This window comes from Mus caroli, unplaced genomic scaffold (assembly GCF_978045245.1).
Source record: "Mus caroli unplaced genomic scaffold, Mus_caroli_1 scaffold_4, whole genome shotgun sequence".
Lineage (NCBI taxonomy): Eukaryota > Metazoa > Chordata > Mammalia > Rodentia > Muridae > Mus > Mus caroli.
In genome coordinates, this window is record NW_028227259.1 from 13,213,472 (window position 1) to 13,357,650 (window position 144,179).

Sequence of the window (144,179 nt, forward strand, 5' to 3'; positions counted from 1 at the left end):
CTGGTGTAAGCTGTCTATTGGTGGCTCAGTGTCTGAGAGATCTCAGGGGCCAGGTCATTTGAGTCTGTTGATCTTCCCATGGGGCTTCCTCCTCATTTTCCTCTAGCTTTTCCCTAATTCAACCACAGAGGTCTCTGGCTTCTGTCCATTGGTTGTGTGCTAGTGTCTGCATCTGACTCTTTTGGCTGCTTGTTGGGCCTATTGGAGGGCAGCTGTGCTAGGTTCCTGTCTGCAAGCACACCACAGCATCAGTGTACAATGTCATGGCCCCGGGCCTCCCCTTCAGCTGGATCCCAATTTGGGCCTGTCACTGGACTTCCTTTCTCTCAGGCTCTTCTCCATTTTTGTCCCTGTATTTCCCTCAGACAGGAACAATTCTGGGTCAAAGCTTTTGACTGTGGGATGGCAATGCCATCCCTTCACTTGATGTCTTGACCCTCCACCGGAGGTGGACTCTACAAGTTCCTCTTCTCCACTGTAGATCAATTTATCCAAGGCACTGTCACCTGAGCTTTTGACTCCCTTTGAGTCCTGAGAGTCTCTTACCTCCCAGGTATCTGGTACATTCTGGAAGGTCTCCCACCTCCTACCTCCTGAGGTTACCTGTTTCCATTCTTTCTGATGGTCCTCGGGGCTTCACTCTTGTTTTCCCCAATACGTCATCATTTTCACCCCTTCCTCTCCCTGTCCCCTCTCTCAGCTAGATTCCCTCCCTCTCTCTGCCCCCTGGGATTGCCTTCTTCTTTTTCCCAAGTAGGATTGAGGCATCCTCACCTGGGCCCTTCTCACAATTTGTATGTAGAAAAATGAAAATAGATACATATTTGTCACCTTGTACAAAGTTCAAATCCAAGTGGAACGAGGACCTCAAAATAAAACCAGATACACTGAATCTAGTAGAAGAGAGAGTGGGAAAGAGCCTTAAATTAATTGGCCCAGGTTGGGGGCAGGGTGGTGGGGGGTAGAAGCATTTCCTAAACAGAACTCCAATGGCTCATGTTCTATGATCAAGAATTGATAAATGGAACTTCATGAAACTGGAAAGCTTCTGTAAGTCAAAGGACATAGTTGATAGGACAAATCAGCAACCTACAGATTGGAAAAAAAATATTCACTAACCCACATCCAATAGATGGCTAATATCCAAAATATATAAAGGACACAAGAAGCTACCCATCAAAAAAGCAAACAACCCAATTTAAAAAATGGGGTATAGAACTAAACAGAGAATTTACAACAGAAATGCTCAAATGGCTGAGAAGAACTTAAAGAAATGTTTAAAGTCCTTAGTGATTAGGGAAATGCAAATCAAAAAGACCCTGAGATTCCACTTTACACCAATCAGAATGGCTAAGATTAAAAACTCAGGTGACAGCACATGTTGGAGAGGATGTGGAGAAAGAGGAACACTCCTCCATTGCTGGGGGGATTGCAAACTGGTACAACCACTCTGTAAATCAATCTGGAGGTTCCTCAGAAAATTGGAAATAGATTTACCTGAAGACCCAGAAATACCACTCTTGGGAATATACCCAAAAGATGCCTCACCGGCCACAGAGGCATGTGTTCCACTATGTTCAGGGCAGCCTTATTTGTGATAGAAACGACCCAGATGTCCCACAACAGAAGAATAGATTCAGAAAATGTGGTTCATTTACACAGGAGAATACTACTCAGCTATTAAGAATGAGGACATCATGAGTTTTGCAGGCAAATGGATGGAGTTAGAAAATATCATCCTAAAAGTGGCATAACTCATACCCAAAATGACATGCATGGTATATACTCACTAGTATGTGGATATTAGCCAAAAAAGTACAAAATACCCAGGATATATTCCACAGAACTCAAGAAAGTTATCAAACCCTATTTTTAATGATGCTTCTTAAACACTTTAACCTCCCTTATAGCCTTTCACCCACCAGAGGTAGTGGAAAAAAGGGATTCAGGGGAAGTGGACCTGTTTAGAACTTGTTCTTTGGAGCAAATCCTATATACCTTGTCAGGAAAACAACCGTTCAGTTCAGTTCAGTTCACAGGAAAGCAGAGGCAGCTCAAATCCACTCTCAAACACTTCATGGGTATACCAGTAGTCAGGTTCAGTAGTTTCAGGAGGAACATCCAGGCCTCAGCCTAATCAGCTTGAGTGAGCATGAGGGATTCTGGCTAGCAGGGACAAGAAGTCAGGAGAAGCTCTCTGCTGTGCCTCTCTCAACAAAGGGAAGATCAGCAAATAGGGACATCCAAGAAGCATTGCAGAGCTACCTCTTCCACCAAGTTCTGCCAAACCCCTCTCATAGTCTGTTGAGTCCTATTTACACTCCTTCCAAACATTAAGTGTCCTCCACAGATCTTGTCTTACCATGTGTCTTGCCTCGGCATGAATCTGTCTCAGCTGACCTCACTCTGCCAATTGTCCCAAGTCCAAAGAAGCTGTATTGTCAATCAACAGCCTGCTTCCCTACCTGCCTATTCCTGAGGGTGAGATCTGTTCCTCTTTACATGGTCTTGAGACTCCCTTCTTCCAGCTACTAGGACCAGGGGCTTAAAAGTTTCAAATGTACACCTAAGAAAAAATTTTCTCCTAAACTTCTTAACTTTATTTTCTGACATATATAAAAAATTATATGTGTGTGTGTGTGTGTGTGTGTGTGTGTGTGTGTATTTCCACAATGTTGTCCCTCTTGCTCCAGAATGGCGGCTGCCTTCTAATGCTATTTCTGTGGTCATGCTGTCTTGATTTAGCCTGTAAACCCATACTTCTCTACTAAATAGTTTTTATTAAAAGTGATCAGTGCAGTTTTTCTTTTGCTAGTTAGGCCATGAAAACAGTCCTGCTAAATGTAGGGTTATATGCATGTAAAACACCTGAATTCCTTTTGCAAGGAGTCCAGATAAATGAGAAGTTGGGAGAAGAAGGAAAAAAGAGAGAAATTAAGAAAAATCATACAAGGTATTAAAAGAATGTAAGTATGCTAAGATTGTAAAGGTCATATGTACATAACTAAGGTTTTATAGCCTTCATAATTGCATATCTTAGACCCTTTGAGCTTTATTCACATTTAAAATTCATTTTGCTTTTTATCATACTCCTTATCAGGCAATTGTGGAGAAATGTTATAGAATTAAGTTTACAGGTAGATGGAATGGGTGGTTTTCTGCTTGGGCATAGCCACCATCTTTTAATACTTTTCTTATCTGAGTTTATTTCAAGACATTATTTGGTTGCTACTGAAAATAGCATGTCTCTCTTTCTCTTAACACTTTGAGTTAATTTAGAAATTATGTGCCAACACTGACTTTTTCCAAAGAAAACCACTTGATTTCTTCTTTTTAATATTATTAATATTAATCACTACTAGAAGACCTGATGTTAACATGTGGGGAGTGCTCTGGAGATATTGTAAATCTGTTTAACCTCATGTACAAGCTGGCAGCTGTCTTCTCCATATGGCTTCCAGATATGCTTCCAGCGACCTTTAGTCCTTTAATGGGACATTCTTGTATTATTATGTATACATACACCGTTTTAATGTTTGTTAGGGGTTTCCCTTTTCTTGTTTTTTTTTTTTTAATTGTATTAAACATTGCTTCCTAGTGTGCCATATGTCAAGAAAAGACCTGTGATACATGGGTTGGAGCTCTTCAGTAGCAGATGTATGTTCCAGAGAGGCCTTGGGTTTCCTGTTCCTAAATATTTATGTCACATACACACCACAGAAGGAAAACAAGACAGGTTGTTTTTTTTTTTTTTTTACTCCACATGAAACTTAGCAAATCATTATTCAACAAATACATTGGAAAACCCAACTATTCTCCATTTTGCCAAATATTATAGACATAAGAAACAATTATTAAGAAGAACTGTAATTTTAAATATTTTTAAGCCAAAGACTTTCTCCCCTGTCAAAAGAAGAGAGCAAATAGCTACACTGGTAGTTATATTTACTGTTAATAATTATGTTAAATATTGTAACATTTCTTGCTTGTTTCACTAGTTCACTGTGGAGAGCTCTTGGTGCCACTTATAGAAATTTGGCAAGTACTTGTCACTGGGCTCAAGGAAGTAGGCTCAGATAAGAATATTCACATTTGGGCTACTGCAAAGCTCAAGGTAAACTCCGCCTAGGAATGTGTGACTTTCCTTTTATCTTAGTTATCCTGATAAGCCCCTAGAACCAGTGAACAGGGGGCTTTGTTTAATGTCTTGTTTGATCTCTTTGTTTATTACCTTGTTGGATTTGTTTGTCTTTGATCTTAGAACTGACCCTATTCTCTGCAAGTACCAAGAATGGTATAAAAGCTGACTGGGAAAAAGATAAACCCACTTCAGCCTCAGCACTGGCTGGAGTCACGTTATAATGTTGTCTGATTGTCTTTTTCTTTTCAATTCTCACTCCTTCCCTTGATACCCCGTTGACTGACTGAGCTGGCTTGGTCAATTCACTAACTTCTTTTATCTTAAATTGTTAAATTGTACACGGCACTGTCTTCCCACAAGGGTTTGGGTAGAGAAAAAAAAAAGCTTACAGAACATGAAGAAAATGTTATAAAATTTAGCATTAGGAGCTGCTGCAAGGGATAGGTGGTGGGTCAAATGTTTGCTGTGCATGCCTAATGGCCTGAATCCTGAACTCAGAGTTCAGAACCCACATAAAGCCAGACACATTAACACATGTCTATAAAAGCAGTATTGCTACATCAAGATGAAAGTGGAGACAGAGAAACCTGAAATTCTCCTGAGATTTACCTGGCACACACTCCAGTCAACACGAGAGATTCTGTCTCAAATGAAAAAAGAAAGAAAGCCAGAGCTAACACCTAGCTTTGTCCTCTGACTTCACATATGCTCTATGACATGCGTGTAAATTGCACACCCCCCCACACACACACCAAATATACTCACAAACACAAAATTATTTTTGAATAGAGAATATTTGCTACAAAAATGCTTTCAATTAAAGACCCGAAAGAAATTAATTACTACTAATAAGTTGAAAATATGATGATATTTTCTATAACACTTAGACCAAAAAGGCAAATAAGTATGTTATATGAAAACATAAGTACTCCAATCTAGCTGGAAAGAGACACATTTCCCAAAACTTAACATCAAATTTATTCTTTATGTCATTAAATTATAGAGCATACAATATCATTCACAAAATTACACAAACACAAGCACACATACACACATATAAAATTATTATAATTGTTCAGGTAATAGTTAATTTTAAAATTCCAAAAGATACACTGTTGTTGTTTAAATAGTTACTTATTAGAGAATAAATATATAAAGTTGACAGTCTGATGCTAAGTCAGTCACCAAGCCTGAACTCAGCCTAAGTCGATGATCAAAGCCGGGCGTGGTGGCGCACGCCTTTATCCCCAGCACTCGGGAGGCAGAGGCAGGCAGATTTCTGAATTCGAGGCCAGCCTGGTCTACAAAGTGAGTTCCAGGACAGCCAGGGCTACACAGAGAAACCCTGTCTCAAAAAACCAAAAATAAATAAATAAAATAAAATAAAATAAAATAAAAATAAAAATAAATAAAAGGAAAGAAAAAAGATAAGTCCATGATCAAATGACAGCCAGGAACAAAGGGTGATGCTCTGATCTGTAGATAATCTACAAGGACATAAACTATTAATTATGAAATAAATAGTTAGAGCAAGTAAGGGGATGGACATTTGACAGGTTGATGCTTGGCATTCTATCTTAATAGATCTGATTCAGGAATATACAGACTAAAAATTACCAACAATGTTTAAATCAATTAAAATTGCACAGGGAAAAAGCATGAAAAAATTAAAATCAATCCTTACATAAGTTATTTTCTGTTCACTGATTAGGTCAAAGAATGTCACAGTATTTTAAGAAAGCAGAGGAAAATAATTTGTGATACTTTCAGGTGCAATTTTAGTTTCATTCAGAGCTTGTACCATAACTACCAAATGTATCTTGTTCTATTCACTTCTTTAAACTGTTTGGAAGAACTATGAAAAAGCTAACGAATCAATTCAGTTGCACAAAATTGGCCTGCAATTGTTTGTTTATTTGCAATATTTTTCCTATCTCAACAGCATCATGAAGGCACTAATACACTTAATAGCTACAGAGAACATGCTAATTCATAGACTGGAAGTGGGAAATTCAGAAAAAGTGAGGCTGGCATTCCTCATAGCATTATTTAAGAGAATTCCTTAAACAGCTTCAACATGGAGATAATAAATTCCAAAGTCTCTTCTTTGAAGGATGATTCTGGCTTTCATTTTACCACATAAATTTAGTTCCCTCATAGCTATGTTTCAGTAACTTCTGCCCAGGTAGATGAATCAAGGGTATGTTACTCCTCGATCATGATCTATCACACTGAAGTGGCGCTGTGTAAAATCATAACTGGGATGTGTTTGCTGAACAAAGGAGTAATACTAATAATACTAATTTAATTAGTAATAATTAGTATTATATTGATAATACTAATTTAATTACTATAATGACTTAAATTCATCTGCTCTACGTACCTATACTATCTAAACTGAATGTACAGATAATATACAATCCTAGGCACAACACACGTCCTCAATGGTTTACATTGTGCTGAAAGAAAAAAAAATTCAAGTAGCCTTCTTTATCATAACATCCACTACGATTAACTGAGAAGGCACATTGAATTTAACCAAGAAAGTCAGTGTAAAAGTTACTTGTTTGCATGTACAGAGTGGACTTTTCACATTCTGATTGCTGAATGAAAACACATTTGATTCTAAATTAAACTTTGCTGTTAACTTGAGAATTAAATGTGTGTCTTAAGAAGCCAGAATGAAAGCGTGCAGGGAGGTAATTTTAAATCAATGCCTTCCTGTCTCTGAAAGTCCTGAGGAGAGATTCCTTCAGACTTAGAGCCACAGAAGTGTACTCCTAGTTTAAGTCTGAATTGTCTAAATTAATCTTGGCTTTTAAAACACCATTTTGTATAGATTCCAGTCCCAATGATGCATCTACAACACAACTGCACCTAGAGCTCAGAGATCCCTGTGGAAAAGGGGACTGGAAGATTATAAGAGCCAGAGGCCAGGAAGTTTACTGTGATATTCTGTCTCCTAGAACTGTCAAGGAAGATACACCAATGAAGTCTTATCAATATGCTGCCTAAACATGACCTGAACAAGGGTGGCATCAATAGACATGTTAACACAGAAGCAGTGGAGGGGATCATGATGTCTCAGCCCTAGACTAAGAACTACAGGCAACTAAGGGATGGTAGAAGAGCAGGAAAAAATCTTCCCCAGGGAAAAGCATACAAACCTGTTACCTAATACCCAATGGTCGTCCCAGAGAACATACATACAAATAGCATTATATAGCCTAAGTGGGTGGTATGTATCCTTTAAGGAACACAGGGACACAAACATATATATGACAGCACTTAATTTTAAAATAATATGAATTTAAAAGAAAGCAAGGGGCTGGGTACATGGGAGTGTTTGGAGAAAGGAAAGGAAAGGGCTAAATGATGTTATTATAATCTCAAAACATCAAGCACTCCTTTAAAGTACATATGTTTTAAATAACTTGTTTGTGAAGGAAAATAATTTCAGTTCAACTGGGAAATTGTTCTGTTGTGATAAGGAAGGAAGGAAGCAAAGAAAAAAGGGAAAGAAACAGGAACATATTCAAATTGGTATATATTTTAATATGTATCACTATAATGTTTGTGCAAATAAAAATGTTATTAGCATTCCCAAGAATAAGTTTTAAGAAAAGTACTCATTCCATTTGTATATTTTCCTACTGAATCACAACACTGGATTAAGGGAAGTAAGCAGGCTCACATTAAAAAGATGGTTTTCCAATTTAAAATAGAGACTCTACCCGCAGAGAAACATTTGTTAGCTGATCTTTTCATTCACAGTATTTATTCTTTCTCTTTATTAATGATGCATTTTTATAGGTCTCTTCAAAAAGGTAGTGGGACTCTTGAATTGCCTTTTTATATTCAGAAGCAAGAAATTATCCTGAGATTTTTCTGGAAAAAAATTCGAGTGCAAGGACATAAGTTTAAATCTTTCAAATTGACTTATTAATAGGAAAATAATAGAGATGTCGCCAAGCTAAATAACCTGAGCTACATTAGCAGCATCACCACGACCTTGTCGGTGGGATAGAAAAACGTATCTCACTCAATTGTCATGTCAGTTCTGAAACTAAAAGGGCTGGTTTGTCCTAGAACTATCTTCATCACAGATAAGTGTCCAGGAGAGTAATGTTTGCACTTGATTGAAAACTATATTGTCATCCATGAGGGAGAATTTTACTTTTAGATGTATTTTTCAGAGGAAAAAGATCAGACAGCTGCTTTTATTTTAAATAGTTTGCTGTTGTTAAAGCCATGCAGTCCAGAGACATTTCTACCAAGGTTTATCTCCACTTGTTAACGTTTAGATAAGACGCTGCCAGATATTTTGCTTCAAAAGAGATAAGAACAAATGTAACCGCAGCCTGGACTCATTCATCAGAAGCGCTGGTGGTGTTACAGAACAAAGAGAGTGCTCCGTCTCTGCCGAGGAAGAGGATACATTAGGGGACAAGAGAGGAAATACCGGATATTTAATTTCAAAGATAGCAACGAATGTTTCTAAAAGGAGTGCATAATTCACAAGTAAGTCAATATTGGCATTTGGAATTCACTTCATAAATTAGCTTTGCACTCCACAAGATTTCAGTATTTTACGGATAGGGATGAAGACTGAATAATGTAAAATGTTTATTCACCATTATTCTACCATTAATTTAGGATTGAAATAGTGATGTTTGTTTTTAAGGGAATTTTCCTGTCAAAAGGAAATGCAAGGACAGTGAGCGGAGCAGAGACTGAAGGAAAGGCCATCCAGAGACTGCCCCACCTAGGGATCCATCCCGTCTGAAAACACCAAACCCAAACATTACCACTGATGCTAAGAAGTGCTTACTGACAAGGAGTCTGGTATAGCTGTGCCCTGAGAGGCTCTGCCAGAGCCTGACCAATACAGATGTGGATGCTCACAGTCAAACATCGGACTGAGCACGGGAACCCCAAAGGAGAAATTAGAGCAAGGACTGTAGGAGCTGAAGGGGTTTGCAACTCCATAGGAAGAAGAACATCAACCAACAAGACACCCCAAAGCTCTCAGGGACTAAACCACCAACCAAAGAGTACACATGGAGGGACCCATGGCTCCAGTCATATATGTAGCAGAGGATGGCCTTATCACTGGGACGGGAGGCCCTTGGTCCTGTGGAGGCTCGATGACCCAGGGTAAGGGAATGCTCAGGCACTGAAGCAGGGTTGGGTGGGCAGGTGGGGGAGCACCTTCATAGAGGCAGGGGGAGGGGGAAAGATGATAGGGGGCTTGTGGAGGGGAAGTCGGGAAGATGGATAACATTTGAAATGTAAATAAATAGAATAACCATTAAAAATGGAAGAAGATGTGAAACTTTTTAAAAATTGTCATATAACTATGTATATTTTGGGATTGCATGACATTCAATATATAGTCACTGTGTCACATAAAAGGAATGTTACATTTACGATTTCTCTATGGTAAAATCATTCAAAATTAGTTTCTTAGCTTGAAAAGGAGACAAGAGGAGTACTGTACCAAAACTTCATAGGCATGGTGCACACTGGTGGTTAACACACTTTGAAGGACAGAAAAAGAACACATTCCAGAGGAGGCAGCTATACAACACAGGAATCTGAATGCAGCTGTGGTGGGGATCATGGGAGAGAGATGAGCACAGAATATATAAGGAAACCTGAATTTATTAAGGTATCTTACATAAGGTATCTAAAAAGAAACCAGGAACCACATTTCATTCTCTGTGGGCAGAAATGAAAATGGAAGAGGCATTATATTAATGTGTGTGATCAAGGGTACTTAATCATAAAATGACATTATAACTTGAGAGTGATATCTACTTGTTGTCATTAGTTGTTAGAAAGGTCTATGAACTAACAAGGCTGATAGAAATTAATCTGGATTAATGCAGAGAATTTGAATGAAGCTTTGGGAAAGTATTGCATAGACACATGTGCTACACACAAACAAATAGTTCATTGTGGTCAAAGTGTGTGGTTTATTTGGATAATCAAGAGAAAAGGAAAGAAATTAGAAACCTGAAAGATATACTTATGTATATGTAACATTGAGAAGAGCCCCTCCCCCCCCCGCCTCGTGTGTGTGTGTGTGTGTGTGTGTGTGTGTGTGTGTGTGTGTGTGTTACCCCTCTGTGTTTTTAACTGCAGCCCATGAGGAAACACTAAACTTTATTAGCTGACAGATGTTACAATAGACTCTGTCGTTTAGAACACCTGCAACGATCATGGCAGAGGTCTCAAGAGTTGAAGCATAGAAGGCATGGCTGTTAGTATTGTCCTCCCATCAGTTTTCTTCCACATCTAGTCGAGAAGCACATTCTTAGCTTCATTCTTAGCCACTCCCTGGTCCAAGGATATACAAACCATCACATTCCACTCCCTGGTCCCCATAGACTTGTTCAAAAACATGAGTCTATGGGGGCCATAATTAAATATAGCATAATGCAAGATATATTTAGTCCAACTTTCAAAGTCCTCATAGTCTATAGCAGTCACAACAATGTTAAAAGTCCAAAGTTCAAGGTCTCTTCTGAGATTCATCCAACTTACTTAACTATAATCCCCAAAACAAGGCAGGAAACCATCTGGGCAAACTCCAAACTCTGCATCTCCATGGCTGATGTCAAAGCAGTCTTCAGATCTCCATTCCTTTTCATATTTGTTGACTGCAGCAAACTGTTTCTCCTGGTCTAGTTCCACTCCCAGTTAGCAGCTTTCATCAGCATGTATCCCATGGCTCTGGCATTTTCAACATCTTTGAGTATACAAGGCAATTTCAATGTTACAGCTTCTTGTTTCAGTGTCTGGGATTCCACTTGATCTTTTGGACTCTTCCTAAGGGCTGGCATCACTTCTCCAACTCTGCCCTCTGTAGCACTCTAAGCTCAGGTTGATCCACTCCACTACGGCTGCTGTTCTTGGTGATCATCCCATGGTACTGACATCTCCAATACACTGGGGTGTTTCACTCCAACTAGGCTTCACCAATAGCCTCTCATAGGCTCTCTTCATGATGCCAAGCATCAAATCCTTTGCTTGACCCCTTCAGTCCTGGGCCATCAACTACAGCTGAGGCTATACCTTCTCCAATGGCCTTCCATGACCTCTCACAGTGCCAAGCCTCAGCTGTTCTTCATTACACCTTCATGCCTTCAAAACCAGTACACCTGGGTGACTCTTACATATTACCAAGTCCAGCTGCAACAAGAGGTACAACCTTGGCTATCTCTGGAACACAGCTTCTTTGTGCTTCCAGAAAACACTTCCCAGAAGATTTCACCTCAGTGATGCTGGTCTCTTCTTAATCACTGATAATTTCTTAGCTCCAACTAACCAGCATATATTGTCCCAGTAGTTCCTTCCATTCTTAACTCTAGAGCCAGAGCCATGTGGTTGAAGCTGCAAAGTTCTGCTGCTTGCACAAACTACAACATGACCCGCTTGTGCTATTACATTGTCACTGGCTTTCTGTTTTCCAAATCCTTCACTGCCTAAGCTTGGCTCTCCTGGATCTTGCTCTGTAGATTGACCTTGAATGCAGAGATTATAGTTAAGTAAGTTGGATGAATCTCAGAAGAGACCTTGAATGCAGAGATCAGCACGCATGTCTCCTGGGATTAAAGGTGTGTATCACCACCTGGATCTAAGTTTATCTGGGTAGGATCTTGCCCCAAGGTATCACTCCCTTAATCTGTTATCTCCTAGAACACAAGTATTTGCTCCATTTCACTTCCTAGTACCCCTTTAATACTCGAGCCTTATATTTTATATTTTTCTTTCTAAGCTTACTATGCTTGTTCAAACTTCTCTTCAAAAGACTTAACCAAAGAACAAAGTTTCTGCTGGGCTTTTTTGAAACTTCCTTTGTCAATGCAATTAATCTGAGCCTCTTCACCTTAGCCTCAGGCAGACATTTCGGACAAGGGCAAAAAGTAGCCATAGTCTTCACCAAAATACCACAAAAATAGTCTTTATGCCACATTCTGAAATTCTTCTCCTTTGAAATCTCTTGGGCCAGGTCAACACAGTTCAAATTACTCCCAGCAACAAAGTTTTCCATATCCCTACTAGGATGACCAATTAAGCCCCATTTAAAGCATTCCACTGCTTTCCAAATCCAAAGTCCCAAAATCCACATTCTTTCTAATAAAAGCATGGTCAAGCCTATCACAGCAATACCCCACTCCTGGTACCAACTTCTGTCTTAGTTAGGGTTTTACTGCTGTGAACAGACACCATGACCAAGGCAAGTCCTATAAAAAACAACATTTAATTGGGGCTGGCTTACAGGTTCAGAAGTTCAGTCCATTATCATCAAAGAGGGAGTGTGACAGTATCCAGGCAGGCATGGCACAGGAGGAGCTGAGAGTTCTATGTCTTCATCCAAAGGCTGCTAGTGGAAGACTGACTTCCAGGCAACTAGGGTGAGGATCTTATACCCATATCCACAGTGACACACCCATTCCAACCAGGTTACACCTATTCCAACAAGGCCACACCTCCAGATGGTGCCACTCCCTGGTCCAAGGATATACAAACCATCACACCATTCTTGAAGCAAGGACATCACACATTAGCTGGCTTCTTGCTGTTGTTCTAATGTAACTTGTCTTCTCTAAACCTCATGTTACAAGTGGTTGCTAAGTATCATTATTAGAAGGTGGTACATTTGAGTGAGATTAGTTTACTCTTTGGGCTCTTTGGGAAACTGGCTAAGAACTCATAGGAATGGATGTGGTCTTCTAAGAGTGGTTATTAATTGCTTTTTACTACCTTGTCTCCTCCTCTCATATATGCTCCCTTACTTCTCTGTGCTTCTGTTGTGTATGATGTCAACGCATGAAGCCACTTGATCACAGTCCTTTAGCCTCCAGAACCAGTTACTAAATAAACCTTCACTCTTTATAAATTATCCAGCCTTCGGTATTCTGTTATAGGAATACAAAATGAATAAGACAGTGGTCTATTAAATTATGGTCAATCAATATTGATATAATAAACCAATCCCTGATAACATTGAAATGACAAGATACACACATACACACACACACACATATATATGCATATATATATATATATATATATATATATATATATGCCTAGAAGAGAAAAAATAAGGTTTTTCTTACTTTAAAGGTATCACTGCTAAGTAAGAACTTAATCTTATGGAAACTTCAGTATCACTTACAACATTCACATCAGTCTGGTGGAATAGCTGATTCCAAATGTAGAGATTATAATTAAAGAAAAAAGAGAAACTGAAATGTATATGTTCATATTAAGTGTTCTAGATCCAGTTTCTATATTTAGATTTTGTGATTATAATAATTTGAGTGTGAAAATAACTCCAATTCCTGGTCTGATATTGCCTATGAGATTTGAACACTTCCTTTCAAGAGGTGGCGTCATCCTCATCTCTTGGATCTAGGATGGCATTGTGACATGTTTTATTCAAAAGATTGATTCATTACAGAGTGTCATTATTGTAAAGAATTGCTTGATGGCAGGAGCCTGATATAGCTGTCTCCTGAGAGGCTCTTCCAGAGCCTAGCAAATACAAAGGCAGATGCTTACAGCCAACCGTTGCACTGAGCACAGGGTCCCCAATGGAGGAGTTAGAGAAAGAACTGAAGGAGCTGAAGGGGTTTGCAACCCATAGGAAGAACAGCAGAAGAGCCAAGCAGATCCCCCCAGAGCTCCCAGGGACTAAACCACCAACCAAAGAGTACAAGAGATCCATGGTTCCAGCAGCATGTGTAGCAGAGAATCGCCTTGTTGAACTTCAATGGGAGGAGAGGCCCTAGGTACTGTGAATGGCCGATGCTGCAGTGTAGGGGAATGCCAGGGTAGGGAGGCAGGAGTGGGTGGGTGGGTTGGGGAACACCCTCATAGAAGCAGGGGGAGTGGAGATGGGATATGGGATTTCTGGATGGGAAATTGGGAAAGCAGTTAACATTTAAAAGGTAAATAAATAAAATATCCAATAAAATTAAAATTAAAAAAAAGAAATAATCAACTCTAGATTTTTATAATGTTTCCTGGGAGATAACATGATTTGCATTTTCAGCATGAGCCTAAATCCTTTATTTACATAATCAAATGTGTGGCTACCCAAAAAAGAAAAAGAAATGATTTTCTGAAGTGAATGGACTAATAAGATTTTATGTCATGTGAACAATGAGATTTCAGCAGCTAGATTTCTATGAGGCAGGAAAGTATTACACTACCCATGATTTCCTGTCTCATTTCATTGTTCCAGCCTCAATAACATCAAATTTTGCAACTCACAAGGTGAGGTGTTGCATCAGTCTTGTTATATAAGACTGAGATGGGTAGAATGAAGGAAGCTTCGGCATCTTCAGGAATAAGATAACATTCATTTGGCAATCTGATTTTCACAGAGTTTGATGACATTAAGTCAAGCAAAAGAAAAGTGATCACAGCCTCTTTCAATTAACTACAGATTAAAACTAACTTCTTTTTCCAGATAGCATATGGCTTTCTAGGTGGCATCATTCTTTGCAAAACAGTAGCAAATTCAGTGTTAAAAGCTTAGTTGCCATTATAGAATCCAAAGTCATTCTGTCTAAAGTGTTTTATTAAGGCATGGACATCACCATTTGGTCTGTCTATTTTGTTCTGTGGTTTGGTAAATACACATTGAGTGTTGTCTTTGTTTCAAGTACTACCCCCTACTATCCATTCATGAAGCTTAAGTTGTAATGAGCAAAGAGATATAGTGCCAAGTAAACTGTATTTTATTGTACTAGATGGACAAAGAGGCAGGGAGAAATGAATGACACAGTCAAAAATCTATAGGAGAAAAACAGAAACTTGGAAGAATTCGTGATATTGTGGATTTTCATTGATACCTTTACATTCCAGTAATGACTCAAATTAAGTCATTTATGACATAGGTTACTGAAGCAAAAGGTTCAGTTAGACAGACATGGGAGAAATAGACTCTACTGGAGAACGTAGAAAAGGGGAGGAAGAGAGAGAGAGAGAGAGAGAGAGAGAGAGAGAGAGAGAGAGAGAGAGAGAGAAACAGAGAGAGAGGAAAGAGAGAGGAGAGAGAGAGAAACAGAGAGAGAAACAGAGAGAGAAACAGAGACAAAAGACACAAAAGAGACAAAGAGACAGAGAGCTCCAGAGACAACAGAAAGCTCTGTTAGGGTCTACAAAGAGGAAGCAGAAGACTTAGCCAAGGCAGACCTCCTTTAAATCATAGTAACTTCATTGTCTGGTTATTTTTTTGTAGTATATTTCAGCTTTTATCAGGCAGATTATAAATTAGATCAAGCTTGAAGAAAACTTAGGAATGGATTTAGCACAGTCAGGTATGAAAAGATTGAAGGAAAAAACTGATTCTGTCCAACATACAGTCTAGAATTACAGATCAGTGAATGAATGCTGGTTTTTCTGGAAACTCTAGTCCATACCAGATTATAGTCAAAGGATTACCTTTCCAAACTGGAAATGTTTATATTTGTTGTTAGCATAATGTATGCTTCCATGATGATTCATTTATTGTTGAGAGAAAGCCCACACTGTGCCTACATACAATGGTTATTTTCTATTATATTCTGGAAGAGCTGAACTTAGGAAGTTTAAATACCATATTAATCAATTAGTAATGATTTTAGAATTCTCAAACTTAAATATAATCTTATTTTTAATCAAGTATTAGGTTTCAGTTTGTAGGATTCAATGGTTCATTTGGGAGGAATTTCGTGACAGTGTAACTATGTGCGCACCAGTGGAGTTGCTTGTAAGAGGAAAGTAACTTACAAATCTAAGCTGTTTCTGAAATGGATTTCTGATTTCTCCCACTGGAAAGATTCCATTCCAAAAATCATAAAGTAAAATATTTTGAAACAAAAACTACTTAAACAGTGGAATAATCCAGTAAGAGAGACACCAGAAATTCTTCAATGTCAGATTTGACATAACTGCAGGGTTAAAGAAACAGCATACATTCATGAAGTTTTACCGAGCATTGGGCCTTTTTAAAGCCTGGGGACATTTGTCTGGCTCTGTTCGAACCCAACAAAACACCATGCTTCATTTGGAGCTAAGTTCATGGTAAACTCTGTACATACATGCTGATTTTTCTAAATTGTCCTTTAACAGAAAGAGACACTATCCCACAATACCACTTTTTCCAAAGTAATCTTATGGTTCAAAATAGCCAGTTAGTAGATAAATAGATAAGCCTTAGTAATTAGTATTATCCATAGTAGTAAAAAACTCCTTCCAAAAGATAAAGATGCATTTAGATCAAAGGCAATCACTATTCTATTTCTAGATGCAGCAATTTCTTCTTCTTCTTCTTCTTCTTCTTCTTCTTCTTCTTCTTCTTCTTCTTCTTCTTCTTCTTCTTCTTCTTCTTCCACCCCCGCCTTTTGTTTTTTTTTTTCGAGACAGGGTTTCTTTGTGTAGCCCTAGCTGTCTTCACTCTGTAGACCAGGCTGGCCTCGAACTCAGAAATCCGCCTGCCTTCCGAGTGCTGGGATTAAAGGCGTGCGCCACAAAGGTATGCGCCACCACCGCCCCGCACAGCAGTTTTTTACTCTGCTTTCTGAGTCAGAAACTGGCCTCAGGATGATTCCTCCATTGTATTAACTCGGCTCTCATATTGTAGTCACTGACTACTTGCAGAACAAACAGAATGATTGGTAAAGATAAGAAGAAGCCTAAACCAAGAATTATACTTTCCAGACTTTTGTATTCTGATGGAAACAGGTATAATTACAGCACATCCTGATTCATAAAATGTTCAATGGATATCTAAACAGCTAGCATGGATCACAGAACAAAGTGGTTATTCTCTCTGAGGAGGTCTAGAAGAGATTCCCAAAGGTGATGACAATTTAATTAGACATAACATAAGACAAGCTCATCATGTGTAAAGAAAAGCAGAGTGACATTTGAGAAAGCATATGCAGAGTTGTGAAAGTGTGTCATGTTTGAGGAATGAAAATTACTTCTGCATGATGACATTGGAGCCCAATGGGTAAGTGAATTGCAGTTTCTAAACACTGTTGGGGATATGGGATTTAACTACTTCATAGAGCTGAAAGCACTTACATCCTTGAATGTAGTAGGATTAAACTTTAGGTTCTGAAACACAAAATGTGAACCAATAAGATGCAAGTAATATTCCTAATAAACAAATTAGTGCAAAAAATAAAAGATGGATATATATATATATATATTCAAATTCTGAATGCCCTTGGAAATACATTTTCTTCTCTCTTTTGTAAATTATTCATAATATATAATCTTTCATGAACAGCTGGATGAAGTTAACACACTTGAGGTACATGATAGTAGTTCAAAAATATTTTACTATAGATGAATTATGAAGAAGAATAATTTATACTTGAAAAGTATATATCCTATATAAAATTTGGCACGCCATAAATTTGGTTAGCTTGTTTTTGATTTTTAGATGTAAATACGAGGAGTGGATATTTGCTTTTCTTTCTAAGAAAAGACCAAAAGAATACTTATTTGATAGTTCCAAAAGGAAGTCTCGGGGATTAAGTAATGATTGATTTATTTTTCCAGTGGCAGTAATAAGGTGTGCTATATCAATGTGCACAAAAATAACAGCACTGAAGTCAACGTTACCTCTCTGTATACAATGATCCTTTGCAACAATTTCAGATATAAACGATGGTATGGTCTAAAAATGTGATCATTGAATGTTGGTCTTACGGCACTGATGTGTAGGCCAATCTCATTTTAGAAAAGAAAGCATAAGTTATTACATCAATAAAACAGTATGCAAAAGCCAGACACAATACAATTAGGTTATCTCTGTGATGTTATAATTGTTTCAGTTGTGCTATGTTCTTTGCATTTTTCGTAGTCATGAGCATGTGTCACAGTTTTATTGTAAATACAAAATGCTACTACATACATGCACACCCCTTACCAGGATATACATTTATCTTACACCAGTAACATACAAAAGACAGTTCTAGAAAACAAGGCAAATTCTTATGCCCAGGATACTAGCATACAGAAATGCCAAGCATTGGTGGTGACTTTGGCTTAATGAAGACAAAGTTGCCAGTGAGAAAGTCCAAGGAGGATGATTGCAAGAGTCAGGTGGAAGTGTGCCTCTGCTCAGTTAGGATTCCTGACTGTGTCTCTTCTGCTGTCCATGAAAAACAGAGGCAATCTGTAGGGCTTAAAGCTACGTAAATGAAGATAAATGTCTCCCTTTATTCTGCTCAGAATTAGAAGCAAAGGGGTTCTGGAGCTGTGGTGATAAATGGCATTAAATTAAGCTCAGTCTATCGCATCTACAGCTCCATGGGATTTATTTGCAAGACTCAAAACTAGGAGAGAAATTTTGTGCCTTGTTTAAATGATGAATTGAATGTTCGTGATTATGAAATGGTTTAATATGGAGTCATAAAGTGTCTCAGTTCCCATGTGGGAAGAGGCATTGGCAGTATTTAGGGAGAAAAGCATTCCTCCCTTACGTGAGGACTCACATTTTCTGTTTTAAAAAGTCACGAACACTGTATTTGTCTACATTATATTTTCTGCTTAGATAATCCCACAGCTGAGAGGAAGCAAATGGAAAAATGTAAAGTCAAATTTTCTGCTAATCTAATACATCATGTTCGATTTCTATTCCCTATCAATTAAACCTTACTTTTCTGAAAGGGACCATAAAAATCCTTCCTGACAAACTGAGAGGTCCTATGTGTTTCTCTGCTAATGTGGTTGTGCCCATGTGATAAAGTGATACTTAGGCAACACACAGGAATGATTTTAAATCCCTTCTTTTCTCATCATCCTGTGGCTATATGTGCTATGTTGGTTACTTCCCACCTTGCAGTTTACTTGTTCATTTTTTTTTATGTGTATTTTTTTTCTCAATGTGTACTTAGGTCTATTACATAATTCTCATCAAACTTTTGAGTATTTATAGCAATAGTATTAAAACCAACTTAGGCATTTTCATACACTCTTTGAGAAATAGTGGCTAAGTGAAGAAAAAGCATTTTTATTATGATGCAAAGGTATTATCCCTCAAAAATTAGGATGATATGTATGACTAATGTATGCTTTTTTTAATTTTTAATATATTTTATTACATATTTTCCTCAATTACATTTCCAATGCTATCCCAAAAGTCCCCCATAGCGCCCCCCACTTCCCTACACACCCATTCCCATTCGTTTGGCCCTGGCATTCCCCTATATTGGGGCATATAAAGTTTGCAAGTACAATGGGCCTCTCTTTCCAGTGATGGCCGAATAGGCCATCTTTCGATACATATGCAGCTAGAGACAAGAGCTCCGGGGTACTGGTTAGTTCATAATGTTGTTCCAACTATAGGGTTGCAGATCCCTTTAGCTCCTTGGGTACTTTCTCTAGCTTCTCGATTGGGAGCCCTGTGATACATCCAATAGCTGACTGTGAGCATCCACTCCTGTGTTTGCTAGGCCCCTGCATAGTCTCACAAGAGACAGCTATCTTTGGGTCCTGTCAGCAAAATCTTGCTAGTGTATGCAATGGTGTCCGCGTTTAGAAGCTGATAATGGGATGGATCCCTGGATACGGCAGTCTCTAGATGGTCCATCCTTTCATCACAGCTCCAAGCTTTGTCTCTGTAACTCCTTCCATGGGTGTTTTGTTCCCAATTCTAAGAAGGGGCACAGTGTCCACATTTTGGTCTTCATTCTTCTTGAGTTTCATGTGTTTAGCAAATTGTATCTTATATCTTGGATATCCTAAGTTTTGGGCTAATATCCACTTATCAGTGAATACATATTGTGTGAGTTCCTTTGTGATTGTGTTACCTCACTCAAGATGATGCCCTCCAGGTCCATCCATTTGGCTAGGAATTTCATAAATTCATTCTTTTTAATAGCTGAGTAGTACTCCATTGTGTAAATGTACCATAATTTCTGTATCCATTCCTCTGTTGAGGGACATCTGGGTTCTTTCCAGCTTCTGGCTATTATAAATAGGGCTGCTATGAACATAGTGGAGCATGTGTCCTTCTTACCGGTTGGGACATCTTCTGGATATATGCCCAGGAGAGGTATTGCTGGATCCTCCGGTAGTACTATGTCCAATTTTCTGAGGAACCGCCAGACTGATTTACAGAGTGGTTGTACCAGCTTGCAATCCCACCAACAATGGAGGAGTGTTCCTCTTTCTCCACATCCTCGCCAGCATCTGCTGTCACCTGAATTTTTGATCTTAGCCATTCTGACTGGTGTGAGGTGGAATCTCAGGGTTGTTTTGATTTGCATTTCCCTGATGATTAAGGATGTTCAACATTTTTTCAGGTGCTTCTCTGCCATTTGGTATTCTTCAGGTGAGAATTCTTTGTTCAGTTCTGAGCCCCATTTTTTAATGGGGTTATTTGACTTTCTGGAGTCCACCTTCTTGAGTTCCTTATATATATTGGATATTAGACCCTTATCTGATTTAGGATAGGTAAAGATCCTTTCCCAATCTGTTGGTGGTTTTTTTGTCTTATTGATGGTGTCTTTTGCCTTGCAGAAGCTTTGCAGTTTCATGAGGTCCCACTTGTCAATTCTCGATCTTACAGCACAAGCCATTGCTGTTCTATTCAAGAATTTTTCCCCTGTGCCCATATCTTCAAGGCTTTTCCCCACTTTCTCCTCTATAAGTTTCAGTGTCTCTGGTTTTATGTGAAGTTCCTTGATCCACTTAGACTTGACCTTAGTACAAGGAGATAGGAATGGATCGATTCGCATTCTTCTACATGATAACAACCAGTTGTGCCAGCACCATTTGTTGAAAATGCTGTCTTTCTTCCACTGGATGGTTTTAGCTCCCTTGTCGAAGATCAAGTGACCGTAGGTGTGTGGGTTCATATCTGGGTCTTCAATTCTATTCCATTGGTCTATTTGTCTGTCACTATACCAGTACCACGCCGTTTTTATCACAATTGCTCTGTAGTAAAGCTTTAGGTCCAGCATGGTGATTCCACCAGAGGTTCTTTTATCCTTGAGAAGAGTTTTTGCTATCCTAGGTTTTTTGTTATTCCAGATGAATTTGCAGATTGCACTTTCTAATTCGTTGAAGAATTGAGTTGGAATTTTGATGGGGATTGCATTGAATCTGTAGATTGCTTTTGGCAAGATAGCCATTTTTAAAATGTTGATATTGCCAATCCATGAGCATGGGAGATCTTTCCATCTTCTGAGATCTTCTATAATTTCTTTCTTCAGAGACTTGAAGTTTTTATTATACAGATCTTTCACTTCCTTAGTTAGAGTCACGCCAAGATATTTTATATTATTTGTGACTATTGAGAAGGGTGTTGTTTCCCTAATTTCTTTCTCAGCCTGTTTATTCTTTGTGTAGAGAAAGGCCATTGATTTGTTTGAGATAATTTTATATCCAGCTACTTCACCGAACCTGTTTATCAGGTTTAGGAGTTCTCTGGTGGAATTTTTAGGGTCACTTATATATACTATCATATCATCTGCAAAAAGTGATATTTTGACTTCATCTTTTCCAATTTGTATCCCTTTGATCTCCTTTTGTTGTCGAATTGCTCTGGCTAGGACTTCAAGTACAATGTTGAATAGGTATGGAGAAAGTGGACAGCCTTGTCTAGTCCCTGATTTTAGAGGGATTGCTTCAAGCTTCTCACCATTTACTTTGATGTTGGCTACTGGTTTGCTGTAGATTGCTTTTATCATGTTTAGGTATGGGCCTTGAATTCCTGATCTTTCCAAGACTTTTATCATGAATGGGTGTTGGATCTTGTCAAATGCTTTTTCCACATCTAACGAGATGACCATGTGGTTTTTGTCTTTGAGTTTGTTTATATACTGGATTACGTTGATGGATTTCCATATATTGAACCATCCCTGCATCCCTGGGATGAAACCTACTTGGTCAGGATGGATGACTGTTTTGATATGTTCTTGGATTCGGTTAGCAAGAACTTTATTGAGTATTTTTGCATCAATATTCATAAGTGATATTGGTCTGAAGTTTTCTATCTTTGTTGGGTCTTTTTGTGGTTTAGGTATCAGAGTAATTGTGGCTTTATAGAATGAGTTGGGTAGAGTACCTTCTGTTTCTATTTTATGGAATAGTTTGTGAAGAACTGGGATTAGATATTCTTTGAAAGTCTGATAGAACTCTGCACTAAACCCATCTGGTCCTAGGCTTTTTTTGGTTGGGAGACTATTAATGACTGCTTCTATTTCTTTGGGGGATATAGGGCTGTTTAGACCATTAACCTGATCTTGGTTCAACTTTGGTACCTGGTATCTGTCTAGGAACTTCTCCATTTCATCCAGGTTCTCCAGTTTTGTTGAGTATATCCTTTGGTAGAAGGATCTGATGGTGTTTTGGATGTCTTCAGGATCTGTTGTTATGTCTCCTTTTTCATTTCTGATTTTGTTAATTAGAATGCTTTCCCTGTGCCCTCTAGTGAGTCTGGCTAAGGGTTTATCTATCTTGTTGATTTTCTCAAAGAACCAGCTCCTTGATTGGTTGATTCTTTGAATAGTTCTTCTTGTTTCCACTTGATTGATTTCGCCCCTGAGTTTGATTATTTCCTGCCGTCTACTCCTCTTGGGTGAATTTGCTTCCTTTTGTTCTAGTGCTTTTAGGTGTGTTGTCAAGCTGCTAATGTGTGCTCTTTCTAGTTTCTTTTTGGAGGCACTCAGAGCTATGAGTTTTCCTCTTAGAAATGCTTTCATTGCGTCCCATAAGTTTGGGTATGTTGTGGCTTCATTTTCATTGAACTATAAAAAGTCCTTAATTTCTTTCTTTATTCCTTCCTTGACCAAGGTATCATTGAGAAGAGTGTTGTTCAGTTTCCACATGAATGTTGGCTTTCTATTATTTATTTTGTTATTGAAGATCAGCCTTAGTCCATGGTGATCTGATAGGATGCATGGGACAAGTTCAATATTTTTGTATCTGTTGAGGCCTGTTTTGTGCCCAATTACGTGGTCAATTTTGGAGAAGGTACCATGAGGTGCTGAGAAGAAGTTATATCCTTTTGTTTTAGGGTAAAATGTTCTGTAGATATCTGCCAGATCCATTTGATCCATAACTTCTGTTAGTTTCACTGTGTCCCTGTTTAGTTTCTGTTTCCATGATCTGTCCATTGGTGAAAGTGGTATGTTGAAGTCTCCCACTATTATTGTATGAGGTGCAATGTGTGCTTTGAGATTTACTAAAGTTTCTTTAATGAATGAGGCTGCCTTTGTATTTGGAGCATAGATATTCAGGATTGATAGTTCCTCTTGGAGGATTTTACCTTTGATGAGTATGAAGTGCCCCTCCCTGTCTTTTTTGATGACTTTGGGTTGGAAGTCAATCTTATCAGATATTAGAATGGCTACTCCAGCCTGTTTCTTCATACCATTTGCTTGGAAAATTGTTTTCCAGCCTTTCAATCTGAGGTAGTGTCTATCTTTTTCTCTGAGATGAGTTTCCTGTAAGCAGCCAAATGTTGGGTCTTGTTTGTGTAGCCAGTTTGTTAGTCTATGTCTTTTTATCGGGGAGTTGAGTCCATTGATATTAAGAGTTATTAAGGAAAAGTAATTGTTGTTTCCTGTTATTTTTGTTGTTAAAGTTGGCATTCTGTTCTTGTGGCTGTCTTCTTTTAGGTTTGTTGAGGGATTACCTTCTTGTTGTTTCTAGTGCGTGGTTCCCGTCCTTGTATTGGTTTTTTCCTGTTATTATCCTTTGAAGGGCTGGCTTCGTGGAGAGATAATGTGTGAATTTGGTTTTGTCGTGGAATACTTTGGTTTCTCCATCTATTTTAATTGAGAGTTTGGCTGGGTATAGTAGCCTGGGCTGGAATTTGTGTTCTTTTAGTGTCTGTATAACATCTGTCCAGGATCTTCTGGCTTTCATAGTCTCTGGTGAAAAATCTGGTGTAATTCTGATAGGCTTTCCTTTATATGTTACTTGACCTTTTTCTCTTACTGCTTTTAGTATTCTATCTTTATTTAGTGCATTTGTTGTTCTGATTATTATGTGTCGGGAGGTATTTCTTTTCTGGTCCAGCCTATTTGGAGTTCTGTAGGCTTCTTGTATGTTCATGGGAAATTTTCTTCTATAATTTTGTTGAAGATGTTTGCTGGTCCTTTGAGTTGAAAATCTTCATTCTCATCCACTCCTATTATCCATAGGTTTGGTCTTCTCATTGTGTCCTGTATTTCCTGGATGTTTTGAGTTAGGATCTTTTTGCATTTTCCATTTTCCTTGATTGTTGTGCCGATGTTCTCTATGGAATCTTCTGCACCTGAGATTCTCTCTTCCATCTCTTGTATTCTGTTGCTGATGCTCGCATCTATGGTTCCAGATTTCTTTCCTAGGGTTTCTATCTCCAGTGTTGCCTCACTTTGGGTTTTCTTTATTGTGTCTACTTCCCTTTTTAGGTCTAGTATGGTTTTGTTCATTTCCATCATCTGATTGGATGTGTTTTCCTGTTTCTCTTTAAGGACTTCTACCAGTTTGGTTGTGTTTTCCTGTTTTTCTTTTAGGACTTGTAACTCTTTAGCCATGTTCTCCTGTAGTTCTTTAAAGTCCTTCTTGATGTCCTCTATCATCATCATGAGATATGCTTTTAAATCCAGGTCTAGCTTTTCAGGTGTGTTGGGGTGCCCTGGACTGGGCGAAGTGGGAGTGCTGGGTCCTGATGATGGTGAGTGGTCTTGGTTTCTGTTAGTAAGATTCCTACGTTTACCTCTAGCCATCTGGTAATCTCTGGAGTTGTTATAGTTGTCTCTGTTCAGAGGTTGTTCTTCTGGTGATTCTGAGTATCGTCTGTCAGCAGACCTGGGAGACAGTCTCTCTCCTCTGAGTTTCAGTGGTTAGAGCACTCCCTGCTGACAAGCTTTCCTCTTAAAGGGAAGGTATACAGATATCTGGCGTTTGGACCTCCTCCTGGCCGAAGAAGAAGGCCGAAAACAGGACCTTTCCCAGATGCTGTGTTGCTTTGGCAGGTCACAGAAGCTGTCAGCTTCTGTGGTGCACACTCTCAGCTGTGCAGACTACGTTCCTAAGTTCAGAGGAGTCCTGGATCCAAGATGTGCTCCCTTCTCCTGAGGCAGAGGGCTCCTGTGCAGGGCAGACTACAGTCTTCCAGCTGGGAGGGTGCCGGATGTCTGCGGCCCCAAAAGGGTGCTGCCTCAGCGGCTCTGTGGCTCCCGCCTGTCCCAGAAACTCTCTGCCTCTGTGGTCCTCACTCTCACCTCTGCAGACTAAGTTCGGCGGAGCCCCGGAGCCAAGATGGCGCTCCCTGCAGGGCGGATCACTGTCCTCCGGCTGGGAGGGTGCTGGATGTCTGCAGCCCCAAAAGGGTGCTGCCTCAGCGACTCTGTGGCTCCCGCCTGTCCCAGAAGCTGTCTGCCTCTGTGGTCCTCACTCTCACCTCTGCAGACTAAGTTCGGAGGAGCCCCGGAGCCAAGATGGCGCTCCCTGCAAGGCGGATCACTGTCCTCCGGCTGGGCTTCTTGTTCATTTTTATTGTACTGTTTTGTACATGTTATATATTTGTACATTTATATACAATATACCAAATATATAATGCCAAACAGTTCCACATGTAACTTCTGCAATATAACATGCTTTTATAGCACAAAATTTATCTGTAGATTCCTATCATTTATTAAACTACTCTGAAGTTGAATACTTAAGCTACCTCTGTGTTTGTGCTTTATAAATATGTTATGATAAACATATTGAATACTTTTCTTCTGGGCTTGTTTCCTAGTGTACAGAAGTTATTTATTTATTTATTTATTTTGGTCTTGCTCTCCAAAATAATAGTACACTCAATAAATTCCCCTCATGACACACCCTGGCCTAATTCAGAGTTCCTGGTCCTGTCAGGACAATTTAAAATCAGAATCATTTTCCTTAAGAGTTTTGGCCTACTTGAATTTTAATTTTAGTCAAATATGCAAAAGATACTATTTTATTCAGCCGATAGACTTCTACTGCAGATTGAATACTGTGACTGGTGATAGTTATGTAAGAGTTCTTGTGGGCTTTGGAAATACACTGATCAAACATGTTGTCACGGTGTTACTTAGCATGAATACCGTCTTGGATCCATCCTAGTATTTTTGCTCATTCATTTGGTTTTTTTTTTTTCCCAATTCTTCTCTCATGTATTACAACCCAAACACAGTTTTCCCTCTCTCCTCTCTTCCCAGTCTACCTCCCCCATCTCCCATCTCCCCTACCTCCCATCTCCCCAGATTCATTCCTCCTCCATTTTTCTTCAGAAAAGAGCAGGTCCTCCAGGGACAATAAATGAACATGGCATAACAAGTTACAATAAGATGAGGCACAAACCCTTATTCCAAGGCTATGCAAGGAAACCAAATATGGGAAAAATTATCCCAAAAGCAGGCAAAAGAGTCATAGACAGTCCTGATTCTGCTGTTAGGATTCTCACAAGAATTCCATACTATGCAGCTATAGCATATATGTAGATAACCTAGGTCAGATTATAACAGGTTCTATTATTTTCACTTTAGTCTCCAAGAACCCTTATGAGCCCTGGTTAGTTGATACTGTGTACCATGTTCTTGAGGTATCTTTGACCCCTGTGCCTCATATAATTCTTCCTCTCTGTCTCCCCTGGGATACCACATGCTCTACCTCATGATTGGCTGTGGGTCATTGCATCTGTTCCTATCAGTTGCTGTTTGAAGCCTATACAAAGGCTTTCTTCTTTTTATAGTACACATATACATGGAATAACTATTCCATGGAGACACGACAAGAAAGAAACCACTTTCAGAAGTAGTTGGACACATTGGAATTCTAACTATGCTTAGAAATAAAGCTGAGGAAATATCTCAGTTGTATTGTCTGAAGAAGCCAAAATGAAAGGCCAAAAGATTTCTGTGTTCTAAGGCCACTTCAGTCCCCGCAGTGTTGCTGGAGATTAGAGTTAGGCTATCTGCTGGGAAGACTGTTGGTTCTTTGTAAAGATCTTCAAAAAGTGGCCAGGACCTTAACTTTACTGCAAAGATTTCTCTTTCCTGAGTAAAATCAGAGCCCATTCTATCTCTCTGGCTTATCTGATCGTTTCAGTGACAAAGAAAAGCTTTAGTTACACTAAAATATATTTGGTATGACATCACTTAAATTTTGTCGCAGAAAACTATGAAACCTAAACTGGAATTATCAGTCAAGGTCATTTTATTTGCAAATGCTCCCTCTGCCTCCCTGAGGGGTGAATCCACTGTCTACTTCCTGGTGGAGGCTTGGCTATGTCAGTCCTTCCTATCAATGGGATACTAACAAATGTCATATGAGTTGACTCTTGGTCAGTTTCTCAAGGCGCTCTCCTCCCTGGCAACTGGCCATGTACCATCCTGTAGGCTGCTCCATCAACCTGAGTGAGTCAAAACTCATACCAAACACTGCCCTATGACTAGTCTTTATCTGCTTCTAAAATCAAGTATAAATATCTTCCACTGCCCTGCCCTCACTAGATATACAGCCCTCCATTAGTGTGACTCTAAAAGTCTCTAAACATATTACCTTCCCTCCCTGTGTGGCATTCATATTTCTTGGGCATTCTAGTCTCTTCTGCCTTGTCTGACGTACCAAACACAAAATAGCTGCTCACTAAATGTGTGCAAGTTAAGTTAGTGAATGCCGTAGCTTATAGCAAGGCTGTGTTTTACATTCTTCAGTAATGGTCTTTTATTTTGCTGCAAGAAGTTTTTATAAATCTCAAGAAGTAAACAATGAATAATGTCCTAGATATATACACTTAAGAACAAGGAGGGGGATAATGCAGATAGGGCAAGGCATTAGTATGTTGTTAAAATAGCAGCTTTAGCTATTTCATTCCAGTGCTATTAAAGAATAAAAATAAAGTACAGGCTGTGATGGGGTGAGATTAGGAAATCTGTAGCAAACAGACTTGATGCACATCGCTCGGTACCTCTCACCGTATGTGGTTCCTTGTTAGTCTAAAGAACACACATAGAATAATGAAAAGATTAAATGTGAAATTGAGACTCATTTATTAGTACAGAGTTTGTCACAGAGAACCAGTCAATAAATACTGGTTGTTTTATACTGTCTTTAGCAAACATACTTAAATTTTGATGATATTACACACTATTATTTGGAAGTAAATTACTTTAAAAATATATTCTGAGAGGATGAAGAGACAGCTCAGCAGTTAAAAGATCGTACTGCTCTAACAGAGGACAGAGTTATCGTTTCTAGCACCCATATGGTGACTAACAGCTACCTCTAGCTCTAGTTGGTGTGGATTAGATGTCCAATTTTGGCCTTTGAGAGCACCAGCCACTTATGTGGTACACATACAGAAGCAAACACTAGTAAACATAATGTGAAAATGAGCAATTCTTTAGTTGTCTTGAAATATGAAGTCTGTTTAATGATCAGAAATTAGGTATTATTTTAGCTTATTATGCTTTTTTGATGCAAGATTTTTAAAATATCAGTTATTCAAGAGAAACAGATGGATCTCAATAAAGGATGGAGCTTCGTAGAATTTTCACTTGCTGTACTATAACTCCAGCACTTCCTCTAATTTCGAGTTCCATGACAACATCACATTTCCTGAACTGGCACCTTGGACGTCACTGTCAGAGAAGTGACATCGTGGTGCCTACAAAGAAACTCACTGTACCTTAGGACGGCACTCACTTTGTATGAAAAATGCCCCACCTCCTTAGTAAGGTATTTGTTAGCGATAATTACAGCCAAACATCTACTGTCACTGCTCCCTGAGGCAATTGTCAACTAATGAAGAGAACAACAAGCTACCTATAAAGCTTTATTTATTCATTTTTCTCTTATTGGAAATAGATTTTGTTCTCACATTGTATATACTAATTTTGCTTTTCCTCTCTTTTCTCCTCACAGTTCCTTCACCTCTTCTCTCATCCAGATCCATGCCCTTTCTGTCTCTCATTAGAAAATCAAGAGGCTTCTCTGGGATAATTATAAAATGAGATATAACATAATGCAGCAGAATTAGGCAAAACAAACAAACAGCAGAAAATAAAAGCCCAAGAGAAACAGAGGTACACTTATTTGCATCGGAAATCCCATAAATACACTAAATTGGATGCCATAATATATATACAAAGAACCTGTAGGACCCCCATTATGTGACAATTTCATTTAAATCACCTTCACATATGTATATATTTTAGAAACCTTCTACTTTATTAGTTTTCCATACTACCCTCAAATAGCCCTTAGTTCTCTCTCTCTCTCTCTCTCTCTCTCTCTCTCTCTCTCTCTCTCTCTCTCTCTCTCTCTCCCTCTCCCACTCTCTCTCTTTGCTTCTCTCCCCTCCCTTCCTCTCCATAAAATTCTCCTGCCCCAGTCCCCTTATTCATCCATACCATTCTATTATATTTCCCTTTCCCCCTCTCCTGAAAGATTGGTATTGTCCTCCCCCAATACTATACTATCTACATACCTAACTCTTGTGACTCTATGACTTGTAGCTTAGCTATCATTGAAATAACATTTGATATCCATATATAAGCAAATGTGTACCCATATTTGTCTTTCTGTGTCTGAGCCACCTCACTCAGTATGATTTTCTTCTAGTTCCATCTACTTACCTATGAAATTCATGATAGCATATCTTTATGGATGAGTAATGTTCTGTTGTGTAAACATTCCACAATTTCTTTGACCATTCCTTTGAAGAAGGATATCTAGATGTTTTCCAGTTTCTGGCTATTATGAGTAGAGCATCAATGAACATGATCCAGGAAGTGTCCTTGTGTTAAGATAAATGACCTTTGGATATGTGCCCAAGGATGATATAGCTGTATCTTGAGATAGCTCGATTCCTCTCCTCCTGAGGAACCACCACACTGATTCCCATAGTGACTGAACAGGTTTGGACAGCCACCAATAGTGGATGAGTTCCCCCTTACTCCACATCCTCACCAGCAAATGCTGTCACTTGTTTTATTGATCTTAGCCATTCTGACAGATGTAAGATGGAATTTCAATGTACCCTGATGCCTAAGGATGTTGAACATTTCTTTAAATGTTTCTCAGAGATTTGCATTTCCTCTTTTGAGAATTCCCTTTTTAGATCAGCATACCACTTTTAAACAGAGTTTTCTGGACATTTTGGATTTTTTCTTTTTACTTTCTTATATATTTTGATTATTAACCCTCTAGTAGATGTATAGTTGTTAAAAATCTTTTCCCATTCTGTATGCTGTCACTTTGCCTAAACGAAAGTGTCCTTTGTGGTGCAAAAGATTTTCAGTTTCATGGGGTCTGATTTCTCAACTGTTAATCTTGGTGCCTTTCTGTTCAAAAATCCCTTTCCTCTGAAAATGAGATGTATTGAAGGCGTATTTATCTAGGCTGGGAACCTAGAAGGCCACATGGATGCCTGTGCACATCTCAGTGCTGAACTGGTCTTGATTTGCTAATCTTGGATTTATCTTGGTGCTTTTCAAAAATAGAAGGTAAGAATAGGCAGTGGTGTCAACAGCCTGGCTGGGTGGCAAACGGAATGTACCAGCCCATACCCAAGGAGGCCTTAAGCAAATGCTGGTTCTGGATGTCTCTAAAATGCCCAGTCTAATCATTAACTGATCACTAATCTAGCCTTGTAAAGATTGTAGTAGCTACACAGGATAAAACTACAAGCCATATAGAATTAATTGGTCATAAACAAAGACCAAACAAAAGCTTGGATCAGAGTATCCCAAGCTGTCAGTTTATACTTTTAATTTTTTTTGCAAAAGAAACGAAATATAATCCATACATATGAAGTCCAGATTTACTTGGATTTACTAGATTAAGAACAGACATTAGCAGTTTTAACTATGTTCAAATGGCTAAGAAAATATGAATACGATAAAATAGGAGAATGATAAATTAATAGATACAAAGTATAAAAGGTAAAATGTCACAGGGATTCCAAGCATTTGCCCCCAATCCAATGGCAGGAGTTACAGCCTTCATGGGTAAAAGGAAAGAACCAACTCCAGGAGATTTTTCTTTGTTGAAGTACATATAAATTCAGAGAGCCTGTGGCAGCAGGCCAGAATGCCATCACCTAGAAGGGAAGTAGACCCAGGATCTCACTCCTAAACTAGAAGCCATCTGTAATTGACATCAGCTTAAAAAGCAAGAGTTAGTTTTCACCAATGGAGTTTCACAAGGTATATAAACCACACTTAAGGGTAAACCACATGCCCAGCAGTAGAAGATAAATATAAAAATAACTCAATGGTATTTTTGTAGACTACTTTGTTTGGGCATTTTGGGGTTTTGGTCGGTTGGTTGGTTATTGTTTTTTTTTTTTATTTTTGTTCCTTTTGTTTTGTTTTAATTTGGTTACTGTAAATGAAACCCTTTATTCACTAATATATGGAAATCCACATAGAAAAATTTTATATAACTTAGTAGTATTTTTCTAAATTACTTTTTAAGTAACAGGCGTATAAGTATGTTAATTTAAATCTAAGTCACTGCTAGAAACAAATAAAAATTATTCTGACTTTCCTTCCTGTATAAACTGCAGCTGTTTTTTTTTTTTTTTTCCAGAATTTTCCACTGCATCATGGTATCACATGAGTGTTGCTCTGAGTACTGATAACCACATGTTGACAACAGTTTTGTCGGAATGACTTGCTTTGTTGCCCTTTTTAATGCAATATTCTTTAGTGTTTTTTTTTCCTTGCTGTTGTTCTTGTTTTTAAAAATATCAATTGAGTGCACATTTTCTTCACAGAAGGTATTCAGAGTAGTTTGTAGTGTGTGTGTGTGTATGTGTGTGTGTATGTATGTGTGTGTATGTGTGTGTGTGTGTGTATGTGTGTGTGTGTGTATGTGTGTGTGTATGTGTGTGTGAATGTGTGTGTGTGTATGTGTGTGTGTATGTGTGTGTGTATGTGTGTGTGTATGTGTGTGTGTGTATGTGTGTGTGTGTGTGTATGTGTGTGTGTGTGTGTATGTGTGTGTGTATGTGTGTGTGTATGTGTGTGTGTGTATGTGTGTGTGTGTATGTGTGTGTGTGTATGTGTGTGTGTATGTGTGTGTGTGTATGTGTGTGTGTATGTGTGTGTGTATGTGTGTGTGTGTATGTGTGTGTGTGTATGTGTGTGTGTGTATGTGTGTGTGTATGTGTGTGTGTATGTGTGTGTGTGTGTATGTGTGTGTGTGTGTATGTGTGTGTGTGTATGTGTGTGTGTGTATGTGTGTGTGTATGTGTGTGTGTGTATGTGTGTGTGTATGTGTGTGTGTATGTGTGTGTGTGTATGTGTGTGTGTATGTGTGTGTGTATGTGTGTGTGTGTATGTGTGTGTGTATGTGTGTGTGTATGTGTGTGTGTGTATGTGTGTGTGTATGTGTGTGTATGTGTGTGTGTATGTGTGTGTATGTGTGTGTGTGTATGTGTGTGTGTGTATGTGTGTGTGTGTGTGTGTGTGTGTGTGTGAGTTGAACATGAAGAGAAGAGAAGAGATTTGGTGGTGTGAGTTTTCCTTGTTAAACATATCCACACTTACTTTGGATCACAAGGAATATTGGCTTTCAGTGCAAATATCTATTTGTTTGTTTATACAGCTTAACTTTGTCATTTAAATACAGTGCTCTTGCTATTGGATAAGTTCAATAATTTTTTATGTTAAGCAATATCCCTATGCTGAAATAGAGTGTTGTCTCACTATTCTAATCATACATGGGCTGCTAGACAAAGAGAAAATTATACAGTATTTTTAGAAAATTATACAGTAGGATTTCTTGTAAACATTATGAGTACTCCTATATAGGTGAGAAAAAAAGTTTTTAATCACAGAATTTAATATCTGTTAAATCCATTGTCACCTTTGACTTTAGACTCGACAGTATTTCCTGGGCTCTTTCATCAGGAAAGGCTAAGAGGACAGGCTTTGGTCAGTAAAACATTTTTCTTGCTGTTGTGAGAAACACCTGAAAGAACTATCTGCTGGTATAAGGGTATGAAAATTGCAGAAGGGAGACTCCAGACTCAGATAGTATGCAAAGACAAAGGGCATTTATTGTGTAGAAACAATGAGCATCCAGAGAATCAACCATGCTTTGAAATAGTGACCAGAACAAAAGTGCAGAGGCCTTTTTAGAGGGAATCTGGGGAACTCCATAGAAGGATTAGGTAATCTAAAATTTCACTGGTAGGTGCTGGGGGGTGGGTCACAGGTGGTCAGTGGTCTGCATTCCTATATCATGAGTGTTTAACTATAGGATGTGATAGGGCTATCCAGCACAGATGGCCCATTCTGAGATATTTCCCCATTTCTGTGGTTATCCCCAGGATGTTCTTTGAGAGGGGGTTTTATGACCTTGTTCTGGATTTTATGGTCTGTTCCTGGAGATGCTAACTATGGCCTTCTTTTAGAAATCAGGCCTTAGTACTTAAATAGGGAAAAATGGGTTTTATGTCATCTTTTCATTGGAAGAACTGTTTTGCTGGCAGATATGGGGACTGTCTTCCTGGTAGAGCTGTCCTGCTACCAGCTAACATCACAGCCTTCATCACTGCCAACTCAGAGTGGAGAGAGGGGAGTGCCAGAGCTTGCTATTTTCTCTCCCTCTTATTACTACATAAGATGACATCCTGCATATCCAGGGTAAGTCTTCCTCATTCTGTAGATCCTCTTTGAGCATGTGTATATAAACACAGACAGGTGTGTCATGGTTTCCTAGCTGATTCAAAATCCAATCAAGTTGACAAGGAGAATTGAGCACCATAGGATGGTGATCAGGGTTTTGGGTAGTCAACTTCCTGTCTCCTGGAGCACAGGCTTATGACAGGAGCTTGAGAAGTCATTTTTAAGCATGTAGTAAAGTAGAAGGCTTACAGTAGTAAAGTGACAAAATAGAATCTAAGTCCTCTTGACTCCGCAAGTTTATATATGCCAACTCTGGACTGCCTTCTCCAAATTGCTGTTATATAAGAGTGCAATCAAATTATTGTTCTGAAGTGTTTTTCATTAGTAACCAAATCTGACTCAGATGGATAAAGTTACATCTATCAGGTTTTCTTTTTCTTAGTAAAATGCCTAATCCCTAGTAACTACTTAACTTTGCAAACAGCAAAAACTTAGAAAAGTATATGCGGATTCAGGCAACATATAAGTGGTGTCAATCCTAAATATTGATGACTAATCAAAATGGACTATTTTAAAAGACATTAATGTGTGTGTGGTCCTCAACTTTACATTACTGAAGACAAGGCTGACGCGTATGAGAACCTGCTGTTTACAGGGGATACCCACTTTCCATGAGCTTAGTGAGCATTTTCTGCAAAGTGTGAGGTAGAAGCTGAGGCCCCAAGCTAGTGAGATCCTTGCCCAAAGAGCCCCATACCAATAGTGTTCAGGCATGGTTACTCACTCACTCGCTTACTCAGCCCTGTTGTGGACTGTGGGGCAGATTAAGTTTGTTTCATCTGTTTTTACATGGCTATCCTTAAAGAATCTACTTTCAAAGCAATAGAACTTTAGCTCTAGGCAATGTTTAGCTTTCAGGGGGTTGTTAAAACTGTACATGAAACTCCCGACCCAGTCAGACAGCTGATTGGGGTAAAAGCCAGAAGAAGGCGCCACTCAGGATCAGACTGAAAACCCAAGTTGGATTTAGCAGTGAGTGGAGAAGATGCTAGACAGAAGTCTGAAAGACAGGATACTGGGAAAGTTATTGAGGCAAAAATCACAGGCACAAATAAAAACAAACATCAGCCAGAAACCATCAGAGTTCTCTCAAGGAAGTGCTATTCTCTCTCTCTCTCTCTCTCTCTCTCTCTCTCTCTCTCTCTCTCTCTCTCTCTCTCTCTCTCTCCTTAGAAGGAAAGGAGGTCAGGGTGAGTTCTCTAAGATCACCCTGTCGCCAGGCTGTAGAAATGGAGATTTTCTTCTCATGTGTGCTCTTTAAACGAATCACTCTTACAGCAAGAAGCAGTTTAACTTTGGGAAGCAGCAACTTGTACAACTGTCTTTTAGAATAACAAGGCAATAAGAGAAATAAAGATATTTCAAACAAAGTGAGGAGGCAAATAAGAATAAGGGTAGCTGCTTTCCAGGTTTAGTTAGAAAGAGTCAGGAGAGCTGAACTAGTAATGGGCAGTAGGAAAAGAATTAAATGAGCCAGAGACTGAAGAGCTTAGACACAGATTCTAGTTTTGGTGATTTCCAAAAGGCTCTGCAAATTGGAACATAGAATAGAATTGGACAAACTTAAGTTAGGGAAAGAAATCTCTGGTCCAGGTTTGATTTACCTTCATTGAATTACCTGTCAAACATCCAGGTAAGTCAGTCTTCTAAGTAAATACTATAAGATTTTGAGTTCCCAAATCACTATATTCCAGGCATAGCAATAAGAAGGACCTAAGGTTTTAACTGGATAACTTGAAATCTACATTATTATGATAGTAACAAAACAGCATTTTACTCTTTATTTATTCTGGAACAGAAAAGCATTCAAGACAAGATAATGCAACTGTGTGTTTTGAACAATGGAATACAGTGGACAGACTTGAAATGGTCAGGACATCTAAGTTTATACAGAAAAGGGGGGGGGGAGAGGGACAGAGAGACAGAGAGACAGAGAGACAGAGAGACAGAGAGACAGAGAGACAGAGAGACTATGGTTTAGGCTAAAGGAAGATTTGATTTTTAGGCATGTGAACGTCTGATATGCCTGGAGACAGAGTTTGAAGGTTCAAATTGGGCACTACAGTGGGTTAGAAGTCTTTCCTCCTAATACATGGCCTTACATTCATGAAAAACAGATCCACTTTCAAATGTTTGTATTAAGAACAGATCATCATCTTCCTGAATTAGGTTGGTAAAAGCACCACAAATGCTGTACACTCAACCAGTCTCCTGAAGCTGTTTTTAAATATATGTCACCTCTCTCCATCAATCAGGTGCCTCCGAAGATTTCTAAATTAATTAGCCAAGCAGGATAAGTTCCCTGGGGGTTAGAAAGGAAGGCCCTATGCTCATTATTCTTTTCTATGCTACTTCTTGGTTGCTTGGGCTTTACCTTATTCTTTGCTCTGTATTTCAACTTGACTTCTGCAAGGGAATCCGTCTTCCAGGATCTCCTCCCCAGTCAGAGAGTAAGACAGATCACAAACTGTGCTAGGAAGGGAGCCAAAGCCAAATGCAGAAGAGCCCTGGCTTGCTTCTGGTGTGGGAGTTTGCTAGAATTGCACCTGGGTTGGCTTTCCACATGAATTTGACTAAGATTGAGGTACTCCATCTGGTAAGAGCCTTTCATTGTGTTACAACATGGCAGAAGCCTTCAAGAAAGGTTGGGGCAAGGGAGAAAGAGAGATAGAGAGTGGAAGGAGAGAGAAGGGGAGCAAGAGAAAAAAACAAAAGTTATATAAGATCAGCAACACATTAATACATTCATAAATGTGGAGAAATTCTTATTAACTAGTGACTGCATAAAGCTCCTGCCTTGCAGCATTTTCCGCTAAGGATTAAGTTTCCAATAGACTCAAGCCTAGTGCTTGACACCTGTAATTGTAGCTTTCAGGGGCTAACAAAAGGATCTTCAGTTCAAGACCAGCAAAACCATATATCAAGAATTGTCCATAAATAAATATAGAAACAAATAAATATCTTTGCAACAAGTGAACTTTAGAAGACATGCTCAAAATATCACTTTGTAAAATACACTCGTTCTATTTATTTCTTTCCTTAGAAAATGATTTATATTTGGTTCACTGTATGTTTTTACAAAACACAAAAATTCTTTATAGTTTCAATTACATTTCAGTACGATATGTTTTATGCATATGATTTAAGTTAGAGAATATGTAAATAATGAAACTAACATTTTACATTTAAGAAGTTATAGATTTTTTTTTTTCAGTACTGGCTGTCTCTGGCTGTATGATCCTGGCCAAGTGATAATGTTCAGTTGTTTTTTTTTTTTCCCTTTGTGAAACAAAAAGCTTGCATTTTCAGTTGTCAACAATTCCTGGCAGTGCACTGGGATGCGACTGTGTGTAAACTATTTGAATATCCTTTGAAGGCATCTCTTGTATGTGATAGTAAGATCTGTGGTGAACACAGGAACTATTACTCTTTTCCCGAATTCTAAAGCTTTGTTCTTAATGGGAACACTAAGAATGCTATTATTTTGTTTCTGTATAGTTCTTAATAAATCTCATAAGGCTCTTACTTTTCTCAGTAGCTATGCTTTTCCCATTAAAGATGCAGGAAAACTGCCTTTCTAGGTGGCCCTTGCCTGTCCACACCACAGTAATAAAGGTCATGATCCTTCCATATATGTCCACTTGTCCATATATGTCCATATATATCCACTTGTCATGTTTAAGGAAGAGGAGGCCAAGCTCCTGGAGCTGACACTTCATTGACCACTGAGCAAGGCCTTCTCCAAAGGCAGTGTGATCTCTGAACGTGTTCTTGCTTGTATTATGTTGGATGATAGCAGTATGCTCTTTAGCTAAGTCCCCTTTCAACTTAAACACACACAGACACACACACACACAATTGATTAAATGTTAACTGTTTGCAATGATAGAAACAAAATGAGCAAATGTATTTCATATTGCTTGAGAGTCTACTCCTAAATGTTCCTTTTGTAAATTACTAGACTTTTTTTTCACCAAAAGATACCATTGTTGAATCTGCATATGTGAAGTTGTAATGATGATTGTGAGAGATCAAACAATGCCGGACAATTAGGCAGCACAGAGAAGTATCATGTATTGCTATTATACGATCTTCATCCTCAGCTTAGTTTCATACATAGCTCTTAATTCTAATTAGCAGGAACTGAAAGGAGAGATATGACTTTAAGCTAGAAATCTGGAAACTTGAGGATATATGAAAAGTTAAAAATAGGGAACTCTGAAACCATTTAAGGAGCTATTAATGAGATGATAGAAGTAGTCATAAAATAAATATGCAAATTTTTATGATTTGGGATTATGACAATCTTAAGATTAAGGAAGAATCAGTTCAAGAAGAGTAAAAGTAAATAAATAAATAAATAAATAAATAAATAAATAAATAAATAAATCTTTAAATGTCCCTCCATGCTCATCAGCTATTTTCAGTTGTCTGTTAATGTGTTCACATTCCTGCTCTATCTCTGTCTCACAGGCTTATATTTTTCAGACACAGAGGAGCCAAGACTTGTTTACTTACAGTTGTGTCCCCAGTCCTTACATGGTCACAGTAGGAGACCAGTACTTATGCGTTGATATAAAGCAGAACCATGACAGAAGCCAGTGAAAAGGACTACTCCAGGGACCACCAAAGAACATGTAGATGCCATGTTTTAAACAGTAAATATGATTAAGATACATTTTAGACTGAAGTAAAAGAAAAATTGTGGCAAATACTTCTGTGTGTAGTTCTGAGCCAGTCCTGAAAAACTTGTAGACAAATACAGACCTACCCTCTATTCCTAGAGAACTTATATCTTAGTAGAATAAACATTTTTAGTGTTTGTAGAGTTTGTGTGTGTGTGTGTTCAAATAATAACAAAATGTATCTATGCAAAAAATGTATCTCCGCAAAAAATTTACTGAAGTAATTGTCCTGAAATAGAAATGCATCATACTTTGGAATGTATAATTGACTCAGCAAGGTGGGTGGGGGATAATTGGTGATTTTTAAGCTGGATGAATTCGATATTAGTCAGGCAAAAACTGTGGGTGGAAGGATAATTCCAGACAGGAAGAGTAGCAAATGTGAAGGTTTTAAGGAAAAGAGTTCAGTCAATGTCCAGAACTGAAGGTACCCATGGAAACTGTAACCTCGTGGGTAAAAGCAGACAGTGTGACTGATCAGTTTGATATACAGATACAATTTATTCAATTATTGTTCAACCACAATTAGAAAATGAGAGACTTATATTTTTAATTGTACATTAAACTTGGATAAAAGATGGATTTTAAGTTCAGAAACAAGTCTTAAAATTATTGTACTAATTAAGGTAGAAGAAAATCATGGCTTGAGAAAGGTGACCCCACTGGAGAGGAAGACGTGTTGGATGATTTATGACATAAAGAGGAGGTGTCATTGTTGTCTGAGTGATGTCAAAGTGGACATAGACAGGAGAAGAGTTGTTTTCTGGATTCTGCTTTGAGTACTATAAGGGCAAAATTTTGATTGGGAATTTTGAAAACAAGTGGGAATTGAGGTTCAGGTTTGGACACTTTCAGATCAAAACTGAGGGAGCATGCCAGCAGTAGGTCCTGTGGATAGTTCAGCTGCCTTGGTGAAGTTCCAGGTATCTTTTAGCTCTAGGGTGTGGCACTGGAAAGATGCTGAGGTCTTTGAAGGTAAGAAAGCCTTTAAAGGAAAAGTTATGTTCTACTCTATTTTTGCTCAAAGCATACAAACTTACAGTCATAATATGAATAAACACAGGAGATTTAATTGAAGCATGGTAACTATAGTTTAAACACTCTGTTGTTGAGCATAGAAGACAAATGTTCTCATTACAATCTCCCACACCTGCTCAAATGTCAACATTGGAAGGTGATAGCTATGGTAATAGTTTATTATAATAATTTCATGGTGTATACATATGTCAACGATCATTTTTACTTTCTAAATATGTATTTCTTTGTCAATCATACCTCAATAAAGTTGGAAAAATATCATTGAGGAATTTAAGAGGTTTAAAAAGACATCAAGAGGAGGTAAAATTTTAAAAATAGAATATTGTGACTAGATTACTTCATGCACATGCTATGTTTCTTACATACTGAGCTTTAGGGTGACTCATCATACTACATGTTAATAGCATACTGGAGAAACATAGGTGACTATGAATTAAAAAAAAAAAAAGGAAGCCTGGCAAAAAGCAACACTTTTGTGAACTTTTTTGACCTTTCCCTTTCTTTGGGTGGTATATCTTTATAAATATTTTTTCAGATCACTTGCCTTTTTAGTATTACTTTTATTTTATTTACAGTACAGTCATTACTACCCCCCCCCCCCACTTAGGCCACCCTCCCACAGCTCCTCATCATTCAATTCCTCCACTCCTGTGTCTCCAAGTGGATGCCCCCACCCTACTCCCACCAGGCCTCCCCACTTTCTGGGGCCTAAAGTCTCTCAAGGGTTAGGCACATCTTCTCTCGCTGAGGTCAGACCAGGCAGGCAATCCTCTGCTATATATGTGTTGGGAGGGGAGGGGAAGGGAGGGGAGGGGAGGGGAGGGGAGGGGAGGGAAGGGAAGGGAAGGGGAGGGGAGGGAAGGGAAGGGGAGGGGAGGGGAGGGGAGGGGAGGGGAGGGGAGGGGAGGGGAGGGGAGGAGAGGGGAGTGCGAACCAACACTTGTACACTGCCTGGTTAGTTGCTCAATGTCTGAGAGATCTCAGAGGTATGGGTCGAGACTGCTGGTCTTATTATTGGTCACCCTCCTCCTCAGCTTCTTCCAGCCTTTCCCTAATTCAACCACAGGGGTCCCTGTCTTCAGTCCAATGGTTGGGTGCCAGTATCTGCATTCAGCTGCTTGTTGGGCCTCTTGACCCTGCTCCTGTCTGTAAGCACACCATAGTGTCAGCGATAGAGTCTGGCCTCCCCTTGTGATGGATCCCAAGCAGGGCCTGTCACTGGATACCCTTTCTCTCAGTCTCTTCTCCATTTTTTGTCCCTACACTTCTTTTAGATGCAGCAATTCTGGGTCAGAATATTTGCCTGTGGAATTGCAGCCCCATTCCTCCACTTGATGCCCCGTTTTTCTCCTGGAGGTGGATATTCCATCTCCCCAGTGTTGGGCGCTTCATCATACAGGAGAGGATTGCTTGCAGGGTCTGACCTCCCTGGGAGTTTCTCACCTCCCAGGTCTCTGGTACATTCTAGGGGGTCTTCTCACCTCCCCCAAAGCCCTGAAGTTGAATATTTCCATTCATTCTGCTGGCCCTCAGGGCTTCTTTTCTGTTTTCCCCAACCCTCAATACCTAATCATGTTCCCTTTTCCCCTGCCCTTCCCCTCTCCCACCCAGTTCCCTACCCCCCCCCATGGGAGTCAGATCACTTGCAGCTTTTAAAATACTTTCCCCCACTTCTTTTTTTATATATTAACCATTTTTTTCTTTTTTTATATCTCTATTTTCAAAAATGGGGAATTAAAAAATATAGGGACATTGTATATGGGAGTGAAATGGTAACAAGCAACACTATTTTTTTTTTTAATTTTTTTAGTGGTAATAAAATAGGAAAACTTTCCGACTGGAGTAATTAATTTTACAATAATATAAGTGACAGAAGAGTTATAATAGATGTTACAAATATCAAGTTGGTTAGAAAAGAGGAAATGAGCAAAGAAAAGATTAATATGGGAAGTTGTGTCAAATAAATACATTTCCTAGAAGTTATTTTTATTAAATAATTATTAAAGATTATGAAGAGTTGAAATCTGAAACCATTCAGTAAGTATGAATTGAATTTGGCTAAATTGTAGTTTGTGGAATCCCATTACTTAAAATTGAAGGGCAATATTGTCTTGAATGTATAAGAGATTTTTTTAATCAAAGGAATTGCAAATATTGTCCTATATAATCAGCCTCTTGGAGCTTTAAAAATATGTTTCAGAATCCAAACTGTCTGAACTGCTGCAGTATAAAGTAGAACACAAGGCATCCGTGTGTCTTCACAATCTGAACTACTGCAGTATAAAGTAGAATACAAGGCATCCGTGTGTCTTCACAATCTGAACTACTGTAGTATAAAGTAGAATACAAGGCATCCGGGTGTCTTCACACATTTTTAATCCCAAAACACATGGCTTTCTCAGTGAGGGGGTTGTGAGCTTGTTTGTTTGTTTGCTTTGCTTAATTAATTAATTAATTAAGTCACAGTCCCTGTTCTCCCACTCCCCATGTTGCAGATCAGTGAGGGTTTTTAAATGGCCCATGAAAGGCCACTCTGAGTAAAATGTAACTGTAATTAGCTACTTCCCACGGTAATGAATGCCCAGCATTAGAGGTGTTATGACTTTTCATGTCCCTTTGTATAATAAGTTCAGCTTTCACAACTCAAAAATATTACCTAAACTATCTGATTAAGTTGTCGTCAGGATGGTTTTGGAGACTCTTACTTTATCAACCAGCACGTTGAGCATTTCCTCTTACAGTGACTCTTTGAACAACCCAAGAAAAATATTAAATAATATTTCTCTTCTACAGTCTGGAGAACTTTGATTGCATTTTTATTTCTTAAAGTCTTTTTTTTTCATAAAATTGATATTTTTCTTTTGTGATTATTTTTAACTATTGATTTTCTCAGTGCTACTTTTCACTAGTACTGAGCTATAAATTGGTGTTAGTGTACATATGTAGGGAGCAAGATAATATGGCTGATAGATGTGAATATAATGAAAACATGGGATGTATTTTATATATTTTCTAACTTACGATTTTACTTAGATATCTTAACATATAAAAAAACAGGTCTGAACAATTGAGAACATATTATAAAAGCTATAAACTACATGGAAAAAACAATACAAAAATTCCAACCCTTCCCCTTGTTATAACATGCTGCCAATGATGATTTTTCTTACCTTAAAATATCATCAAATGAAAACCTTTTGTTAATTAACTAGCAATGCTGCTGGCATTAGGAAATTGTGGAATGCTTCTCAGATGAAAAGTTTACACACAAGCAATGAGTACACTCTCTTGATTGTTGACTAAGAATATTTGCAGTAATTACTGTGATTTCCCCCTTCCGGGTAATAACATCAACCCTTCATATGAAATACCAGATGGGAGAATGTACCTAACATAATCTAAATAAATGAAATCCTGTTCATTTTTTTAAAAGTAATAATAAAACACAAAAAAAAACAAATAATCAAAAACCCACACCTTTAATTATTAGTAAACAAAAATCCAGTTCCCCTAGGACTGAATAGTTTGCTAGGGTTCCAGAACCAGGAATAGTCTCCCTATAAATAGTTTTGTGCATGCGCTCGCGTGTGTGTGTGTGTGTGTGTGTGTGTGTGTGTGTGTGTTTGTGTTTGCTCACATGCATGTGTACTAAGACAAAAGACCATTGATTTGAAAGAAACCAAATAATCATCCCTGAAAATATACACAATAGTATATATACCATAGTAACACATAGGCTGAGAAGATTGTATTAGAAATATATACAAACCAATTATGTATATAATATCTAATAATTAAAAAAGAAAAGAGGCAATGAAATTGAAAGAGAGTGACAGGGGTATGGAAAGAGCTAAAGGGAAGACTTGGAAACACAAAAACTACTATAATGATTTCAAAAAATAAAACTATTAAAACTGAATTCCCAATATTTATTTTTAAAATCAATCTACATATAGAAAAGTATAAACATTTTTGAGAATGGGTCTCTTTGTGTAGCTCTGGCTGTCCTTCAACTCTCTCTGTGCTCAAACTCACAGAGATCTGCCTAATTCTGTCTCCCAAGTGCTAGAGTTAAAGGCACATGCCACCACTGCTGAAAAATATAAACTTTTTACAGTCAATAATTACTCATTTTTAGAACATACTTTCAAACTATTATCTCAGTGTAAAACTATGCTAATAATAAAACTAGACAAGCACACACAAAAGTAACTAAAATTATTTCTGATTAGCATAGATGCAAAAACCATAAAGCATTAGGAAACCAAATCCAACAAATTATTGACAGTAATCTATTCCAAGGATGGCATAACATGCAAAACAATGTACATGATCTACCATATCAATACAATAAATGGAAAAATCAATATTATCATTATGAGAAGCAGAAAAGTATTTGATATACTTGAGCCCTGCTACAAGATTCAAAATTGATATTTAAAATTTGAATGTGCTTCTAGATACTGATAGCAGATGATCAAAGAAATAAATTTTTAAACTCTACTTATATTAGTAGCAAAATTAAGAACAGAGAAAAAAATGTAACAAAAAATAAAAGTTTTCAACAATGTAAATGCTGAATAATGAAAAGGTATCCCATGCTCACAGATGGAATGAAGTTGTATTATTTAAATGTGCCTGGACAGATGGCTTAGTGATTAAGAAAGCATCCTGATCTTCTACAGAACCAGAGTTTACATCCCATGGCTCATGAACACTGTAACTCCAGCTCAAGAGATATAACGTCCTTTTCTGGACTCTGTGGGTACACAAGCACATGTGGCATTGACTAACATAGAAGCACACACAATTTTACTTTGATGTCAAAGTATACTACTGACACTCTTCACATATCTAGAAAAAAAAAACAATTAAATTTTATACTAACAGAGAAACAAACTGACAAAAACTCACCTTAATGAAAGGAACAAAGCTTAAGGAATTATGCTACCTGAGTTCAAAATTTACCACAGTGAGATCATCAACTTTACAATAAACCTAATGTATTATATTTTATAAAATATAAAACATAATAACTTATAATTTTGACACACAGTGAGAAACTGAATAATTAAACAGGATAGAGGTCTTAAAAGTCACCTCACAAACTTACATTGAGTTGACTTTTTTAACGTGTTGAGAAAAGGTATTAGAAAACAATCTGTTAACATTCATATGAAAAATACAACTACATCCTATATGCTCATCAATCCAAAGTCATTCAGGCCCTGGTTTGCTATCATCTTAATTAAGATGTATTATAGACTTAAACAAAACCCCAAAACTTCAACTACTAAAACAAAACATAACAAACATACTTCAACACAGTACAATTGTACATTTTTTTCAATTAAGAAAAAAAAAAAGAGGACCAGAACAAAAACAAAATTATAAAAATAGAATGACAAACTAAAAAACTTCTGCACAGCCAAGGAAACCATCAAAATGGAAAAGATAGCTCACAGTACTGGAGAAAATAAGTATAAAGTGCACAAGTGACCTGCAGGTAAATCTTACAATATGTACAATTCTCAGCTGACTACAGCAAAGTGGAAAGCATGGAAATAGCCCAATCCTTAGAAAACAGAAAGCAGCAGTCAGCAGACCCTCAACCAAGAAGAGGTCAATGGACAGCACATATATAAAAATATGCTCAACATCACCAATCATCATGGAAACATAAATTCAACTACAATGAGCCATCATTTCACCATAAGGATGACTTTTAAAAACCCACAAAGCAAAACAAGAACTAGAGGGTAGGAAAAGGGGAATGCTGGTGTACATTAGCTGAGCCATTGTGGAAAGCAAGAAGGAAATTACTCAGAAATTAAAATAGAACAACCACACAATTCAGCAATGTCCCTATTGTTAATGAAATCTGCCTGCTAACGAGGACTCCTCACTTCAAATTCATTTCAGCACATTTCATTCAAGATGAGATATGAAAGTAATCTAGTTATCCATTAATTATGATGAAAGTGTGGCAGATAAACATAGTAGAATATTATTAAGATATAAAAATTAATTAAATCCTGCTATTTGCAACACCAAGGGTAGAACTGGTGATCATTAATAAGCCAGAAACAGGAAGGCCATATCTTACTCACAGATGCAGCTTTTAAAGCAGACTCACAGTGAGAATACAAGAGTGGATACCAGAATCTGGGAAAAGTTGGAGGATGGACATACATTGACCAACAGGTACTAAATAACATTTCATCCACAGATTAAATGGAACCCAATGTACGTTAAAAATAATGCCCAATAAAGCAAGCCTGGCCCAGTAATGTCATAGGCCAACTCTGACCATGCATGAATGAGAAGGGGAAAAGCAAGACATTCCGGTGTGCAACTAAACGATCCAAAATAAGCCTTGCTTATTTCAAAACATTAGAACAATTATGAAGAAATGATGTGGGTTCAAATCAATACTTACTCTGATTTGAACATTACCCAATGTGCACACTGTCAAAATATCACACTTTGCCTGTAAATACTATGCATAATTTCTATGTATCAGTTAATAAACACAAAATATTTTCCAAGTGACATCTAGTATTTAAAATTTATAAGTCATTTGAAATAGCCCCATTTACTTATTCAAGTACAACTGAAGCAGTTAAATGTAAGCCTTAAAATTTATAACCCTTAGTAATAATTGCACAATTTTTAAACATATTGAAATCTCTTGGAAACAGTATTAAGCCTTTAAAAGGAGTCTGAATTTTCAACTTGATATACCCAGGCTGGTTGATATCCCTGGTAGGACTCCCTTTTCCAAAGAGAAAAGGAAGAGAACTAGGTGGGGGTGGGGAGACGAGGAACAGAAAGAGGGAGGGAGAAACTGGTCAGATATAAAGCTCAAGAAGAAAGAAGACCAAATGTGGATGCTTCAGTCTTAGAAGGGGAACAAAATACTCACAGGAGGTAGAGGGAGGGAAGGACCTTGGAGGGAGAGAGGAGGGGGAGGTAGAAAGGGTCGGGGAGCAAGATCAGGTGTGGGAGGAGACAGGGGGTGGGAGAAGTACAAAGGGTCAGAAATTTGAATGGAGGTTTGTAGCTGTGGGGGATGGGGAATTGAGGATAGCCACTAGAAAGTCTCAGCTGTCAGGAAAGCAAGAGGCTTCCAGGACCCAACTGGGATGACAGTAGCTGAATTACCCAACATAGGGGAGATAGAACATGTAGAGACAATATCCAGAGGTTAGGCATGGCCCTTGGTTGAGGGATGGAGCCACCTACTCATCTCAAATGACCCAGAATTAACCCAGAATTGCTCCTGTCTGAAAGAAATGCAGGAACAAAAAGTGGAATAGAGACTGAAGGAAAGGCCACACAGAGACTGCCTCACCTAGGGATCCATCCCATCTGCAGACAACAAACCCAGACACTACTACTGATGCCAAGAAGCACTTGCTGACAGGAGCCTAGTATAGCCATCCCCTGGGAGACTCTGCCAGAGCCTGACCAATACAGAAGCAGATGCTTGCAGCCAAGCATCAGACTGAGCACAGAGGGACCCCAGTGCAGGAGTTAGGGGAAGGACTGAAGGGGTTTGCAAACCAATAGGAAGAACAACAATATCAACCATCCAGACACCCCCTAGCCCCCAGAGTTCCCAGGGACTAAACCACCTACCAAAGAGAACACATGGAGGAACCCAGGGCTCCAGCTGCATATGTAGCAGAGAATTGCCTTATCTGGCATCAATGGGAGCGGATGCCCCAACATAGGGGAATGCTAGGGCAGTGTGGCAATAGTGAATGGGTGGTTGGGTGGGTGGGGGAGCACCTTCATAGAAGCAGGAAGGAATTGGAAAGGGATAGTGGGTTTGCAGAGGGTAAACCAAGAAGGGGGATAATATTGGAATGTAAATAAATTTAAAAACCAATAAAAAAAAAGAAACTATGGTCAGGATGTAGGGATGTAAAGTAAATTAATTAATTAAACTCTAAAAAATTAAAAAGATATTGCATTTTATATTGTTGATTATAAATTATTTTTTACCACCATTATATTTTTTACCACTCTGAAAAATAAAGTCTATAGAAGTGTTACTAACAAGATGTTGTTCATGTTTATAAAGCATAAACTAACCCAATGAACATTAAAAAATAATGCTCAGTAGTACAGTCATGTATGACCACACATGGATGGGAAGGGGCAAGCACTATGTGAGTTGATGGTGACTTGTAGATGGGTAATGAGGATGTAGACACAAAGGCACAAAGTGAAATTTGAATGTTTAGTGATATGAGAGAAAAGTTAGCGAACACAGGCATGAAGATTACTTTTGAAAATGTCTGAAAATAGTGAATGTAAAAATCTGGTTATTTAAGAATATTAGAGAGTTAAAGATCCAAAGCTAGTCTGGAGTTGCAGTGTAAGACAGATTCAGTCTATATTGCTATACTGCTAATTTGTTTTTAAAATGTCGTTTTCTATTCTTTAGATGATAAGTTAATCCGCAATTAATTAATAATATATTATTTCTTTCAAGTTCTATGAAAAAAATGAGTTTTATTGCTATTATTTTTCTATCACACTAGATGTACTTTAGGCAAGAACACATTGATCACACTCTCAATTTTTCCCCTTTATCACTACAAATGCACCGTTAACTTGCAATGAATTTATTCTTTCAAAAATAGCACATGCAACAGGAATATTTGTGAACGTGAACAGCAAAAGATAATCACAGGCTCTTTAGTGTAAAACTTTGGCAGTTACTTATGCATGACAAGCTTGTCATTGATTAAGGGGGTGTGGAGAGCTAGTTTAGAGCTGCTTAGTTGAAGGATGGTGTTGTTAGGAGATTAATGACGGAGAACCCTGAGAGAACTCCTGGACCAATGCATGGAGGGAATGCAGATTGAAGGGGTTTCTTTAGGGTCTTGGACAAATCGGGATTAATTACTGGGCCCTGCTGGACTGCCCCACATACATGTGCACATAGACAGCTCTAATTGGCCTCAGTGGGTCATAACAATATATGACATGATGTTAGGAGAGGATATGAAGGGATTTATGATGAGTTGAGAAGGTTGTGAATACGATGAAAATATACTGTATATGTGTATAAAATTCTCAAATACTAAATAAAAATTTAAAATGCATATGAAAATATTACTTTATTTTAGCAACTAAAAATAAATTTCAATACTAACCCCTTAATGAAAATAGATCTAAGAACATTTACAAAAAAAGCATGAGTGAGTTATTCTTTAAACATGTAAATAATTACTGTAAAATCATAAGTCTAATCATAATCATTAGTGATTAGAGATTAATTAGAGCTTCACCATAGAGAACAGTAAACAATGCTACATTAGAAACCCAAACTTTCCGAGTTTCCTTAGGAAGTTTGCTCTCCTATTGAGAAAATGATTAAATGCCGTTACTTGAAGAAGCTCTGAGGACTCTTTACTTGAAAGAAAAGAATACATGAGATAGACTTTTAGAGAATAAAGGGAATTCTTTTAATTCGTTGTATACGTGCTTAAACATTATACTGATATTTGAACCAGTGTCCACATTCTATTTTAAGCATAATCACTAAAATGATCAGCTGTTTTACTACATCTGTCAAGTTATGTATGATTCATCATTTGAAGTCAGAGTCTATGTAAGAGTACCTGCTTTTACAATCATTGGGTTGGGGAGAGATGGTATGGTAAACTTAGAAATAATCAATGATGTTTCAGGGCTCCTCACTAGAATATTAATAATTAGTTCTTCCAGTTTGAGGTAAATAAGCTCTTTAGATTCATATGTATTGTGAAATTATTGAGTGTCCTGTAAAGATGCCATAACTTAATTAAAATTTTAAAGCAATTTTATAAATTATGGCTGAATGAGAAAGTCAGTGACATTAATGTTTTATATACAGTTGCAAAATATAGCAAAGTAGCTCTCTAGCAAATCTAAACAATGCACAATATAATCCATTTTTCACTTGAGAGTTCCAAAAACATAGGTATTAATTATTTTCTGATCACCTGACCATGCCACGGAAAGAAGTCAGAAAAAATAAAATTTTTATGTAGATTTATATAGACGTTTTATATTTCTCATAACAAAATGAATGACATTTCTGTCAATAAATCCATGTTACTGCTGCTTGCCAGTTTAAAATCCTAGGACAATTACAAATTTGTCTATACATGGAATTATAAAAGAGAAAGGGAGCCATTTTGGTAAAATATTTTATTATTATTAAGAATAATAATATAATCATGGTTATAAAAATAACAACTTTATTAACTACAGAGAATGTATAATACAAGTCATCACCACAGTGTTCCTTTTTGGGGGTAAGCATCCAGCTATCCCACTCAACTGACAGCTTATCATTATCCTCTGTACACAGGCTGACAAGCCGCCATAGCCACAGTATTCGGTTTTCAGCTTCCAAAGGACAGAAGCCTTCTGTGCAAACAAGAGTGAACCTATGTAAGAGCGGCACTGTCAAGAGGCAAGGATGCAGGACAGGTTAACATTTTTGTGTTTGGCTTGTTCATGTGTTCTTATTTAATACATTCTTGGTACAAACTTCAGTTGAATTTTGAAAGATAACATTTTTTCTTGTACTTAATTAAGAAGAACCATTCATTGCAAATAAAACTTAGGAAGACGCAAGTGTGTTGTTATCACCCAAATCCTTTTTATTTTATGAGTTTTCTATAAATGTAAATGTGTGGTTGCATACACACAGTGGGTGAAGTAGTGATGGTTGTACTTCAATAAATCAATGTAAGGTTTGCTTTTACTGAACATGATATAGTACTGACATTTTCTATTTCAGTCTCCTCTATGTTACAAAGCTAGTATTTATTTTCTAAAAAGAAAAATACTTAGAAACAAGAACATGCCTGACAGGACTCCCCGTTCTTGACAGTGCTCTTTCCAGGGGATGTTAAGGCTGGAACATTCACTTTGTACAGTACCATTGGTACCAGCAAGAAATATCCACAGGAATAAATGAAATACAGTTTTGCTAACACATGCCATTATGGTTATTTTTCTTGCCTTCCAGTGTTTCACATTCATGTAGCTTGAAACACTTAGATAGCAAGCAAGAGCCTGTTAATGCCATAGACTGACTTGCTATAAACCATTACACTGAGGACCTGCCCACAGCAAATAGGTAAAAGTTACTTTATATTTTACAATAACATTAAAGAATATACAAAAGAATTATTATCATCCCTCTGCACAGCAGAGGCATATGGCTAATTTTACTCTTTTATTCCTGCAGACATAAGAAAATGTCTACAATTATAACAGTGTCTAACTGTTACTTGGTCAAAACAAAACCAGCCTTTGAAAGCTCCTCTTGTCTTTGACACAATATTATAAAGATTTCTAGATAAGTTGAAATTTTCCTCTCTTTTCCTTTTTCTTAACTTTATTCATAGAAGGCCATCCTGTACATAGGGTTGTTGACAAGATAAATATACCCTCTCCTACCAAGTAAAACACTACAGACCTTGTTCATCATCAAAGCCATCTTCTTTGCCCTATTGCAAAGGAACTTCATAGGGAGAGTAGCTTCATGTCCCATTTTTGGTGATTTTGGTACTTGTTTACCTCTTTAAAAAATTTAGAAACACTGATTCCAAAGTATCTGAAAATTTGACTGCATATTGTTTCTAGGTAATTGTTGTTTCTCTGTTTGTGGATGCTTACAAAAAATACAGTGAAAGAAGTATCATAAAATGTCAGTATGTTAAAGCATTACAACTATCATAATAGCTTTATCAAAGTATCAATATTTTAATAATATAACTTTAAATTTCTGTTTCATAAAAATGGTGGATTATAAAAGGGAAAGAAATGTTAAGTGAAGGTTAAAATGATATGACCTAGCAGTTCACTGAGTCTCTCAACACAGTGTCTATGTGATCACAAACATATGTGCATACAAATGTGTATGCATATATATGACATATACACACACATGTCATAGCTCATGGAAGAATTTCTGGGTTTCTTCACTGGAAGCACTTTGGGGAATGCATTGGGGTATTATTTGGATAAAGAGAATCCGATCTGGAAAATGTGAACCTTCACATTTAAAACCCCAAAACAGTAACTTTTAATTTTCCTAATTTATATATGAATACTGTGAGAATCTTAGACGCTGTCTTGTTCCTTTTTAATATGTTACTTTTGGATAAATACACAAGTTTTAGCTAGTCATGGCAAGTAGACTAATAAATATAATCTGAATATTACACACAGGTTATAAAATTTAAATGAATATTCCATATCATTGGGAAAGAGCTTTGTTAAAAGGAATGAGATAATATAATAATGTCTGTATAACATACCTGATTTTTCAGAAAGAATTATACATTTTAAAGTAATTGAATTAAAGAATTTAGAAAAACTAGTTCTTCCTTTCATTTCATATTTTTTCCTATTATTCCAAGGCTAAGAATTTTTAGATTGAGAAAAGTATTTGCATTGAAAAATTATTTCAAAGTAAAATTTAATGAAAGGATATTTACAAAGTATTGCAGTATAGATATTTTATGTTAATCTTTTTAAATGTAAGAAGAATGAACTAGAAGCCAATTGCAGCAGCAAGTTTTAAAAATAACCCATATAAATACATTTTTAGTGACAGAGACACTTTTGAATTTCTTCATTAAGATGTACATTTGACAACTGAATAGATGTTCTAAGAAGATTGATCTACCAATATCCTGCATAAATAAGTAGCCCAGATTTGGAGGAAAGAAATAATACAAATATACATACTATGTTTTGTTTTTTAGGAATTAGAAAGCACACAAAATTACTAGGATAATAAATATAAATAAACAACAAGGCTAGTCATTTTGTCCTATGGATCCTGTCCTCACATTAAACACTGTCCAGTGGCGGTCATATATCATATACATATATCATATACATACATGTATGTATATATCTTGTACCTTTCCTGAATATTCTCAATGATCATTCAAAACTTTTAAATTCTAGAAGAAATATAGATACATATGCCCAAAATATTTAGAGAGTATACTAGATACGTCATGGTTTAAACTATAATATATGCTGCATGTGAACTCACCATGTGGTATGGGTATGTGCTTTCCTCCATGGATGTTTGTGTGCCAGTATTTAGAGGATACATCTTGTAAAAAATGAATGAACTATAACATATGGCATATGAAATGTAATATAATTTAATATAGAGTTACAATTTTAAAACAATGTATAAATTGTTTTGGTGGGGTTAAAATAATGTTTAACATATGATTTATTCATCACTAAGATATTAACCTGGAAAGCAGCATAGAGTGATTAATTAACCTTTTTCTTTAAAACTTTAGCATCTAGCAACTCTAATTTTATATTTTTTTAATTCATTCAAGTATCTTCAGGAGATATGTTACTGCACTTGCAGGTACCTTAATTCACTTGAACATTTACAAAGGACACTGACAAACAATACAACAGAAAACACCCATATATATTAATGAGTATCTGAACACTCACAACACTCAAGTAGTTCTAGGATTGTTTTAGGTGACATTTTAATCCTGAAGTCTTGGAAATCCTCATGTAGTCATGGATGCTTCAAACACACTGGCCTCTTCTATGGCTATTACAACTTGTATGTCAAAATTACTTTGTGTATCCATTTTGCATAATATGCTACTCGAACAAAAATACCAGGACGATTTGGGATGGCACATCCACGACCAGGAACAATGACACCAAGAACCATTCTCATTTTGTGTTGTTCACAAATGAGTGGGCCACCATAATCTCCCTAAAAAGAAAAGATAATTTTGACAAATTATTTTGGATGTAAAAATCAATACATCATCAATGTCATGCACTGTTGATCTGTAGCTAAAAGGTATAGTCATTCAATAATGTCAATCTTATATTTATTTTGGTGTCTATACTTGGTATCTGTTCAATATTGACATTTGAAAAATGTAGAATTATAAAATCCAAAGAAAATTCACATTTAATTCATGATTTTTTGATTAAACTTCATTAAACTTTCTCTTCTTTACAAAACATCCTTCCTTTAACACATTATCTGAACAATTTAAGTTATCATTTCTTATCATTAAAACAATAATTCTATATAATTTAGAAATTACTTTCTGAACATGAAATATTCTTCTGCTCACAGTTGATATTAGTAGTTAATATAGTTATAATTTATATATTTCTCTAAAAGGTAACTATGATTCCATGGCTCTTTTATTTGATAACAATATTATGTCATTGGGTAAAGGCATCTTACAAATGAATATAAATTAACTTGTACATATATATTGTATGCATATGAATATATGAAGGTTGATTAAATGAATATGGATATATTCATACTACACTTTTATCCATTACTGTTATAAGTTTACTGTATCACTTTTATATGCCATGCAGCTTCTTAAGAACACAGTCACCTGGGGATACATCCCACATGCAGACACCAAACACAAACACTATTGCTGATGCCAAGAAGTGCTTGCTGACAGGAGTCTGATACAGCTGTCTCCTGAGACTCTGGCAGATCTTAACCAATACAGATGTGAATATTCGCAGCCAACCATTTGACTGAGCACAGGGACCCCCCTATGGAGTTAGGGGAAGGATGGAAGGACATAAAGGGGCCTTGTCAGTGGGAGGGGAGGCCCTTGGTCCTGTGAACACCTGATGTCCCAGTGTAGAGGAATGTTAGGGTGATAAGGCTGGACTAGGTAGGTGGGTGGGGGAGCACCCTCATAGAAGAAGGGTAATGGGGGATGCGATAGGGGCTTTGCAGAGGGGAAACCAGAAAAAGGGATAAAGTGTGAATGCAAATAAATAAAATATCCAACTAACAAAAGAACACTATCACAGGACAGGGCTTTTGATGTGTTGGTCAACAGTTAAGAAGATTCTTTCAGAGGACTCATGGTTGGTTCCCAGCACTCATCGGAGGTGACATACAGTTGTGTATAACTCCTACTCCTGGGAACCTGACAACCTATTCTGGCTTTGATGGGCATTAAGCCTGCATACAGTGTACATATATGTATTCAAGCACTCATATATGCACACAAATAAAGAACACAGTGCTTAGATTTAGAGATTTTTACATAAAGAAAATGTTATTGGTTATCTTCATTTTCCTCTAAAAGTGATATAATTTTTTAAAAAATTAAATGATGCAAAAGTTACTCCTGTACTGTGTACAGAAAGAAGGAACTATTGATACTTTTGATAGGGAAATTAAGGTAGCCATGAAGTCAAATGTTAAACAGAACAAAATTCCTTTATTTTCTCAAGTCTTTTATTTACAAAATTTCATAAAGTAATGAAATTGATGTTTGAATAATACACCAGTGACCCCTGTCAGACATTTTTCAAAGTTACTTTCTTTGGAGACTTTCAGTAGATGCTATGCTACTTGTACAATACTGACATTGAGGGACATTCTACTCAAACATTCTTGACTGATGAAATAATCAAATGATAGATAGAGGTGAGAAGGAAGGAGAAGTGAAGAGAGGGGCAGGGAGCAGAAAAGGTCCTATGTGAACATGCATCCCTTCAGGATGACGGTTGCCTTCTGTAGAAGATTTGAAAGTGATAACAAACTAAGTCTGCTTCATGAATGTAGAAATTGTAAACAAGTGACAAAAGGACAAATAATGTAAAGGGAAAGTTTGGAAACTAAGAACAGAAACATGATAATGATAGAGAAGGCAATCACTTCACGTTCCCATGTCATGAGTAATGAGGGAGGAGAAGGCACCTGCATCTCCCCTAGAGGATCCTACAACCTGATGTGATTCTAAACTCCTGAGTCTGATTCACAGAACTCTTCGACTTAAAAAGGTATCTTCCCTCCTTATTAAATGTCCCTCTCATTATACCATAATAATGCTCACTGGCTAGAAAGAAATAAACCCCTATTTAAATTTATCATTTGAAGCAGCTGTCCAGACTTCAATAAACACATACTTTTCAGGAATAAAATTTCAGAGAAAGATATGGTATACACAAACACACACACACACATATGCCATGCATACATTTCAGTGTGCTTATATTCTACATTAGGACATATATTCTTTTACATGTTAACTATTTCACTATTATTGAATTTACTACACAAAGTATTCCAGTATCCAACAACTATGAGGCTTGAAAAGATACTTCTCACATTTGGAGTGTATCTAAAATGATAGCTTAGCAGCTTGTCTATGTAAAACAAAAATGGGAATCCTGTCAAACTGTATGAGCAGTTGCTTAACAAATAAAAATAATCAAGCTATTAAAGTCACTAACATTGACCATTGATTTCAAAACAAATAGAACTTTTTTAGAAATATGAATAACATATTTCTTAAGGGTGCTACCCATAGCATGTATTTCTCAATATTAATAATAGAGTTCATATTGAAAGAGAGACTCACAAAGATAGACAAACTTAGAAAAACACTAGAAAATTAATCTGAGTACTTCTAGCAAGCACAGCTTCCTCTGAGACTTTGGGAGTTTGAATAGCATCCTTTTTAGAGACAAATAAATGCCTTTAGCATTTTTTGTGTTGCTGTTCTTTAGTTTTTGGTTTTATTTGTTTGTTTTGTGAATGAAGCATGGACCTGTTCACAATCAATTAAAAGAAATAAACAAAAATTATAGAGGGCAATTTCTAGTCTTCTTTAGAGGAATAGGTTGGTTTTCAAGTATCTTGATTTGACAAAGATAAACAGAAAATGAACAAGAAAATATGACATTGTTTTTTAAGACAAATTCTTGAAAGTTACTTAAAATCCTCCTGCCTCAGCCTCCCAAGTTCTGGGTTTCTAGCAAGGATATACCTGTGTGCATTCAGTAACGTACTTCATTAAACTACTTGTATTTATTTGTTTGTATGATTTTTACCTCACAAGGTCCTGATCCAATTTTTTCAGCCCCAGCACATAACTCAGACTCATTCAAAGTCACCTTGCCTTGATGGTGCTGACTGCATTTCTCATTCCCCATAATATACAGATGAGCTACTCGTAGTAAACCATCCGCGTTGATCACTGCAATGGCCCCAAAAAACAGACACTTTAATGAGCGTGAGTAAAGGCAAGAAAAGAAATAAACAAAACTTCCATATGCTAGATAACTATTGCCTCATGTCTTAAAAATTAGCTTACATCCAGTGTAGCCCCAGCCGTAAATACTGCAGGTGGTCTTTTCAGGGATTGTACAACCATAACTAGGTAAATCAATTGTACTGACAAAGTTATCCAGGATTGCAGGTCTGAAAAGACAAAATATAGTGTGAGTATTCTGTATAAGGGTACAACTCTAAAGAAATGTACATGTACATTCAGTGTATGTGCAATGTTACACCTGGTTTTTACATATATATATATGTGTGTGTGTGTATTACATATATACATATATTATATAAAATAAATGCTCACTGTATAAAATTATTACCTTGATTTTTCTAAAAAGTAAAAAAAATTGCATATTAAGCTTCAATTTAAAAATATTGCACCAAAATTACTTATTGCTATTTGAAAATCATATGACACCTCTTTCTGATATATAGATATGTATGGACCCAGAAATATATATCCATAATATATAAGATAATAAATATACATGCAACAGAAAAAGAAAAGCAGCTGAACATGTTTTAATAAATGTAGTTTCCATTAAAACACAAAATCTGAGAAACTCACCGAGCAAGCTTCAGTAAAACCAAGTCTGAGCCTTCAGGTCCATAGACCAGCTGGGAAATGTTTAAGATCTGCTTGCGCTTCTCCTCGCCTCTCTCATGCACATCGTGGATGCCAAGCCAAGCTTCATAGTCTTTCAAGTCTTTGTTTCTAGATAGAAAATTAACATGCAAACTATACTTTATAATTATAGATTATTATTAATTTATATTGTTATTTTAACTTGTAATGATATCACCTGCATTTAAACTTTGATCCAAAGTACAATAAAAATCTCTCTGATTTATTCAGAGAGATTCTGAACACCACAGATGTACTGAGACAGAAAAGGCTTTGAAGTTGAAGAAACTCTAAAAGGAGGATTATGACTATGGAATGTTTTATTATACTTGCTATAAAGTAATGTGCCTATTTTTAAAATCCTCTTGTTCTTTACACAAATTATAATGTGATTATACATATTGTTTACTTTCAGCGTATATATTCAGTTTATCACTAAGATTGAAGATTTTTCCAAAACAAGAGATAAGAAGAGAAGCAAGAAGTAAGCTCCAAGTGTAGTCTCCTTATCTTTGCTGATGCAATTTCCTTTGAAATTATCCCCAAGTTACTCCTAATGCAGTCTCTATCTACAAAATGCAATGCAGGGATTCAAGGAAGCCTGCTGGTTGTCAGGAAAGGTGTTTCTACCCAGAAATGAAGAATGCAAATGGGAAGTAGGGCCATGATTTGTTTACATAATTCAAAAAAATTCATTTTCCCAAGTAAGACTAAACCAATCATAAAAACAGTTAACTGAATGAACAGGAAAACCTTGAATTAGCACTAAATATGAAAATGTAAGTGCAGCCAATGTTCATAAGTAAATTTTAAAAGGAAAGGCTGACAAGGCAGTCTCGATTTCATTACTGAGACCCACATGGAGAAAACTGACTCCCGCAAGTTGTCTTCTGACCTCAACATGCAAAACATGGAAACTATACACCCACATACACACACACACACACACACACACATACACACACGCACGCACACGCCACACTTTTAATTTAAATTAAAGGAATTGCTTCACTGATTTTAATTAGATTCTTGTGAAAAATAAATGCTTGATATCAAAGTCAAAATAGGAGACTCATTTAAATACCCCAAACAAGTGTTGCTTTAGTAGCCATCTTACCTGGCTGGAAAGCATTGTCTGTCTGTTGCTTTAGTAGCTATCTTACCTGGCTGGAAAGCATTGTCTGGCAGTAAGAACCCAAGTTTCCTTTATCAGTGATCCTCCACAGACATGTTTGTTTCTACGAAAGTAAAAAGTACAATAAGATCTTAGCAGAAAAACAAACAAAATAAATATTGTCTGCCCAGTTACTTATCCAATGGCTTCATTCATCAAAACTAAATGAATTGTCAAGGAAAGTGAAAATAATCCACTCAGTTGGAACAAGACACACTACAGTACAAAAAAAGAAAAAACAAAAAAAAGCTGGGAAGTGGTAATGCATGCCTTTAATCCCAGCACTTGGGAGGCAGAGGCAGGCAGGCAGGCCTGGTCTACTGAATGACTTCCAGGACATTCAGGGCTACACAGAGAAACCCTGCCTTGAAAAACCAAAAAAGACACAGTACAGTGCTTTGGTGGTATCGGGTGATGGTGGCATCAATGATTGTTCTCCAATGTGACTAAATTTTAGGACATCAAGTTTTACAAGAGAAAATATAATCACTACACATCAGTATATACTTCCAGTGAATGTATTTATGCTTCTATCCGTCTACAATATATGGTGAAAATATAGGATAATTTAAATTAACAAAACTGTGGAAGTGTTTGAATATCAGCATTTGATTATAAAAATAATATGAGATTTCATTAAAGAACTTGGATAAACTGCCCAATATCCTTTACATCATTCCGTTTTTCCTCAACCATTATTTAATAGTTTTGGGGGTTTGTTTGTTTGTTGTTGTTGTTGTTTGGTTGGTTGGTTTTTGTTTTTTTGTTTTTTTGTTTTTTTTTTTTTGCAGCACTAGATTTTTTTAAAGACCTTGCAGACACGATTTTCTTCAGTGAGCTATCCCCTCAAACTCACCATTTAGGGTTCATGTGACAAAGTACAGCTAGGTTTGAATACATTGCCAAGTGTAAGGTCAGTACTTTGGTTGTTCACTTATGAAAGTTGAAATAATTTTGAAAATAAACCACCTAGGAAATTATTAAAACATTTTTTCGGAAGAATAAAGAATTTACTTGCTGATTCCCAAAATCTGTAAATTAATTTCTTTTTGGCTGAAATGTAGAAAGACTACAGCTTTCCACAATTCTCATTTCCAAGGAGAACAGCTGCATAAGCTGCAAGAGGGCAATCCTAGACACTCTCAGCTGAAGGGGCAATTATTTATGGCTTACCCCATAGGAGGATGACAGTATATATTGAGTCTTAACTTCTATTCCCTTCAGTGTATTTTTGGAAAAATAACCAAACAGATGTGGTTACTAAGAAATTGGGTTGAAAAGGACCTGTGGACTAGTATACATAGGATATGAACAATGTAAGTCAGATACTTAATTTTTATGACACGGTTCTAAGTTTCTCTATTATATAATGTGCATATTGATTTTACATAGATCATATCAGTAATTCTTAAGAGATTTCAGAAATAGACATATTAAAAATTCTGTATCCAAGCAAGTTACAAAAATCAAAACCACCCCATTATTCTAATAAGTCATTGATTTCCATAATGAAACACTTTAACATAACTATTTCTCATTTCACTAATGTTAGAAACTAAAAACAAATAGGGCATTTCTGTGATTATATAAAAACATCTTAGACTATGTATGTTTAAAATAGTCTAGATTTTAAAATTAATATATGTACCATAGCTATCAAGGTAAAATAAAATTATAAGTTCGCTCTTTTGTGTCACTTTCTTCTAGTTCATCAGAACCTGTGTCAGATGGTATCAGTATTAATGGAAGCCTTGTTAGACCTTAAAAAGTCTTCACATGCTATTATATAGTCTAGTGTATGCAGTTTGGTAAGGACAGAAATCAGTCCCTGGTCCCCAGCTTAGTGTCTTGTATGGGGAGCAATCTTCTTGCAATCACAGGCTGAAAATACGGTTTTACAAATATTCAGAATATTGTGATTTGTGATCACTCATAATTACCTGTATTTCAAACTAACCATCCACCCTACTGTTGTTTGTGTTGGAATGCCATTTACAACCCGCAGTTGTTTTGTTTTGGCACAGGATATTACAGGATCTAAAAAACAGGACGACATCAAACATTTGTCAAAACAGAGCTCTTTACTTTTATTAAGTCAAAGTGATCACTAGACAGATGTGACTAGTGTGGTTGTATTAAAACAGCCTTTTGAAGAAAGTCCACAACTGTATCTCAAGCCTAAGGTACTTGCTACCCTCATCTTTGCTGTTGAGCGACACAAAAAAACTTTATCACCACAAAGCAGGCTTGCAGTGATAGCAACAATGCTTTGGTCACCAAGCACAAAGAACAAATTCTTCAAATCCATCACTAGCGTGTTTCATTCACTGATCTCTGTACACACTGTAATTGCCCAGTGGTTCTCATCCCTCCTAATGCTGAGACATTTTAATGCAATTTGTCGTGTTGTGCTGACCCTCAAGCACAAAATTATTTTCATTGATATTTTGTAACTGTAATTCTGCTACTATTATGTCATAGCATCAATATCTAATATGCAGGATATCTGATACTCAATCCCTGTGAAGGAGTGATTTAACCTATGAAGGGATTATAACCCACAGGTTGATAAGCAATGAAATAGCCAAAGTGAGAAAAGTACAAAGCTGTAATTGATTATTTTGGATTTGAGAGGTAAGAATTTTAAATTCCCTTACTACCTATAGAACTTTTATATTAACAGCATTATTAAGACCAGACCGCTGTTAAAATGAGCTAATTCAGACTCTTTGGAATGGATGTTTTCTTGACCCTGTGCTGTGTTCTCTATCTAGTCTCTTGTACTCTCTCCATGGTCTAGATTAGATTTCCTCTTGCTTCCTCAGCCTGGGGCATAACAAATGTTTTAATTTTTTTATAAACAACAAAATATTTGAATAACTCCTTTCAGTCTAAGAAATATGTGAAAAACAAAAACCAAATGTCCCCACCAGTTTCTTATTGTGAGGATTAGGTGAATATCTCAGATGTGATCATGTCTTATGTAACAGACCACAGGGCTGATGAAGAGCTTTAAGGCAGAAAAGAATATAGATACTATGAAACTGTCCTCTTTATTCTGTTGTTATTATTCTCATATCTCTAGGAGGGTGATACATGTGTGTGTGTGTGTGTGTATTGCATATGGTCATCTTCAAATTAGAACTGCATAAGTATACTTCAAAGTTATATGAATTTTTTTAACTATTTCACATCTACCAATCTAATATTAGGTAATTACATACTTTAAAATAAAAGCAAATAGAAGCCAGAGAAACGGTTCTGTAATCAGTACTGCACTTATAGAGGAACTGAATTCACATATAGAAGCCAGAGATATAGTTTAGCAAGCAGTGCTGATCTTGCAGTGGACCTGAGTTCATTTCCCAACATCCATATCAGGTGGCTCACTATACGCTTGAGGGGATTTGACACCCATCTTCTGATCTCCTTGGAAAAATGCACCAATGTGCACATCCCTCTTATAGACACACATATATACATAGAACTTAAACATGAAAGGAAAAGAAATACATTGACTTTTGAAGAGATGTTATTATAGTGTTAAATATTTTTCATATGAACAAGTGATTTATTTGTAATTTTTTTCTATTTTTATTCTTTCAGTGAAAACAGTATCGAATCATTTGTGACACATAGAAAGTCAATTATATTTTATATTTTGAATACTACTCACGGTCCAAATTGACAATTGTAGGTGTAGTATCTCCTTCACCTGTAGAAACAAATATTATGATAAATTATATATTCATGTGCACATATTCATCTATATAAAACCAGACTACGACACTGAAATCTATTTGTGATCATTTACTAAAATTGTTATTGTTGACATTTCATTTATTTCAAAATGAATAATTTGCTAACATTATTGTTATAGAAATAAATTATAGATAGAATATAATTTTTCTAAGTTATTCTGCTCTTTTCCTATTTAACACTGTCAGTATCTTATTTTTGATACTATCTAATATGGGCAAAGTCTTGTTTTGCTATTTTGTAGGCTGCATGTGGTTGTGGCTTCATGGTTTTGTCAGACTGAATTCTACACAGTACCAGGAGATTACCTCTCTCTGCAAGATATTCAGCACTGTACACCATGGCCATTCCATATACTAGCATTCATGTTATTATTGTTTGAGTGAAGACTCCGTGTAGACTGACTGCTTTATTTTCACTGCAATCTGAACTATTTACTTTTTCCTATAACCTATTTTTATTTATACTTGAGTGAAGATAATTGAAAATGCAGATGCTTTCTAAAACGTATGCAAGAATTTGGGAAATAGAAATTAATGTCAACTCTGCTGAAACATGGGTAAATAATTATTTTTGTTGATAGAATATAGTAGACGTTAGCTTTTCCAGATGTTTAAAAAAAAAAAAAAACTCTACCTGAACCCCCATGACTTATTGCTTTTCCATGAACTTTCTACTGGAGTTTAATTGCTGCATAAAGAAAAGCTTAAAAGATGCTAGGATTTTGGAAATGCTTGAACAGTAATGAATGAGACACAAGACATTTCCTGAAGCTTTATGTCTTAACTCTTCAGAATTGATGGCATGGAGTTCAGCTAGGCTCAGTTTAGACACAGCTGGCCGTTAATCCCTGGAAATGCTCTGAGCTCAGATAATCCAGCAACAAAACAATAATGACACATAGACACCTTTGGAATGCAAATTTGGTTGTTATTTATGAGAGTACTTGAGAGAATTAATGCACGCGAAAGGGTTTTGATTCATGTTCACTTCCAGGTTGAGATATTATAGGTGGATAAAGATACAGACAAACATAAATTCTGTCATTTTCCTTTACTTTATGTGGATGGTATTCCCTTGGGGTCCTCTCGGGACTAGGTTTTCAGTTTATAGTACAGAGATGGACTGAGGCAATGTGTAGGCTCTAACTCAGCAAAGATATTCATTGGTCTACTCAAGTTTATTACTTGACATGTTTGAGTAATTTGATATTCATCCCTTACATTTTTACAACTAAGATTAAGATATGTGTTCTATAGTATATTCCACATTAAATATGATTAGTTCCTCCTCTGGTTACTTCATGTCCGTGTCTTTATTTAGTTTGAAACGCTTAAAACAAATTTATATCTGAAGTTTGTAATAATTAATGGCTTGGTGATAATAATTATTTGAATTGTTCTAGGTCAGTATTTTTGAGCTTCAAAGTGAAATGTCAGGTCAACAAGATTCTAGCATTGTAATTTTCTGGGTTCATTTGAATATTGTAAGTTCTTCTGCTCACTGTAAGAAAAACACTGAAAAAAGGTGTTGTGGGGTGTTTTTGTCTCCCTCTAGAGCACTAGCTACATCTCTCTTCCTTCACTTCCCTTCCTCTATCTGCTCCACTACTCACAAATAAACAAGAAAACTAGGGCAGCTGGATGTCCAGGGTGTGGTGGTACTCAAGGATGGCTTCCCCTTCTCTGAGGGAAAGGGGAGGGAGGACAGTGGGAGATATTTGTAAGGGTGGGGTTAGGAGGAGAGGAGGGAGGGCAAACCAAGCTTGGAATATCAAGTGAATAAAAAAATTATTAATTAAAAAAAATAAAAGAGAATCTTGTGCCTATGGCTCAATTTAAATATAAAGGAAAGCACTCTACAATTTTATCAATTATAAATTTTACTTACAAAAGGTTGGAAAATATATGTGTGTGTGTATGTGTGTGTTTGTGGGTGTGTGTGTGTACATTTCTGAACAGCCTCAAACTATAGCGTAGGGGTTCTTATTGAAAACATGAATATAACTCATTTCTTATAGTTCAAATTTCCAGCTGAAATTCAAAACACTATTAATATAGCTTATGTCTCCAACCAAACATCTATTTCCCATTACCATTTTATATATTAGTATATTTATAGCATGGTTATAGTGCTTTATAATAGTTTGTTTCCTCCATACTGCAAATCACTTGAGATTAAGAAACAATGTATAAATAATTTTGTATAAGCAGCATGTTGCATAAGCATTTGTATATAATAGCAGCTCAATAAACATTAAAAATTATGAACAAAGACTATTTTAATTCTTATAGAGTCTATTCACAATAGCCCAGCAAAATTATTGCTTTCATTATGGAATTTTGCAAATACAGAACACGAGTCAAAAGTATAGTAAGTAGTTGACGTATCCACTTACAGAGCCATGGAACTGATTTTTCTACTTAGTTGAGTTGAAATCAGCTACTCCATTCTCAATGACTACAATTTACTCAAGATACATTAAGAGGTGTGTGTGTGTGTACATATATATAGACAAAGCATATAGCTATTTCTTCATTGTTTCCTATTTGATAAACTCACCCCACAGTGTATGCTAGATACTATTTGGTAATTTTAAAGAACACAAATCTTCGCATGTTGTGAGGAAAAATATATAGTGAAAAGTGATGAATATTGTAACTGCGGTTAAAAAAATAACAAGAACTCAAATCTTCTAAAGATAAATTGTATTAGCCTTTCACCAGGGAGAAAATGTAAATAAATCCTGGATATAAATACAACTTGCAAAAATGACAGTGTGAAAATATTTATTGCAATTAATATTCAGTATGCATTGAAATAAAAATGAGTTATTTGTAACAGTATTTAATCAAACACTAGCAACACATTGACAACTTTCAACAGCATCTTGATGATTTTAGTTTGCAAAAGTCAGTTTAATATCTGTTCTTTTTCTTTTTCTTTTTTTAAATATCTGTTTTTTGACACTTGAAATTCATGATTTCTGCTTACCTTAAGTTTATAAGTCAAGCCACAAGTCCTTAATTCCTCTGAACTATACATTTGTTCAAAGTTGAGTTAGATTTAACACAGGAATCACTATGGTCTATCTTATTTTATTTTATTTTATTTTATTTTATTTTATTTTATTTTATTTTATTTTACCTGAATGATATTCCTTTTTTAAAAATTAGGTATTTATTTCATTTACATTTCCAATGCTATCCCAAAAGTCCCCCACGCCCTCCCCCACCCACCCACTCCCACTTCTTGGCCCTGGCATTCCCCTGTACTGAGGCAGATAAAGTTTGCACAACCAATGGGCCTCTCTTTCCACTGATGTCCGAATAGGCCATCTTCTGATACATATGCAACTAGAGACATGAGCTCCAGGGGTACTGTGTAGTTCATATTGCTGTTCCACCTATAGGGTTACAGATCCCTTTAGCTCCTTAGGTACTTTCTCTAGCTCCTCCAATGGTGGCCCTGTGATCCATCCAATAGCTGACTGTGAGCATCCACTTCTGTGTTTGCTAGGCCCCAGCATAGTCTCACAAGAGACAGCTATATCTGGGTCCTTTCAGCAAAATCTTGCTAGTGTATGCAATGGTGTCATCGTTTGAAGGCTGATTATGGGATGGATCCCCGGATATGGCAGTCTCTAGATGATCCATCCTTTCGTCTCAGCTCCAAACTTTGTCTCTGTAACTCCTTCCATGGGTGTTTTGTTCCCAATTCTAAGAAGGGGCAAAGTGTCCACACTTTGGTCTTCGTTATTCTTGAGTTTCATGTGTTTTGTAAATTGTAACTTATATCTTGGGTATTCTAAGTTTCTGGGCTAATATCCACTTATCAGTGAGTACAAGTTCTTTTGTGATTGGGTTACCTCACTCAGGATGATACCCTCCAGGTCCATCCATTTGCCTAGGAATTTCATAAATTCATTCTTTTTAATAGCTGAGTAGTACTCCATTGTGTAAATGTACCACATTTTTTTGTATCCATTCCTCTGTTGAGGGGCATCTGGGTTCTTTCCAGCTTCTGGCTATTATAAATAAGGCTGCTATGAACATAGTGGATATGGTCTATTTTAAAGAACAGATATTTTCTTTGTTCTTCCATGACTGTACACTATATAAGTCTTTATTATTCTTAATCAAATAATGTTATTGAAAGATACAAGGAAGTAATATGAGTGTTTAGAAAAAGGACAGATGGGATGGATGTTGGTAGAAGAGTGATAGTGTAGCATGTAGTCTTGGGTTGGAGCCCAGATCTACAAAAGATTAACAATTTCTATTATATTAATGTCATGGTTTGAATATGCTTGGCCCCTATTTGGAGGTGTGGCCTTGTTGGAGTAGCTGTGTCACTGTAGGTGTGGGATTAAGACTCTCACCCTAGCTGTCTGGAAGCCAGTCTTCCATTAGCCATCTTCACATGAAGATGTAGAACTCTCAGCTCCTCCTGCACTAGGCCTGCCTGGATACTGCCATTCTCCCCCCTTGCTGATAATGGGCTGAACCTCTGAACCTATAAGCCAGCCCCAATTAAATGTTGTCTTTTATAAGACTTGCCTTGGTCTTGGTGTCTGTTCACAGCAATAAAACCCTAATTAAGACAATTAATTTAAAAATACTTTTCTTAGCCGGGCGTGGTGGCGCACGCCTTGAATCCCAGCACTCGGGAGGCAGAGGCAGGCGGATTTCTGAGTTCGAGGCCAGCCTGGTCTACAAAGTGAGTTCCAGGACAGCCAGGGCTATACAGAGAAACCCTGTCTCGAAAAACCAAAAAAAAAAAAAAAAAAAAAAAAAAAAAACTTTTTTTATTCTAACCTCTGGTAAAGAAGATTTGTATGTTTTGGTGATGAAGCATGGAAGTTATCTGGGACAGCTTTTTAGGATATGAAATTAATAATCAGGAAAAATAAAGATTATTAGAAAAGATGAATTAATTGGAAAGACTATAACCAGAGGGCATAAAATATAACAACAAAATTATAACTTATTTTAAATATGAGATATTTAGTTATTACTATAACTGGTTTCCCTATATCCTGAAACAAGATTGCACTTCTAGCTAACTGGAAAAAAATCATCTAACAACATAAAATTTTGCAAATATTAAAGATGAATTTTTCTCAAAGTGGCATTATTTCTTCAGCAGATTTTTTTGTATTTTTACTAATCGTGTGTGTGTGTGTGTGTGTGTGTGTGTGTGTGTGTGTGTGTATGCACCATCATGCATATACGTGATGTACACACACATTCATTTTGGCTTGTAGAGACTATTGCCCACTACACAAAAAAGTACAGCAGTGAAAGACAGAGTTGTCCATATGTTTACTGAGCACCAATAATCAATTTTGTCATTTGCCATTTCATATTTAGAAACTCTTTCCCTTGATATTTCATCCTTCTTTCTTGTTAGTTTTAAGGTCTTTGCATTTGTTTGTTAACTGTACTTATTCTAAAAGGGTAATTTTTATCATTTGCTCATGAATTCTCACATTTTCTTGCATTGATATATTTCATTAAATATGAAATATACAGCACCCACTTTTTATGAAGTATAGTAAATGATACTTTATCATTCAATACTTTTTAATAATGTTATCTCGTTAACTGTAATACAAAAGTTCAATACTAATACTAAAATATATTTTACAAAGTATACTTGAACCTCCATGCATTTCATTAATTTGCTAAAGAAGATTTCAGCTCTTTTCACAGACTTTGCAGAATTAGAAAGTTCACCACAAGCTCTGTTAGAAGCAGGAGATGAATAGAAAATGTTGGTTCTGGGATGAGTCTTTCATCTAACCCCCTGACAGTTTATTACTTCATTTTGAGTAGAAAGATTTTGCAGAGTAAGAAAATTTTAAAATAAGCACAATTGTTTCTACTGTAGAAAAGAAGTGATAGATAAGAGGGTCAGGGAAGAGAAGGGAAAGGAAGGAAAGGAGAGGAAAGGGTACAAGTAGGAAAGGGAAGGGAAGGATGGGGAAGGGAGGAGAGGGGAACAGTGGGGAGGAGAGAGGAATGGTGGGGAATAGAGGGAGAGGGGAGGAGAATAGACAAAGGAGACAAACTGTGGACTGTGTGTATTTCTCTCTGGAAAATGGCATTTTTGGAATCAACTGCAGAGTCCTACATCACTGTAACCTTTGGTGAAGAGGTTTTGTTAGTGGTTATATAGTACATTTAAAATATTCCAGCTGAAAAAGTACATGACATGTACTTACAACGGGAAATAGGGCAATAATCCCAAGGAATAAGAGGATTCCCTGTGTAGCACCAAGGTCCATGGGCATCATCATCAGGATTCCGGCAGTAATTCTTATTCAATTTGCTAGCATCTGGCTCCCAGAAGATATGACTATAAAAACAAGTTAAACATTGGGAAGTGTCTTTTCCAGCCAAGAGAAATAAAATGACATAAGTAGATATGATCATAGCACACCTCTTTTGTTACATATCCAACGTAAACTTTGACTACTGTTCTCAAAGTTTGGAAGCACACCTTCAGTTTAGGAGTTTAGGGAATTTGAAATATCGCTCCATAAATAGTATATTTATATAATTGTAAGAGATTTTCTGACCTGGATTCTATATAACATTTATAGTGCAAAATAAAAAAAATTATGCATAAAATAGACAAGCATACCTAAAAGCACAGTATATAGAATTTGAAGATAAAATTATAAAATAGATTGAAAGTGCAAACTACTGTAAAATACATTTTTGTTTTTCTAATGCATAAAAATAATCACTAGCAACTAACTGTCATGATAAATGAGAAAATTATTAATAAATTGGTAATTAAATTCTCAAACTTTTTATTTAATGCCTGCAGAATAGAGTGTTTTGACAGATAGTTGAGTAACAAATTTTTCCAACTTATACATTAACTTTTACTTCAAAGGAAAAAATTATTATTCCATAAGTTTATCACCATTTTTTAAGATCTTTGTTTACATTTGTCTCAGGAATATGAATTAAGCCAAGTTCTATATCTAATGAATTGATTCTGATCAAGTCATTAAAAACTGTACCTAAATGTTTTGTTTTATTAATTACTACTATTTTTGAATGTAATTAAACATGATTTAAAGTAAAACTGGAAAGAGCTTGCACATGGAAATTTGGACCATCTTTCCAACTGCAGGTTTACTTTCTAGACTAAGCAAAACAGTGTGCTTCCCACAGGTTTGATTTTGCTGTCCTCAGTGCACCTTATATGAAAGGATCTAAAACAATGCTATGCTTATCATGCTTGAGGAAACAAAGAACCCAAGAGAAGATTAATTATTGTAGGACACATGACTTATGAATAGTAGAGGTGGTATGGGAACCAATGGCTGTTTTTAAAGTTCTTTACCGTTGCCCACCTCCTCCCAGCATTGCTTCTTACGCCAAATGCTACTATGAAACACAGTCATTCACCAATTCCTCCACAATGTCTTCAAATGACTTTTACTTGTTCCTCCACAAAGAAAGCTAGTGTCAGTTAACTAAGCATGGTTAGCATCAGATAGAGTGGTATACAGTTAACTAAGCCTCGTTAGCATCAGATAGAGTGGTATACACCTGTAATCTCAGAAACTTCAAAGTTGAGTTATAAATGTTCATGAGCTAAAGGTCAGCATGGAACACATAATGACATCCCGTCTAAGAACATTAAATATCCCATTCCTATTTATTTGTGAAGTCAATTAATTAAAAAAAATATTAACCAATGTTACAAACAATCTAGAAGAGACCCTTACATCTAAAATATAACCTGAAGTGATTTAACTTCTCTGAATCTTTGATTTTGTATTTTCAATAGAAATATCTTTGATATAATAATCTGATAAAGCAATATAAAAATGATGTAAAAGCATTTAATTAAAGAATACTATCTTACTTTTCTATGGGTCTAGTGTGTATATATGTGAATGTTTACTAGAAATTTGTTTTAAGTAAAAACTACGAGTTAGTCTTCATTTATGTTTTTACAAATGCTGACACTATTTCTAGTACTATGTGGATCCCACATTCTTTAAGAAATTTTCTAACATAAATATGTATATTTCAAGAATATAAATATTTTCTTAAGTTACAAGTATATTTCCATAATGACTTTAAAGCTTTATACATTACAGCTACTTGAGAGATTGTATTTCTATAGAATTTGAGCATATTTAGTGTACACATAAATATGAAAAGATTGTTTACAATTTATTTCACAAACTGCTCTTAGTCTTACTTTAATTAACATCATCGCGCCTGACCTGGCCACTATACTATCTTGTTGCCTTCTCTGAAGCTTTTGTCAGTGTGACTACAACCTCCATGGAATTTGGGATCTAACTACTTATCTATATTTTCTTGTTCCCTACAGCATCTATTATGCTTCAGATCTAATATTAAGTGTCCAACGCATATATACTGGTTAGATTACATACTTAAAAGTTTGCTTTAGAGAGAACAAAGATATGAGTCAGAATCAGTCTATTGTTTCTATTGGCTCCCTCTGTTAAAGAATACAAGGAAATAGCTGTATATGTTTGAATAAACACATTAGTACTGTCAGAACACTATAAGTAGAAAGAAAGAAATTTATATACCGGTGTAAATCCTCCATATTCTTGTCCCACATGGAACATGTAAGTCCAGACCTTGTTTTGGATAAGTTGCCCATGTAATTTTTCCCATTGCCACGATAACAATCTAGGCATAAGATACACAGAACTCAGTACTATTGTAAAGGATAATTATTTTATAAGCATGTAGAAATATCAAAAGCAACATAATAATGAAGGTAAAAATTAGCATCAGTGTGAATTAATGAGAAATATCTCAGATTACAAATTCTCTATTCTTAGTCCACTTTTGATTCCAAAACCCCTCACAATTAAAAAAAAAAAAAAAAAAAAAGATCAAGCAGACAGGCAACTCTTTGAGACACCAAGGAAATAAAAAGATTTAAAGTAATCTTTGTAGCTTCCAGAATTTTTTTTGAAACTTCACTGCATAGAAAATATGCAAGAGAAACAAAATAAAAATCTATGACTGTCAGTTACTTCTGTTTAGATTTTGGTTTCTTGTGATGGTGACAAGCTGAGTCACTAAAGACAGCTGTTGTACAAATGTTCTTTCTTTTCATTTTGTCTGATTATTTTCTCATTTATGAGATCAAGTTAAAGATGTTTTGAAAATTACACAGGTAATAAGTTGTCCTCTTCAGAGTGTGACTGCTTGGGGACATGACGTCAATTTGATGAATCATAGCTGATACATATGGTCAGTTGGTTACATACTGGGAAGAAAAAACTCTTTGTATGTAGCAATAGCAACATGTCCTAAATCTGCCAGGCTTTGAAAATGAGTAACCATCGTTTTTCTAAACAAATTTCACAAAATGCTGAGCAACGCATTGATTTTTTTTTGTGAGTCAGTTATTACTATATTGCAGTAGAATAGTTATTGTTCTATTTCTAGTAATTTTCCTATCCATATATATCTCCAGGTAGGAATTAATTGTAGAATTAGCAGTATATATATATATATATATATATATATATATATATATATATATATATATAAAACTTGTAGATTCTATTACTGTTCAAATGAACATACATGCATGTGTATAAATGTTTATACATATATATGAAATACATATATACACATATATGAAATATATTTCACTCCTCTTATTTCTTTTGATGCTCAAAATGCTCAAATAACCAACATAAGCCCCTTTAAATTGCCCCCTTGCATCTTGTTTTTTTCAGAGTTCACTGTGGTACTTCATACAACATGGAAGCACTGATTCTGCACATACTACATGCTGCATGCACATTTTCTCTCACATGTCACTGCACTGCCAACAACTGATAGAAATACCTCCGCTCAGATCTGCTGTGAATGCCATTGCTTTCACTGTACATACCAAGTATCAATATTCCTTTGGAAATGTAACAGTTTAATGACAGATAAGAAAGCATAAAGAATGATTCCTGTCTGTCACTCAGCACATAAGTAAATTCGTATATTTGGAGTTAAATGCATATTTTTCAACTGTGCTTTGAGTTCCTAACTTTGATTTCATAAAGTAGTTAATTGACTATTTTCTTGAGATTAGAATAGCATTAGTAAAATTTTCCAAAACAGCCTTAAACTTATATCTACCTTTTTGTACTAATTATTTTTCTGAAGGTATTTTTAACATTGAACACTATAAAATAAAACTATCAACCAACTCCAACAAACACTAATGTTGTTCTGGGTTTTGCAGCATCAAATATTCATTCAAGATTTGATTTTTGTAAAAATAATCACTCATCTAATTAGTATGTAAAGTTCATTTAATATTTAATAATACCAAACATATATACCCAAAATATATTTAAATGAATTTTATGATGTATTAGCTGTAAATGCTTAAGTTATAAATGCTTGATTCTATATTTTTATACACACAAGATTGTTAAAACTTTCTCAAATGAAAAGCAGTATGGCTCTCCACATTGTATTCTCTCTTCATTAGGATGAAGGTTTAGAAATTTCATTAAAAATTAAATATTGTGATCATATTTTCAGAGTTTATGTTTAGGATAGGTAAAATGAGTATATGTGTATATTGATTGCTTTACATATGTGTGCTTGTAGAAAAAGATAAAGAAATTTATGATATATAATTGGCCTCTAGTATACATTTATAATATTTATAGTAGGTAGACTTATAATAAATGGGTAGGTAGATATAGATAATATATAAGTAGATGATAGATATAATATGGATAAATAGATAGATAGATAGATAGATAGATAGATAGATAGATAGATAGATAGATTCATTGATTGATTGATTGATTGATAGGAAGGAATAGCTTCATATTGTCAGTAGCATATTTAGCATAAAGATCAGCAAATTTCATGACTGATGAATTGACTGGTAGTGTTTCCTGAGTAGTGGCTTTGTGCTTTCTTCATAGAGTGTTCCTGGTAGAGTGTAGCAGTCTCTTGCATGTATCAGTTGAATTTCTTGTTATCTAACATGTTTGTAATTAATTAAATAGTGAAAAGATAGGAAAATATAAAAGTTGTTAGGAGAGTTTAAGTCAGTCTCGCTTTTACTAGTTGGATAATTTGAGCACATTACGTTGTTCATTAAAGTTAATTTTGGTCTTTGATTAGATATCATTAGATATTATATATCATTATATATTAGATAAATAATATTATTATATATTAGATAAGCAATACCATCTACTTGATCACCAAATAAAACATTTACATATTCTATTCCAAGAATCTGTTGTAGGTGTTCCTGTGTGTGTAAAAACAACTCAGTAAAAACCAGTTCTAAAAATAGCTGTGTTCATTTTTTTCTACCACAGTATCATCAACTGTCCTAGTGAATGAAAGAGGGATGCAGAAGACTCAGATCCTAACAAATGTCCCTTAATTAGTAGTTTTAACGTTATTTCCAACTGACCTTTAAATCCCACTCATAGTGAAATTGACTGAAAGAACCCCATTCCTGATTCATCCTACAACTCTGTTTTCAGAGCTGCTCTGTCACAGTGCCACTGGAGAAAAAGTTAAAAGGAAAGCCGTGTATATAGGCCAATGAGCCTAAGAAATAGAGCTTTGATACAGAAATTGGACATTATTTTTTAAATGGCCATGATTTCTAAGTTTAGATGAACCAGAATATGATCATTAAGAATATAATTCTGTTTATTGCATATCAATATATGTTCAGAGTGCAACATTATTATTTACCACTGATTAATGATTTCTGTAGCGTGAACTCAATCCATCTGCTACTGCTCCCTGAATCAGCTGTCTTAAGGTGCCTGTATTTCCAAGTCAATTGCATTTTCTCTTAACCCTGCAAGAAAGGTCACTAGCACTCAGGTTGCAGTGACTTTATTTTGCAGGATCTAGAGAAACCACTTCATTGGCCCTCTTATCTGTAACCCTCCCCCAAAATTCTAATTCCTTCAGACAGCCATTATGATGCAGTTGAGGCTCAAGTCAGATAACATACTTTCTCAACTTTACAACAACCCTTCTTCATCAATCCCCAGAGCTCTTGCAAGGTCAATACAATTTAACCTTGTTTTTTGGTTAAATTTTCCTCATCTCATGACAGTCAGATGACATTATTTGCTTATATTTTTTGTTTCCTAGAATGCTTCATACATGTATGAGTGGTGGGCACAGCTCAATGTCCTCCTGGATTTCCTTAAATCTCCCTATACTATACACAGATGTCCTCCCTAACCACGGAAACACAAGAGAGTAACACCTCTCACTTCTCACTTGCAGCTCATTTGCTCTCTGTTATTTGGCCACAAATTTACATATTAGTCCACTAGCATTTACATGTTACAGATTTCTATCCACAAAAAGTAGAAATGCCTCAGCTGTCAAAAGCTAGACTCATAACCAAAAATAGAAGAATATAGTTCTCTGGAGTCAGGCATTTAGTTTAAGGGATACCAATCTTATATAGCCAGTCCCTAGAACTGTACCCTCCTTTGAATAATGGCTAACAAACTACATGATTAAATAAATACTAAATGAATTTTCAAATGAATGAATATATAAAACATACCATTCAGACTCCAAGATCTTCCTTGTGAGTCAACAGTTCAACAAGAAATCGAATGTGTCCTCCCCTATCCTCTCCCCTGGATTTAATCATGCCCAGATTACAAAATGTCAGCTATTACCTTGTCCACTTGACACGTCACACTTGGGAATTTGAGAGCAGTAGCCAACTCGGATGTTTGGGTCAGTGGTAAAACACCATGGTGATTCAGCCCCATCTGGATTGCGGCAATAATTTTCTCTAAGGTCCCTATTGAGAGGAAACATGTTAAGGTAAATCGCCTGGTGAAGTTAACTCCACTACATTCTAGTATCCCAGATGTACAAATGGTTTGGATTAGAACAGTGATAATAACTTGGGACTCTGTATACACCACACACACACACTCCCCAGGGTAGTAAAATAAACACTGTCCTCCAAACCTCAGAGTTTTTCAGGCACAATGGTGCCTGAGGGACCATAGAGGCAGCAGCCCTCAGTTCTCCTTACTCACTCTCAAAGTTTGACTCCCACTATATATATTTAACATATATAATAAATATATAAATAATAGGGAAAAATTATAATTCTCTTTGTACAAGAAAACTTACTAATATCCACTTCTCTCACTTAAAATGGATTTTGAAACTCTCCAAACATCGAAATATACACCTTTTTTTTCTTGATTAATGTACTTCTTTGATACATGTAGTTTCATACATATTTCTTCTATATATTTCTGAGAAACATTTTCTCAGAAGTCACTTATTATCTTAATAAACATTACTATGCAATGAAGACTTAATTATAATACATATGACTAATGGTAGTATAAGTTTTCAATGTAGGTCATATATATCTTTAGTCAGAGTTTTAATTAGAGATGTGGAGTACCCTAGTCTAAGATGTCTATTAAAGTTCTTTGTATTTGTTTTATGGGTATGTTTATCTTTTACTGTGGTGTTGAAAATCAAAACAAGTTGTTTTCAGTTACAAGCATTCTGTCACTAAGCTCCTTCACCAGCCATATCTTTATTTCTTATGATAAAGTTCATATTAAACAAAATATGAAATCATTCATGCATAATCATCCAGAAAGAATAGAAATTATGTCAGTACAATTAAGAGCCTTTCAATTTCATTAATATCCAAATGGAACACAAGAAACAGACAAATTTCTGAGGAATAAGCCGGGAAATCAAAAAGTAATAATCTAACTTGCCAGACTAGATCTTGGCGCAAGCTCTTAAAGTTTCTGAGAAAAGATGGCCAATGGTTAGTCATAACATGGGAAGATTTACGTAACAACCCATATCCAAATCCCTGCACTTATCAAGTTCATCACTGGAAAATATAAATAAATATTTATATCCTCTAAAATATTATAAAATTACATGTAAACTGTTATGCTTATATAAAGTATACATAATATTTTTCAAATAATCCACAGAAACTTACAATATTAACTGCACAATTACTCAGTTATATTATTTTGCACTTTCAATTTAAAGCAAGGTAATTAAGAGAATCTAAAGCTGCCAAAAGTCTTTATTGGTCTAGTGTCAGAATCAATCCCTAAAATGACCAGATTAGCTTAGAATAGATATGAACAAATATTGAGCTTTGCCTAGATTTTCTCTATGTTTTGATATGCTTAGTTGAGGAGTTATTTACAATTCCCTAAGTGTATTGATTACTACATAATTCATGTGTACTCATTCTAAATACCACTGCTCAGTGACAATATTGTATGTATGCGGGCAAATCTGGTTTATTGGAAACAGAGATTCCAACCACAATTCCTGTTTCTACTAGATTGGAAAGAAAAAAAAAATAGAAAACCAATCTCCTGAGCACAACACTGTGCCACATTTTTTAGTATTATGGTAGCTCAGACTCTGGAGAGAAATTTATGCCAAGCTACTGTAGTCAAATAGTTAGTTAAGAAAGAAGAATTTAAATTCCAGTAAGATACAGAATTTCATTTTTGATGATTCAGTTTCAAGTAAGCAGTTTACAAATAAATTCTTATAACCACTCTCTTCTTCATAGACAAACATTAACTTGGTATTTTCATATGTTCAGTTTTGCTTAGAACTTTTAATTGATATGCATTTACTTATTCTAACATTTTAAATTAAAAAATATTTACATCATTTTTATTCCTCCTTTTCCATCCTCCAGCCACTCTTATGTCCTGCCCCTCTAAGCCCTCCCTTGTCACCACCGAACTCTCAAATTGATGGCCTCTTTTTCTATGATTTTATTGTTATGTATGCACAAATATAAATATAAACTGTCGAGTCCATTTTGTTGTTCCTGTGAATACGGTTTCAGACCTGAGCATTTTGTATTGGGTAACCAGTCAAAGTTCAGAAAGCTCCTCCATGGGTAAGGCTAATTCTCCCTCTCATCACTCACTGCTTGACTTAGTTCTCTGCCTAGGAGTGGGCCCCATGGGACTTCCCCCTTCCATGTTAGCATGTGTGTAAATTAACACAATTTCTTATTTGCTTTTTGCCAACAAGCAAAAGATAACACCATGGGATCGGCACCAGCATGGTCTTCTTTGTCTTCTCTATTGATCTGCCCTTGCTTTTGCTGCTTCTGCTAGTCTGATAGTTACGTGCTGAGCTGTGATATACTGGATGAGGAATAGAAGATAGATTTCTGTGAAGGACATGAGAGAACCTAAACCAGAATGGCAAGTATAAAGTATGTCCTTATAAAATAACGACAAAAGAAAATCAGAACACAAAGTAGTGTGTTGCAGGATTTCCCGTGCCCAATTACATTAGTGCAGAGAGGCCAGTGATTGTACAGGGAAAAGGGAAGCAGAGCTAAGAGTTGCAGGGGAGAAAGGAGGAGAGAAGAATGAAGATCGAGGTGATGATTTCATAAGGTTAGAATAATTGGGATGAAGCTTTTATCATTATCAATTGGCTCTGAAATGATTGTACTGGCATCACGTAAATTGTGATTTTTTTTATTGATACATAAACCTGATTTGTCAACCATAATTATTAGCTTTAAGACTCTTGATTTTGCCAGGTTACTAGGTATTGTGATATGTGACCACAAGGCTGGCGGTTCCATTTGGTTACCAGAACCTGGGACAGAGCCAGACTGTGGAGAGGAAACTAGCGGCTCCAGGGACAAGCGAACGAGAGCTGGAAACACAGTGCAGCGGGTTAAGCTGGAGAGGGTAGGTCGGTGAGAATACCGAGGTGCTGGCACTAGCACATAGGAACGTGCCAGCCCACCTTTTTAAATATTTCCTTCAACAGTAGCGAGCTAATAAATGAACACAAGCATGTGCATGCACACATCCATACCCACAAATCTTTCCAGTTGGGCCACTAGAATGTAGGGTTCCGCATTCTGCTGTCATTTTGTCTTACTAAAAGCCAATTATATAAAACCAATATAGGTTATTTATAGGTGCTGTTTCAGCCAAGCCATGGTGCATGGCATGTATGTTTTAAATTTCAAAAGCAACTTTGGAAAGCTCCTTCCAACGAGGTAAACAATTTAAAAACAAATGACAGTATTGTTGCACCTATCCTACAAGACAATTCGTAGGCATTGGGGGAAGTTATGGGGAAGGCTCATGTCCACAACGTAATTAATACTAGAAGCCAGTTTCTTTATTTGACTGATTAAGATAATTCGGATTATTTACACAGATCCAAATATAATTGGAAACACACTGCTGAAAATCATTTTGTTCCCAGATTTTTACGGCTGACAACTTAGCAATTTGAAGGAAGTGCTGATAGAAATCAAACTGCACCTCACTGTAAAAGCAAGAAAATGTAGTCCTTACCTTCATGCAAATAGGAAACCTTGAGAGGTATCTAGTCTGAATCCCGTTATCATAAAATATTGATTTCTTACATAAGTCTTTACAAGCAAAATTGAAATGAGGAAGAACCTAGAGATGTGTTTTATAAAACATGGTTTGACAACCCTCAAGATCAGCATTACCTGGAATACATGTTTAAAAATGTTTATTTGCCAGGAGTGGTGGCGCACGCCTTTAATCCCAGCACTTGGGAGGCAGAGGCAGCCTGGTCTGCAAAGTGAGTTCAAGGACAGCCAGGGCTACACAGAGAAACCCTGTCTTGAAACAAAACAAAACAAAACAAAACAAAACAAAACAAAAACAAAAACAAAAACAAAACACACAAAAAATGTTTATTTGAGGCCAGAAAAAAAACGAAAAGAGACTGAGCCCATTTTGCCCTGAAGTACACGTAGGCCCCTACATTGTCATACTGAGAGAGGGAGCAAAAGCAATCTTCCCCATTTCCCTGGGATCTGCTGGAGTTTGCAGCATTGCCTGAAACCTACTCACTTGCATTTGAAGTTCTCGGGAGTGATATCATGCTTGTGAGGGTACTGCGAATCCCAACGTTGACAGGGAGTTCCATTCCAAATGGTATTGCTGGTTCCCCTGTAACCTTCTCCTTGGCCTTGAATGCATTCAGTTGTTTCCATAGGGACATCAGTCTCATTCAGAGGACTGTGAGCTATTGATAGAAAATATATATATGTATATATACATGAGCATAAAGGAAACTGCTCAGACGCCGTCGCCCTTCCAGTGCCCGGTGCATTGGGAATGCCAGGGACTTTTTTTTTTTTTTCACTCAGTTCTAAAGTTTAAAAGATAATTAAATGGACTCAGAAATTTAGCTTAACATTTCATTCCTATTTTCATTCCTATTTTCCTCTCACATCAAATCTATATTAATTTTTTCATGAAGTTTTGTGATGATATTTACTTCCGTATACCTCTGTGAGGTACATATTAAACTAAGTTCTTTCTAAAATGAGTACAATGGCATTCCTAAAGACCAGCTTCCTCATTACATACAGATTGAACAATTTAATCATCAATAATTTTCTTTTATATGGTTAGTGCTGTGTAGGTTGATGTTTTATTTTCAAGCAGATTTTGGGAATTTTAAAAAATTGAGTTGTTCCTAGTTTTTTTTTTAAACAAGCATATATCATATATATACATGCGTGTGTGCAGATGGTAAGTATGTATGTATATATGTGGTATATATGTATGTATATATATCAGTTATTATGTACAAAATTAATTTTTCCATAAACCAAACATTCTTTTTGCATTGAATCTTCTCTCAATAAAGGCTAACTGAAAATAAGCCAGAGTGAATGTGAGGATGAACACAAGGAAGCCCAATACTCAGAAGTCTGGGCAGGGAAGACCACAATTTGAGACCAGCCTGAACAATGCTCACACCTTGCCTCAAAACATCCCCAAAAGTAAAATGTAGAAAGCTCTGACTGGTTTAATGAATTCAGAAGTAAACTCTCCAGCACTTCCTTATGACAAATGATCATGCAACGATCTTTAGATAAAAGCCATTTTGTTCATCATCTTGAACTGTTTCAGATTTAAGTAATACACATACATGCACATGTGCGCACACACACACACAAATTATGTGTGTATATATATATATATAGATATAACATAAAATATTCTAATTTAGAAGTAAAATTAAAATTTTATAATTATTATATGTGAAAAAATTAATATTATGTCAAATAGATATGTTTCATTAAATAAAAAGATACAACATATAAAAAGAATAATTATTTACCCATTAATTTAATAAGAATTTGTATCTGTATAGAATCTTGAATATCTTGATTTTTATTTTAACTTCATGGAAATGTGTTCTAATTTTAACCACAAAGCTAATATTTTTGGTAAATATTAAATTCAGGTTTAGTATGTCATTATTTATTTCATTTCACATTCAACTACTAGAAGTGACCTCATTAAGAACTACATAATTCTGCAGTGCATACAATAAATAATTTAGATGGATGAAGATGTATTCCTACAACTACTTAGGGTAACTAAGGAACTTTAGTCAATAATACTTCTTTTTTTATTTATTTTTTATTATTTTTATTAGGTATTTTCTTCATTTACACTTCCAATGCTACCCCAAAAGTCCCCCAAACCCTCCTCCCAAGGCAGCTCAATAAATATTATCTGATGAATGATAAATATTATCCATGATAAATGATCTGTTTACAGAGCATTTAACTGTGATATAAATGCTTGAAGCCACTGCTCACATACTTACTGTTCAAATACAAAACCTTATTTCTGAAGTATAATAAAATAGGCTCCTTCTACTGCCCTACTTTATAAATACCAAACGCTGGCGCAGAAGTAAAACAAACGCTTCATGGTAATTGATTTGGAAAGAGCTGTCAAATGTTAAGAAAGGCATTTCTTTGTACTTAGTCTTTCAGCATGGGGCTTGGATTGAAGAAAGTTTGAAAGAGTCTTTAGCAGCCATATTAAGAGTTAAAGAAGACCAGCAACATAGCCAAATATCTGCTAAAGCTGATCAGATCAAGATAAAACAACACATTTTTAAAATGCATCATCCACACACACACACATACTTTTACAAATATGTATACTAAGCTCACACTGAACATAGCTGGAACTCTTTTGAGAGTTCCCCATAAATGAAATATTTTGCTGGGGGGTTAGTGATGGCCAGGCTTTAGAAGTCATTTGAACACTCCTCACTGGCCTAGGAGTAGAGGAATGTTTGTCCTTGATGATTGACACAAAGTTTTCTGTTTGGAAATACTTTAAGAAACACAGCATCCAGTACTGAAATGTCCACTGCCTTGTTAGAAATCATCAAACCCAGTGGGGGCTTCTTGGAATGTTCACTTTTTTCCATTGGGTTGAATGCAGTATTATTTAGTTGCCAGAATATTTGAAGGTATTTTTCATGTTTGAATAGACAATTTTAGATAAAAATGATCGACTTATCTAATTTCTAAGGCAAGCACCTTTTCCCAGACAGGCATAAGTAGAAACAGATCACTAATAACAGATCAATACAGGCACGGTGGCATAGACCTGCAATCCAGCCTTAGGCAAGCTGAATAGAGTGGCTCATAAGATCAAGGCCAGCTTTCACTTTATAAAAAAAATAAATTCTATTTTCAACAAAGAAGTAATTAAACAATATTTTTAATTAATATTCTCTGTGAAAATCTTGCTAAATCTTTGCAGAGAAACTCTACTTTTTAATGGATGTCGAGGAATGGTGACTAGAGAGTAAGGGTGTCAAAGGGGACTTAGTAAGCTTTATACAATCAAGTAAAGGCTTACATTCACAATCCTTTCCCAAGTTACAATCCTTGACAAAAATAATAAAGATTTTCCATCAGAGCAGCAGCCTGACACCCTCCCCTTTGAACATGTGCATGTGTTCAGAGACCAGAAAAATCCAGCAGGGATTTCAGAGAAAAAGAGCAGGTCCCTATTCTTACATGGGTGCTAGGGATACAGATTTGGGTCCTCACAATTGCAGAGAAAACATTCTTATTCACTGACCCTGGTGAAGCTCGCAAGCTGCATACTCTTATTCTCTCACTCTCTCTTTTTATAATAGTTAAGAATAAATTGCTTAACATGACAGATGACAAATATCTGATTATGCCCTGGAGTTCATCCCACCTCATAGCTACATAAACATAGCTACTGATGAGCAATGAAACCCAGGATTCACCTCATGATGGGCCCTAGAGACTGGAGTACAGTCTATAAAGCCACCCTCCCGTCAACAGGACTTGTGCTCTTTGGACCACAAAAGGCAGGATCAGACCCACTGTAAATTTAAAGAGCTTCTTGTTTTAAAGTTGACATGGGAAAATAGTAAAGACCTCCAAAGTACAAACCTCAAATTGCTTGCACGTTTGTTCTCCATGTGAAGCCAGTATTCATACTGAAACATTGCCCTGGATTTTGTCCAAGCCTTTTTTGGTACAAAATACACAGGAGACAAGGCATTCATGAAAGGTCTTCAATTCTATAATATTATTTCTTAGAAGATGACTTGGAAAAGCCATCCAAGTGAAAGACTTTTCCCCTGAGAAGGGTATTGATAGCATGATTTTTTTTTCCTGACTGAGAATATAATACAATTTTTATTTCTATGAATCTCTACTCTGGCCTTGAACTTCCAATAAAACTCAGTGAAACAGTCAGAGTTCTTTAAGAGGAAAAGCAATTTGTCATAAATATTTTCCCAGCATCTGAATACACTGAAGTTTTAAAGATAATGATACTCTTTTATAAAAGAGGCTTATATTAAGTTTTACCACAAGGAAGGCTTTTTGTGTCTGTTATAGATGGCTATTTTGTCATAAGAAAGTGCCAACAACTCAGTAGTTTAGATAATATAATTTATTCTCTCATGGTTCTAGAGACTGAGAAGTTGCAGACCAACGTCCTGGTCCACTGGTTCCTAATGTAGGTTCCTTTTGGCTTGCAGATAGCTCGCTTCTTGTCCTGACTTTACATGATAGAGAAACTGAGGGAGAAACTCTCTTCCTTCTGTTATAAGACCATGACTCCCACTAGCATTTGGCCCTTTCTTAGAACTTTACTTAATATTAAATCCTGTTTAAAATATTTATGCCAAAATGTAATCATGTGGGGATTTAAAGCTACAATATTTAAATGTAGGGATCATAAAATTCAGTCTATTGTAATGCCACAAATAGATGCCTGAGGGACCTGGGCAGCACACATTTTTAAAATGACTGTGTTCACATATAAATCATCTACAAGTTTAAATAAGAAAAATGAAAGGGAAGAGGTTAAGAAACATGACGTAAGAGAAGACCAGAACAAAATTGTTTGGTTTTGTTTGTTTTGTTGTTTTGTTGTTTTGTTGTTGTGTTTGTTGTTTTGTTGTTTTGTTGTTGTTTTTGTTTTTGTTTTTTGGTTTGCTTTGCTTTGCTTTTTTCGAGACAGGGTTTCTCTGTATGGCCCTGGCTGTCCTGGAACTCACTTTGTAGACCAGGCTGTCCTCGAACTCAGAAATCTGCCTGCTTCTGCCTCTCGAGCGCTAGGATTAAAGGCATGCACCACCACACCTGGCCAGAACAAAATTGTTTAAGCCAATAAGCAGCAAAATCACAATAGCCCAGAAAACCTTGAAGCCTATGGGTGAGCTTAGGCCATGGCAAAAAAAAAAAAAAATGGGGAACAATACAGTAGGACTTATTTATGTGTAAATAAGAATCAAGAATCACAAAAGAAACAAACATAAAATGAAAGTGAAAAATCCAAATGCCTAAGAATCAACCTTCATTCATCAAAAACTTCATATTAAACTCTTGCAATAGCCAAATGCTCTCTTTAATTGGAGCCTCCAGATTTCAGTAGACAGGCAAAAGAATAAAAATAGCAATTAATTTTTGAAAATATGTGAAATATTAAGGGTAGTTAAGGACAGAAAAAGAGAAGCTTAGATTATGTAAATATGTACTAAAGGATATGAGAAACTATTTAGCTGGGCATTGTGGTACATATCTTTAATTCCAGTACTCAGAAAGTCTACATAGAGAGTATTAAGGCAAGCAGGGCAACATAGAAAACCAGTGTACTGGCTAATTTTGTATCAACTTGATACAGCTGGAGTTATCATAGAGAAAGGAGCTTCAGTTGAGGAAATGCCTCCATGAGATCCAACTGTAAGGCATTTTCTCAATTAGTGATCAAGGGGGAAAAGCTCCTTGTGGGTGGGACCATCTCTGGGCTGGTAGTCTTGGTTCTATAAGAGAGCAGGCTGAGCAAGCCATGTGAAGCAAGCCAGTAAGGAACATCCCTCCATGGCCTCTGCATCAGCTCCTGCTTTCTGACCTGCTTGAGTTCCAGACCTGACTTCCTTGGTGATGAACAGAAGTATGGAAGTGTAATCCGAATAAACACTTTCCTCTCCAACTTGTTTCTTGGTCATGTTGTTTGTGCAGGAATAGAAACCCTGACTAAGACAAATTGGTACCAGAAGTGGGGTATTCCTGTGACAACCTAACCATGTTTTGGGGAGGACTGTGGAAGGACTTTGGAACTTTGGGCTAGAAGATCCATTCGGTGTTAAGAGCTCTGTCAGATGTTGTGTAGGAGCTTGGAAGATAATGTTGAGAACAGTGCAGAAGATGGAGGCCTAGCTTTTGAAATTTCAGAGGAAAAATTAAAGACTCTTTTCAGGGCCATTGCTGTTTTGATTGGGAAGATTCTGTAGTTCTGATTAGCTGGGGCTGAAGAATCAGTTGTGATTAACGAGATACCAGGACTACTAAAGCAAAAACTTTGCATTACTGGGAATATTGATGCTGGTTAGCTGGAGCTAAGAAATTAGCAGTGATTAAGAAGAGGCCAGCATCTTTGAGGTGACATCTTCTGGGAAGTGTTTTCTTAAAGCACAGAGAGGCTGTGTTCCAGAGATAGCCAAGGTTGTACTCCTGCTGCAGCAGGACTTGGTAATGTGTAAGGGTCACCCAGGTGGTACTGGTTTTGAAGGCATGAAGGGGTCATGCAGAGCAGCTGAGGCTCGGCACTGTGAGAGGCCATGGAAGGCCATTGGTGAAGGTGCAGTCTCAGTTGCAATTGACAGCCCAGGACTAAAAGGGTCATGAAGTGTTTTGGAGATGCCAATACCATGAGATGACCACCAAGAGCAGCAACAGCAGTGGAGTACAGGCATCTGGAGCCAAGAGGACGACGTGTGTGCTACAAAGGGCATGGCTGGAGAAGTGACGCAAGCCCTTGGAGGAGCCCAGAAGATCATGAGTTGGATCTCAGACATTGGACGGTTTGAGATTGATTTTTGTTTTTGATTGTGACTGTGCCCTGATATTTTCCCTCTTGAAGGAAGAAACTGTTTTAGTGGGGCCCACAGTTAAGAGATTTTTAATTGTAAAAAAGACTTTGGATTTTAAAAGAGATGGATATTTTAAAGAGATTGAAATTTTAAGAATATGTAAAGACTGTGGGACGTTTAAAATTATTTAGATCTTGGGGATGAATAAGAATGTAAGGGTTGAGGCTTACTAGTGATGTGTTTGTGTGTCAAGTTGACAAGGGGTCAATTGTACTGGCTAATTTTGTGTCAACTTGACACAGCTGGAGTTATCACAGAGAAAGGAGCTTCAGTTGAGGAAATGCCTCCATGAGATCCAACTGTAAGGCATTTTCTCAATTAGTAATCAAGGGGAAAATGCCCCTTGTGGGTGGGACCATCTCTGGGCTAGTAGTCTTGGTTCTATAAGAGAGCAGGCTGAGCAAGCCATGTGAAGCAAGCCAGTAAGGAACATCCCTCCATGCCCTCCGCATCAGCTCCTGCTTTCTGACCTGCTTGAGTTCTAGTCCTGACTTCCTTGGTGATGAACAGAAGTATGGAAGTGTAAGCCGAAGAAACACTTTCCTCCCCAACTTGTTTCTTGGTCATGTTGTTTGTGCAGGAATAGAAACCCTGACTAAGACAACCAGTAATACATAAATCAACATTTGACCTAGTTACATAAAAAATTTAGAAATGATAATGAAAATAATAATTAATGAAATAGACCTGTAATACCTTCAGTTGGGTAGTAAAGAATAATGTCTCAAGTTTAGGCCAACTGGAACTATACAATTAGTTCTAGGCTAGCCAGAACTACATAGTGTCATCTCATCTCAAGAAGGAAAATGTGGAGGAAGAGAAGAATAAAGAGGAGGAGGAGGAGAAGGAGCAGGGGGAGGAGCAGAGAAGTGGGAGGAGGAAAAAGATTTAGTATTGGTGAAATGATGGCTAAGTTAAAATTTACACAAGGTATGGCTTTATATTAGAGAAGGAAGGAGAGAAAATGATTATGCAATGCAGAAGGAACATTAGGGGAAAAGAAATTATCATGAAAATTTAAAATATATGAGATATCAGAAGGAAATAAAACAAAACATTGGACTTGGAAGAGAAAGGAAGAACTCCTAGAGAGAAAGCCAGTGGGTTATTAGGTCACTCAGGATATTAAAAATGTTGAAGAGGCTTCTGGTCTGCAATTTCAGCTGAACCCATGGCAGATTGACTGGCCTCCTGCCCCCACAAGACCCCACAGCCTATCTGTCTCCCAGAAGATCTGCCATAACAGGTGAGATCCCTGCCCTAAATACCCATGCCGGCTGGAAACCTCACAGAGCCCAGCAAACCTGGGAGCTATCCTGCTGTGCCTGAACTCCACCATCTTTCCTATCTATACCTCCACCTAAACCTATGGCAGATCAGCAGCATGCCTGCCTGCCCCAACCCCACAGCTTACCTATCTCCTAAGAGGTCACCCATAACCAGAAACACAGATACCCTGCTTGTTCCCAGACCCCAAAGACAGCCTGTCTCCCAGGAGCTGGGCCCTAACCAGGGGCACAAATACAAAGGGACACAGGAGACCTGCTCTAACAAGGCGCAGCAGAGGACACCTACCCTAACTAGAGGCAGCACTGTCTGACCTTCAGGTCACAAAGCTCTACCTGCCTGCAAGGAGGCCTGCTCCAGTGCAAGACACCCAAGCCAGTTAACACAAGAGATAACCAGATGGTAAATGGCAAGCACAATAACATAAGCAACAAAATGAAATATAATTTGGCATGAACAGAACCCAGTTCTCCTACCACATCAAGCCCTGGATACACTAACATACCCAAAGAATAAGTTTTTGACCTAAAATCTCACCTCATGGAAATGATAGAGGTCTTTAAGGAGTATATAAATAACTCCCTTAAAGAAATATAGGAAAATACAAGTAAACAGGTAGAAGCCCTTAAAAAGGAAACAAACAAATAACTTAAAGAAATAAAGAAAAATATGATCTAACAGGTTAAGGAACTGAACAAAACAGTCCAAGACATAAAAATGGAAATAGAAATAATAAGGAAATCACAAATGGAGGCAACCCTGGAGATGGAAAACTTAGGAAAGAGATCAGGAGCTACAGATGCAAGGAGTACCCACAGAATACAAGAGAATTCCAGGCATAGAAGATAGCATAGAAGATATTGGCACATTGGTCAAAGAAAAAACAATGAATAAAAATTCCCTAGCCCAAAACATGCAGAAAATTCAGGGCACTGAAAAAGCCAAACCTAAGTAATAGAAGAGTATAAAGATTCCCAGTTCAAAGGGAAGAAAATATCTTCAACAAAATCATAGAATAAAACTTCCCTAACCCAAAGAAAGAGATGGCCAATCATATATGTACAAGAAACCTGCAGAACACCAAATAGATTGAAAAAAGCAAAGAAAATCCTCATGCAATATTATAAAACAAAGAAAGAATATTAAAAGGAGTAAGGGGTAAATGACAAGCAGCATATAAAGGCAGACCTATCGAAATTACACCAGATTTCTTAAGAGAGACATTAAAAGCCAGAAAGATCTTGGACAAATATCATACAGACCCTAAGACAGCACAGATGCTAGACATAGCTACAATACCCAACACAACTCTCAATCACCAAAGATGAAGAAACCAAGATATTCCATGACAAAACTAAATTTAAACCACATTTTCTACTAATTCTGCCCTACAGAGGATACTAGAAATAAAAGTCCAACACAAGGAGGGTAACTACACCCAAGAAAACACAAGAAATTAATAATCTCATACACACACACACACACACACATACACACGCAAAACCAAATGAAGAGAATCACACATACATAATACCACCTCTAACAACAAAAATAGCAGGAACTAAGAATCAATGGTCTTTAATATCTCTTAACATTAATGGATTCAATTCCCCAATGAAAAGACACAGACTAACAGACTTTATATGCAAATAGGTTCCAACATTTTCATGCATACAAGAAAGACACTTCAGCAACAAAGACAGGACTACCTCAGAGTAAAAGGCTAGAAAAATGATTTTCAAGCAAATGGTCCCAAGAATCAAGATGGAGTCACCATTTTAATATTCAATTAAATAGACTTTCAATCAAAAGTAGTCAAAAGAAATGAAGAGGGACAATCCAGACTTATCAAAAAAAATTCAGTCAGAATGAAATCTCATTTCTGAACATCTATAACACAAAGGCAAGGTCACCCATACTTGTAAAAGAAACTTTACTAAAGTTCAAAACAAACACTGAAGCTCACACAATAATAGTGGTGGACTTCAACACCCCACTCTTTCCAATAAACAGGTCATTGAAACAGAAACAAAACAAAGACACAGTGAAATTAACAGAAGTTGTGAACCAAATGGATTTAACAGATAACTACAGGACATTTTGCTCTAAAACAAAAGAATATACCTTCTTCTCAGCGCCCCAAGGAAGCTTCTCCAATATTGATCATATAATCAAAGACAAAACAAGTTTCAATAGATACAAGAATATTGAAATGATCCCATGCATTCTGTCAGACCACCTCAGACTAAGGTAGGACTTCAATAACAACAATAACAACAGACAGTCCACATACCCATGGAAATTAAATAACTCTCTTCTCAATGATGACTTGATCAGGAAAGAAATAAAGCAAAGGATTAAGGATTTTCTAGAATTCAATAAAAATGAAGGCAGAGCATACCTGAACTTACAGGACACAATGAAAGCAGAAAAATTTATAGCACTAAGTGCCTTCATAAAGAAATTATAGAGATCCTATACCAGCAACTTAACAGCACACCTGAAGGCTCTAGAACAAAAGGAAGCAAACACACCCGAGAGGAGTAGACAGCAGGAAATAACCAAACTCAGGGCTGAAACCAATCAATTAAAAACAAACAAAATGATTAACAAAAATCAACAAAACCAAGAGCTGATTTTTTTTTTTTTAGAAAATCAACAAGATCGATAAACCCTTAGCCAAACTAACTAAAGGGCACAGAGAATCAGAAATGAAAAGGTAACCATAACAACAGAAATTGAAGAAATTCAAAAAGTTATCAGATCTTACTACAAAAACCTATGTTCAACAAAACTGGAAACTCTAGAAGAAATGGATGATTTTCTAGACATATACCACATACAAAATTTAAATCAAGATCAGGTAAATTATCTAAACAGTCTAATAATCCCTAAGGGAATATAAGTAGTCATTAAAACCTCCCAACCAAAAAAAAAAAAAAAAAAGCCTAGGGCCAGATAATGTTAGTTTAGAATTCAACCAGACTGTGAAAAAGGAGCTAATATCAATATTCCTCAAAGTATTCCACATAATAGAAACAAAAGAAACATTACCTAATTCATTCTATAAAGCCACATTACTCTGATACTTAAACCACACAAAAACCCAACATAGAAAGAAAACTTCAGAACAATTTCACTTATGAATATTGATGAAAAAAATACTCAATAAAATTCTCAAAAACCAAATCCATGAACACATCAAAACCATCACTCACCACAATCAAGTAGTCTTCATCTCAAGGACACTTTAATATACAAAAATCTATCAACATTATCCACTATGAAAACAAACTCAAAGACAAAAATCACATGATCATCTCATTAGATGCCAAAAATCCCTTTGCCAAAATACAACACCACCTCACAATAAAAGTCTTGAAGAGATTATGGCACTTACCTAACCATAAAAAAATTAGTATACAGTAAACCAACAACTAACATCAAATTAAATGGAGAGAAATTGAAGCAATCCCACTAATTCAGGAACAGGACAGGGCTTCTCTCTCTCTCTCTCTCTCTCTCTCTCTCTCTCTCTCTCTCTCTCTCTCTCTCTCTCTCCAATGTACTACTTGAAATTATGTACAGAGCAATTAGACAACAAAAGGAGGTCAAAGAGATACAAATTGGAAAGGAAGAAATCAAAGTATCACTATTTGTGAATAATATGATAGTATGCATAAGAGAAACTTAAAATTCCACCAGAGAACTCCTACAGCTGAAAAACAACTTCAGCAAAGTGGCAGATATAAAATTAACTCAAAAAAAATCAGTAGCCCTCCTTTATGATGAACTGGCTGAGACAGAAATTATGGAAACAACGTCCTTCACAATACCCATGAATAATACAAAATATTTTTGTTTAATTCTAACCAAGCAAGTAAAAGATCTGTATGACAAGAACTTAAAGTTCATGAAGAAAGAATTTGAAGAAGACCTAAAAAGATGTTAATATCTTCCATGCTCATGGATCAGTAGGATTAACAGAAAATATGGCCATGTTACCAAAAGCAATCTATAGAGTCAAGGCAATTCTCATCAAAATCCCAACACAATTCCTCACAGGCATGAAAAGAATAATTCTCAACTTCATATTGAAAAACAACCCAGGATAGTGAAAAGGTTTCTCAAAAATAAAAGAACTTCTAGGGGAAGCACCATCCCCGAACCCAAGCTGAACTACAGATCAATAGTGATAAAAGCTGCATGGTATTGATACAAAGACAAACAGTTCAGTCATTTGGAAAGAACTGAAGACACAGAAATAAACCTACACATCTATGAACACTTGATATTTGACAAAGAAGCCAAAACCATAGAGTCGAAAAAAAGAAAGCATCTTCAACAAATGGTGCTAATCTAAATGGAGGCCTGAAGAGTGCAAATTGATTCATATTTATCATCTTGTAAAAATCAACATTTAACCAGATACACTGAATCTAAAAGAAGAGAAAGAGAAAAAGTGTCTCAAACTCATTGGCACAGGGGGAATGGGGAGAGCAAGGATTTCCTAAACAGAACTCCAATGGCTAAGGTTCTAAGATCAAGAATAGGACAAATTAGCAACCTACAGATTAGGAAAAAATCTGCACTAACCCCACATCCAACAGAGGGTATATATATATATATATATATATATATATATATATATATATATATATATATAACTCAAGAAGTTAGACTCCAAAAATCAAGTTATCCAATTTAAAATTGAGATTTGAGATACAGAGCAAAACAGAGAATTCTCAACAGAGAAATGGTAGAGAAGCACTTAAGAAATGTTCAACAACATCCTTATCTAGAAAATGCAAATAAAACCAACCCCTTTTGTACCTTACACCAATCAAAATGGCTAAGATGAAAAGCTCAAGTAATAGCACAAGTTGGTGAGAATGTAGAGAAAGGAACACTCCCACAACTGGTGGATTGCAAATAGCTTCAACCACTCTGGAAATCAATCTTGAGGGTCCTTAGAAATTTGGAAATAGTTCTACCTGAAGACTAGCTATACCACTCCTGGGCATATACTCAAAAGATGTTCCACCCTAACACAAGGATATTAGTGCCATTATGTTCAGAGCAGCCTTGTGCATAATAACCAGAAGCTGGACACAGCCCAGATATCCCTCAACTGTAGAACGGATACAGAAAATATGGTTCATTTATACAAAGGAATACAATTCAGCTATTAAGAACAAGGACATCATGAATTCTGCAGGCAAATGGATGAAACTACAAAATATCATCCTAAGCAAGGTAAAACAGACCCAAAAGTACATGCATGGTATGCACTCACTGATAAGTGGATATTAGCCAAAAGGTACAGAATACTCACAATACAACTCACAGACCAACAATATGAAGTTTAACCAGAAGGAAGGCCCAAATGAGGATGCTTCCTACCTAGAAGTTGAAGGAAAATAATTATGGGAGGCAAAGGGAGGGAGGGGGCTTGGTGGGAAAGGGGAGGGAAGAAAGTGGGCAGGATAAGGTATAGGGCTCCTTGAGAAGCCCAGAGGGCCCAGAGAATGAATGCAATCATGCAGCCATGGGGAAACCTCTAGAAAATCAAAGACCTGGGATGTGAGAGGTTCCCAGGACTCAAAGGAGATGATCATAGCCAAAATGCCCAATGCTGGGGAGATGGAACCTGAAGAGACCACCTCTAGTAGATAGACAGAGTCTCCAGTAGAAGGATGGGCCCACCCATCTACCTTAAATTTTTTTGACCCAGAATTTGTTCCCATCTAAAAGAAATGCAAGGAAAAAATGGAGGAGAGAATGAAGGAAAGCTCATCCAGTGACCAGCCCAACTTAGGATCCATCCTATGGGCAGACACCAAACCCTGACACTATTATTGATGCCATGTTGTGCTTTCAGACAGGATCCTAACATGGCTGGTCTCTGAGCTGCTCTTCCAGCAGTTGACTAAGACAGATGCAAATATTTACAGCCAGCCATTGGACTGAGATCTGGAGCCCCTATAGATGAGTTAGGGGAAGGATTGAAGGAGGTGACGGGGATGGCATCCACATAGGAAGAACATCAGTATTAACTAACCCGGACCCCTCAGTGCTCCCAGTGATGACACTACCAGCAAAAGATTGAGCATACGTGGGCTGTTCTGTGGCCCTCAGCATATAATTAGCAAAGCATGTCCTTGTCTGGCCTCAGTAGGAAAGGATGTGCCTAATCCTGTAGAGACTTGATGCCCCAAGGATAACAGATGCTGCTGTTGGGAGTGAGGGGGCAGCACCTTCTCAGAGGCAAAGGGTAGGAAAGATGGGGTGAAGAACTCCGGGAGGGGGGAACTGAGAAGGGAGGTAGCTGGAACGTAAATAAGTAAAATAATTTAATAAGAAATGTGGGAGAAGAATTAAAGATGCTTGGCTTTGTCTTCATTTAATATCAAAGAAAATATTCAACTTATTTACTCTCTCTCTCTCTCTCTCCTATCCTCCCTCCTTCTCTCCTTCTTCCCCACCCTCACCCACCTCTGTGTGTATATTACAGCTCAGCTTAATGATCAGAAATAATGTCACCAGAATTTTGAAAGCATCACTGGCTTTGTAGTGGGAAGAAGAAAATGGGAGAGGACAACAGTGAACAGAGTGATAACTCCACTCAGAAAACCATTCGTCCAAACACAGATAATGAACAACATTACTTTATGGCTTAAAGAGGAGAGTGATGTATCAAAACGGCCAATGGAGAAATTCACAGACAACTAGGCAGACAGCTCTAGGTGAGGCATCAAACAGGAAATGTGGAGAATTCCAGGGCTAGGATTATTCAAGGATTTTAGAATAATGAACTAGACAAATGATTATAACAAGCAAACAAGTATTTAAATCATAGTACAGGGCCTACTGCAAGAATAATGAAGAAACTCAGAGGAACATCTTAAGAGTAGAAGTCACCACATAGGTAAGTTACCTGCAGCGAGAGATTGAAATCAATGGTGACAGGCAATAGATATATTCTAATCCATGCACTGTAAGGAAACGAGTCAACATCCCATGATCTAACACAAGAAAAAAGTGCTTTCAGGTATACCTGACATTCCTCGGGTGCCTACAGAAACAAAACAATCTTCCCAATTGTACCCTAAGATCATTTGTGCCCAAAAGATTGAAGGCACAGCAAACATGCACAGCTGCCTCTTTTTAAGATGACACTAAGAAATGTGATTAAAAAAAAAAGAATTTTTACTTTACAAAGACATAACACAGATTTCTCTATTTCTGAAAATTACACATTTTCTTATTAAAATTAACCGTATTATTATCTAATGTTTTCACCAATTCTAATGAATTCACATGCTTTTAATTTCTAATATAGAAAGCATTGACTTACATAATCCACAGAGATACATTGAGAATCCCAATGGCAGAGTAGAAGCAGCTTTCCTTCCAAGAAGTTTGTAAATTGACTTAAACAATCATTGAAGCTTTTTAAGGATGCTTGTCATAAGGGAGATTCAGAAGCACCAACCGACTGATGCAGCAGCTGATACGATTAATCTCTACTCCTAGTATTTATGACTAATATACAGAACAAACATTTAAAATATAAACTTGCCCCAGAGGAAAGCATAACTTGATAGTCCATCCAGGCACTGCCCAGGATTTGCAATCTTATCTGTTTGTAATATCTTAAATTTTCATATGTGTGTGACTCTCAAAACGTATACAGCTGGAATGTTTGTGGACTTCTGACATTTATGGAGATATGCCTCTGTGAAGAATATGGTGTGAAAGAAGGTAAAGAAGCCTTCTGTAGGGCACCAAGGCACAAGTTTTCAGACAGAGAGCAACACCCATCCTTCACTTTCAGGGACGTGCTAACTATAGAACAACGCTTAAAAGAAGTGACAGGTACTAATTTGAAGTTCATTCATCAGAAAAGGAAATATCATTCAAATAATGATCCTGAAAGTCACAAATTTCTCTATCAAAACAGTGTCGGCTATGCTTTGCAGCTCATACTAAAGCTCTGAGATTTCAGTGTATTCGTAGAATTTTGTTCATCTCAGGCTCATTTTTTATCCTTTGCTACAATGAAGTGTGTGACCCGTAGTAGTTGCTCAGCAAATCCAAACCCACATAAAGGGGCTAGAGCCTTGTGTTCTGTCTGTTGGCTGACACTGCCTCACAGCCAATGTCATGAATGGCATTACCCAAGATCAAACAGAAGAGTGGATTTAAATTAATCCCCTCGAATGTAGCCATTCCCCATCCTTCACCTTAGATAAAGAGCTTTCACAGGAGCGACTGTATAACACCCTGGGGATACTACGCTGTATCATCTTGCCGTTTCTAGATCCTCATGAAGTGACATATCTACTTTACATTATATGTCTTTAATACTGCTCACGTCCTTCCCAATTTGTCACCTCACAGCCTGTTCCATTAATTTATACTCTATTCCTTCATAGCCTGTAAGTCATGTACTTTTTGTGGGAGTGTCTTTCCTTTCTCACTTCATTACATTGCTCTGAAAAAACTTTATATTGATATCAAATTGTTAAATTTCCTGTGATTATAGGATACACACAAGTGCATATGTATACATTATGTGCCTATATTATACCTAGAGAAAAACAATTATTAACAACCCATATTGATAATGTCACAGGTATGTTTAATGTACTCTCAAATATATTTTATCAGTGTCTCTAGTATTTATAAAAGTCAAGGCAATGCATTATAGTAAAATTCAGGTTGTATTAGATAAGTGCTTGTGTTCCAACAAGTAGGAAAGAAAAATAATGACAGTAACATTCTTTATCTCTTATTCCAAACTCCTTTTAAAATACCCTTATGATTTGAATTAGAACCACTGAGGACAGCGGCACTCAGGTTTGCCAGGACACCTGTACCAGTCGTAAGGTGAATGTGTATGTATATGAGTGTACATGTCAAAGTGTATTTATACAGGGTGAGTGTGCAATCACGAGTTGGTTCTCTGGGCACTCATATGTGTGTTTACTAGTCCATGTTCTAGGAAAAGATTTTAATAATGCCTAGATCACAAACAATAAAGGAGAAACAATTGGTGCATTGTATCTAACTGATCTGAAAAGATGGAAGGTTGAATATGATTAAGTAAGTCAATGGGTGGAACTAATCCCGTCTCTACAGAGCAATGCTGTCATAAGAGCCATCTTAGAATTTTTAAAGGACAAAACAGACGATTCAATCTAGCTGGAACACTGTGTATCAGCTGAGAGGCTTCCAGATTCTGTGAGCATTTCACATATGCCATGTCCTTTCTCATTGCCTTCCTGACTTGCCCAGGGGCTATATTTCATTAGTGTGTCTAAAAATTACACTGACAGTTCAGCACTCTGAATAATGTTGTAAGCCTTATTTAGAAAACATTACTCATCAAGCTGCTACAGGGAAACATCCAAATATCTACCCATGAACCTCATAATTTTATGTTATGCTGGGTGCAGGTACATGATTTCATATAAATCATTTCCTTATACATCTCTATAGCAATACATAACTTTAAACTGGCAAGCCAATTTACATTACATCCTCATAAATGTATGCAATTCTACTGATCGTAAAGCTGAAAAATGTAAAACCATGTCTCTATCTAATTATTATTACATAGTAAAACACCGAAGAAAAGATAAAACATGGATTGGATATAAGAGAGAGGACAACATTCACAAATTTAAAGGGATATCACAAGGAAGAAGATGAGATATTTAGCTTGTGTCATGAGCATTTAACGAAGGGCCCGCATCCAGAAGCAGAGCTTAGGAGTACAGCAAGGTGAAACAAAATGTAGGCCATATTCAACACTAGCTAGAGGGAAGACAGCACCCTCTAGAGTTTAAGGTCACCTGTGAGAAGCTTCAGTGAGACATAGTTTTCCCCACGGCAGGGTCTGCCTTTGTCCAAAAGAGGTTTGCTATCAACTCTAACTCAGAGACAACTGGGAGAGAAAGGATCCAGGAGAAGGTGGGAAATTCTGAAGCGGATACAGACATAAGAACTTTGTACTAGTTTACATATTCCCTGGTCATCTTCTCTCTCTTTGAACTTTTGTTTTTTCTTTTAATTTCTTGTCATCATTAAACTGCAAGCATATTATCACTCATATAAATGTGGTTTTGTCTGTACACTTGTGAACATGTATTCCTTTCAAAAAACTGCTATATGTGCATACTAAGATAGATACCAAATAAAATAGTTGTTAACCTATCTCCCTAATAAAGACTGCTTAGATCCAGCCTGTTAGAGGAAAAGGAAGCAATAAATTTGCCTCTAACTTACCGCACGTTTTAATTGCACAATACTCCCAAGGGGTGTCAGGGTCAAGAGTGTAGCACCATGGCCTCGGCTTGCCATCAGGATTGCGGCAATAATTATCATCAAAGCCCTTGTCGGGATATCTGCAAACCACACCAAGAAAAGTGTCACGTAAATCTGCCTGGAAACACCACACGACCCTCAAGTCACAGAATAGTTTTCCATTTAGCTCGGATGCTAAAGTTAGAAAAAGAACAAGTTTCCATCCTTTACCATTTTAGGGCCTGCCAGTCCCTAACTGCCCAATTTAACTTACACATTCCATAGATGATACAATAGGGTCATCTTTGTTCCTAAGTTAGGTCCGTGTTATTAGACCTGTCTACCAGTTAGGATCACCAACTGCATCTCTGTTTTCACAGAGTGCAATTAAAGACAAATTCCATAAACATGACCTTGTGTAGAATGCTCATTAAAGAGCAGGTTCTTTTCTAGGGCAGGCTTAAACTTCAAACTGAATAGCTCTGCTACTAATGACAGCTCAGTGTTGGAAATGGAGCCTCGCTAGGTCATGCCCTCACCTCCACCAGAGCAGAGACAAACTCCATCACACCACTTTCTCCACATCTCACCTCCCATTAAATTAGCAGCGTCCTGAACTGGTGATTGGAATTTAATTGCTACCATATCCTTTCTGTTCTTACTTAAAAGGAGTGACATGCATTCGTGAAAAAGAATTTAAATTCTATTTACAAAACCAAAAAAAAGAAACAAACAAAACGAGGAAATATTTAAAAACCAATTTATACCAATTTCCAAAGGAAGATGGAAATAGACTACTCTATTTTCATCTTAATTTTTTATTATAAAATCAATTCCATTTTTTCTTCTTCTAATTCAAAATTTTCACATGAAATAAATGTTTCTGTTAGCAATTTAAAAATACATGAAGTTAAAGCAGACAGCAGATTGTTTGTATTATCATTTTTTTTTTGTGGGCATGAATGAGGTTAAGGTATTAGATATGGGACTTAAGTATCTGGAAGATGCAAGATGTGATTTGGTTGTATTTAGTAATATACTATCTGCTGAAAGGCTTGGCCGATCATTATAGCAATTACTTTATTAGCCACATTAGACTGGTTTTGTTTTGTTTTGTTTTGTTTTGTTTTGTTTTGTTTTGTTTTGGTCTGTTTATTGCTATGGGAAACAAGAGGAGTCTTCTGCTACTGCTTCTGATCTGCACCTCACTGTTAGTTTTGTTCAAAATCTTCTTGACTTCAGCAACTCAATTAAAAGTGAAGCTACAGTGCTCAAATATCTGCTCATAAATCCTATCACCCCAAGATTATTGTCTGCAAACCCAAAGCCTCCAGCAGTCATGGCAGAAGCCAGAATACTAAGGCTAATTCCACATTATCTGTCTGTGTCCCATAAGGAAAGCACAGAAAGAGATTTTCCATGGTGCTTTGTTACAGAATGAACAGCAGTTTGTAAAGAAAGAGATCTATGGGAGCAAGATCTGGTGAGATGTTACCTTTCTGGCAAGAACTTGTGCCGGTGTGGTGTCTGCTGGTCCCAGCGCTGACAAGTCTTGCCGGATTCTGTGTGATCCATGGGACCTCTGTAGCTTTCACCATTGCAGGTCATGCATTCAACTAATAAAATTAAAGTATGCTATGTTAATTGTTTCTGGTAGTAAAAGCAAGACCACTGTTCTGTTTAAAGGACAATAAATTATTTTAAAAATCGTACAGCCGTATATACCATTCTAATTTAAAATTGGGATCTTATACCCATAAATAGCAGTATAAAGTAATACCTATGGAATATATCATGTAATATAAATATGTTTAAGTTAGTGCCATACAAATTTAGCATAAGGACAGAATGCTACATAATTTCTGATAATTATTTAAAATACATCAAAATTGGACATATAAGATAGACAATTACAGAATGTTCCCTCATGAACTACTGTGAAAGATCTCAATGTCTATATCATGAATAGAATAGTACTTTTCTGTCAACTTGCCATGTGAACACATACAAGATCTTATGACTTCAACTGAGTATATATTATAACAGTCCATTAAGAATTGATATACTTAAGAGACCAGACAATTGGTCTGCTACAACTTAAACTTATATCCATAATTACATCTCCATTCTGTTAGTAAACGTTCATGCTGAGTAGGTGGGCAAGCTAACATTCTTACCTACCTTAGGAGAGAAGATGACCTGCTACTGAACTCCGCGCACCCACTCTTTTAAAAATGTATAAGCTGATCTAATTATGCAGGATCATACTGATGATTCTGTGGGTTAATTAATTGTTCACCTCTGGCTGGTCTCAAGTCACACTGAGAACAGAGTCACATCAACTAGCTGCAAATGAGATTTCTCAAACAGAAGGTTGATTTGTAGCACAGCAAGCATCCTGCGGAATAAATCACTGCTTGGCTCGCCTACGAATCCGGCCAACTTCCCCACACACATCATTTGTATCTCGTGAGCACTGATCATCTAACTTTCTCTGAAGTGAGGAAAGATATTAATGTTATAATTAATTAATCCACTGAATTCTTGCCTAATAAATATTGGGAATGTTTTGGTATGTGACTCGAGAATGATGTTTTCTTTTGAAATGTTTACTTTTATAATGTCACAGGACATTAACTATTCACTGTCCAGAATATATGATTTCTACATTGGATTGGTTCATCTACTTTCTTCTCATATAGGATAATTTCTGAAGTAAGACAAGGGACCAGTTCAGTTCCTTTCATGTGATACGAAGATTGCCCAGGATACAATCACGAAGCAACTGCACTGTAAATGAGGGTGTTGTGAGAGTTGAAGAAGGATGTTCAGGCTAACCATGGCTGTTTTCACACTGAAGGGCTCCATATGGGCTATGCCTCACCACAATGCAGTTTTCCATATGAATGGAATAAATGTATTTAGTGATCCCCATTTATTTAAGGGGAAGTGAGGTTTGATGTTTTCAATGAAAATGGTGCAGCATTTGTTATTGTCGTTTGCTCCTTTGTATTTAGTAAAAAAAGAAAAAAAAAGAGTAGATTACCTAAGTTTAGTTTCACATAATACATAAGCCTCCCAAATGTCCAAATTCCATTGTAATATACTACTCATAACTGGTTTCTGCAGTCTGTAATAATATGTCTGCTAATAAAATTGAATATAATTATTTTCTGGGAAGCATTTCTGTGGGAATTATTATAAAATATTTTCAGACTTAGATTTTTAATAGCATTAGGAAAAAATTACTACATAGATGAAATTAATGACCATATAACATGACTACTTTCCAGAGTGGATGTGGTAGATCAATGTGCTTCCATATTTAACGTGCATTAAAGTCACCTTTAAAGGTCAAATCCTTGTTAAGCAGGTTTGGGCTAGGTTATCAGTGATAAGGTCCCAGAAGATACTGATGCTGTTGACTCAGGGCAGCACTTTGTGATCTATTCTAAACTTCTAGGTATATGAAGTAATAGTTTTTAGGAAAGTAGATTTTCTTAGGCATTAAAATCTAGGTAAAAATTGATAAAGTACACAGGAACAATTTGAAAGAAAATAATGTTATGTTTTAGAAGGCAAGCCCATTGTTGGTGGTAAAGAAAATGAACACGTCTTCTGAGAGGCCTAAGTCCCTCTTTAAAAAAAGACAAAACAAAATTTTATCATGGGATTTTACTTATTTTCAAATGTATAAGGCTATTTGATAATTACTAACTCATTCATGATGTGGTGATCTTTTAACTTGCTGCTTCATAATTAATAAATTGAACTGAATAACAGAGACAGCCAACTCATCATATTGTCCAAGCAATGGATTTTGAGTTCTTTCTCCTAATTCTATTCACATCATATGTATATTGTTTTTATGCTTTGTAACATCCCTATTGTTCATGGGTGTATTGACAATGCTGCTTATTTTGAATTCCCTTCATTAAAATACATACAAAGCCTGGCTCATTTTAGATCAAATTTAAAGCTGTACCGTTCAACTCATGTTGCCCGGAATGCAGCCCATGGGACAGTTATCTATTCATTTCTCCTAAAGGCTTATTCTCCTGTTGTCAGAACTCTGTGCTTATCTGCAACTTTTAGTGACAGGATGACCAATAGTATCACATGTCTTTCACACTAATGAACAATATTTTCCTCTACAAAATGTATCATGACCTCAAATTATTAAGGATTTTAAGGAAATACATTCTATTAAGGATAACTAAAAATGGGAGTGTTTTAAAACACTTCTTTCTAGAATTTTTTTTTAAAACATTACCTCTGAGAATAAGTGTCAATGTATTTCATAAAAAAAGGAGGAGCGTTGAAATCACAACCCATGAAGAACTGTGAAGGTAATGCAGGAGTTGTGCTGTATAGTTTTTAAAAGCTGCTTGCCCTCAGAAATACTTTCTTGCACCAAACAAAACCAATAAATAAACTTGCCAAAGATTCTCAGTCTCAGAAAATCATGATTGTAGAGATTTCCCTGAAAGTAGGGGTATATTTTCTTCATGTGTAATTTTGAGACAAATATGAATTACAGACTTAGTCATACAAAACAGACTTATTCATAATGTTATCACAAATAAGTTTATTATTTTTAAAAGAAAAGAAAACAATGAAGGTGTTGGAGGGAACAGAATATGACATGGAGTGGAGAGTAAGAATTTACAGAGACAAACTATCTGCAGCACATGAGGTCAAGGATTTAACTTAACCAATGACAAACATATTCAGCTTCTCCATAATTAGCTAACAATGCCTTTACTTGTTAGGAGATAAATAGAAACATGATATGAAATGGATATTCATGGAGGATATAGAAAATACTTGATTAATAAACAGGTATGATCTCCTATTGTAAAACTGGACAGAGTTGCAGAAGCCTCTTCCCTTCCCCAAGTCCTTCAACACCCTAATAAATCTGAAAATAATTTAATCTGTGTTTCATGTGAATTCGTGAGATCATAGGAGTTTCCACAGAACTGAAAAACCCAGCTTATTCCACCGCCAAATAACTGAGAAAAATAAAACTGTATACGATGCCAAAATGGTCACTCTAGCAGCTTGCTGGTTTTTTTTCGGTTTTCCAGTGCAAAAGCAAATATAAAACTCTTTCACACTGAAAACAATGTGCAAGAGGTGAGAACGTGGCTCAGGTGCTGGCTTTCCAGGCACTTTGGGATCCAAGCCTTAATCTCCTCAGATATCATTTTAAATGGTACTGTATTTCAATCATGTCTCACCCTTGGTTGCAGTCACATTTCACCAAAATCACAGGGAAATGCTGAGTTCAATGAACCCTGACATATTGTCTCTTGAATCTATACAACCTGGGCTGTGACACATCAGAGCTGATTTAATCGCATTTCTTCAGAGGCAGATGCTGAATGAGTAGCACCAAAATGACTTATTTTATCTAGGTCAGTGGTTCCTCATGTTGTGGGGATCCTTGACCGTAAAATTATTAAAGTTTATAACTGTAATTTTCTACAGTTACAAATGTGATGTAAATATATGATATGCAAGATATCTTATACGTGACCCCAAAAGGTTGGGCTAGACTCCAGGGCCTCCCTGGTGGTCTATGAGGGCAGAATGAGAGGTAGGCTTGCTTAAGGTACAGGCCCATAGTTCTTTTCCCAGAAACATGACCCCAGCTGCAAGTGACATTCACATTGGTAACTGGCTCTATAATCTTACATGAATCTGCCGACCACAGATTTGTGACACAATGTGTGAGAACACTCCCATAACTAGCCATGCTTGCACTTGAATGAACAGCGTAGTCATCGTAACTGATTCACAGTTGTTAGCCTTTAATACACGTTACAGTTCTACACGTCGGGGTAGCACCCCATGTGATAGTCAGGTTCATTTACCTTCTGAACACTGAGGAATGTCACAGACTTCGTAGCGTACCTCTGGATTGCTTGTGAAACACCAGGGTCCCCCTTCTTCCCCTCGAGGATTTCGACAGTAGTTTTCCTGTAGGTCTTTACCGCGATAGCTCGAAGGCAAAAAGCTAGTTTTAAAATGATAATCATCACAGTATAAGAGCATGCAACATTAGTGTTGACCTAGTAATTATACTAGCTGCTTTTTCCCAAAAGTAGAGAAACTCTTCTATCTCATGTAGTTGTAGTTCGATTATCTAATATTCTTAAAATACTTGAATTTTATTCTAATTTACCCAGCCCTTAATTTAAGCCCTCCAAAGCATTAGCTCACTGATTACTTCTATATCCCAAGTCAAATTAATAATTTCTAGTCTCTGAATTTCCTCAATACCAAATATCCTGAAATACAATTGTGTTTTATAAAGTACTCGTTCAACAATCCAATCACAATCAACACATGCTCAGACAAGGCTGCCTAGGAAACACTGAGCCATCTCTGCAGTTGGCTCCCCAGATCTCACCCTTACACTGCTGATCCAGGGTCACATTTAATGCTTGTATACTCTGCTCCTCATGAGGACCTCTCTGTCTCGTCTCTGTCTCAGTCTCCGTGTGTGTGTGTGTGTGTGTGTGTGTGTGTGTGTGTGTGTGTGCGCGCGCATGCATGTGTGTGTCTTTTTCTCTCCCCTCACACACACACATAAATATTCACAACTGGGAAAAAATTATGATATAAAATGACTAAAGAACTCAGGAACAAAATAAGTCTGAAAACCACTCTCAGTTCTTTCCCATTATGAATTGTGAGACCACAGCACATAATTTAACTGCCCCCAAAGCATTAGCTCACTAGGACAACCCTGAGCTTGTAACAACTTAGACTTTGTATGGTTGTTTTGAAAAGGACTAGGGGATGATGAGTAGGTGTCACTTGACAAATGTCAACCACATTAACTATAATCAACCACAGCCTACCTATTGCTATTAGCATAACAAAGAAACAAATGGCTTGTTTTCTTCAAAAATGTTTGATGATGGCTGAGATTAAGATTTGGTGTTCTCAATTTTAGCACACAAGTGTATGTCATTGGGTGTATTGAAATCAACTTAATAAATACACCCAAAATATCTGAAAATCTAATATAACTCTGTGACACAGAAGTATCCTACAGCAAGAGAAAAGGTGAAAGAAAGTCTTTCACCTTAGGTCATGTGACTGACAGAAGCTAAGATGATAATTTTGAGAGGTGTAACAAGAATCAATTTTTAAAAGATAAGCCATTTTTCTTTTTTTCACCGTAGCATATCATTCTAGAATTTTGTGTATATATCTTGTGTTTGTATTATTGCCTAAAATATATTTTACTTCATTTTTTTGGCACTTTTCCAAATGTTATAATAAAATTGTAACAGGATACTTCTCTAGCAGAAATTAATCTGTCATTTGCTTTGCATATTTGACGATATAACTCATCAATCAAACTTATTTAAGAAAATCCTGTTGTAACTAACTATTCAGAGAAAGTAGTAGTAATAATCATTGTCTCATATGTACACAACACCTGGCTGATATGAGAATGAATTTCCCGAGACAGCTATTTATTAACATTATTTTATTTAAGACACTAGTGATTTCAGAGACTGAGGCCACATGCACTGGGCCTGAACAATTTGCACCAGGATCTCCACATATATATTTCCAATTTAGTGTTTTATGGGATTCCCAAATGTGCAAATACGTAGGTCCCTGATTTGTGTGCCTTCTGTTGGGCTCTGTTCCTTCTGTTGGTTTTCCCTGTCCAACTCCGATGTGATAATTTTTGTTTTATTTTATTATATTTTATTTTGTTACTTTTATTATTATTATCTCGTAGAAGCCTGTTTGTTTTCCAATGAGAGACAGGGTGTGGAGCTGGATGGAGGGGAGAAGAGGAGGAACTGAGAGGAGGGGGAAAGCTTAATCAGAATATAATGTGTGAGAATAAGCATCTCTTTTCAATAAAAGGAAAAAACTTTCAAATCATAAGAAGAAATTGTCCAGTAAAATAAAAATAAAATAGTGACTAAGATCATGTTTAATATATATTTATTCACTATCTAGAGTTTTAAAGGACTATTGTTCCAGAGAGTGAGGGATGGAGGTAGGATTTACATGTGAGACTTAGAGTAGAAAAAAAAAATATGTTGTGAAAAAGCAATGCCATAGTTTTTTGTTCCTCTTTTTTTTGTTGTTTTGTTTTGTTTTGTTTTGTTTTGTTTTGTTTTGTTTTAAAAAAATATATAGCTAGGAAGAATCAGAGAATAAAAACAGAAATTTAAACCAAAAATAACCAAAAGAAGAAAAATAAATAAATTCTCACTGGAGGTGAAATCAGAAAATGAAGAGAAGAGATATGATTGCTTTTTCTAATTATGAATCAATTCCCATCAAATCCCTCCTTAGGAAAAGGAGGCTAAACAGCTTCTCATCTCATTATGTGGTTTTTTTTTTTTTTTTTTTTTTTTTTTTACCTTTCCCTCAAACCAGCTGCCTTTCTTTTATATGCAAGGTGCTCAGTCTGATTATCTTCAATGTCCCATGCTCAGCCAGGGTAAGAAGCCTCGCTCACTCTTCCACTTAGGTGCTCATGAGACAAATGTTTTGAGAATGTGTTACGCAAAGGGTTTGTGCAAGGCTGTGGGGCCTGCACTGAGCTGTTATTCACACAGATGCTATTTTTATCTCTGTCCTTGCTGTTAGCAAACTTTAAGAGAGATAAGTGAAAAAAATACTTAAAACTGGGTTATATCCAAATATATTCTAAACCATAAACTAGATCTTCTGGGTGTTCCCCCCTCCTTTTTTCTCTATTTTAATATAAACTGTATTCGTAGGAAACTTGATCTATTCTATCATCTGCTTCACTAATGAATGCTAGGAGGCCAGTGAAGGATATAGATGCAGGTATCAGGTCACCTGATTTTTCTGTTAAGCTTTATACTAATTTCAACATCTATCATCATCTTTCCATTAAGCCATTTATAAAATATTTCTATTTAGACAGTCAACAATAAATCACTCTGCTAGACAAAAACATGTTTCTTTTTCCATTGCCCATAAAATTAATCTTTAGTTAGCACCTAATTTAAAAGAGTTAAACTGTTATGAAGCTAGCTATGCTAATATAACTGCTAATTGATGAAAATTAAATACTGCTCTCATTAAATAAAAATGTATTTGAATAACATACAAGATACCCTCCACTGTATACTTCTAAGTTACAAGAAAATGTTCCTTTGGCAAAATACCTGATTGGATAGGAAAGCTAGTTCCCAGGGAGATTGACTTCACATTTACTAATAATCTGGTAGAGAATTTGGATTGAAATGAAACCTCTGCTAGGGAGTCCAGCACACTCTCCTGCTCTAAGGGAGGATTCATTTTGGTGGTATTCCTTTGTTTATGAAAATTTACGTCTACCTATGAAACCAGTGGGTTTACTTCAGTATGCACACCCCTAAGGGAGAACAAAACTAGCTGTATTATTTGTGTTCTAAGCTAGATATAATTCCATGTTTCAGAGGTATTATTTAAAACTGTTGTAACAAATTGGAAACATGTTGCTTCCTATTACTGAAATACTACAGAACTCACCAACTTGGATGGTCACTAGCTAGGTTCCGTGAGGTAAAGGCCAAAGGTTTCATTGCAGCATGAAAGAACTTAGCTTTTATTTATACATGAGTCAGTCGGTTAATTAATATCTGCTTGCTAAAACAAAATCGATCATTTTGCAAATATATGCTTTTCAAAAGTAGAAAGGAATGAATATCATCTTTTTCTATTACAGACAATATCACAGCATGTATATTATGGATAGAGGCACAATCTCATGACGAAAGGTTGCTACACACACTGGATGTGTGAGACTCACCAGATGTGTACTCAGTTAATGCCCCTTACCATCACTGTCATGACCCAGAGCTAAGAACATAAAACTATCCAATGTGCTATTTGTTTAAGGAATGCATGAACTAGTCCAGTTAACTGTCTACTCCATCCTTGAACATGGTAAACTAAACCTTCTAATCAAGCTTATAACCAGGTAAAGTTTTTTTTTTTTAAGTATTTGAGTTCTTACTAAAATTTAGGAAAGTAGATCTGGAGACCATGGACACATTTATTTCGCTAGTGCTTATAAAATGTTTATGATTTTCTCCATGATGTTTTAAATATCATAAGCCTATGGATATTGTCTTTTTTGATCTTCAAGTACTCTATTTTTCTAGTGTCCAAGAAAAAAGTATTTCTCAAAACTTTAGGCAACAGGTTAGAATAAAGATGAGACCACTGGTCAGCCTGGGTTAAAAGAGTTCGGACTAGTGAGTCTCAGCTTTACTGGCACTTTTGAAGGAATCAAGGAGCCCCAGATATCCTGGAGCCTTATCCCAACCCCTACTTTGGAGGTTCTCATTTCATTGGTCTGTTTGTATCTTGGGTAGTAGGACGTTCCAAGATTTGCATTGGGCCATTTTAACACGCAGCCAAAGCTGAGATCTACCAAGGTTTAAAAACACCCTTTGTGAGATCACAGGTCTGTCACTTCCCTATGAAGTCATAGTACCCTCTCAAAGGCAATCATTTCCAATAACATTTACAAGTTGAGACATTGAGATTAAAAATGTTAGACCAGATATAAATAATATTTTTTTAAATCTGCTTGTACCAATCAATCCTGAATTGATGCAAGTTTTGGCCTTGTGTAATTCAGCAGTATTGACTAAGTGGTGATGGCTCAGTGCTATCCTAGAGAACAAGTGCGTGCCTGTTCACATGCAGACAGGTAAGGTTGACTGACCCTCTTTTCTTCATGCTGTTCTTACCTGTGTTCATGGGGGATCATGGAATTCCAAGGCTGGCATTTGATGCCACTCTTAGTGATGGATACCGTCCCTTTATAGCTGCCTCCTTTACCAATGATGCAGTTTCTAATATAGTCTATTGAATAACAGAGAAAAATGTTAGAACTATGTGAAACACATGCTGTTCTTAGTGGAGAAGAAAAATAAGAATCCACTTAAGCCTGTAAGTCATTAACTCGTGTAAACGGTTTCCAATAACACTGAAAGTTTTGGCTTAAAGCTTCTCCTAGTATTTTTAACATAACACATTTCAGAATAATACAAAACAAACACATCAAATAGACATAAATTCTTATTTTGAATACATGATACAATCTAACTTTAGGTTATTCTTCATCCTTAACTTGGATTAAGCTATGGGTAAGCCATGGTGACTTGATTGAATAAATAAACCCAAGAAAATATTAAAAACAAAATGGAAGTAACTTTTAAAATCTATTTTAAACTCTGAAATAAAAAAAATAAGACTGATTTGTCTTATCTAGCTCAGTAAAATTGTGTGGGTGTGTTTTCTTTTGTTCTTTTATTCTCTGTGTGTGTCTCTCTGTCTCCCTCTCTTTTTCTCAATATATCTCTATCTCCCTGTCTCTGTCTGCCTCTATCTTCTATGTCTCTCTGTCTCTCTGTCTCTTTCTGTCTCACTGTCTCTCTCTCTCTCTCTCTCTCTCTCTCTCTCTCTCTCTCTCTCTCTCTCTCTCTCTCTGTCTGTCTCTGTGTGTGTGTGTGTGTGTGTGTTTGTGTGTGTGTGTGTGTGTAGTATAACTACATTGGACTATTATTCCCCCTATTTTTATTTTTTTATTAACAGCTCAGTTTCTAAAGTAACTAAATTCTAACCAGGGGAATGTTAGCTACCAGACAATAGGATATGCAGCTAGCCAACAAGAAGACTGAAGTAAAAAGGACTCATGATTGGTCACTAATTAGACTAATGACTTCAAATATGTGGGATTGTTCAGATATGTAAAATTTTCCTATTTTCTACTATTAGCTTCTATTTAAATATCCATGCAATTGGCATAAAAATGTCTATATTTGGCATCTATATTCTAATTCAATGGGAAATAATAGGCTCTTGTAAGAAAACAAATAAGAAAGGGTTATTGTCTTAAGTTCAATTCATAATTGCTATTTCACATGGTAAAATATTTAATTTATAAAATGTGTATTTACTATTCTATAATTGTCTCATTAATATAGTTTTGCTTTAAACTATATAAATACTTCATATACCAAATCATTCATATATAATATGACACCATGTAACTGATAAATTAACAATTCCAACTCATCATGCAAACCAGTTTTTAAGCATGTTTATATGAATTTAACTTATTCCCTCCAAATGTCCATGCTCTGTTATCAACCACCATTATGACGTGAGCTATACCAAGTCATTATAACCTAAAATCCTATCTTAATCCTACAGTTTGCCACATTATGAGGTACCCTGATTTAATAGCCTAAATGACATGTTATAATATGAAGAACATGCACAAAAGACAAGCTGATGAGGGAGAGGGAACTAATTGAAGGGAATTCCAGAAAGCACACCCTTTCTCTAAGTTGTGCACTGACAGTCATCTTATTGTCAAGGCTCCAGTCTCCTCAGTCTTATTCAATGACTGTGGCACAAATAAGAATCTGACCAAAACATCCACAGCAAAGACCTGGGTGGCAAGGAGTGCCAAGAATATTTTATCCCTCATTTCTTTATTGAATTTTAGGAAGAAGGCAGTTACCTTTGTTTTCATAGAGGTCAAATTCATGGCCAAACCCTTTTTTCACTCCACTTGACATGCTATTGAAAGGATACCAGTAGCATCGTTTTTTTGACTTATCAAAAACGAAGGCCCTGAAAAAGAGAGCTGAATGAAAATAAGGAATATAATAACCTAACAGTTTTTTTAGATGAGTACATTGTTTGCCAAGGAAGACATATAGAATGTGGCATTATTACATATGAAAATACAGTGAGGTGTGTGTGTGTCTGTGTATTTCAAAGGAGCAAAGAAAGACAAATGAAAGGTTTTGTAGGTAAAGATTAGAAAACTAGATCAAGACTCTGTGGGAAGTTTTGACATTAATCTTAATGACTTGTAGAAAAAATAAAGGTTTCAACAGGTAAATAATTACATATAACAGTCACCTAGATTCTTTCTAAAGGCTTTTATAATTTTTTAAGGTTCCCAGTTAGTTGGAAGATTGTTTGTATTTATATGCAAATGATTTAGTTGAGTTATCATAAGTAGCTTACAAAGTTTTTAAGCATACAAATATATTCTAAAATGAAATATCTTCTGGGTCTGGTGATGTACTCCTGTAATCCCCACTATGGGGATGCTGAGATTGGAGAAATGTATTCAAGGCCTGTATAGGCTACAGAGTAAGTTCAAGACAGACATGAGCAACTTTGCAAGACACTGCCTCAAAACAAAATGTAAAATGGCTAGGAATATGTGACAATGGGAGAAACTTCCTAGCATGGATAAGGACTTAGATACCACCATAAAATAAAATAGCTGCAACGATATTCCTTACTACTCATTAGGATGAGCACCCAGGCTCCAGACACAGATAGCTCTGTGGTGCTCTCACTCTCAGCCGGAGAAGCTTCTTAGAGAAGCAGACAGTGGTCCACGCACAGACTCAAAAGGATAGAGAATAAGGAACTGCAGGAACCTGGCCACCCTCCCAACAAGGCTCAAAAAACATCATGGAAAAGGAGGGGGGAAGGTAAGAGGAGCAGGCTGAGGAGGAGGAATGTGAAATGCTGTCCCCGGACACAACCTGGCTTGTCCACACAGGAATTCACAGCAGCTCCTGCTCCTGCCTACACAAGACCAAGCCAGTTGACAAGTCCAGCATGGAATGATCACTCCTGATGCTGTGCCCTTACCTGAGGCACTATCGCCAGTTGATGGCTGACAAGGGAGAAAGGTTCATTTTCCTTTTAGGAGTGTGGTCACTCATAGATTGACCATGCTTCCACAGCCATGCCCATACCACTAATTGACCTCAGTGGGTTTTATTTTTTAATGAAATTAATTTGGCAGGAAGATGCCTAGGGGCCCTGAGAAGAGCTGGAAGTCCTGGAACTCAATATAACCAAGATACATTGTAAACACAGAAGAAAATTTCAAGAAAAAAAAATATTAGGCAAATTGCCACCCCTAAAAAGTATCTTAGGAGCCAGGCATGGTGGCGCATGCCTTTAATCCCAACACTCGGGAGACAGAAGCAAGCGGATTTGTGAGTTCAAGGCCAGCCTGGTCTACAAAGTGAGTTCCAGGACAGCCAGAGCTATACAGAGAAACCCTGACTCGAAAAAACAAAACAAACAAACAAACAAAAAAGTGTCTTAGGAAAGAAAAATCTGAAACTGTCGCATACTATATGATACCCTTGTTTGGTAAGTCATAGAATGTGAAAGTTAATAAAAAGGATGGGAATCCAACCATAAGGATGCTATGTTCCCTAAGTCAATGTTTCCTAAATAAGCTTCTCTGAACACACATTTTATTTCAAAAGCTATTATCATTAAACAATATGCTTGTAATATATGTTCTCATGGAAGATGTCAATGTGCATTGTCCCCACCATCCCTGTAAGTATTCTCCAAAACAAACTGACAAATGTCCCAAAGTACTTTATGTTTTTTAAGTAATTTCAACCACAAAAGTGGGCCCAATTTCCAGACTATGGAATTTTTACTTTCTTCACAATATAAGAGCATAGTCTTTCAAGAAAAATGTATTTTTCCAAATTATTTACACTTCTATATGAAGTGTGTAGTACCATGACATTCCCTGTGTACAGTTTTTCTCTAAATTTACCTTAGCCTAATTTTTAAGCTCAGCATCTGAAATCCATAATGAACTGTACTTCTCCTGTTGCTTTCCCTTTACCCTTAAACTCAGAGGAGGGAAGTCTCAACTTCAACCCAGTTGCCAACAGAACCTCTCCATAAATTTACACAGCTCCAATGGTGATTGAGAGTAATCTTTCCTGTTTTATTTTTGCCAATCTCAAGACTTTTACGCAAAATTCAGAATGAAATACAATTATCCTAGGGATAAGCTTACAAATCCAATTCCCACTACCATTGCCAGAAAATGTCTTCCTGAGAGGGATAGTTTGGATTTAAAAATAGAAACGAGATAGTCTTTCTTCCGTCTAAGCCTTCTGAAGACCTTCTGTGACCATGTCCTTCCCTACAAACCCATAATCCTCATTTCTTTGAGACAGGAAGACTAGATGGGAATCTCTCCCCACGAAATCACTGAATTCTATATCCTCATAAAAAGCCACTGTGAAAATTGAATACACAAAAATCAAACACTAATAAAATTATTACAAAAAAGCTCATTTTAATACTAAAATCTAGGGCCTCATACATTCTAAGAAAACACCCAACACTCTGATATATCTCAGCCACATAATCTTTTGTTAACACTGAATTTATTATCACAAGAGTATATGTAAGAGCACGTGCACAGATGCCTCTGCAAGCCAAAAGAGGACATCAGATACTCTGGAACTAATTACAGGTGGTGATGAGGTCCCTGATGTGGGAACCAATTCATTTCTCTGCAAGATCATCAAGTGCTCTTAACCATCAAACCAGCTCTCCAGCACCCATCAAACCATCTCTCCAGCACCCATCTACACGATGTTATTTTTAAGGGACAAAAGAAAATAGAAAATAAACCAAGAATAAATATGGATGGTGTTGGGGGTGGGGGCTCTGTAATCCAGGCTAATCTTGAACTCCTACTGATTTGCCTACTGTTTTTGACATTATAGGATTCATCACCATACCTTGTTCAGGACACATACGTTCTTATGGCTATTTGGAAGAACACTAGGAAGAAATTTTCACCTTGCTCTTTCAAACTTGAAAGCTTTTAGATCAATGGCAAGGTAATAAGGGGAGCTATCAAATGATAAGAACTTCACTTCCTGAAGCCACTGGAACCTCTCAATGGCTCCATCACTTCCCAACAAGCCTTTCCCATCATTGTTCCCTAACCTCTTTGAAGCAGTCTCTGCTGCTGACACCAGTCACTCTAGGTTTTTATATAATTCTCTCAACACCTTTTATTGAAATCCCTACAGAGATGATGTAAGTTGCAGTAGCTTTTGGCTGCTGCCCAGTTCCTATCCAGAAAACACTTGCACTGCTCTGCTACAGAAGGAAACAAAAGACACAATATTTTTTTATAATAATAATAATAATAATAATAATAAAGATGAAAGTCAATCCCATTTGATTTTAGTTCAATGCTAATTATTCCAAATCTATAGCCAAAGTGACTGTGTACTTTGGAAGACAGTTTTCAGAGCCTTCCATACTCACTCAATGTTTACATCAGCTGAGAGTTCTGTCTCTGTTCTAATGAGTTAAAGCTAGACTCAAATTTATTTTAAAGGACTGGTTGTGTTGACTACCAAAAAGGAAGAGAAAGTGTGTCTATTACATACTTACTTTATTTGAAAAGTATTCGATAAGTACAGCGAAGTGACTTACTTGCAAGTGAAGGTAAAGCCCCTGTTCCTGATACACCTGTTGGCACACTCATCGGCAGAGTTCACTTTTTTGGTTTTAATCTTCAGTAATGGGTCTTCCTTGGTAAGAGTAGTTTTTGCTGACTTTTTGAATTCATGAAGTGTATTTCTTCTTTTCTTCTGTCCTTCTATCAATACAAAAATTAAAGAATCAATGTGAAAGAAATGTTTTTAATGATTACAAAGGAGAAAATTCCTTAAGGAGAATCTTTAAGATAATGATTTTATAGGACATAGGACAACACAATATACCTATGCAGGGGTTAGGGTAGATATGGGTGAGGATGTATAAGAGCAAGAGAGATGAGCATTACAATTATGTAAATACAGATAGTTGCTATGTAAATTCATTAATCTATGTCTTTCCAAATGAAGGATGTATTGAATAATTAGGACAAGGTTCAGCCCCAAAGAATAAATAACCCTAAAGAATAATTATTTTTAAATTAGGACAAGGATCACCCTAAAGAAATTATGTTCTCCAGACAACATAGAATCAAGTATCAGTGCCAGAAGCATAGCATGCGACGCTTTGTAATTAAACTATTCATTTCCCACAGTGGTTTCTTATGCAAGTTACAGTGCTAACTAGGTAACTCTATCCAAAGACAAGTGCAAAACTTATCATTTAAAGCTCTTCTGGATTGCTCTTTAAATGTAACACACTATACATATTTTAGTTCCTTTCCTCTTATTTTTGTACAAAAGTTTATTCAGTGTTTGGGACACTATTTCTCTGTTTCACAAAACTGTGTTGCGATCAAGCTAAACATTGTAAATCAAATGTATGTAAAGCTTTATTCTTTAATGTAGCAATGCCATTTTTCTCCATGAATGGACAAGAACCTAGGTAGCATGAAACTTACTATAAAACCACAAAACAGAAACAACAAGCCTAAAGTTTTTCAATTTATGTATAATTTGAAAGTAACAAGAACATGTTCATTTATTCTCAATTTCCTAAAGGCACCCCAATATAATTCTATTCAAAGTCCTAATGATCAATTATCTATTAGACTGCAGCTATTGTATAACAAGTATGGAGCCACACATCTACATGTCAGTTGGTATAATGGCTCTTGTCACGATGGCAGTTTAATACATTCATTTTCATCCAGAGGTAACTAAAGACATAGGGAGAAATTAATTAACCACTCCAGTGAGCTCAGGTTGGAAAGACAGAGACCCAGCTTTGGAGCTAACACTCAGCACCACTTGCAATGTCATCTTGTATCTAAGAATTGCTAAGAATGTATGTGAAAATGTGATTTATAAACATTTCCTGAAGATTTGCTTCAGAGCTATCAGCTGAAAAGAAGCTTGGATGCCACAGCAGGAAATACATTCCTGGTCTTTAAATGTGGTGAAATGTGTCAAGAAAAGAGAAGGCAGCTCTCTGTGCAGAAAAGTGGGAAACATGGCTACCAGAATGGAGTACGTACCAAGAATGGCATTGTACTCTGGTTGCCAGGCACCACTGGCTCCAGTTAGTTTACTAGGCATGCAGATGCTACTCATTAACGTCTATCCTAACCTGAAGTCACAATAAAAGAGAGAAAACACACAACATTTTAAATTCCTATTTCTTTGCAAAACTTCAGAACACATTCTCCAAAAGCCTGGTACTAATCCCTGTAGTGATGCCTTTCCTTGGCCTATAAGATACGACTCTTATGATGTAAGAGATTATACTTTTTAAAAAAACTTGACATATAGTTTAACCAACTTGACATAGTTTAACCAACTAATCTATGTTATTTATGTTATTTAATCTTATTCAAGGTATGTTGTTAATAGTTTGTAATATGTCCTTAAATGTTATTTGTAGTATATTAAAAAGAGTGGGGTCCAAATTTTTCCATATCATTGAAAGTCATATTAAAATGGCATTTATACTGACTTGCCAAATGACTTTGTTTAATTACATGAAATCTCAAGGTATCAATTGTTTAATTTGTAAAAGGTTTGTAAAAAAGGTTTGTAAAAAAATTACAAATTTAATTTGTAAAGGTTTGTAAAAGGTTAAATTAAGTAGAATTATTTGAACTATAATCTTAAATAACTATTGAATATACAATTAGAAATTGAAATAAAATAGACTTTTCTTAGAATTTTGGTATTATTTTTAAAGTTTCATCACTTAACTTCTGATGTAACTTGTTATTCTTACAACAGAGGAAAGCATATTTTGAAGATTGGCATGACTGTCACAAAATCTTGTTAAAGCAGGATATAAATTTCTCTCATGAGTTTCTCTTTCTGTGACCTTATCTCACGACTTCCTTGGCACTCCTAAATGTTTCACCGTATGAAAATTTCTTATAAATTTAAATATTTTCTGTGATAGGAGCATACATTGAGAAAAATCTATTTTTAAAACAACTTTATCCAAAATTGACTATATATGTGTGTGTGTATGTATATAATATATATAATATTAACACATTTATGAATTGCATATATATGCTTATTATACAATATAGGTAATATATAAAATCTATATATATGTATAAACATATAATTTATACATATATATGTATATATATTACATATATACATAGGTGGATAGATGGATGGAGAGATGATAGATAGATAGATAGATAGATAGATAGATAGATAGATAGATAGATAGATAGATAGATGAATTCTGCCATTCTGCCAGCTAAGAATATGGCATTGGTCTTATGTATGTTTTTGTATGTGTCTAAGTGTAAAATAAGAACATGAAAATAATTTCAAAATTATTAATGATAAACACTAAGTTCCTAAGGCATTTAGGTAATTATCGTTCAAAACAGAGCCTCCAGTCAAAGCCATAAAAGTGAGCGTGAAAACTGTTGCCATGGAAAGAGGCCTCTGCAGTTATTGGCTCTGATTAGTTTCACAGATCCTCAGTTGTCCTATTGAAATGTGTTAATGTATGGGTTTGCCTCATAAAACAAGCTACTCTTGCTTGCTAATAAGTGTTCCATGACTAAAGATCAAAAAGCATTCAGAAAATTAAATAAATCCCTAATCTCCCTTTATTGCATAGTACGTAGAAACACCAGCACTTCAGAGCTAATATGGACCAATCACAACCAGATACGAAGAATCACCCACACTGGGACATGTGAGCTTCCCCTTGTAACTCAGTACTGTATACTAGACCAGTAACTAATGACTCAAAACTATAACGTTCAAAGTTATTATACATCATTTAATTCATGTATCTAGAAAACTAATTACTTCTTCAATAAGAGAAAAAAATCAAAATAGAAGTCATTCAAAGTCAGCATCTGAAAAAGACTCTTTTGCTGAAAATAGATTTCACTATCTCTTCAGCCAGTGTCAGCCAATGCTTGCTTTACTGTAATTAAGAAATTAAATCTTAATTTGCAGGAAAAAAATCAGAAGTATGTTTGGGTCAGATCTGTGTCAACTATTTTTAATGTGTTTGTTAGCTCAAGTTTATAAACAAGAATATTAAAATAAAATCAAAGGGTAAGAAAGCACTGTAAATTTGTCTAGCTATCCCATATTTTAAATTATGCTCCTTTCTCTTCTCCCAGCTTAGGAAAACATTCTGGAAGTATGTTTCTTGAAGAACCTGAAGTCTCTATTTTAGAACTGAGACCATCAGGATTCTGGTGAAAAGCTATAAACAGAAAACAGGGTCAAACATATCAAGGTGGTTGAAGAGAGACACATTTCTCCCTCTGGTCCCTGGGCCTCACACTCACTTCTCTCAGTACCTCATATATTTTCTTCTGTGTGGAAGAACCATGGACTTCAAAGGAAATTCATGCAAAGCAAGGATTTGCACGGTGTGGAAAGAGCAGGAATCTGGTTCCCCATAACTGAAAAAACTACCCACATGATTCGTGATTAACAGTTTGAACTGGCAAGATGTTAAGATGAAAGTCTACGAGTAATTGATGGGAGGAGGCAATGGTTTGTGACTGGAGATTTTTAACCCCTAAAGACAAAGATCCCTAAAAGATGCTCCAGTTTCTACTGTTATTATCTAGGATTCAGACTTCACCCTTTGACAGTAAAGCACTCCCCCTAGGAGAAGCCAACCTCATGGTAAGTGAACACAATGAGGCAGAGGACACTTGGTAGATTTACATCAAGAACTGGTAGCTAAGAAGCAACATAATTTCTCTCTCTAGGATATTATATAGAATAAATTGATCATGGTGAGCTTTGAAGTCTTCCCCTTTTCTATTTCCTTTTCTGGAATTCCTTATTGTAGATGCCCCATCCTGTTCAGTGTCTCCTCTTTCCTTCTCTGCCTGCAACTCTTTCCCACACAGCAAGGAAAGCAACCACCCTGAAGTGGAACTATTAGTGTCCTGCTTCTAGAAAACAGTCAGCTGCTGCCTGCAATATTCACTACAGAGACCACTTGGTTTAGCATGGCATTCAGTGCTACCATTTTCTCCCATCTTACTTTTCCTACCACAGTCTCTACTGACCCTAGGGACCAGTAAACCAGCCCTAAAAGGTGGCCTTTACTTGCTATCTGTAGATCTTCTTGGGGCTTCTCTTGAACTTTGATACATCTGCACTTCAGACAACGTGCAATCTCTTGACTAGAGTGCCACTCATGCTGTGACTACTCTTCTCATACTTGACTTGGGTACCACATACCTCTTAGCCTTTTGTGGCTTGGACATTAAACTTACAAACTCTCAAATATGCTGTAATGGACATTTTCTAACACTGAAATTTTGTTTTGTTTTGCTACTTGATAATGTTGGTTAGTTATTATCACATAGTCAAACAAGTTTTCAAAATTATGCTTAAGATGAGTGCAGCGTTGCTGGCTTCTGTATAAGGGAAAAATTACATAATTCATTCACTTAGGATATAAAGCTTTCAATTCAGTTCCTTAATTAACTGAACTAATTCAGTTCAGTACCAAAGATAAAATTAAGATGTTCAAACCTCAGTTTTCGTGTGTCAAATAAATCAAAAACTGCGGGTCTTATCAGAAGTAGGAAATTTTACTTTCCAGCTTCTCCCTTAGCACTATGTGCAGGTTGCTCTCGCGTTTGTTCAACCTTGCATCCCTCAAGACCTATATCTACATCAGGTAGTCATTTAATGCTTAGTTTTATTTAGCAGAGTATTTAATATTTGTTTAGAACATTTAGTGTGAGTGAATGTAGAGTAACACTATGTAGTAGATCAACTATCAAAACTGTTGGGCTTGTTCACACCAAATATTTCTGAAAAAAAGTAACAATGTATTTATATAATTAATGCCTTCTATTCATGACTGTCAGCATAACAGAGCATTCTTTTACTATATGAAGATATGAATAACAACAACAAATTGTTCAATATTAAACAAAAATTCAAACAACACACTCTCATTACATATTCTAAGAAAGCTACCTGTCTTTTTATGGGAGTTATTTAAAACATGGAAACTGTTAAAACAAGGTTGCAAACACAGCAAATGCAGCCCCTCTTTTGATGACAATTTTAGCATTATCCATTTCAGAAATTATTCATAACATTTATCTGTAATTCCCAATGGGCCTCCCCTGGCCTGCCAGCATACTCTCAGGCCACTCTCTCTACACTCAGGAAACGCAGTCATTTCAACATTAGCCAAAGTGAAATATAATTACAAATGTATATCTCCTGCCAAAACTGTGTAACGCAAGCCAAAAAATAAATAGACATTGTCTATGGTCGATCTACTGTTTGGGTTTTCCGAACTGAAATCTTACATTAGCTCAGCTCAGCTCAGGTAACCATACTTCAATGGAATAGCTCTTTAATCTTTGAAAAGGAAAACCAGCAAACTGGACCAAGATTAAAACTTAGACTAACACTCATAAATAAGCCACAGTAAATATCAACCTTGATTTGACACATCTTTAAGTTATTTTCCACTTGTTCAAGAATCTTTGCCTACATGGTTTCAACGGACCCTTTCCAAAGTGTCTTTTATTCTACAAGGAATCACTTCCCAGCGCAGAAAAACAGGTGTGTTCAATATTTTTGTTAGCACTAGCTACTTCTTGTATTGTATCAGATACTAACTAGATCAGAGGTGTGATAAATATTCTAGTTAACTTATCTCAAATCATGAGGCTGTTTCTTTATTTTCTCAGTTTTAAAAGGTCACCTATCTGCTAGCTGGGCATTTATTACAGTCTTTATTTCCGTGTCTACCCAAAGTTCACTGCCTTCTCAGATTGGCAAGCTAGGCCAGCCACTACAATAATAATAATACAACTAAATACAGATGTTTCCTCGACTCTTGATAATAAGAGATAACTTCCTACACCAGCAGATGAGATCTCTAAATGCCCAGGAAATCCGAACAAGTCCAAGAGTCTCCTCCTCGATCTGCAAATCCCAGGAAGACAGGGGGACAATTCTGCTGCATCGATCCAAATCACATAAGTGTTCCTCTCTGCACTGCAGCATCAAGAGAGATCATCCTTACATCCCCCACCCCCACCCCCACCCCCAGAAGGGGAGCTTGGAAGGAAAGCTTTCTGTTTCATTTTTATAACATGCATGTACTCAGAGCTTTAATCTGTCTCCTCCAAATGAAGACCTGCATAATGTCAAATTTTGGACCTGAAGGTTGATTGGATGGACACTTACAGAAAATTCGCCTTTGGGGAAATCATGAGTCCCTGGTTAGACTGACCATCACTCTCCTCTCTTCAATTCAGAATCTGTCTTCGTTTTTAAACTTGGCCAAACCAGCAAAGTTCCAGCCAGTGTTAGCACTTCATTCCTATCCCATAATTTTGGACTGTTTAGCTAAATGAGGTGGGGCCTGGTGGGGGGTGGGGGTATCACTGAGAGATTTTAATTATTTTAAATGTTTTTCAAACAGAAAAGGAATGTCAAAAGAAAGCATAATGAGAGGTTTGGAAGCCCACACCACACATGGAATTAAGAAAGGATGCTGGAAATAGGGCAGAGAGCTTCTTGGAAGGAAAGAGCAAGGTCAGAAGGAGACTTAAAGCAACCCCAATCTCCATGAAACAGAAGTAAACTTACCTGCATAGGGGATGGCGACATGAAGCAGGAGGAGGTGCAGGAGAACATGCTGCAGCAACAGGACCGGCAGAAGTTTGGTCCCCCACATCATGCTTGCAGTTCGAGCAGACTGATCCCTCTGCAGGAGATGCCGGGCTGAAAGAATCCTGTTGCAAACCGGTCGGTTCTGAGCTGCTTTTATTGCGATGAGCTAAGTTTGTTGTGTGATTAACTGGAAAGATCTAGGTCTGAACTCCCTCTTACGGTAAGAAACTGTTTAACAACAGCCCTTTACTCTCTTCCAGCCCCTTCCTTTCCTCAACCCCCCCCCCCCAACAAGCAACAGATCCCAGCTCTCCCCTCCACACACTCCCCCTCCCAGAAAGAAACTTACAAAGCAAAGGTCACCTGGCCCGAGGCCAGCTGCAATTTGGAAGCTTGAGCTCCAGATCCTTGTGGCTCCTATCCGAGTAGGGAAGGGAGGAGCAAGGCTCAGCCCAATCGCTAAGTCAAGGCACAGGCAGAACACCAATTCGCCCCGTTTGAACAGGAAAATGCATGTGTTTACATATCTATCTGGGAAAAGAGGAAGGGGAAGCAGCATAGGAAGAGAGCGGAGCAGCCCTTCTGCCAAATGAGCCCCAGCTCATAGTCTGCGAGCTTGCAGTGCTGGAGAGATTCAGGGATGAACACTGACCCCAGTTTCCCGGGATTTTAAAGACAGTAAGAGCAGAGAAAGGAAGTCAGGGGTGGCAGAGCCCAGGTAGAAAGAGGGCAGGTAAGCAAAGGGTGTGGCCTTGACGAATGAGAAGAAATAGCAACAGAAACAAAAGCATCCTGGTTTTCAGGCCGGAAAATTGCCCAGTCCTGTGGGCTTAGGATGGCAGCTTTCCTCAGAAGAGCTACCCCCAAACCACTGCAAAAGGATACCAAATAAATGTTTCAAATGTCTGTTTTCTGATGCGTGTGTTGATAATTTCTCTTAAGGGATAGACATGGCTCATTGCATCTCCCTGACAAGCAAATAGATAATGGTCTTTCTGACCTTGTATACAGTTACATATGTTCACACGTCAGTATGTATGCACTAAGACTTTCACTTGAGACCCATTGGACTATTTTAATTCCTAAATGACGTCTTAACCTCTTTTCTCCTACACACACCCACAGCATCACATAGTCTTCAGGGAGGGAGGAAGCAGGGGGTGCTCAAATCCATGAGTATCACGTTTTGGTGAGATCATTGTCCAGACTTCTCCTTTTATTACAACACCAGGAGGGTGCTCTGATGTGTCAGAGATAGAGTACTGTGTCTCTAATAGATTTTGAGGAATAGATGCCTCTGTATTTCTGAGATAGATACCCAAAAGAACTAATACCTCTTTAGAGAAAGCGAAAGTCAACAGAATGTGAGACATTGTCTACTGGAGAGTAGCCTGCTGCCATACAGAGGTACCCAAGGGCAAGATGAAAGTCAGTAATACGGTGGCCTTTCTCCACCTCCACCAGCAAAGGCAGGTCTCTTCACCCTCCTCCAGCATAGCTACAGCCACCTGCAGAGACAAGAGAAAGGGGAAAGTTCAGGGAAAGGGAGAAAGAGAAGGGGAAGGCAAGAAAAGAGAAAAGGAAGGAAAAAAGAGCGGTAGGAAGAAGAAAGAGGAGAGAAAATGAGGAAGAGGGAGAAGGAAGGAAAGAAAGAAGCTAGGTTGATAGGTCCTTGGGACGATGGAGAATCTAGCAATGAAGGAGAATTTCTTTGAAGGATTTTTAGTTTTATGTGTATGCGTGTTTTGCATGCATTTATGTCTGTATACCACTTGCATGCCCATTGCCTACAGAATCCAAAAGAGGGCATTAGATCCCCTGGAACTGGAGTTGCAGATGGTTGTCCTTGAACCCAGGAACTTTGGAAGATCGGTCAGTGCTGAAGGATATACTTTCCCATTGCTCTATCCTTTCACCACTTTTGCATACAAAAGCTAATCCAAACACGCTTTAAAAAAAAAAAAAGTTCCCTCCCATTTTCCATATTATCTGGTTTACTTTTTAATGAGTGCATGGACCTTTTCTAAAACATCTCAATTTCAATATACTGCTGACCACAACCCTGAGTTGCCCTGTAACATATTTAGAGCTCTGTTGGAAAGTAAAGGGGATTCTTAGGAAGCAGTTTTCCCCGTAAATTGTGTAGGTAGAATGAATGGACTGATGTGATCTGTGTTTCTGTTTGTCTCTTCTCTCATGAGGACCTTGCCCTCCCTCAGGGTCTTGTCAGTCTATGGCCAGTTAATAGTTGCTGAAGGAATTACATTTTCTTCTGTGGTTGCCCACACTCCTCTTGTGAACCATCCTAATGATGCTCATTAGGTCACCCCAAACTTCAAAAAGAGAAAAACAAAACAAAACAAAACAAACCTTGAGAGGTAGAAGGATGACTCTCTGGGAAGAAAAAGGTGAAGAGTAAGAAAAGGAAAGGGACAGGAAAATGATAATTTGGCAGTAAATTTGATCAGAATATACTATGTCAAAATGTCATAATGAAAACTATTATATATAATTAATATCTGCTAATAAAAGCATTTTTAAAAGATTAGTACTGAATAACTTGTAATAAAACAGAGCAACATGTATATTTTCATAAATTTAATTGTACAGTAAACACACAACACCTATTTTAAATTACCTATTCCTTTCATTTTATTCTGACAAGGTATTGGTTCCTCTTTATTGAAATCTTAGCTAATGTTCACTGATCTTTTTAGTACATGCTAGATGTTTTAAGTCCTCATATTGTTTTATATAAACCTTGGGATAAACATAAGACGGTCCACTATAGTCTCCATATCATAGTCAACAAAGCTTAAGAAAGCTGTTTATATTCAGGTGAATTGTCCAAGGTGACAAAATAGTAAATACTCAGGTGTTAGTTTCAAGTAGATCGACCATAATCTATAGGAAAAATAACTTTATTTTGGTCTCACGGGTAGCTAGGATTTCATGATCACAATTGTAATGACAAAATTCAGCCTAAAACTGTATATATAAGAAATGTTCAATAATAAATTACAAAAGGTACAGAGCTGTCCTAGTTCTGCCTATTCCTGTGAAAAGACAGAATGACCAACTAACTCTCTTTTGTTTTATGGGGAGGGGGACATTCCAGGAAGGGTTTCTCTATGTAGCCTTGATAATTCTGAAACTCACTCTGTACACTAGGCTGCCCTAGAAATCATAGGCATCCACCTGCCTCTGCCTCCCAAGTTCTGGGCTTAAAGGCATGTGCTACCATTAATATGAGACAATTATTTTCTTTTATAAGAGAACTCTTATAAAAGAAGGCATTTAATTGAAGACATGCTAACAGCTTCAGGGGGCTATTCCATTATCATAAGAGCAGGAAGCACACAGACATGGTGCTGGAGCAATATCTGAGAACTTTACATCCTGATAGGCATGCAACAGGCAGAGAGAGTCTGGACCTGATGTAGGCTTTTGGAAGCTCAGAACCCACCCCCAGTTGTACCCCTCCTCCATGGAGATACATATACTCCAACAAAGACTCAGTTCCTAATTCTTAACAAGCCGTTCCCCAGATAAGGACGTGGTATGAAAATATTTGAACACATGGAGACATTCTAGGCCATATTAATGTCCCAGCCTCATGGGAAGCTATTCGTTCAAGACAAGCCTTTGAATGTAGTAAGATCACATATCTAAAAAAAAAAAAAACTTTCAACACATGTATAAATCACTTTAAAGTCTCTAAATCTATAATGGATTACCTAAATGTAGTAAGTTACTACTACTGCCATTCTTCTACCTGCCAGGTTACCATTTTTCTAATTATAAAGCCTTCCCCTTTCCATGCTAATTGCCAACTGTTCATAGTTTTATAACCACCCTCAAATTTGTGATTTTTTTAATTGAATGAGATTTTCTTTCTTTTTCTTTACTTTATTGGATATTTTCTTTATTTACATTAAAATGAGAGTTTCTAAAATAATAACTTACATGCCATAATTTGTGAAATTATTTAAATACATTATTCTAAACCTCTCCTGATATTGAGTTCTCTTGTTTGTCATGCAATTTAGATGAATGGAAAGAAAAAGTATATACTAGGGCACATTTTACAGGCTGTCTACGCTTTTTGAACACAAGCCTGGGGGAGGAGTATAGATCTTTGGTAAAGTGCTTTCCTAGTATGTGTGAGGCCCTAATTCAAATTACTGGAGCACGGGCAATGACAACAATTCACACATGCTGCCATCTTTTTTTTGAAAGCCCACCTTTTGTCAACACAAGTGATTTGTGTATAAAGATGATCCTCAACAAGCTAAACTTGTGATGTCATGGATCCTGTGGTCTCAGACACTACTGTGTTTCCTGAATATGAACAAACTCATCCCACTGAATAAGAGTCAGGTGTATACCATTTTTTGATTGGCCCTCTTTAGATTCTTATGAGTAGTTTCAAATTCTAGTTGGTTCACTTATTAAATTTATTAGTGGATAATTACAATTAGTCTAATACTGAGCCTCCCTATCACCAAAACGGGATATGACTAATAGGGACTAACTAAGCACTTTCTACTTATTATCTTACTCTTCCTTCTTTTTAGGGAAAAGTGTGTGGGGGGGGCAGGTGTTATGTATATTTAAGAAACATATTAATTATGTCATTAATTTACAAATAATAAAACAGACTTGTAACTCAGTTTAGGTTAAATATTTTATAAAGCATGATTTGAAGCAAAACAACAGAGACTCTATATTAAGAGATTCCCAACATTCCTTCCAGCCTTAAAGTCTCACCATTGCATGCATGTGAATTCTTTCATATGCTCACTTACATGTGGCACGCTCACCTTCCCTCTGGTGTCTCATTTATTTACTTTTTTTTCCTGCCACTTGGAGTTGTTTTTCACTTACACCTCAATGTTGGATAACTTCTGTTGATTCACTCTTGCTGTAGGAAACATTACAAAACTCATTACGACCCTGAATCACAAAACATTTTTAGCCAAAGGAGAAATCAGTCTGATGCAGTCACGTGATGCAGTCACGTGATGCAGGCACGTGATGCAGTCACGTGATGCAGGCACGTGAAATGCTGCATCAATTAGAAATTATTGAAATGCAGAGACTTAGCTAAGTATCTCCAGCTCTCCAGCTGTAGTGATAGTCCTGTGGGATTTATACAAGCTAGTTTAGGATTTAGATTTAAATAGTAACAATTAAGGGAAAAAAGAAAATGCTTCTCCAATCATGTACGATGGCCACATGTATGGTTAACAACTTCCATAGTAGATAATAAGGTTATAGAATATTCTCTTACAGTTAAGCTTCTCCCACTGTGATAAACATAAAATCCCAAGGCAACTGTGGAAGAAGAGATTTATTTCAGCTTGTAGCTTATAGTCCATCATCCAAGGGACTCACGGCAGGAACTAAAGAGAAGTCATGGAGGAAAGCTGCTGACCGATTTGCTTTCCATAGCTTGCTCAGCCTGCTTCCTTATACCACCCAGGACCAGCTGCCAAGTGGTGTCACTGACAGCAGTGAACTAGGCCCTCCGACAGCAACCATTTGTTAAGAAAAATGCGCAACAAACTTACCAATGAGTAAATCTAATAGAGACAATTTCTCAATTCAGATTCATCTTCCCAGATATGTATACATTTGTATCAAGTTGACAAAAATGAACCAGCACACTCACCATTTCATAAAATCCCTGGATATAATACTGATAATTCTGGGATAGTTCACTAAATACCGTCTAAATGTGATTATTGGCTCAACCAGCCTATGACAAGAAAAGATGGGAAATAACAGGAACAATCAAAATAAAAACAACCCAGAAATATTAATAAGTGTTTGGTCTTACCATTGTAATGTGAAATCCAATACTTACTGTCATATTTTTAGATACTAGGAACAATGATAACTGTTTTACTCAACACCAAGATACAGGGACAGAAAAGAACTAATTGTTTGGAAGTTATGCCACGTTCTTCATTTGAGACACAAGCCTTGGAAACATGGTCACAAGAAAAAAATGTTTTCAAATAGCTATTTTTCACAAAACACCTGCCTACTGAGGAATGTGATACAATGCTTAGAGTCAAGCTGTCTCTGAGAGTTAAGAACATGGCAAGTCTTTGTGCTTTACAGATGAAACACATGGCATAATTGGAAACAAGTGACAGGATTTTAGGATACATTATAGACTTAAAGCAAAGTTGATATTCTTCATTAGTTCAATATTGATGAATCTCTAAAAGAACTCTACTGGTTCCTCAATCAACTCATACACTGACCAACACCCCAATGACTTTGGCCACACCCTCAGGAAATTTGTTGCAGAATTTGTGGTGAGACCACAATATAGCCTCCTGGAAAATGACAGAAAGAATTGGAGTACGTCATCAAGGGTAGGAATTGTCACATTCATAAAAATGGAAGATTCACTGTTTCTCTAAAAATGTGCTAAATAAACTTAAGCAGGAAATTTTTCATATGACTCACTAATACCTACAAAGCAATGCTACCATAGTACATATGGAGAGGTTGTTCTAAAACAGGCATGGCTTGAGGCTTGCTTGCCTTTGGGAGTAGAGAGAAGACAGGAGTGAGAGCCCAAGGAAATCTGAGCTGAAACTAAACTCTGATGCTGCCTCTTAGGTTTTGTGTTCTGAGCCACGTGGGACTGTTCCCTGGATCCAGAGGGCCTAGTTTAACTAACACTCATCACCTTGAGCTTAGAGGCCAGCTTTTATGTATTTCCAGGTGTTGGTTGCTTTGTTAAATCTGAAGTACCAGAATGTTATAAACCCTAAGCACACCACACCTGGCATGTGAACCCAGGAATATCAGTAAAATACAAGAATTCGGGAAAATCGCCTTCTTTTGTCTGACTTTAGAATCCAATGAAGATTAGGGAAAAAAAATTTTGTTTTAAATGTGGTCTTCGCAGTGAGAGATTTTTCAAAGCAACTGTTTAATCCATTCATCTTCCATCTTAAAAGCCATGTCATAAAATTGAGGTTTCTCTTTCACTATATGTACATGTTACATGTTTATTGTGGTCTTGGGGATATCTGAGGGCAACTCCATTTGCCAGATGGCACTAGGCACCAGGAGTTATGTTTCAAACTTGAGAGAAAAGGCTCGACATACACGCTCACACACACGCACACACACACACACACACACACACACACACATATATATATATGTGTGTATATATATATATATATATATATATATATATATACATATACATACGTACACACAGAGAGACACTAGTTATGTTATACTGTACATAATTCATCTGATATATTGGTTGCATTTGCAATTACTTATGACCTATTTCATGTGATGGTAGTGTGGAGTGAGGTCCTATATAACATATTAATAATTGTACATGTTTAAATGGCTGAATTTACATCTGATTTATAATTCATGACAGTACTGTAGGTTTATAAAAAGCTTGCACAAGGGTCCTTTAATCTATAATCCTTCAAATCCTCATGGTAAGTGGTAGAGTCTTAGACAAACTTCTTACCTTTTTCTTGAGCTCAAGGGTATTGGCTTTCCTTGGACCTATGGAGACTGTAGAGAACCAAGGGACTATCAAATCCACTGGAAACGTTGCTTTTCTCTAGCCATGGAACATTGGATATGAAAAAGAAATCCATGGTATCTGAAACTCTTGTGCCTTTTAATTATTTAACTTTACTATGGTTAAACAATTTAACCTTTCACATGGTTTTACAAGTCACAATAAAGCTATTGGGAAATATCAAAATTCTAGAAAATGTAAAGTATAAAGGACAGATGAGGTACCTTTCCCAAAGCTTTAATCTAATCCAGAAAGAAAAGAGAAAAAAAAGGAAACTGAGCCAAATGTTCTCACACCATACCTCTAACACAGAATCATGCCTTGTATACTGGATAGGCAATGACATTAAGCAGAACACCCACTACGAAAAAGGCTAGATTATAACTTTCTTCAAAACCAAAACAAAACCTTCTTGAGGCAGGAGATGTGGCTCGGTAGTTCAGTGCCTATTTTAGCTGGGATTTACCTCCAGAAACAAACCTGCACACACACACCACACACACACACACACACACACACACACTTGGGTTAAAAAAATTCTTTGCCTGGATAAACAAAATGTTTCATTGAATTTGCACAACAACCTCTTGTTGCATAGTTGATTAAATAAATTACTATTTTGATATACATATGAAAGGTTGCAGATTTCTCCTTGAGAACTCAAGCCATGAATCTCTCAGGCATATCTCACATTGAAAGCTGTGCTAAGGGTCTATCATGTGTAGTTAATTCTTCAATATTATTACATACTTCAAGTCAGGATGTCTTGAGTGCTACTTATCAAAAAAGAATACTTTACTTAATTTTTTATTTAGGATTTTTTCCATGATGTATAGTTTCAACTCCTGTCTGTTAATGATTATTGTTGTAGATTTATTTCCAGGTTAATGAACATACTAAGATAATGTAAAAACCACACTAGATGGTTCAAATCATAACTATAAGTATACCAATTACTAATTAGAAAATCTAAAAAGTTAATTTGTTGTATTCTTTTGAAAAGTTACAATAACAGCAATTGCAAGAGATATGCGTGTTATATTTATAATATAAAAATATAATTATAATTCTTTGTTACAAAGAATAGGCACACAAAACACAGGAGACACATGTTAGGATGCACTCGGTTTTAGTTATTAGACTTATTTTAGATACTAAAACATTTACGATATCTCAAGTAAAAAACACCTAATTTAAAATAAAGAGTGAAGACATGATTTTGGCATAGTGGTATTAGGAAATCCCTTAGTGTTTTACAGTTATTTAATCCAAAATGTCTGCTAATATTATAATAAATTTTACGTGAAATTAAGTATGATTTAGGCTTTCCATATGTGTCCATACATTAACTCATGTCAAGGAAAAGAAAAGAAACAAAAATCCATTATATGAAATATTGCTAATGAAAAATTTATTAAGTAGATAATTTTACAACATAATAATATTTTGAGTATGCCCAACCTTGTTTTGACCTCTTTCCTGGATGAGTGTCATCATGTTTTCTTTCTTTCTTTTCTTTTTTAAATTCTGAGGCAGGTTCTCACTATGTAGTCTTGGCTGTCCTAGAACTTTCTTGGTAGCCCAGGTTGACTTGAAGTCACAGGATTCCACCTTCCTCTGCCTCCTGAGAGCTAGGATAAAGGTATATGACACTATACCAGAATTTAAAATTATTTTCTTGAAATTATTTAAGGAAAATAGAGTTGAGAAATTAACAATGTTTGTGTTTGTTCCATCCATGCAGTCTTATTAATAATATGCTTGGTCCAAAACATTCATATTGTTTCACATTGCTAAAATGTTAACTTTTTTTTTTAATTCAAAAGACATCAACTCACTACTGTCTATAGAGTATGTGATTGAATAAATATGTTTTATCTTGTAATCAGGAGCCTAGAACAGTGTCTAGTATAACTTAACAATTACCAAAAAACTACTGTGTTGGTTCATAACTATACCAATGTAGGTTTATAACTACAAATAACTGGTCATGAGGGAATGGCAATATTTCAAAGGATTAGGAGGTGTAGCATTTTTGGAGAAAGTGTGTCAGTGCAAATGAGATTTGAGCTTTTCAAAAGTAGAATCAAGTCCCAGAGCCTGTCTCCCTCTCCCCTCCCCCTCCCTCTCCCTCCCCCTCCCCCCTCCCCCTTTCCCCCTCCTCCCCCTCCCTCTCCCTCTCCCTTTCCCTCTCCCTCTCTCTCCCTCCTCATCCCCCTCTCCCTTTCTCTCCCTCTTGCTCTCTTGCCTGCTGGCTCCCCTTAGATCCAGTTGTAGAACTCTAAACTCCTTCTTCAGCACCTTGTCAGTCTGCATACAGCTATGCTTCTCACCGTGGTTATAATGGGTGGAATAAACCTATGAAATCATAAGCAAGCCTCAATTAAATGCTTTTTCTAAATAAGAGTTGCCATGGCCATGTTGTCTCTCCATAGCAATAGAATGCTAAAACAACTCTGTAGACCCCGAGTAGGCACCTATTCGATATTTTGTGTTTGTCTTTAAACCAATGGTTCTCAACCTGCCATGTGGTCATGACCCTTTTGACAATTCTTTATCTCAAAAATATTTACATTGCAACTTATCACAGTAGTAAAATTACAGTTATAAAGTACCAATGAAAATAATTTTATTGTTGGGGGTCACCACAACAAGGGGAACTGAATTAAAAGGACACTAGGACGGTTGAGACTTTAAACTAAACAAGAAACAGTAAATTTACTATGTAGTTTTAGGCAAACACACACATACACACACACACACACACACACACACACACACGAGTGTTTAAATAAAATCTGTTTAAATAATATCAAAAATGACTCTAAGGGTAGCCTGCCACCAGAAAGTAGACAACTAGGTCTTTAAGTTACCTAAGATCTGTCCGTTTGCAAAATAAAAAAACCAAACCAAAACAAAACAAACCAGAAAGTCTTTGTTTCCTAGAACTCTAAAAGATTCCGACTCTCCGATGCTTGTCTTCTTATGTAGATTCGGGGCAGAATCCAAGATCCATGTCCATAATAGAAGCCATAGAGTTCACTGCGTGTTGGACAGTTACCGCTTGACACGAGTACCTCTCTGGAGTGTAGTTAATATACCCACTGACAATCCATTGAAAAGACTGATTTTTTCCTTTGCCTGTGGCTTATAATGCCAAAACTTACAAGATATTAATATTGGACACTAGAATTCATTTTGATTGTTCCAAAGTCATTAACATGTATGCATACATTACAAATTCTACAACGAAATCATTATATTTTAGGACTTGAAATAGTTTTATGATATTTCTGAACCCACACATGAGTCAGATGGATTTCTACAAGTGTTACAGTGTACGTGAGCTTAAACATACTCTTCTTATGTCTTTATTACTTCACACATCTTTATATTCATTCGGATTCAAAATATTTATGGAGTATCCTGCCAATGTTTAATGGTGTCACAGGGAGTTTTGCATGCTGTATTAGATGATGCCTCCCAAAGGAACCCATGCCCTAATTCCCAAATTATGACACCTTACACACCAAAAATGACTTTGCATGCATGTGAAAGAGGTGACTTCAGTTGTGAAATGATCTTTATGTGTTTGTCACAAAAACACCTTAAATAAATGACGGACAATTTTGAACCTTCCAGTTCATTGACCTTTGCTTTGTGCCTAAAAGCAATGTACCACATTGCAGGGGAGAGCATGTGAAAAGCAGAGAAGAGCCAGGCCCCATGACTCCCTCCACCATAGGAGACATTCCCAGGGAACTAAAGACATTGTATTATACTTTTAAAGCTTCCACCATCTCTCCAAAGCACTGACCTGGTGATCAAAGTTTTAACATAAGACTTTTGAGGTTTACTCAGGGACCAAACTCTAGCACCTATGCAATCCATGTGTGCCCATCCAGGTAGCCACAGACTGAATGCTGTGGGCTTCTAAAGGCTGGAAGGGATTAGGGAACTCTCCCCCAGATCCTCCAGGAATGAATTCTTTCTGGAAATCACCTTGACTTTATCCTGGTACAAACAGCATCAGATTTAAAAGCAAAAAAATTCAAAGATGATATAGTTGTGTTCCTTCTGGGCACCAAATTTGTAGTTGTCTGTACCTACAACATTGGAAACATAATGTGTATGCCCTACCTCCCTGAGTGGTCTGTCTCTTTGTACCTTTCCAGATTTTAGCAATTTCTATGCTATACACTTAGTGCTAAATGTAGTCTCAATTGAGTGATTGATACACTGAGGAAGGTTCTTCTAAAGAAATGATTTGTCCTCATTTGGTTCTGATGGCAATCTTTGCCCCCAGCATTCTCTCCCTTGCCTGTGCAATGATGCATTAGCCTCTCTGAGAAAAAACGTGTTGCAATGTGCTGTTTATTCAAGAGATCTGGAGAAAGCCCCAAAATTACACTTGACTTTGCAAGAAGATTAGCAAACAATAGTGCTATTTTGAAAGACAGAGATCTGTATCATTGAAAAGGGAAGTTGCAAAACTAACTTGTCCTTTATCTATTGAGATTCCTTAGGAAGGAGGAATTTACAACTTGTATTATCCTAGCTGGAGACACTTTTATGCTGCTGGCACTCCTCCAGTATAAGTTTATCTGATACCCTAAGGCTTCCCAGAGCCTCCTTTGGGATGTAGCTCCAAAGTGCTTGTGCAAAATGTAATAGAAAAGTTGATGTAGCAGAGGAAAAAAAAAGAACATATCATTTATTTAAAAAGAACAGAAAAAGTGGTTTTAGCAATTGGGTAAAGTCTGGCAAGCACAGCTAAAAAAATAGTCTTTGTAGGGTCCTTCAGGACCTGTGGGTGCAAAGTAAGTAATTGAAAGCATTTTCCCCCTCTCCATCCTTATTGTCCCATTTATATGCCTAAAATGACTATTGTATTTATATATCTTATTACAAGCATAAATCATTCTCCAATTTTTGCACCTGCCCGGAAATGACAATTGTATTTACTGTGTACTCCATGTACTAATAGATATGAAGTCATTTAAAGACATAGGAGACATAATCCCCATTCAAAGAGGAAAATATGTTCTACCAAGACATGATAACTTGAGTAGAGTTTTTAAAGTTTGTATACAATATATATGCATATGGACATATTACTATTTCAAGGTTTTTCTAAATTTTCTGTTACTATTTTCTTTAACTGTTGAGTAATTATAGCTCAGTTTATATTTCTTTCTTTCTTCTTCAACTTTCCTAGAATTCAAACATTGTCATTCAATAATAGCCAAATATCCATACTTTTCCAGTTATTTATATTTATACTATTTTCCTTAGCTAAAAATGGCATTTTCACTTATGTAAGGAATATGTATTTGAAATTCTTGGGCTACTTCTCATATTAAGTTTTGGGAAATATTTAGTTGAATCAACTCTAGATGATAGATAAAAACTTCTCAATTCAGTTTCTATTCTGAACCCATTGTGTATCTCATGTTTTCCAATATGGTTTTACACTCTATAACAAGCTTGTGTGATTTGTGCTATTTCTATCTCCAGTTAACCTGAGGGTTGACTTTGACTACAAACAGCAAATCTGGGATTATAATGCAAATAAAGTTAGATTAAAAACTCAAAACATCCAAGCTATGAACCTGTAAATAAAGGAAAAAATAGCACAGAGGCCTAGAGATGGGAGCCCAGCAGCCTAGAGATGAGAGCATAGAAGCCTAGAGATGGGAGCATTGCAGCCTAGAGATGGGAGGGAGGGGGTTTCTTCAATTCTGAACTTGAATTGAAAGTAGAAATTGGGCAGAAGTATGTCCATTGATAGTAAGAAAGATTCCATCTCTTAGGTGGTTAGAAGTGTTCCTTGTCTTAGTCAATAATTTGGTTGCCCAATCACTCACAACGTTCTTTGTCACCTTGAGGTTTTTCTCAAGAAACCATGCTGTAAATGGTTCCACAGATTGCTTAGATACTGAAATAAAATATTGAAAGTAGCATCCTAGTTAATCCATTGCTTTTGACACCTTCAACCAATGTAGTCAGTTTTTCTGCTATTTCTTCTTCACAGACAAGAAAATCATTATCATTTTGTACAATTTTGTCTGTTGTTGAGTTGTTGTACCATTAAAAAAATCCTTCCTCATGATGACCTCAAATTCTATCATAATTCTGTTTTCTGAAGTCAATAAATAAATAAACAAACAAATAAGCAAATAAACCTATTACTAAGTCATAGCATACATACAACAGCAGTTCTGTAACTATTCATGCTTAGCCCTTGTCTATTTCACATGGCTTCCCAAACCACTAGATCTAGCTGAAAATACAGCCCCATAAACATGATCCAGTCTATTAATGGTGACAATCTAAGGACTGAGGATGTAGTTCCATTGTAAAGCATTGTTTACCATGGGTGAACCTCTGGGATTCATTCTTAGAACCAGAGAAGTGAAAATGAAGAGGAGAAAAATCTGGGGGGGGCGGGAGGGGGGGAGGAGACAAGAGAAGAAGACAAAGAAAATGAGGAACCGTATGAAAGGGAAAAAGAAGTGAGGAAGGACAGGAGGAACAAAAAGTGAAGGAGGGAGAGAAGGAGGGAAGGAAGGAGGGAGGGAGGAGGAGGGAGAGGAGGGAAGGAGGGAAGGAGGGAAGGAAAGGACAGGAAAAAGAGGAGGAGGAGAAGGAGGAGGAGAAGGAGAGAAAGGAAGAGCAGAAGAGGAAGAAAGGAAGGCTAGGGAGGTGGTCCAGTCTTCACATGTGTCATACAAGAGAAAATGAGCTCAGCTTCACATCAGCCATATCGGGAACCGTGCACACATCCCAATCAGCGCTGGCGAGGGAAAGACACGTGGATCTCGGAGTCTTGTTGGACAATCTGGCTGGCTGAATTCATGAACTCCAGGTTCGGTGAGAAACCCTATCTCAAAAAAGTAAAGCAATGAAGGATTAAGAATATAGCAACTTTCACCTTAGGCTTACACACACACACACACTCAATGTGCACACTTGTGTAAACATGGGGACCTAAAGACAGGCAGAGTAGAACTTACTTTGTCTCTGTTTGTGAACTAAAAACCATAGTAGTGTCAATTAGATTCAATGCTGACCCTACCATCTATTGGCAAGCTATTATATATCAAGAACTTGGAAAGACTGTTGTATAACACTGTATCATTTTATCCCCATAACAAGCCAATGAACTAAGCCCTCTTAGTGGTTCAGTGCACTGTTTCCATCGAGATGCACACAGCCCTTCTCTGCACTTTGCCACTGCTCTCTCTCAGTCTCTCAGTTCCCACTAGTACCACTCTCTCAGCAGCTTTGTGACACTCCTTCTACCTACTTGGTGGATATTTATGAGTAATAAAGTATAAATTGCATAAATATATTTTATAGCAGTATTAAAGCAGTGTAGTAAAACCATTCCCACATAATAAATCGTCATAAATGTAAAAATTTTAAAGTGTGATTTTTTTCCATGTAATCTTTTCTTTAACTCACGCTTACAAGGTTATGTCAGCTCATAGATTTACATGTGATTCAGTTATGTCTCTCTAACAGGTAAATACTTCATCATACAAATTTTGGCTGTTCATGCAAGATAAAGTGTACAATAATTCAGAAAAGATACATATCATTGAGAGTTGCTTAAAATACAATAATGAAGGAAAGAAAGAACTCTACAAAGGCATACATGAAGAAAAATCTTTATTTTTATCCACATTAAAAAAACAGAAATTCTTGTTTTTCAGCAGGAATAAAATTCAATTACAATAGCATTAGGGGCAAAAATAACTATCAGGTAATGTGTTTTAAATTACTGAAGTGACACCTTACACTCTTTTCATATCAGCTTCAGGACCCCCCTGATCTTCATAGTTCACAAATATATAAACAGACTTGTCAGACCTCACTAAATTTATTAACATTTGGCAGATTGCCTGTGCAAAAGCAGAAGTTAGAAAGAAAGAAAAAACTCTTTAAGAAGGAACTTTAAAATGTGTAAGAAAAATAACCACTTAAACTCCACCAACCCAAAGCAGGTTGCAGTTACTGGTGAAACCCTAAATTTCCTAAGTATTTATCTATCATGTGTGTAGCCACTCTTTTAAAAATAAAGCAACAAAGCACTTCTGTCTCTTGCCTCTCTTGCCTCCTGCCTCCCTTCCCTCCTGCCTCCTACCTGGAGACAGCAATAGGTAAATCTTTGTCATTCCAATGAAGGAGAGACAAAGCCTCACTCACTCCACAATGAAGCTGCCACTTACCCTGATGCTCTACAGTAATTTCTGCCTCTGTCATTCTTTTATCAGTCCCAAGGATCAAATGCTTGGAATTATTAATAATAGGCAAATGCTGTACTACTGACCTATACTCCCAGCCCTTACTCACAGCTTGAATTAATATGGTAGTTTGTAAATAGTTCTTTTGTTATATTGCTTCAGATAATAATATTACATGTGAAATATTGGACCCAGAGTGTTTCATCATGAATAGCTAAACAATCAAGTGATTTCCGAATTTTGCATGCTATGATTTGCATTTATTTACATATAATAAATTAAGAACATATTGATGATAATATGTAAGCATATAATTATATTTACACATGTTCAAGATGCATTTAGATAAAATCCATATTAATTCAAAAATATTTCTTCAAATAGTCAGTAGTTGGCTATATCATTCTTACAGTAATCTTGCCAAATTGTGTTTCTCTTATTTACAAAACTTTTGACAGCTACTCATTAAGTATGTCTAGTCAGGTAACATTTCTCAAAACTAAATTCCTTAAAACTTGATGAGTTAATACATTTTATTTAAGAAAAGAAAATATTTAAGGATAGGGTTGGAAATCATTGGTAAGCGCAAAACCATGCCATGCACAAGGCACTGAGACTGATCCCTAGCACAAAAAACAAAAAACAAAACAAAACAAAACAAAAAACAAAAACAAAAAAACAATAGAAATTCATTTGATTACATCAGTAATTACTTCCCCAAAGGCTTGCTAATGGGGTTGCTGTGTTTCTCCGTGCCCCCATGGTTAAAATTATATTATAGAATACAATTGTAAAACTATAGGACATGACTTTTCCATAAGAAAGAGACAAAATTTGTATTTAAAAGCTCCATAATGGAAAACTATAAAGGATTGATTTAGGGCAAAGTGGGACTACTTTACAGGTCTTTTAAAAAACATATTATTACTTACTTTCAGATAAAAATGAAAGACAAAAAAATGAATGTTAACATCTATGTGGTCTGTATACATTTCTATCACCTCTAAACTTAATCAGAAAATGACTAGTTTCTTCAAATCCTACACCAAAATTACTAACTGGGAACCACATTTTCACTTGGGATCTAAAATATCATAATATCATATTTTCTTATGTGCTGTTTTCTTACACTCTCTAGGTCAGTTTTGTTCCTGTGCACTGGCTGTTAGATGATGCTCTAGAGGTCAGTATCTTATCCTGATACCCAAGTGCTTTCCCTGTCAGGGCTCCCAATCAGGGACCTACTTATTCCAGCTCTTGTATGCATGCATTTCTTTTTTCTTTTCCTTTCTATTTTTTTTATTATTCTATTGATTTACATTTCAAATGTTGTCCCCCTTCCCAGTATCCCCTCTACAAACCCCATCCCCACCCCCATCCCCTTTCCCTCTAAGAGGGTGCTCCCCCATCCATCCACCTACTCCTCCACTCACCCCTACAGCATCCCCTTTCACTTGGACAACCAAATAACCCAATTAAAAATGGGGTATGGAGCTAAATAAAGAATTCTCAACTGAGGAATCTTGAATGGTTGAGAAGCACCTAAAGAAGTATCAACATCCTTAGTCATTAATCAAAACATCACTGAGATTCCACCTCACACCACTCAAAATGGCTAGGATCAAGAACTCAGGTGACAGCAGGTGCTGGAGAAGATGTGGAGAAGGAGGGACACCATTGCTGGTGGGATTGCAAGCTGCTTCAACAATTTTGAAATCAAACTGGAGGTTCCTCAGAAAATTGGAAGTAGTTCTACCTGAAGATGCAGCCATACCACTACTCAGCATATATCCAGAAGATGCAGCCATACCACTACTCAGCATATATCCAGAAGATGCAGCCATACCACTACTCAGCATATATCCAGAAGATGCAGCCATACCACTACTCAGCATATATCCAGAAGATGCAGCCATACCACTACTCAGCATATATCCAGATGATGCTCCAATATATGACAAGGACACCTGCTCCACCATGTTTGTAGCAGCCTTAATTATAGTAGCCAGGAGCTGGAAACAACCCAGATGTCCTTCAGGGAGAGAACGGATACAGAAAATGTGCTACATTTCTTCTCCTTTTTAAAGCGAGCACATCTAGCCCCGGTTCTCTACTAATAATGATTTCACACCTTCACAAAACTCTCCTAACAAAGCTATGTCAGATAGCCAGTATCCAGAGATGACATTTTAAGTGTGATGAGGCATCAGATATTTAAATCAACAATGACTAAAGTGACTTCAGATAGTAAGTCTTATAAATGATAGAAAGCATGGTGATTTTCTATCAGCAGGATAGAAAAATTAAATTTGGCTCATCGAGGCTAAAGAGAGATAATAAGTTAGGACTGTCTTATGATTATGAAATGATTTTGGGAAAATCAGGTGAAAGTGAAAAATTCTGGTTTCTTTGGACACACCGTTGTATCATGTGATGCTTTTCAGGAAATTGTCTTATGAGAGGATGTTATACTGAAGCAGACACCTGGGAGGATTTTTTGCTAAGAACAGACACATAGTGTTTTCTAAAAGCAACCTGGAAAAGGGTATGTAATGTTTTTCTGGACTGGATGCTTGAGAGAACACGTGATATTTGGAAAGGGCATAAATATAACCCGACAGTGAACAATGCTGGATGATATTGGGGTGCCTTACCACTCTTTGCTGGTCACACTGGGCTTTGCTGACCCTGGTCTTCATTGACAAGGCTGGATAGTATTGGTACATCTTACCGTTCTTTGCTGATCATCATTTGTCATGACTTCATAGAGAGAAAAGCACCCAACCCCTTCTGGTTGTGTTCTGGGGCTTCCTGCTCCTTCTACTGACTCAGCTGCTGCTGATTTGTAAAATGATGTTTGCAAGTAGATAAAGCTGTCGCTGCTAATTTGTATGATCTGAATTGCTGATATCCTGACAGCACAGATTGTATTTGCTCCAGAAAAATAAACAAAAACAAAACAAAACAAACAAACAAACAAACAAACAAAACCAAAAACCAAAAAACCTATTTCTAAACAGGTCTACATCCTACTTTGGTCTATTAACCTTTCCTTTGCACTACCTCTGGTGGATGGTAGGCTAGAAGAGGGGTTAAAACATTTTAAAACTCTTATTAAAAGTAGGTTTTTTAAAAAATCTAAGCCTCTACAATCAGGTAGAAGAAATTCCAGGCAGAGCAAATACCGTTTGAAAGCTGCATTTCCAGGATGGAGCTGTTATCTGATAAGACCTCTCAGCTGTCTTCAGCCTTGTTCATTGTAGAAAGCATTTCCATGTCAGACTAACTCACTCCAAATGTAAGTTCCCCTTTAAAATATCTAAGACTCTGTAATAGCTTCAGTGACAGGCATTTCTTAGAATCACTAGCATCAGACTCTTGAATTAGCCAAGACTCATGTCTTCTCTTTATAAATATAAGCTGTTTTTAATAATTAATATGTTTTAAATTGTTCAGTTGCCACTTTCCTCTTAATTCTTTAGATGTGCCAACCTAGATCAATAACATGACCTCCTTAAAACAGTTTATCATGGGAAAACATAGCTAGTATTTCTTTAGAAAACTCAGTACCAGTGGAACTGAGTTTTGGAAAGGAGCAAATGAATTTACTGTTTGGCTCTCTACTCACTGCCCTCAGAACGAAACAATTTAACCTGTTTCCTTGAATCATTACAATGTTCATTAACAAACAAACATACTTGCATGAAGGAAACCTCCTAACTCTTGTTATGTGCAAAATGCTCATGTTATGAAACTGCCTTCAAAATGTCTATGCTTAAATCATTAATCACCCCCTCCCTCCCTCCCCCAATTGTTGTCTCTAAATCATAATTGCAAAGTGATTAAGTGATTGTGTCAAAACAGGGTTTTAGAAGAGTTCGATTGTGGGGGAGAGTGGCATCATATGACTAAGACTAATACCCTTGTCAAAGAGACCTAGCACTACATGGTGCTCACACATTAATGAAGTGGCCTCTGCAGACACCAAATCACCAATACTTGGAGTTTCTAGTCCTCAGAGTGGTTAGAAATATCTCTCTACGGTTTGTGAGTTCACACACACACACACACACACACACACACACACACACACACATGGCATGGGCGGGAGCCAGAGAGAGATGAATAAAATGAGGCTATGGAACCTAGGGCCCAGCTTCTAAACTGCATGTCAAGTCCTGATAGCAAGAGTGGCAACAATTTTCTTTAATTCTAACAGCAAAAGTTTATGAACATGAAATGGGACCAAAAGACATTTTAAAATCAAATTTATAATGAAGCCAGGTAATTTCTGGAAGCATTGGCCTGTGTTGCACCACAGAGGTTCACTGCAGCCTAGGATCAGAGCAGTACCACTACATCCTATAAACCCTACAAATGCTGCCTAAAACATCTCATCTCAAACTTGAAGGGACTGTATGTTGTGAGTAGCAGTGTCTTTCTGTACATACACATTGTTATGCTACTCTTGAAAGAAAATGTTTAATTATGGCAAAAATGTTTTTTTTTATTTTTGTACTTTATTTCTTGGAATTAAATTCATTTATCTTTGGATTGTATTCGGTTATATAATTTTTGTTTGATAGGTTGATTGAATTATTTTGCTTTGATTTAATGGCCATTTGAGTTGTTAACTTGGGGTTGATAAAAAACATTTTAAATAATTTTTAATTAGAACAAATGTTATAACAGCTTATGAAATGGCCCTAAATGTACTTCAGCTATTTTATACTACATATTTATGTAAAGTGGCATTTTCAACATTACTAATTATAGAAATGAAATGTTGATCAACTCTAAAAAACTTTAATGAACTTTAATTTGAAATCCTGTGGTATCAAGTATTCGGCCAACATTTAATTCTTAAAATATGTGAGCATATCCATTTCATTAATATGCACAGTTGTGTGTCTATAATATGGGTTAAATTGTATATAAATATTTGCTATGCCTGACAAAATGAGTTTGGTTCCCAGATTCTACATGGGAGAAATGACTCTTTTAAGGTCTTCTGCTCTCCACATATGAGTTGTGACTTACACATTTCTACACATATCCATATACATAATTAGATATATAGATAGATAGATAGATAGATAGATAGATAGATAGATAGATAGATGCAAGAAATCGGAAACTGCTACGGAGAAGACAGTTTTACCAGTCGTCTTACTTATTCTTACCCTGGGGATGAATGCCTGAGCCCAGTGTAAAGTAGGGAGGGTTGTAACCATGATGCACTGGGAAAAGATCCTTCTTCTTAAGCTATGACCTACTGGAGGACAAGTCCAGGCCTCATGTACCTCGGGGTCATCAGTGTGTGGCACACATTCTGGGGGTTGTGGGTGCTGAAAATAGGTGTGTGTATAGTTTTTCCTAGATGCTGACACCCTTGTGAGTGCTTAAATCAAAGAAGGCTATCAACGGGACATGAAACCACCAAATCTCATTATACTGCTCCTGACTGGGTTTCTAAGGGTGCAGAGGTTCACACGGAGAAGTCTATGACCCCTGGCATCATGTAGCTTGAGTGACTGGTCATTCTGAAAAGACACCCATCACTGAGCCAATTGGGGCAGGAGTCCTCAGTTTAGTCCTTCAAACCCCACACCACCCATGGTCAGAAGCCTGGCAACTTCCTCTGGCCACTTTGCCAACAGACTAATGATAATATGCTAGAGCTGATCTAACCTAAAAGATGCGGACAATCTCTTTTGTAATATATCAGGTCCCTATGTTCCAGCAAAGTGGAGGGAGTTGCTATGGAAGCTTTGTTTGGGATGCTTTCTGGTTCAGGATTTGGTTTTATTTATTTATTTTTGCTTTTTGTTTTGTTTTGTTTTCACCCAAGTTCAAGGCCAGAGAAGTGTATCACCCATAAAGTAACCCCAGCACTTCATGCCAAAGGAATTTCTAACAAAATGAATGGTTTCAAATGCAATAGCTTGCTGACCAAGTTCCCAGCTTGCAATCCCCCTGGAATTTGCAGTCTTGGATTAAGCTTCTGCAGAAAGCTCCATTCTGTGATGGCTTTGCCATCTCCATTGTCCATGCTAATCCTAGAAGACTACTATACAGGGTAAGCTAATTTGGACAACTCAATGTGTGGTCATATTTAAGAGTTATTTTATTCTGTTTTTTTCAGTGGTGTGTAAGAATGTAAGGAAAATGCACCAAAGTGTCTTTAAAATCCTAAATTTAAGACACAGCTGAAAGAACACAGGAAGTTTTACTGCGTAATTGAAGTGATTACATGCAAAGCGCTTTCCCATAATCAGTGAGTTTCAAAGGAGGGTACAGAGTGATTGACAGTGTTGGCCACCCTTGAAACTACCTCCTGATTGGAGAGAATAATTATAAGCAAGGAGAAAGAAACCCAGTTCTCTCTTTTCTCCTCTCTCTCTCTGTCTCTCTCTGTCTCTCTCTCTGTGTGTCTCTCTCTCTTTCTCTCTCTCTCCCCAGCACATTTTAAAAGGATTATAATAGCAATTAAACTTTTGACCAATTAGAAATCTCATTGGGGGATTAAAAAAGCAGGCATCCTATTTAATCAACCACGAGAGTTTTTCTCTGTTTTTTTTTCTAATTCATTTACTGAGCACTTTTTTACTCCAGGCTGTGGAAAAGAGCGGAAGATCAGATGTTATAGAGTCAGTGGTGTAAACTGCTGAGCCTATCAATAGATGTGCTCTGTTCTTGGGGCTCTTGATTTTTCAAGAAAACCACAAGGGCCAAATGTCAAGCTACGATTCCAGTTCCTGCTTACTGTCTGCCAAAGTGCACACCCATGCGCGATGTGTGCCAAAAAAGAGCAGCAATTCCAGGTGAAGCAGGCATGGTGCTGTTTGGCTCCCGGAGCAGAAGGAAGACCTCAGGAAAGCCTCTGAATAGGTGGTGTTCATGCATCCCTGTCTACCATGGGTGTAGGTGCCCTGGCCTCTCAGAAGAAGCTGGGCAATTTTATACTGTCACGGAAATGCTTCTGAAACCATCTTGAAATGAGAAATGGTTTCTAAAGACATGCTTGTGTCCTTCTCCTCAACCGGCAGACTATGGGAATAATGGATCCCAAAGAAAAACTTCCCACAGGATCCCAATCAGGATAAAGGGAAAGACAAAAATCCTGACATGACTCGAAGAAGAGACTGGTCTCCCAGGAAGAGATTTCTTTCCCACAGTCCTTATAACTTATGCACCTCCCTGTAGGACAGACCAAGTAGTGCTGGGGGTGGGTGGGACCACACCCTGACCAGGACTACTTAATAGTGCACTATCACTCCTCCTCTGTTTACATGCAAACTTCACATCAGTACTCCAACAATAACTTGAAGTCACTGGATCCCTTTATTTGATCCTGTTTTCAGACTGAAATCACCCTCCTCACTCTCCTCAATCATTTGTTTTCTGGTTTATTCATTGAAGGCAAATGCCTGAGCTTCCCAGAGCTATTAGAGCCCAGGCTTGTACTCATGGACTATGAGAGCACGTCCTTCTTTTCCAACACCTGCCTCTTCCCTTTTAAAGTTCCTATCTTAAGCATTTGGCTTAAAAAAGAAAGAAAGAAACCAAGTTTCAGTTTCCTGGAAAATCCCCAAATCCTTTTTGCTGTTCCCAAATAACTATTGGAACTCTTGAAAGTATACTTTTCATCTGTATCATAGATTTGTACCACCCACTTCATGCATGTGTTTCTCCTACGTCCTTTGAAGTTCAAACAAGAATAGTTCTCTAGAGTCATCTGCAGACACTTAAGTCATGAACTCGGATTC

At 36.8% G+C, this 144,179-nt stretch overlaps 1 protein-coding gene across 2 annotated transcripts; it reads right to left on the bottom strand.

Moving 5' to 3' along the window:
• Positions 1-49,787: 49,787 nt before the first annotated feature.
• Hgf (hepatocyte growth factor) lies at positions 49,788-120,824 on the bottom strand. Of its 2 annotated transcripts, none has more exons than XM_021162278.3 (18): positions 120,559-120,824; positions 113,501-113,666; positions 109,713-109,825; positions 107,932-108,046; positions 103,051-103,178; positions 98,667-98,787; positions 97,154-97,272; positions 79,180-79,354; positions 74,965-75,092; positions 70,843-70,945; positions 68,476-68,609; positions 62,167-62,205; positions 60,431-60,527; positions 58,480-58,554; positions 57,260-57,406; positions 56,723-56,829; positions 56,460-56,605; positions 49,788-53,337 (listed from the first exon to the last, which is right to left on the bottom strand). In XM_021162278.3, exons 1-18 carry the CDS (start codon positions 120,647-120,649, stop codon positions 53,170-53,172), a joined length of 2,172 nt encoding a protein of 723 aa, XP_021017937.1. In that variant the 5' UTR covers positions 120,650-120,824; the 3' UTR covers positions 49,788-53,169. The 2 variants fall into 2 exon arrangements, with proteins under 2 accessions (XP_021017937.1, XP_021017935.1); XM_021162276.3 differs by having other exon boundaries at positions 103,051-103,193; positions 120,559-120,823.
• Positions 120,825-144,179: the final 23,355 nt, after the last annotated feature.

What these genes read in the sequence shown, in the direction of transcription:
- Hgf (XM_021162276.3), bottom strand. Translation starts at nt 120,649, where the DNA reads ATGATGTGGGGGACCAAACTTCTGCCGGTCCTGTTGCTGCAGCATGTT. An exon ending in ATGATCCCCCATGAACACAG is followed by an intron (nt 103,194 to 107,931) that starts GTAAGAACAGCA and finishes TTTTAAAACTAG; the next exon opens with CTTTTTGCCTTCGAGCTATC. An exon ending in AGACAATGCTTTCCAGCCAG is followed by an intron (nt 57,407 to 58,479) that starts GTAAGATAGCTA and finishes TTTTCTATCTAG; the next exon opens with AAACAAAGACTTGAAAGACT.